General features: G+C 41.6%; 3 protein-coding genes, 1 non-coding gene and 1 pseudogene across 12 annotated transcripts in view; 2 read left to right on the top strand and 3 right to left on the bottom strand.

Annotated features, from left to right (window-relative positions):
• The first annotated feature begins 413 nt into the window (after positions 1-413).
• TAF11 (TATA-box binding protein associated factor 11) lies at positions 414-8450 on the top strand. Of its 2 annotated transcripts, XM_036248127.1 has the most exons (5): positions 420-654; positions 4202-4350; positions 6426-6513; positions 6846-6942; positions 7830-8450. In XM_036248127.1, exons 1-5 carry the CDS (start codon positions 484-486, stop codon positions 7958-7960), a joined length of 636 nt encoding a protein of 211 aa, XP_036104020.1. In that variant the 5' UTR covers positions 420-483; the 3' UTR covers positions 7961-8450. The 2 variants fall into 2 exon arrangements, with proteins under 2 accessions (XP_036104021.1, XP_036104020.1); XM_036248128.1 differs by lacking the exon at positions 6846-6942 and having other exon boundaries at positions 414-654; positions 7830-7886.
• Positions 8451-10683: 2233 nt separating this feature from the next.
• On the bottom strand, positions 10684-94056 carry UHRF1BP1 (UHRF1 binding protein 1). 8 transcript variants are annotated; one of them, XM_036248123.1, is made up of 22 exons: positions 93927-94056; positions 57545-57664; positions 57371-57415; positions 56606-56697; positions 47205-47394; positions 46750-46890; positions 46162-46332; positions 45298-45490; positions 32791-32877; positions 32109-32279; positions 31558-31697; positions 31031-31172; positions 29833-30026; positions 28170-29626; positions 22199-22395; positions 19281-19435; positions 19046-19196; positions 15026-15288; positions 14474-14497; positions 14206-14314; positions 13974-14080; positions 10684-13515 (listed from the first exon to the last, which is right to left on the bottom strand). In XM_036248123.1, the coding sequence occupies exons 3-22, from the start codon at positions 57371-57373 to the stop codon at positions 13390-13392; spliced, it is 4113 nt and encodes a 1370-aa protein (XP_036104016.1). In that variant the 5' UTR covers positions 57374-57415; positions 57545-57664; positions 93927-94056; the 3' UTR covers positions 10684-13389. The 8 variants fall into 8 exon arrangements, with proteins under 8 accessions (XP_036104016.1, XP_036104018.1, XP_036104012.1 ...); XM_036248125.1 differs by having other exon boundaries at positions 57377-57415; XM_036248119.1 differs by lacking the exon at positions 93927-94056 and adding an exon at positions 91955-92120 and having other exon boundaries at positions 57502-57664.
• On the bottom strand, positions 52598-52703 carry LOC118622045. The gene has a single exon (XR_004957883.1). It is a non-coding gene; the product is annotated as a U6 spliceosomal RNA (small nuclear RNA).
• Positions 94057-98347: 4291 nt separating the features above from the next.
• On the top strand, positions 98348-98821 carry LOC118621331 (annotated as a pseudogene).
• A 9045-nt stretch (positions 98822-107866) lies between these two features.
• The window catches only part of SNRPC (small nuclear ribonucleoprotein polypeptide C), a 14644-nt gene continuing 614 nt past the window's right edge, over positions 107867-121896 (bottom strand). Inside the window, exons 3-6 of the mRNA XM_036248780.1 lie at positions 118146-118254; positions 113967-114056; positions 111576-111680; positions 107867-108221 (exon numbers count right to left, since the gene is read on the bottom strand). Of these exons, the coding sequence (XP_036104673.1) occupies positions 108097-108221; positions 111576-111680; positions 113967-114056; positions 118146-118254 (429 nt within the window). The 3' untranslated portion in view covers positions 107867-108096. The remainder of the gene's footprint in view (positions 108222-111575; positions 111681-113966; positions 114057-118145; positions 118255-121896) is intronic.

Raw genomic sequence — 121896 nt, 5'->3', positions numbered from 1 at the left:
GCAACAGAAATGCTGGCCATGCCGTGTGAGCACGGCCAGTCGGCCTGCACGAGGCCGCGCCCCTGCCTGCAAGTTTGCCGGGAGCCGCGTCCCAGACCCGCGACCGCCACGCACTGCTCCCTCGTCCCCACACTTGACTCGAAGAAAGCGGGTTAAGGAAGGAGTTCACTGACGTGGCTGTTCGGAGAGGCGGGACGGGAAAGAAGCGCTTCAGTAATGAGCACAGCACCCCTTTAGCAGGCTGGTGCCCAGGATGGAAAACCCACACACTGCAATCCGTACCCTTCATCTTCCCTCGCCCCACAGCCTCCCAGTCAGATAAACCGGGCCCTCAAGTCGCCTCAGAATGACCCTCCGGGGAGCTGTAGGGGTGATGTCATCGCAGCGCGACGCCAGGAAGTGAGCCGCTGGTGGCTGTGCTGCGCGCGGCCCGAGCTCCTGCGTGTGCCAGCCCCGCGGTCTTCTCTGCCGGCGTCTCCGGCGATGGATAATGCCTGCGAGTCGCCCACGGAAAAAGGTGGAGACACAGCGGCGTCGGACGAGACGGCCCCGCCTCCCGGGGGCTCCGGGGCTCCTGACACGGACGGAATCCCGGAGGAAACGGACGGGGACGCGGAGGCGGACGTGAAAGAAGCCGCGGCTGAGGACGGCGAGGTAGGGAGAGAGGTGTGGATGAGGCCGGGAGTGCTCCGAGATCGCGTCACTGGCTGTTCCACCGGCCTCCCGGCCGATCCCTCCTGAGCGGAGACAATTCGAACTCACCAGGACTCCCTGTAGATCTGCAGTCGCGGAGGCAGGTGCGGGGCAGGGAAGACAAAACTAGAGTGCTGGTCCCGTTCCAGGGACCCAAGCACTGGTTAATATTTTTAATCCCTGCCCTTGACTATTAAAGCCACTTCTAAGGGAATTTTAAATAGCCTGTTGGTTTTAATGGTGAGGAAAGTGTGGTCTGATGTCACACCGAGATGGTGCAAGAGCTAGAGCCCAGGATTCCTAGAATCCCTTTCACTGCGATATGGTTTCTCTTAGATGCTTAAGCTTAACTTTATTATAGGCTGCAGAGTGGTTAAAGGGAGTTACTGGTTTAATTACCTTCTTACCCTTTTGGGACATTTAACTGCTCAACTGCTACCAGTGATCTGGGTGCTAATGTCCAGTGGTCTCACTTTTGCATAGACACACCAAACCCATCAACTGTGCCACACCAAAAGCTCAGCAGTGTTGCCTGGGGGAGCCTCAGTTAGACCAGAATCTCAGTGTTCTCAGGGTTCCACTTCTGGAGATAGCATCTTGGGTCCTTAGAGCCCTAAGTAAGGGGCTAAAAGACTAAAGAAGGACATTGGATTAGAGCATAAAGTTGCATCAAAATATATAAAGTAAGAACTTTTAGAAAAAGTACAATATCATGAAACTTTTAAAAAGGAACCTTTGAAACATCTCAAAGACAGAAAGGATTTGAAAAATAATTAACTTAGTCCTCTACATACAGAAATTTGCACCCAACAGAAGATAAAATTCTTTTGTTGTTGTTAATCCTCCCCTGAGGATATTTTTTCCATTGGTTTTTAGACAGAGTAGAAGGAGTGTGTGGGGAGAGACAGAGAGAGAGAGACAGAGCTAGGGATCAAACTTGCAAGCCAGGTAATGTGCACTGGACCAGGAATCGAACCCTAGACCCTTCAGTCTGAGGGCCGACACTCTAACCACCGAACTACACTGGCCAGGGCATAATTCTTTTTTTGTTTGATGCTTCCAAAACACTTAAAAATCGACTGTATACCTGACCACACAGAAAAACAAAAATTCTTACAAGTAGAAATCATAACAGACAACATCCTGTTAGTACAGTGCAATAAATTTAAAATTAACAACAAAAACTCCCACCCCCACTATCTCCCCCCCCAAAAAAAACTAACACCTGGACATTTTAAACTGTTTTCTAAATAGCCTCTAGATTAAAGAAGTTAACAAAAAGACACTACATCAAATGCTTTGGGGTTTGAGCACATCCTTATTTAAAAACAATTCATAGCCTTACATATTTTTTTAACAAGCAGAAGATATTGAAATTAAGCACCCAACTCAAGAAACCAGAATAATAATGAAATAAACCAGAGGAATGTAGAAAGAAGGAATTAATAAGAATAAAAGTAGATATTAATGAATGAATGCTTAAAAAACATAAATAATAAAGCCCTAGTTATTTGAAATGTAAATGTACAAAATGAAAAAAGAAGGGCTATAGGCACTGATATGGAGATCTTTAAAGTTATAAGAAAATTTAATGTTCAAGTTTAGGCCAAATACATTTTTAAATCTGAAGCCCAGCTGCTGTGGCTCAGTGCCTGGGCGTCAACCCATGTACCAAGAGGTTGCTGGTTCGATTCCTGGGCAGGGCACGTGCACAGATTGTGGGCCAACCCCAGTGGGGGGACATGCAGGAGGGGAGCCAATCAATGTTCTCTGTCACTAATGTTTTTATCTTTCTCTCCCTCTTCCTTCCTCTCTCTCTAAATTCAATAAAAGGAAAAAAAGTTTTTTAATTTTTTTAAATCTAAGAAAAGTTGCTCATTTTTTAAAGAAAATATAAATCACCAAAACTGAAGCAGAAAGAAGTTAGAAAACTTATATAAATCAGTAACTAGAGAAGAAATTGAAAAGGTGGCTAAAGATATTCTACCTTCACTTACCTCTCATATTCCTCTGAGTTTAAAGTGAGTTCTTTTAGGAAAACAAAATTTAAATCCTATTAATGAGGTTTTTGTACCGTAGATTGTAAATTAAGTTGGAGGGGATAAAGTTTGTTTTGATTTTTTGTTGTTGTTGTTTTTATTAAACATCTAGCATGAATAAAACTATGCTAAATGCTTTAGTGTGGAGAAATAAATGATAAAAACCTATCTTCAAAAAGTTTTCAGTCACCCTGTCTGGTTTGCTCAGTAGTAAGAGCATTGGCCTGCAGCCCAAAGGGTCTCCTGATTGATTCCTCATCAAGGGCACATACCTGGGTTGCAGGTTCGATCCCCAGCCCTGGTCTGGTTCATGCCGGAGGCAAGCAATCAATTTGTCTCTCTCACATCAATGTTTCTCTCTCTCTCCCCCTCCCTCCCTCCTACTCTATCAAAAAATCAATAGAAAAATATCCTCTGATGAGGACTAACAAAACAAGAAAAATTTTCAGTCTAGTAATATTTGCATGATACAGCATTAAAAGACAGTGAAGATGCCTGGCCTGTGTGGCTCAGTGGTTGAGCGTTGACCCATGAACCAAGAGGTCACCAGTTCATTTCCGGGTCAGAGCACATGCCTACTTGTGGGCCCGATCCCCAGTGGGGGGACATGCAGGAGGCAGCCAGTCGATGTTCTCTCTCATCGATGTCTCTGTCTCTTTCTCCCTCTCCCTTCCGCTCTAAAAATCAATAAAGAAAAAAAACATTTTTTTAAATCATAATGAAGAAAAGAGTACTGCGTGTGGGAGGAGCTCACTTAAATGTTTCAAATTCAAAGAAACACTGTTGTCATGAGAAAATGCCTCCTTTTTAATATTTCCACATGGAATCATCACAAGTGAAGAGATCTATAGATTTAGAGGCAGAAGAGTTGACAGAAAAAGGACTTTTCTGACATCCTCTGTAAAGAATGAGATTAGGAGAGTGGGCTTAGGGGGAGAGAAGTTTTAATGAGCCTTCTCATTTTATTGCCCTTGTAAACAGATATGGAAGCTAGGATCATAGCTAAATAGAAAACTGAATTTTTAGCTAGTTATCTTTCCACAGCTGGGCTATAAACTTCTTTAGGAGAGATAATGTATCCTACCTTTGATGTTACAGCCAGTGCCTGGAATGAAAGAAAAAGCTACTAAATGAATGGATTTGTTGTGTTGTAATGAGAATGATGTCTTCTCACCTTGCCCAAGTCTGGAAAATAGGCCAAATATATAAAAGTGTTTCTTTCGCCCTGGCCGGTTTGGCTCAGCGGTTAGAACGTCAGCCTGCGGTCCGGAGAGAGCCGGGTTCGGTTCCGCTAAGGGCACATACCTTGGTTGCAGTTTGTCCCCAGCCCTGGTTGGGTCGTGTGGGTGGCAACCACTCGATGTGTCGCTTTCACGTCGATGTTTCTCTCTCTCTCCCTCCCTCTATCTGAACAAAATATCGAAAAAATAAAATATAAAAATAAAAAAGTGTTTCTTTCATCTCCAAAGCTCAAGAGTCAGGACATCTCGGATTTAACAGCAGTTGAAAGGGAAGACTCATCGTTACTTACCCCTGCAGCCAAAAAACTGAAAATAGACACAAAAGAAAAGAAAGAGAAGAAGCAGAAAGTAGATGAAGATGAGATTCAAAAGATGCAGTAAGTTACTTTCTTATCTTTCCCCATTGCAAGGCTCTAACTTGACCACACAAAGTTAATACATATTTCTTGACCTTTAATTTATTTTCCTTTTATAAACTCAAAAGAAAATAAAGAAGTTAATACATTGGTATATCATAGAAAATATCACCTTGCCACCAAGATAAGTACTGTTAATATTTTGATGTATATTCTCCAAGATATTTTCTATACATATACAGGGATGGGCAAAAGTAGGTTTATAGTTGTAATACAAATAAATAATACAATAATAAATAAGAACACAAAAGTAAACTGTTTTGCGTACTCACAACTGTAAACATACTTTTGCCCACCCCTGTCTGTAAATTAAATTTAAAATTTCAAAGATGTTAAATACTGTTTGTAACCCTTTTTTTTTTTTTACATTAAATATTTTAGATGTATTGCATGCCAGTAACTGTATGTCTAGGTCATTGTTTTCTTCAAAATGGAAATAACTTTATTATGTTTTCTTATTGTAAAACTAGTATGGCCTCATTACAAATAATTCAGAGAATACAGAAAAATAGAAAAAAATAATTACCCATAATCCTACCACTTAGAGTTCACCCTAGGGTATATACCTTTTCAGGGTTTTTTTTTTAGTGTTTGATATGTATTGCTAAATATTTTTATGTCAGTAAATATAACTGTAAATCATCATTTTTAATGGCTGCATTGTATACCATTGTGTGGATGAATCATAATTTAACCAATCCTTGCAGCTGTTCTGGTGTTTTAGATTTTTTTCTTTTGACAACATTATGATGAATATCTTGAGCACATCTGTACATATTTGTCCATTTGCTTACTAAAATAAACTAGAAATGTAGATGCTAGTTCAAATAGTATGAATATTTTCAAAGGATTTTCATATGTTTTTTTTTTTTCTTTATTCATTTTAAAGAGAGAGTAATGGAGAGGGAGAGAGAGAGAAAAAAACACTGATGAGAGAGAACATCAATTGGCTGCCTCCTGCATGTCCCACATTGGGAATCAGGCCCACAACCTGGGCATGTGCCCTGACCGGGAATCGAACCAGCAACCCCTTGGTGCATGGGTCGACACTCAACCACTGAGCCACACTGGTCGGGCAGATTTTCATATGTATTTATAAATTCTCCAAAATTATTGTTTCACTTCACATTTCACCAGCATGTATGAGTTCCTGTCTACCATTCTTTTTAATACTTGTCAATCTGGTTTATGAAAAATGTTATCTTATTTATCATTTTAATTTCTATAACAGTGAAGGTTAATTTTTTCCCTCTATACTTATTGGCCATTGGTGTTTTTGTAAATTTTCTGTTCATGTCCTTTGCTCATTTTCTAAAATTGGTATGACCATCGTTTTATTTATTTGAAAGAATTAATTCCTGTAGAGCGTTAACCCTTTTCCATATATTTTACAAATATTTTCCTCCTTAATCTGTTAATGTTGAAAACTACTGGGTTGAATATAAATTTATATATTACATTTTTACCATAATGTGAAGTGTAGTAGGGTAGCATTATAGGGAGAACCTAATGCTGAAAACACAATCTATATGGTATGATACAGTGACACAACATTGTTGTTTAAGTTTTTGTTCTTAAAGTAAGAAAGGAAGTTATGTTTCACTTATTCTCAAGTTCCTTAAGAGTAGAAATATTTTATCTTCATTCCTCATGTTCACCAAACCTAATACTACTGACCCCTTGAAAATTCATTTGCTAATTGACACTTGATTTCATTGATGTAATAGTATATTTTAAGCATTCTTTTATTTTTTTTTTAATCCTCACCCAAGGACATTTTTCGATATTTTGTTTAAGTAGAGTAGGAGGGAGAGAGAGAGACAGAAACATCAACGTGAAAGGGACACATTGAGTGGTTGCCACCCACAGACCCAACCAGGGCCGGGGACAAACTGCAACCAAGGTACATGCCCTTAGCGGACACCGAACCCGGGTCTCTCCGGACCGCAGGCCAATGCTCTAACTGCTGAGCAAAATCGGCCAGGGCTAAGCATTCTTTCTTATAAGTGAACTTAACTACCTGAATCTTTGTCTAGAATCCTGGTTTCTTCATTTTCTGAGGAGCAGCTGAACCGTTATGAAATGTATCGCCGGTCAGCCTTCCCTAAGGCAGCTATTAAAAGGGTAAGGATGGACTACTGTATTTCATTTTCATCAGCTATGAGGACCGAACTGGACCCCAGAATTATGTCCATTGGCATTTGGAAATGAGGTATTGGGCACGTTGGTAGACATTTAGGTGGGAAAATAAAAATAATACGTCCCTCAATAATCTGATCAGTTGCAGTTTTGTATTCCAGGGATAGGGTCTTGACAAACAGAATCCTTGCCTCAATAGTCTCAATTTCAGCATCTGACCTTTAGTAAACACTTTTTCAGTGCAGAGCTCTTTTGGGTACTTGTTTCTAAAGCCAGGCCTTGACTACCTTAATCAGAGTCTTTGTCCTTCTTTCCAGCTGATCCAGTCCATCACTGGCACCTCCGTGTCTCAGAATGTGGTTATCGCTATGTCTGGTATTTCCAAGGTTTTTGTTGGGGAAGTGGTAGAAGAAGGTGAGTGTTGTTGGTATAACTAATGGATTGAACTTGTGATGGTCTTATTTTCAAGAACATCTGGACTGAGGGACTTAATAAGGCAGCTGTAGTAGTTTCCACTTACACTAGAAGTTGATCAAGGGGGGAACCTTTTTTTTTTTTAATTTTTTTTCCTTTATTGACTTAGAGAGGGAAACATCGATGAGAGAGAACATCAACTGGCTCCTCCTGCATGCCCCCCACTGGGGATTGGGCCCACAACCTGGGCATGTGTCCTGACCGGGAATGGAACCGGCGACCTCTTGGTGCAGTGTCGATGCTCAACCCCTGAGCCACACCAGCCTGACAAGGGAGGAACCTTTGTATTTAGCAGAGCATGCCCATTATTCCTTCAGAGTTTCCATAGTGGGAGTTAGGAAGCATCTAGGAAATGTCCCTTCCTGATGCCTGTCCTCAGCCCAGGGTGACAGAAGCAGACCTTGTATTTTTATCCAATGAACTTTGCTCATTTCTGCTGCCAAAAGTAAAGATACAAGAGAAGCCATCACTAAGGCTGACCAGTATGGCATGGTAAGGAGTTATCCTTGATGTTGTGACTCCTGGAAACTGCCCCCCACCCCCTACCCATCGAGTAAAAGAACTGGGCTGCTGCCCACTACTGATCTCTAGCTGGTGAAATGTTTTATTTTAAGCATAATACATGTTTTTACCTGTGGCCTGTGATAAAGCCTGGTATGGGATATTATACTAAAGCTAACATGACATACTTTATAGCATTCTTTTAAGAGAAAATGTCTTTATTTCCTTAGCAAGCTTTAGAAGAGTTAATGAGAATTACAGGACTCAAAAGGATTGTGAATAAGCTATGGTGTGATCATGAAACTTTCTCCTTGCCCTCTATTTAGCACTGGATGTGTGTGAGAAGTGGGGAGAAATGCCACCACTACAACCCAAACATATGAGAGAGGCTGTTCGGAGATTAAAGTCGAAGGGGCAAATACCCAACTCGAAGCACAAAAAAATCATCTTCTTCTAAGACCAAAGCCTATAAAGGCCTGGTACTGGAGGACATGCTGGTTCCAGACTTCAATTTGCAGACTGTGCACTGGTGCTTTAGTATTTTCCCATGATTTTAATGTCTTCCTCAAAACTCTTATGTTCATTACACATGACAGGCATGCGGTGTCTCATACATGCCATGACTAAATATTGGACCTTAGAGTATTTCGAAGCATTTAACTGTCCTTGGCTAGTTGGAAGAAGAAAGACACATAGGCCTTAAGCATCTTCTGGACAGGAGAGCTGCTTTCAGAGAGAATCTTTCCAAGAGAACTTGGATGGTTTCGCATTGAATCCTGAAGTTGCTATGTCTTACATCTGGTTTTAAGTAAATGAAACAACCAGAAACTTTTGACTTGTGATGCTAACATGAACAACGTGTATATGAGTAGTGGAATAGTTTGTCCCTATGAACGTTTAAGATTCTCCTTTGGATTTTGGGGAGTGATCATTAAACTGTTTCCCAACTTGTCATATGTGTATTCATTTTCTGTCTAACTTGGTGGAATGAGGGGAATTCATCATTCTTTTGGTGCCAGAGTAAAACCAATCTTAAGTTTTTTTGTGAACATTTGAGCCTTTCCCACTTTCTACTAGAGCTATTAAATTTTAATCTCATAAGAGTACTTAAAAACAATGTAAAAGCCTCTATATTTCAGATTTCTTATAAATAGATATACCACAACCAGTTCTGTTTAATAAGTTTAATTTGCTTTTTTTCAGGTGGTTCACAGAACCAGTATACTCAAGGTTTGATTAGATATTGCAACATTAAAATTTCCCAATACTGACCAGTATTCCAGTTCATCAGATACATTCTTGTTTTCCTCACATAGAGGGGAATGGAGTGACCTTTTATTGACAGTGATTAGCAGTAATAAGGCTACAATATTAATTGGCAGTCCCCAAGAATTCTTTACTGTCATTCAGTGTCACGGGGAGGAGGACTTTGAAGCTGTTCTCTTTTGAAGCTTTCCTGAGCATGTCTTAGTCAAGATTCCAATTCTGTTTAGCACCCTGAGTTTGGGGAAAGCGTCTGGGCTCACAGAGTTGGGCAAATGTGACTTAACATGTTACTAAGGTCATACCTTTAAACATGTCCTTGGCCAATGGAGAAGACACATATGTCAGTGGGGCATTCCACAAAGAAATGCTGGTAAGACTCAGGCTACATTTTGACCTAATTAACTGGGGGGGGGGGGGGGGGCATTCTCTCAGCTCAAACAGGATTTTTTTTAACAGTTATAGGAACTATAAGGCTAAAATTTACAAATAACGCCCTGGCTGGTTTGGCTCAGCAGCAGGAGCGTTGGCCCATGGACCAAAGAGTTGCAGGTTCAATTCTGGTTAAGGATACATGCCTCAGTTTTGGTTTGGTCCCCAGCCCTGGTCGGGGTTGTGTGGGAAGCAACCAGTTGATGTCTCTCTCTCACACTGATGTTTCTCTCTCTCCCCCACTCCTTCCCATTCCGTCTGAAAAAAAAAATTTTTTTAACAAATAACAAGGGAGCAAGTTAATATTCCAAGTCTAGCCACTTAGCAAAACCTCCCAGTTTAAGATTATCTAAGAGTATTTCACCTTATGTCTGTCATAAGAGATGGGGAAAATAATCCCCATTCAACAATAGCTACTATCCATTCCTACCCAGAGGTGAATGGGAATATTCCTATCCTAACAGAAGGGGGTTGAGGGGCCATAGATGTAGGTGAGTGGATAGTACATTCACCAGAATCCCTTGAAACACTTAATGACTGATAAATCACAAGGTAATGACAGAGCTTTTGCTGTTCTCAAATAACCAGATGTTGTACTACTAGCTTGTGCAGCAATGTTCAGTTATTTCCATAGTTTTATGGTGTTACAATAACTGACTTGAAGTTTAGGCAAGTATTAAATAAAGGAGGAAAAAGAACAAGCCCTTAAGTGTAAAGATTAAAATGGAACGTTCCCATACCACTATGGCAATACTTCAAACTACCCTCCAGAACTAAGGGGAAGCTAATGTAAATGGGTCAAATGGAAGCCTTTAAGTTATGGGATAAGTGAGGGACTGTGTTTATACCTTGTATATTCCATACACAGGAACCCTTCATTTTAGAACCATGAAAAAGAATACATAAGGTTTAGGCCCATGGCAAAATCAGGGTCAGATTAAATATACAGCAAAAAGCAACTAACACAAGAAGAGGATCCATACCTTCTGTCTTCAGTCAAAGAAACTAGGCTAATTATTCCAGTGAGTTGAAAACACAATTTGAGACTGATAACCATCCCTGCAGTGTAGCTACGAGAGATTTACACCAGTGCACATGCACTACAGCCTATCTCCAGTACATCCATGTAAACAGGAAATCAAGACAATCACAGACGAGACTGTTGTAAATGTTTCACAGCTGAAAGGGTGATGTCCACAGCTGGAGTCTTTGAGGGAAGTGGTGCTATCATCACCCCAGACGTTTCCTTGAGGTATTATTTCTTGTTCAGAGTCTTCAAGTTCCAAGGCAGAAATTGTAAGCAGTCCAAAGGAGCTGACACTACCTTTTTTTCCTTCCACTTTTTTCCTTTACATTTATCCTGAGGATAACCAGTTCACATTTCTTCATTGGGGGGGGGGGGGGGGGGGGGGGAATCCTCCTCCTTGCATTGAATTGAAGTATAAAGTTATACAAGATGATTTTTACTAAAATTCCATGGGACAAATGACCACTACCACATTCCCTGAGGGAGGATTTCAAGATAAAATGGCTAAAGCTGCCATATAATGGAAGTAAGAAATTTAGAGCTCTATTTGTCACATGGACAAGAGCTCCCGAGAGCCCAGGACCCTACTGAGCTCTGGCTATTAAAGGGGTTAGCCTTGGCACTTCCCAGATTGTTTCTATTGCCTTCCACCGAGCACAAGCTTAAGGTGAAGGTATACCAGGCAATGTCTGCTAGACATGTTCTTTGCCTAGAGGGATGCCTGAGGGATATGGTGGGTGGGGAGAAGAGAGGAAAATCAGGGTGTTATTTTAAACCAATTCTTGCAAGCCTAAGATTGAATAATTCCATTTTCCAGCTCCTGGATCTCCCCACTCCCCTTCCAAGAACATTAAGAGTGCCATACTTGGGAGGACCAGTGATCCATTTGTTCACTATTCTGCCTTTGAAAGAAGTGTTAAGGGGGAGTATGTGGAGTTGTAGACCCCAGTGGCCTGTAATTCCTTTTGGGAGGCCATGCAAGGACTCCTTACCCATCCTGCACTCATGCAGTTACTGCAGCACCACTTGACAGTGAGCTCCACAAATTTCTGATTTGCTATGAGAAGTGCTTTTTTTTTTTTACCTAAGGCTATGAGGTAGGGTCCCAGAGCTAGTATTTCAGGACCTGGTGAACATCCTCTTGACTGGATATTTGATCAAACACCGACCTCAGCTGTTATCGTTCCAGAACAGAGCCAACATTTTAAAGCTGTGTCACATCTAAATGTCTTCACCCCCTGATCATTTTTGCTATTCTTTGCACCTATATTTGGTAGGTAAGGTCACCCAAGATACACAGGTAATTAAGACACTAGCATGGCTGTGTGTGAGGTCTGTTTCTGTGTTGTCTCCTTGCTGATGATGTTGTTGGCCTTTTAGCCATAGCAGCACATCGACCCCTCCCCTCTCAGCAATGCCTAGGTTTCCTTCCTGAGTTCTAACAGCTCACTGCCTCGTCAGCTGCTAAGCTTTCTGTAAGTGCATTACTTCACCGAACCTCACCTGTCACTTTCCTGAGTCTTCACAGCCTGGCTGTGTCCCTTCTGCAATTTTGCTTTTTTAAAGTCTCTCTGGTTTACCTTTCAATGCCTAGAAGTAGTGACATATGATTGCATTATAATATCCTACTTTCCAGTTCTTTATAAAAATCTTGAATAAAGTTAAAACAAACATCAACCAGTAGGAAACTTCCCCTGTTAACATTCTCTCCAGAAAGATGTTTCTTAAGTCTCTAAGTTGTTTCCTAAGCATGACAAAATATTCCCTCAATGTCATGGTAACTGGTGCTTTTAAAACTGCCTTAGTGAAGAATCTGACAGAAGTTCTTTAAAAGTCGGAACAAATTAGATCTTATTCCTTCCTGAACACACGTTTCTTTTTATCCTCAAAAATCTACAAGTCAGGCATGATTTCCCACAGAGAAACAATTTTATCTTACCTTCCATAGCTCTATGTGATTACACTCTGCTGATACTATTGAATCACTTGTTTACCATCCTGCCAGTTCACGGTGAGTTAGCTGATGTGTTTCTATCCAATCAACACAACTTGAAGTACACAAAACAGTATAGATGAAGGCAGAGTGTTGGGAAGAATTAGGTAAGAAAAAAGGAGGAGGAAATTGTGCTTTTATGAGGCAGGGGCAAATCCTAGCTAGGATGAAGGGTGGTTTTTTTAAGTCAAACTTACATGATTTTGAAAAGCCACAGTGATAGAGGGGAGTGGGATGCAACAGGCTAAGATGTTTGTTACTGTTTAAAACACATTTTCAGCTCCCAAACCAAGTGCTAAGGAGAGTGCAGGCAGAAAGTCATAGTGCTAGGGAGCCGGATGTGCCAGGGACCCCAGGGAGACGGCTCTAGGCAGGCACCTGGGGCTCAGACTCAAGCTCCCCACTGATCCCTACCACATCATCATGCCTTCAACCTAGCTCAGAGTGAATATTTTTTTCTTGACTTAAATTCCAAATAAATTGGGTTATAGAAGGGAAAGATGATACAACTGAGCTGCTACTGTTGTTTACTTTCTACCACAGCATCACAATGATGAAAGCACAACAAAGGAAGCTTAACCCTGAAAAATCTGATTGTAGTATCAGCCAAGATGATGAGCTTGGTTCCCCTTCCAAAAAAAGCAGGGTCCTGGTCTTCCTTATCTTGTGCCTTTCCTGGCTCCCGCCATGCTGGCTGTTGCTGGTTCCACTCTACTACCATGGCTAGAGCTAGGCCAAGAACTGTTCAGGTCTGCTACAGGAAACTCTAGGACAGAGAATCTTTGGTGGCCCTATGGGTGACTGAGGAAGTGAATACTTTCCCTTGTTCACAATGGTTGTGGAGGAAGCAAATGTCTGTCATGAAACCACATGGTGAAATGGCCCTACAGTGTGGAAAAGATTCCACCTAGTGTGCAGGGGACCAAAAGGCTTTACATAGACAAGACATGATACTTGTGCCACGCACAAAGCTGCCCCCAGTTTCTTGGAACATGGTCACACTCTGTCCTATCTGCATCCAAGGACAGCTATCAGAAAGGAGTTAAGCACTCCCCGGTCCCTCTGGCATCCTTAGCCTACTTATTCAACACTGGAGGCTGCCTTCTGTCACAGGTGGTGCTATTGCTGGTGATCTCCTCTCTCCTTGGCACAGATGGCTGAGCCACTGCTATCAGAGCTCAAAGAGGGGGTTATATTTCCTAATCTCCTGAAGAAGTTTTTCTTTATCCTGGTTGGCACTGGCCAATGCTTGTTTGGTTTCTATAAGTTCCTTTTGTAGAGTAGGCAGTTCTTTCACCTGAGGAACAATAAGTAGTTCACAGTTAATGAATATAGTAACACACCTTGCAAAACATACACTCAAGTAAGGGAACAAAGTGGAAAAATGCAAGCAGAGAGATCCACAAGTTTGGTCAACGATCAAGAGAACCCAACTCGATTTTTTCTAAGAGCCTTATCCCCTCTTCAGAGTTCATCAGTTACAGGGACAGCAGCTGGCAGATGTGTGATCAGCAACCATCCACCTCCAGCTCCTGATTTACATCCTCTGTTCAGCACATCTAATGCTAATATGCATTTCCTCACTTGATCCTCACCTCCTTTTACAATGACAAAGAGGCTGCTGCTAAGCGACAGCCCAAACCACCTATCTATACACAGTATGAGAAACATTTTCAATCGTCTGGGTCTTACCAGCTTCTGCAACTACAGTCCCTAAGGGTTTATGGGGAAGGTACTGTTAAGTTAGGTCCTCACCTGCTGTCCAAAAGCCTCCTCTGTGGGCACCAAAAACACCTGTTTCGGGGGTGGCTGTCTCTTCTCATTTTTAGGTACTTCAGCTGATGGTCTATCCTGAGCAGCAGCTGGGGGAAAAAAAAGGTTCTAAATGACAAATTGCTGCCAACATGCAGACAATTCCTAGTTGTCATCTATTTCCTTACAGGAGAAAAAAGGCAGAGGAGCCAGGGAGCTGACAATCCCAACTTACCGCCTATATGGAACACACCATCATCACTCCTCTTCAGCACAACACGCTCCATGGCCAGAGTGACGGGCACGGGGCCTGGAGATGTCGGGTAGATGGGGGGAATATCATCCTGTAGGAAAGAGGGAACCTGCATGATGCCCAAACCAACTCAGCAGTTTAGGTAACAGCCCAGGCTTCTACCACTGGTTCTGAAGCACTGTCATGTCATTCTTTATCCATACATTCTTTTTGTTTTGTTTTGTTTCGTTTCGTTTTTGTTAATCCTCACCTGAGGATATTTTTTCCACTGATTCTTAGAGAGAGTGGGGGGAAGAAGAGAGAGTGAGAGAGAAAAACATGGATGTGAGAGAGACACATTGATTGGTTGCCTCCCTCATGAGCCCCTACTGGGGCCGGGAACTGAACCTACAACCTAGGCACATGCCCTTGACCAGGAATTGAACCCGCTACCCTTTGGCGTGCAGACCAATGCTCTAACCACTGAACAAACTGGCCAGGGCTATCCATACATTCTTGGAAAATATGAGAGGCAGAACTGAGTCTCTCCCATTCTAGAGATGGTGAAATTGAAGCTCACATATACTAGGGATTGCCCAGTTGTGCTGCATGTCAAAGATAAGGTCTCTTGGCCTGGGCCCAGGACTTTCTGACAGCAACACATATTTCTATACTGGTACAACATTAACAGAGAATGCTAATATGCATTTCCTCACTTGATCCTCACCTCCTTTTACAATGAGAAAGCATGAGGCTAACAGCTGTCACTGCCAGAATTCCTTGCCTGACAAAATATAGGGTAAAAACCAAAAGTTTCTCTCACCTTTAAGGTGATTCTGGAGTTCAGGAGCTCAATCTGCATGGGAACTACCACTGGAATCTCCTCATCCTCCAAGAAGGGCCCCAGGCCATTGAGCACTGAGGTGAGCAGTTCAAGATCACAGCCCTGAAGTAACAAATGCAGGAAGCCATTCTTTATGGCTAGGGGAGAATGAACAGCTGCACCAGGCCCCACCTCAAAGCGAAGGCCCACAGCTGGCCTGATGTGGCAAGTCTTCAAAGTTGAAGATTCTTGAAAGCTCATACCTTTGAGAAAACAAAAAAAACGTTAATTATTAGTCAGGGACTGTTCTAAGCACTTTACATATATTTAATATTCATAACAACCCTATGCCAAAAGTATTATCATCCTTCCCATCTTTTTTGTTTGTTTGTTTTGTTTTGTTTTATCCTCACCCGAGGACAATTTTCCATTTTTTCTTCAGATAGAGTGGGAGGGACAGAGAGGAGGAGAGAGAGAGAGAGAAATATCAACATAAAAGGGACCGATCGAGTGGCTGCCACCCACACAACCCAACCAGGGCTGGGGACAAACCGCAGCCGAGGCATGCGCCCTTAGCGGGAACCGAACCCAGGTCTCTCTGGAACGCAGGCCAACGCTCTAACCGCTGAACCAAACCAGCCGGGGCATCATCCTTCCCATCTTAGAGATGAAGGAACTAAGGCAAATAACTTGCCCAAAGTTACACAACTTATAATAACAAGGATAGGATCTGAACACCAGCAGCCTGACTGCAAAATCCATGGGCTTAGCTACTTTGCTGTAATGTCCATGGTAGAAGGGAGTTTAAGGACCAAAAATATCTGGCCTTGCTAATAATGGCCAAGGAAAACTCTGAAAACACAGAACCCTTAACTCCACTAAGTGAATATATTAAACAACTGACAGCCCTGGCCAGTTTGGCTCAGCGGTTGAGCATCGGCCTGCGGACCAGAGAGTCCCAGGTTGGGTTCCCGCTAGGGGGCATGTACCACAAAAAAAAAAAAGACAAATTAATTAACCTGTTTTACTTGTGTAGAAATGTTTGTGTAATTAAAATATGTGTGAAAAGTTTACTTTCACAGAAAAGTTCTCTATATGTATTACTGTCATTTTAAATTTACACTGAATAGATCTAGTAAATGCGTGCATTTACCAGTCACTGCAAGTAAACAAATGCACACGGCTGGGACGTGGTTTAGCGCACATCAGAATATCAGACAGTATGCCTTAAAACTGCTGCAGAAAGTCACACCACATGAAAACAAAACCAGTTACCATGTGTGATTCAGTGTGATCACATGCTAACCATTCGCTGAACATTGTTTACAAACAGTGACTCTTGGATTTAATTTTTTTTCTTCATTGATTTTTAGAGAGAGACAAAGGGAAAGGGAGAAAGAGACAGAAACATCGATGAGAGAGAACACTGACTGGCCTCCTCCTGCATGCCCCCCACTGGGGATTTGACCCACATCCTGGGCATGTGCCCTGACTAAGAATTGAACCAGCGACCTCTTAGTGTATGGGTCGACGCTCAACCACTGAGCCACACTGGCTGGGCGTGACTCTTGGATTTAAATATGTAGACTATAGTTGTAGGTATGTAATATATATGTCAGTGAAATAATTGCAGTGTTTTTTCCAACATATGGCCTATTCACTAAAATTTGTTAAAAATAACAGTAAATTAATAACAAAAAAATAACCTGTTAATTTAATTATAAGCAAATCTTAGTAAAAGCATTCTAAAATTAACAAGGTGTTAATTTTCGCCTATGACATATAAACCAGAAATTTTTGTCCATTAAATCTGGAGTCCGTTAAATTAAGGTCCACAAAATCCAGGGTTTACTGTACTTATGTAACTGCAAATTGGTACAACCATTTTTGGAAAACAAATTGGCATTATCTAATACAGTTAAAGGTATACCTTCCCAAATGACCTAGAAATTATATCCTCAGGAATAAACCCTGGAGACACTCTCTAACATACCTATTAGAAGATATGTACAAGGATGTTCAAGACAACCCTATTTGAAATAGCAAAAATACTGAAAACAATCCAAATGCCTATTCAGAATAGATTGAAGAAGTAAAAAAAAAAAAGGTACAAGAGGTATTTTAGGGGTGATGGTTGCACAACTCTGTCAACTTACAAAAGCTATTTGATCATATATTGACAATGAGAGAATATCATAGTATGCAAATTATACCCCAATAAAGCTGTTTTTAAAAAGCAAAAAGTAGGCCCTGGGTTTGGCTCAGCGGTTACAGCCTCAGCCCAAGGGTTTGATTCCTAGTCAAGGGGACACACATGGTTGCAGGTTTGATCCTGGCCCCGGTAGGGGTCATGTTGGAGGCAACCAATCAATGTGTTTCTTTCTCACATTGATGTTTCTCTCCCTCCTTCCTTTCCAGTCTATTTTAAAAAATCAATGGAGCCCTGGCCAGTTTGGCTCAGTGGTTGAGCGTCAGCCTGCGGACCAGAGAGTCCTGGGTTCGGTTCCCGCTGTGGGCACGTTACCACAAAAAAAAAAAAAAAAAAAAATCAATGGAAAAATATCCTCAGGTGAGGATTAACAAAAAAAAGCAAAAAGTAGTATATTCACACAATAGAATATTAAATAGTAGTAAAAATGAATTATAACTAACTCAAAAATGAATTATAACTAATAATTCTGAATATTTCTAATAGAAATATTTCGAATATTTCTAATATTCAGAATTATTAGAAAAATCTGAACATCATGTTACTTGAAAAAAGCAAATCATAAAAGAATATAAACTATAATTCCATTTAGAATAAATCAAAACCCTGCAAAGCTAAATAATACATTGACACAAACACAGGTGGAAGAATTGTAAAGCAAGAAAGTGATAAATACAAAATTCAGGATTCCATGGCTCCCTCTGACAGATGGAGAGGCAGAAGAAGGTTCAGGAGAGGAGTTCCTGGGACTTCAAGTTAATGGTACTGTTTTATTTATTAAACTAAGTGGTGGGTGAGTTATTGTATTGTTATTTATTTATTTATTTTTTTTATCCTCACCCGAGGACACTTTTCCAATTTTTGTACAGATAGAGTGGGAGAGAGGGAGAGAGAAATAGAGAGAGAGAGAGAAACATCGACGTGAAAGGGACACATCGAGTGGCTGCCACCCGCACGACCAACCAGGGCCGGGGACAAACTGCAACCGAAGTACGTGCCCTGAGCGGGAACCGAACCCGGGTCTCTCGGGACCGCAGGTCAACGCTCTAACCACTGAGCCAAACCGGCCAGGGCTGTATTGTTATTTTTTATACCTTTTAAGTTATCCGATAGTATTTACTCAGTATTTAAATAACAATTTTTTAAATGAAGCATGTATCACAAGCCCAGACTTTTCCTGTCATATTTTATTTAATTATTTTTAAATATGTTTTTATTAATTTTTTAGAGAGAGAGGAAGGGAGAGAAAGATAGAAACATTGATATGAGAGAGAAACATCAATAAGAGAGAAACACTGATCGGCTGCCTCCTGCACACTCCCTACTGGGGAATGAGTCCACAACCTGGGCATGTGCCCTGATCTGGAATTGAACCGGGACCTCTCAGCCCATGGGACATGCTCAATCCACTGAGCCACACCGGCTGGGCTTTACTGTCATTTTTTAAAGTATATGTGATAATTCACATCGAAGGACTTAATCTGAATGACAGAAGCTCCCTGGCCAAATATAATTTGATGTTAGCAGCTATACAAATAAGTGGACACTGTCCTCATGCATAAGCTTAAGGAGCATGTGAGAGATGTAAATGAGGACTAACCTACTGAATGCAAAGCCCCAGAAAGAGCTCTGGGAAGTTCTTTGCAAAAATGAGGCTTCGTTGGAGTCCTCTCTCCCCCTAATGGCTACTGGAGAGAGGGGCCAAGGGCTTGGCTAGGACAGCTGCCACTGGAGCCGAGACAAGAGCCAGTTAAGCTATGGCTGCCCCAGACAAACCCCATCAGCTTGCCTGGAATGGCCATCATCCTTACCCGGGCACTGTCCATGCAGGAACTGCCACAGTCCCACGGTGCCCAGGTACTGGAGGCTCAGTTCCTCTGCTTGCAGGGCCACAGTCAGGTCCTCGCCACGTACCTCAATCCCCAAAGACACCTCATTCACCTTCAGCACCAGAACTGAGATCTGTAAAAGGAGACTCTTTTAGCTGAGTCCTGAGCTTCCAGCCTAGAGCCTACCCTCTGCAGAGAAGAAAGTAGAGCAGCTGACCGGATGAGGACTGAGGTCCTGCCCACTAGGTGAGTCCGAACTGTTAGCCTCCGATGACTCCTGGCCACAACTCCCCACGACAGGGCTCCCTTGAACACCAGTGCTGTCCAAGACACTTGGAAGAGATCCTGGTGGAAGAGATTCTGGACCAGACTCTACATAAGAAAGACAACAAAAGAGTTTGAAGGACAAAAACTTCTGTTCAAATACAATCTCTGAGAACAATGGCAATTGTAGAAACAAAACAAAACATTTATGACATTTATAAGACAACTGGAAATCTGAAGACTAACTACATATTTGATGAATTTAAGGAATCATTGTTAATTTTAAAAAGTGTGATAATGGAAGCAACTCAAGTGTCCATGGATGGATAAATGGATAAAAAAACTGTGAAGGAAATTCTGATACATGCTACAATGTGAATGAACCTTGAGGACATTATGTTAAGTGAAACAAGCCAGTCACAAAAAGACAAGTACTGTATGCTTCCACTAATATGAGGTACCTAGAGTGGTCAGATTCATAGAGAAAGAAAGTAGAATGATGGTTGCCAGGGGCTGGAAGAGGAGGGAATGACAAATTATTGTTTAATGGGTACAGAGTTTTATTTATTTCTTTAATGTTTTTATTGATTTTTTATTTTTTTTATTTTATTTATTATTATGTTTTTTTTATCCTCACCCGAGGACATATTTCCATTTTTTGTTCAGGTAGAGTGGGAGGGAGAGAGAGGAACAGAGAGAGAGAGAGAGAAACATCGATGTGAAAGGAACACATCGAGTGGCTGCCACCCGCACGACTGACCAGAGCCGGGGACAAACTGCAACCGAGGTACGTGCCCTTAGCGGAAACCGAACCTGGGTCTCTCAGGACCGCAGGCCGACACTTTAACCGCTGAGCCAAACCGGCCAGGGTTTATTGATTTTTTGGAGAGAGAAGAAGGGAGAGAGACATAGAAACATCAAACGGCCACTTCCTGCATGCCCCCACTGGGGATCGAGCTCACAACCCAGCCATGTGCCCTGACTAGGAGTATAACTGGGACCACTCAGTCAATGGGATGACACTAAATCCATTAATCCACACCAGCTGGGCCAGAGTTGCATTTTTTTTTTCAAGACTAAAAGAGTTCTGAAGATGGCCCTGGCCAGTTTGGCTCTGTGGTTAGAGCATTGACCCGTGGACCAAAGAGTCATGGGTTCGATTCCAGTCAGGGGCACGTACCTCGGTTGCAATTCGTCCCTGACCCTGGTCGAAGTCGTGCGGGAGTCAACAATCGATGTGTCTCTCTCATGTTCATGTTTCTCTCTCTCTCTCTCCCCCCACTCCCTTAGGGAAAAAAAAAAAAGAGTTCTAAAGATGGATAATGGTGGTGGTTACACAACTGTTTGAATGTACTCACTGCGACTGAATTAAGTTAAAAGAGTTGCCCGGCTGGTGTGGCTCAGTGGTTGAGTATCAACCCATGCACCAAGAGGTTGCTGGTATGACTCCCGGTCAGGACATATGCCCAGGTAGTGGGCTCGATTCCCAGTGGGGGGCATGCAGGAGGCGGCCAATCGATGTTCTCTCTCACTGATGTTTCCATCTCTCTCTCCTCACTTCCTCCCTCTCTAAAAATCAATAAAGGAAAAAAAATATTTATGGATAAAATATGTTCAGAATTTGCTTCAAAATAATATGTGAAGAAAGGAAGTGGGCAGAAATATATGTGAAACAAGAATGACCATGAGTTCTTAATATATACAGCTGCCCTGGCCAGTATGACTCAGTGGTTAGAGTGTCGCCCACAGACCAAGGAGTCCCTGGTTCGATTTCCGCCAAGGGCATGTACCTCGGTTGCAGTTCGTCCCCAGCCCGGTTGGGGTTGTGCAGCTGGCAACCAGTCAGTGTGTCTCTCTCGCACTGATGTTTCTCTCTCTCTCCCTCCTTCTCTCCCTCCATCTCTATCTGGAGATTAATGTAAAAATATCCTTGGGTGAGGATCAAAAAAAAATATCTGCAGCTAGATAATGGGTATATGAGGGTTCAGATTCCATTCTGTCTACTTTTATATATATTTGAAATTTTCCATAAGAAATTAAAAATAGTAACAAAACAAACATGGGCACACACCACCAGCTTAAGAAACAGTGCATTCTTTTTTTATTTTTCACTTAGACACTTAAGGGATGATTTTTAAAGTTTGCATTTGAATAAGCTGAAAGAACCAGTATAACTTCCTGCAGACCAAAATTGATCTAATTCCTAAAAGTAATTTGTTTTATCACAGACAAAAAGTTCCTAGTTATTTTCCAACAATAAAATACATAATCAGACAAAAACCAGACAACACAAACACCACTGACACCAGCCACAAAACTAAAACTATTGCTGCAGCTAGGTGGCTTTAAGACTAGTCTCATTCTTTGATAAAGGTCAGGCACTAAACAATAAACTAGAAGATATGGGGATACAGCTAGAGCCAAAAATCCATTAAAATTTCTCTTTTTTCAATTTTAAGAAAAAGTTTAATTTAAGCGAAGCCAGTTTGAGAAAGACAAGTATCATTTGATCTCACTTATATGTGGAGTTTAATGAACTTAATAAACTGAAGAAAAAAATAGATCCAGAAACATGGAAGTAGGGAACAGATTGACAAACCTCAGAGGAAGGGGGGCAGGAAAAAATAAAGCGAAGAACTTATATACATAACCCATGGACACAGACAATAGTGAGGTGAAGGCAGGGGTGGGGGGTAGGAGGGGAACAATGAGGGAAAAAATGAGGAATATCTGTAATACTTTCAACAATAAAGATAAATTTTAAAAAATGTCTATTTTATCAAATCTCAGCTCCTTCTGAATCCTGCCAGTCTGAATACAGGCAGCAGAAAGAACCCTTTCTGAACAATGGCTGGCTCTGCTTCCACTTACCAGACTCCAAGAGCATCACGAAGCTGTCACTGCCATCACTGTCTACTGAAATCCGGTCTTCAGGGCCACTGCTATCCAATGATACACCATCAAATGACTGCTGAGATACTGTCCTCTTCATGGAAAAAAATCGGAGTCGGGAAGCACCTCCACTCACTGGGGCTGCCACCCTCTCATCTATCTTGGCCACGGGCTCCCTGTTTAAAAAACAAAAAACAAAACCCACAGATATGGCTTCAGAAACACTGTTCCGTTCCCTTGTAATACCTATCCCTTTCAGCCCAGGTAGTTTTTATATACATAAAATTTGATGTCAATTATTACCTCCTATAGGTAGGCCACACCATTTTAACAGCTGGCCTTTCTGAATCCGCATATCCAGCATTTCCAACTGCTTAATAAGCACCTCTCCCTTATCAACACTGAATGTCAAAGTTATTTAAGGTCAATCCATATAGAGAAAAGACCAACTACCTACAGCCCCTGTGCTAATGAATGGCACCTGAATCTACCCACATTCATTCCATAAGTATTTACTGAAAAATATCTGCATACAAGTCACAGTACTAGGCACAGGGCAGAAGTGGGGGGGGGGATAAAATGATGAATAAAACATCTTTTGTCCTCAAAGAATTTATAATCTAGAAAAAGGGAAGAGACTCATACAAAAATAACATTACATGGGAGTAAGTTACACACACCATAGGAGAGGGACAGAGGTACAAGTCAAAGACCAGGCAATATCAAAGAGGAGAAAGGATGAGGAAAAGGGGATCAAGAACGACTTTGTGGAAGGAGACAGCATTTGAGTTGGTCCTTGAAGGTCTGTGAAAGAAATAAGGAAAAGGCATTTTATGAAGAAGAAACAGCATGAGTAAAGGCATGGAGCCAGAAAACAAAGAGTACCTTTAGAGACTAGTAAATAAATAGCCCACCCCAACCGGAGCATAAATTTTGTTAGGGAATGCAATGGGAAGATAAAGTTAGAAAGACATAACAGTGAAAAGACCTTTTAATCCTACCCTCCTATTTTACAGATGAAGAAAATGACTCATGGTCACAGTTAAAGATGGAATTAAGAAAAACCCAAGTCTACTACCTTCTTGTAAAGCACTTTTTTCACTTTACCACATATAATTTGTAGTCAGATTATAGAAAACCCTGGATAAAAGAGTGTATCTTGGAAAACTATAAAGTGCAGGAGGCATATGGGAAATCTCAGCTCTTTCTGCTCAGTATTACTATGAACCTAAAGCTGCTCTAAAAAATAAAATCTATTTAAAAAAAAGAAAAACCTGTAAAGTGCCATGTGAAATATACCATAATAACTGATTATGCCACATTAAAAATTTTAACTAGCCCAGCCAGTGTGGCTCAGTGGTTGAATATCGACCCATGCACCAAGAAGTCACCAGTTCGATTCCCAGTCAGGGCACATGCACATGTGGTCCCCAGTGGGGGCATGCAGGAGATGGCCAATCGATGTTCTCTCTCATTCATGTTTCTATCTCTCTCTCCCTCCCTTTCCCTTCCTCTCTCTCTAAAATCAATAAAGAAGCCCTGGCCGGTTTGGCTCAGCGGTTAGAGCGTCAGCCTGCAGTCCGGAGAGACCCGGGTTCGGTTACCGCTAAGGGCACGTACTTCGGTTGCAGTTTGTACCCGGCCCTGGTTGGTCGTGCGGGTGGCAGCCACTCGATGTGTCCCTTCACATCGATGTTTCTCTCTCTCTCTCTCTTCCTCTCTCTCCCTCCCACTCTATCTGTACAAAAAATGGAGAAATGTCCTCGGGTGAGGATTAAAAAAAATAAAATAAAATAAAAATAAAATCAATAAAGAAAAAAAATTTTTTTTTAAGTTTAATTAAATTCAAGGAGTATAAGGAAAAAGCCTGAAGGTTTTACAGTAGGGAAATAAGATCACACCTGTGTTTTAGGAAGTTTGACCTGGCTTTTCAAACAAGTTAGAAAGAAAAGACTTCAATTAGGAATTCAATTAATAGTTTTCTAAAATAGTTGACATGTGGGAACAGACAGGAACAACTGATGTGAAACTCTCTAAATGAGGAACTCTGGGTGTAGGGCTCAGCAGTGTGTGTTTCCACAAGCCCTCCAGCTGATTCTGAAGCATCCCTGCTCCAGGAATTGTGGACAGAACTTGACAAACAACAGAAAGAGCAGAGCTAAAATGTAGAACTTGCACAAGCAGACTGATGTTACCAAAAAAAGAAAGAACTGGTCTGTGGAGAGATACGGAATTTAGTTTTAGACACATGAGTTTTGAGGAAATCCTGGGACATCATGTGGAACTGTGTGCAGTAGATAGTTTTAAGTGAAGAGAGCAGGGGACAGGAAGGAAGTCAGGACTGTAAATATAGAACAGAGCATAAGTAAGGAAATGGATAAAATAACCTAGAAAGAAAGTATTCAAAAGTACAGACTGATATAAACCTTCTAAAGATTTGGCAAATGTATCAAGAACCTTAAGAATGATTGTAGTGTTTGACCCAATAGTTCTATTTCTAGATTTTTATTCTGAAGACTTAGATTTGCACAAAGAGTGGTATTCACAAAAATAAGAACATTTAACACAGCATTAGTTTTACCTGAAAAAAAAAAACTGGAAACAGACTAAATGAGCCCCACCGAGATAGTGGAATGGATGAATAAATTATGATACATTGGTTTGCTAGAACATAATAAAGCAATTAAAAAGTCTGCACACAAATGCCTAATGAATGGGGAAATATTCACAATAAAACATTAAGTGGCCCTGGCCAGTTTGGCTCAGCGGTTAGTGTCGGCCTGCGGTCTGGAGAGACCCGGGTTCGGTTCCCGCTAAGGGCACGTACTTCGGTTGCAGTTTGTCCCCGGCCCTGGTTGGTCGTGCGGGTGGCAGCCACTCAATGTGTCCCTTCACGTGGATGTTTCTCAGTCTCTCTCCCTTCCTCTCTCTCCCTCCCACTCTATCTGTACAAAAAATGGAAAAATATCCTCGGGTGAGGATAAAAAAAAACAAAAAAAAACATTAAGTGAATAGCCCTGGCCGGTTTGGCTCAGTGGTTGGAGCATCGGCCTGTGGACCAGAGAGTCCTGGGTTCGGTTCCCACTAGGGGCATGTACCAAAAAAAAAAAAAAAAACACATTAAGTGAATAAAACTGGACATTTTCTATAGAAATTGAATCCCATTATAAAAACAATATTTGTGTATATATGTGTATAAACATATAAGCATTCACATGGCTACACAAATATATGTGTAAATGTTGGAAGAAAATAGATCCAAATATAAATAGTGGCTATCTCTGGATAGAGTCATTACAAGTGACTTTCATGTTTTCTTCTATATTCTTCTATTTTCTACATTGTCAACAAAATGAGCACAATTATTTTTATAATTAAAAATTATGACCAAGGTGACGAGAATAGTTACATTTATAGGATACAAGTAAGAAGAGAGCAACCAAGGAAGAAAAGATTCCTCCTTTCAAAGTGTAGCCGGGTACACTTTGTCACACATGCTCAGGATGAAGTGACTAGAGGGAGTCACTGCTACAGAGTAGTCCAGGGTAAGGAGGCCTGAGAAAAGGCCACTGGTCTACCCAGTCAGGAAGTCATTGCTGGTGTTTAAAAAGGAGCTTGTATCACACACCTTTCTTTGCTCTTTTCTACCTCCGCTCTTTTCCCATCTCCCTTACTCTTCTCCATTTAGAAAAGGCAGTACAGCCCTGGCCGGTTTGGCTCAGCGGTTAGAGCCTCGGCCTGCGGTCCTGAGAGACCCGGGTTCGGTTCCCGCTAAGGGCGCGTACCTCGGTTGCAGTTTGTCCCCGGCCCTGGTCGGTTGTGTGGGTGGCAGCCACTCGATGTGTTCCTTTCACGTCGATGTTTCTCTCTCTCTCTGTTCCTCTCTTTCCCTCCCACTCTACCTGAACCAAAAATGGAAAAATGTCCTCCGGGGAGGGGAGGGGGAGGGAGGGGAGGGGAGGGGGAGGGGGGAGGGGAGGGGGGAGGGGGAGGGGGGAGGGGAGGGGGAGGGGGAGGGGAGGGGAGGGGAGGGGGAGGGGAGGGGAGGGGAGGGGAGGGGGAGGGAGGGGAGGGGAGGGGGAGGGGAGGGGGAGGGGAGGGGGGGGAGGGGAGGGGAGGGGAGGGGAGGAGGCAGCACATTTGGTGACCGGAAGTCCAGGCTTTCAATCCTCACCCCACCACTCACAAGTTGTGTGATCTTAAGCAAGTTTCTTACCTCTCTGAGCCTGTTTCCTCATCTGCAAAATGGGGAATGATATCAGTACCAGCCTTATAGAATTGTTACAAGAATTCAATGGATTCATATTGTAAGTATGTAGGACAGTGCCTGACACATAGAAAGCATTCAAAAAATGTAGGCTCCAATGAGTGTATCATTCACCCTTTTAAGTTTTCCTCTCTCCTTCCTCCTAGTCTGTGTATGCCTAGCAGGTTCTAGCACACCCACAGGCAATGTTGACAGACACACTAAAGACAATCCACTTAGACAAAAGCTCTAAAGCCACCAATTTCTAACAAGGTCCCCCAAACACAGAATGTACCAGCAAAGATTTCCCGTAGTCTTCATTACTCTTCCTAAAACCACAAAGCACTCAATGAAAAAATCTTTCCACTCTTCTGACTACATTTCTGTTTTTTTGCTTACTCCCTACTTATCTCCAGTGCCTAACACAGAGACTAGCACACAGTAGGACTCAAAAATTACTGCTGAACGAGTAGATGTAGTTCTTCCTTCTCTATTCTGGCAGACATTGATAAGGCGATCAAGTGTGCCAGAAAGAGCAAGTCCAAAGCCCCAGTTTTCTTTTTCTTTTGGTTAATTCTCACCCAAGGATATTTTTTCCATTGATTTTTAGAATGGAAGAGAGGAGGAGAGGGGGAGAGGGAGAGGGAGAGAAGGAGAAAAACATTTGATGTGCGAGAGACACATCGATTGTTTGCCTCCTGCATGCGCCCTGACCACGGCTGGGGATCGAACCTGCAAGCCAGTTACATGCCCTTGACCAGGAATCAAACCACAACCCTTTGGTAAGAGGACCGATGCTCTAACCACTGATCAACACCAGCCAGGGCCCAAAGCCCCAGCTTTTTATCCACAACATAGGATTTATGGGCGCATCCTCCCTGAGGCCTCAGTTTCCTCAGCTATAAACTAAGGATACAAATATTTGTGGCTACCTCACCAGGCTGTGGTGGGGATCAAATCAAACAAAATACTATACTACAGTGCACTGAAGAGAATAAAATATAACACAGATAGCATGTATTATTATTCTGATATAGCATATCTGTATCAATATCAGTGAATCAGAGAAAGAAAATAATTTAATCCTAAGAAGCAATAAACACTAACTTGAAAACTGCCCAAGAGCCCTGGCCGGTTTGGCTCAGCGGTTAGAGCGTCGGCCTGCGGTCCTGAGAGACCCGGGTTCGGTTCCCGCTAAGGGCACGTACCTCGGTTGCAGTTTGTCCCCGGCCCTGGTCGGTTGTGCGGGTGGCAGCCACTCGATGTGTCCTTTTCACGTCGATGTTTCTCTCTCTCTCTCTCTCTCTCTCTGTTCCTCTCCCCCCCCCCCTCTACCTGAACAAAAAAAAAAAAAGAAAACTGCCCAAGAATAGGCTGTGATATGTGGAGGCTTGTGAAAACACATGGGATTTTGCGTATTCTATTGCAATTTCCGGCTCTTCCCCTATCACAGAATTAGATGTAGCCTGAAAAGAGTCCAACTGGTATACCTGTATCCTCCAGGTACCTGAAAAGCCCTCTACTGCCCTGCAGGCAGCTCTGAAAACCAAAGGCTTTGCCACATGAAATAGGCCATTCTATGTATTTTCTGGACTGCACGGTACATCCCAACCTAAAAATGCTCACAGTTAAGAGACTGTGAGTCCAACAACCACATCTCGGAGGAAGAAATGGAGTAACTGAAGGAGGCAGAGAACCACTCACTTGGCTGGGGGCAAGGACAACATCTTGTGCATGGTGGAGCTCATTCGGTCTCTGCCCAGACTGAAGGCATCCTTGGTCAAAGACACAGCTTCCTTGGTGAGGCCCATGGTGGCATGTAGAGCCTCCTTGGTGGCATCCTTGGTCATGTGAATAGCACTTGACAATTCTCCTTCAATGTTCTTCAAGGGCATGAGCTCACCTTGTCCATTCATAGCTGTATCTCTAACACCTGGGGACTTCAGGGCAGATGGTGAGCTGGATGCTTGGGCCTTGCTCAGTCTCTTGGCCTGTAGGGAATCGACTGCCACATGGCCCTTCCCTGCCAACTGCTGTGCAAGAGAATCTGAGTCCTGCAGTTCCCCGTTGCTATGGAGAGGCAGTGGCCTATCCTGGGGTGCATCCAGATTTTCAATGCCACCATCCTGCAGAACCTTCTCAGGGCTTTCTGGGCCCTGGTCTGAGGAGACATCAGACTTCAGCTCGCGATCCTCCGAAGGCGACAGCTCTGAATCTATAAGGCTGGTGGTATCTGAACCTGCAGAGTCACCTTCGGCAGCACCAGGGGCAGGATGCATGAGCAGAGCCACCTCAGCACTGGGAAAGAGGACCCCAATGCAAGCTGTCTGCTCCTGCAGGGCAGCCCCAGTCATGGCCTCTGTATCCTTGGTCAGCTGCTCCTGAAGACGCTGGAGCACCTCCTTCAGGCGGAGCAGAGCCAAGTACTGGTAATGGTCAAGCCTCACACGGACATGTTCAGGGGAGTGCACGAGCATGTGAACATCTGCCACGTCCTCCAGCTTGGCCAGAAGCTCTTTGTTGTCCATGCCACCACTGTCTTCTCTGAGAATCTCCTTGCCTTCTGTAAGGCCTGACAGGCTTTTCAAATCATGCTCAGTCTTTGACCTCACATGGGGCACAGTGTCAGGGGCAAGGGTCTCAGACTGAACAGGACTGCCAAAGCTGGCTGATGATTTCAGCTTCCCTTCTGCAGCTAAAAGTAGCTTCTGTGCCTGAGCTTGCTGCCAATGAAGTGGTAGGCAGGCCCAAATGGACAAGGGAAAGGGGGCCACAAAATTCAAGGTACGGCCTTTGAAGTTCTCTGTTCCCTCAAAGTCCAAGGAGATCTGGGGAAAGTGGATGGACCAGAGATCCTGGGAAGCCATAGGCCTCTGGGGAGGAAGGGTATTTGGATGAGGGTGGCTGGAATCCATCTGGAAGGCATGATGTAAAAAAAGCATGTGCAGAAGGCTGAAGCCACCTGGAACCTTGGGGAACTGAACATAATTGGAATGAAAGAACTCTGCAGTAGCAAAACCCTGGAAGAGACTGTGAAGGTCTGGGCAGCTGCAGTGTGGGGCATGACGTGTATTGGTGGCAGTCATGCCTGATGCAGAGAAGATAAGGGCCTGGGGCCGATGCAACCCAGCCTGCTCTCTCTTCTCCAGTGGGAAGCTCACCTTCAGAGAGAAAAAAAAAACCCACTTCAGAATGACCATCTGACTATCTCCATACCCCACCATTAACACACAGTGAAAGACCATTTTGGCTGTAAAACTGTTTTTCTTACTTCTATCAAATGGACGTGCAAGACCCTACATCCTAACAATGAGGGAAATGCAGCTGTGGCTGTCAACAGGGAACACATATCACACTCTCTCCCTACCTTCAACCAGAAGGCATCCAGTCGAATGTCCAAGTGTTCATCTTTCTGGATTGAATCTTCCAGTTTGTAGATAGCTTTGAACTGCTCCAAGCTACGGTATAAATCCAGGCAGAAGAGGTTTCCCCAGAGCAAGCTGACAGGATCCATAGTAAATGTCAGACTATTTAATTCAATGTAGAGATTGGGACAGGGAACTAGAAAGCAGAGAAATAAAAACTGCTATGTACAAAGTAACAGCTCGACTCCTACTTACCAGCTAATATTAATTTTACTATCAAGTCAGCAAAGGTGCCCTGGCCGGTTTGGCTCAGCGGTTAGAGCGTTGGCCTGCGGTCCGGAGAGACCCGGGTTCGGTTCCCGCTAAGGGCACGTACCTTGGTTGCAGTTTGTCCCCGGCCCTGGTTGGGTCGTGTGGGTGGCAACCACTCGATGTGTCGCTTTCACGTCGATGTTTCTCTCTCTCTCTTTCCCTCTCACTCTATCTGAACAAAATATCGAAAAATGTCCTCGGGTGAGGATAAAAAAAAACAAAAACAAACAAACAAAAAAGACAGCAAAGGTACATATTTATACAGGGCACAGTTTTTAACAAAGGTGTGTTAAACTAACTCAAACACCCTAAACTCCTAACAAATGAGAACATAGGTAGTAGCCCCAAGTCTGACAAATGGGAAGAGCATGCCTGGATAGTAAGAAATGACCACCTCCGTCCGGCCAATGTAGCTCAGTGGTTGAGCGTCGACCCATGCACTAGAGTTCACTGGTTCGATTCCTGGTCAGGGCACATGCCCTGGTTGTGGGGCTGATCCCCAGTGGGGGGCATGCAGGAGGCGGCTAATCGATGTTCTCTCTCATCGAAGATTCTATCCTTTCCCTTCCTCTTGCTCTAAAATCAATAAAGAGAAAAAAAAAAAAAAAAAAGCCCTGTCTGGTTTGGCTCAGCGGTTAGAGCGTTGGCCTGTGGACCAGAGTCCTGGGTTAAATTCCCGCTAAGGGCATGTACCTCGGCTGCAGTTTGTCCCTAGCCCCAGTTGGGGTCGTGTGGGTGGCAACCATTCAATGTGTCTCTCTCACATCGATGTTTCTCTCTCTCTCTCTTCCTCCCACTCTCCCTCCTGCTCTATCTGAAGATAAATGCAAAAGTGTCCTCGGGTGAGGATAAAAAAAAAAAAAAGAAATGATCCCCTCTGATGCTTACCTGGAAGCTCTTGATTATCTGGGAAATAATACTCTGTGAACTCAATATGAATGGCAGAGGCCTGAGAGGGTAGGTTGTGAAGTTTCCGACTGCAGGAAAGGAGTGTCGATGGCTTCTTACCGGACTGTCCAGCTGTAGACACCTATGCAATGGCAAATTGCTATTAGCATCTATGCTGCACCCAAAATAGAATTTCCTCAGCTATCCTTCCAAAGTCATCCCAGGGAGTATAGTGCTTTTACATGTATTTTACACATATGCCAGGAATTCTCAAACCTGCATAACACTATCCACAAGTCTATGTTTTCAATGGAAGGTTTGTAGTAGGGTATTCACAGGAAATTAAGGGAATCCCAAATCTGGATCTCAGCAGCTATGTTCAGAAGGAAACAGACGGAAGTGTTGACCCACCCCAGAAGTTAGGGAAACAGCCCCCAAATTCTACAACTTTGTTCACACTTGTTGCCTTCCAAATGAACTTCCCCAGCCCTTTCCAAGCACATTTCCCCAAGTCCTGGGCTCCTCACCTGGTGGATATCCAAGTCATCCACCCGTATTACCATGCAGCTGGAGCGTAAGCGATTCCATGCCGGAGGTTGAAAGGTAGCCTGTCGGCCCTGAGAAGGGCTTCTCTCAAGGGGATTCTTTCGAGGACTGGAGAGAGAATCTAAATAAAAATTAAAAGGTGAGAAAAGAATAAGACATATTCAACTCTCATTATTAATAGAATTAGGAAGTAAAAATCCTAATTAGGATTATAAAGTAATGATCCTAAGATCATTCATGTTATATGTAGGAAAGACAGCTTAACACTGTCTAGCTTCTGGATGGAACTCAAAAATTTTATTCTCCTTAAGACCAAGGTAACAGCCTACTGAATAGAGGTGATGACAACCTCTCTCAACATTGCAGGATCCCTGGGGACAAAAAGGACTCTGTAAAGAAAACAGTCACTAATGATTATCCATGGGATAAGGTTGAGATAACTAACTAGTCCAGTGCTTTATCCCCACTGGATATTCAAAGGTAAATGGCCAGAAGCTGAGCAACAGAAGTCCTCCAGCTTCTCATAACCCACCTGCTTTCTTCCGGAAGGAAGAGTCTACCCCCAAGTGCCAGGGAGGCTTCAGACCCGTCTCCTCATGCCACTTCTCCATTTTAGTCTTAAATTCCATCACCAGTTTCTGGGCCCACTGGCCTCGGTTCTCCATGGCCTCACAGTGCCGCACCCAGTGTTTGCAGCTATCACCTGTGCAACAAAAAGAAAAAGATTTTAGTCCAAGATCATAATCCAGTGTTCCAATTTCTCCTTTCCATTGGTACAGCGTAGTTCAGAATCTGATCCCTCAGCCCCAATCCAAAATTCTCTGAGATAAGTAAAAACTGTCCAGTGAGAGCATGCAAGTTCTTCTGGACTCCATGTGTGATTTTCCCCTTGGGTTCCTAAAGCCCAGCTTCTGACTGCTGCCATCTTTGACTATAGACTACTAGAGAGGCTCTAAAACCAGTGGAAGGAAGGGGTAGAATCAAAGGCAACATCTCAGGGATTGCCTTCTCTCCCTACTTCCCCTCTTCCCTGATAAAGAATCATCAATAATGGACCCTGAACGTTTCCAGGTGTCCTCTGGAAGAGGGCAATTTCTAATACCTCTTGTGCTGTAAGTCCTCGCACCCTCCTAAAGGGAAGTCAGGGATGGACCCGGGACTCTGTGCTCAAGACCTGGGCCAGGCTAGAATTGCCCCATTCAGAATTCCCATACCTGCCCAGTGGAAGGGGTAATAGTCAAATGCCATCTTGCGAAAGGTAAGCTGCATGGCACCACCCATGAGTCTGTTTGCAGAGACACCTGTAAGAGAAAAATAAAGGTGACTAGTAACAGAAGGAACAAAGGTTAAACACCTCTTGAAGCACTAAAAGTTCTCTTGAGGATCTGATACACGCATGGTCCACCTGAAAGGCCATGACATCAAGTGATTTTCAAGACTGAATCCCTCCACTTTCGAGTTGCAACAGTCAACAGACATACTCTAACAGACCAAAAAAAAGTATGTTCCACTGTTTCTGTAAATAGCTGCCAAAGTTCCAGAAAGGTCAAAGGAACTGCAAATCTCATAATTCAGGAATTCCAATCCTAGGTCTTCTATAGACACACTTTATCAACCTTGACTGATTGATTGCCCAAACCTAACAATACTTGTATTACTGTCCCTAACCACAATACCAGGAGAGGCATAAACCAGATTCCCCAAAATACAGGACCCATATTTTTTCCTTTCATATCCTGGACTCGAAGCAAAAGCTGTGATATTAAACAGTCTTTATATACAGTATATACAAAATACCATGGAATACTAAAAATACGGCAATAACAAGGACATAATATAATAAACACATGCTTGGGGGGGCAGGATAGGCAGAAAGGTGTGTGCCAGGAAAAAGGAGAAAAATCTGTAACAAAAATAAATTAATATAAATAAATAAATAAATGCACACACACACACACACACATGCCCTGGCCAGTTTGGCTCAGCTGTTGGAGCATCGACCCTCGATGAAGGGTCATGGGTTTGATTCCCAGTCAAGGGCACAGAACTTGGTTGCAGTTTTAATTCTTGGCCCTGGTTGGATCGTGTAGGAGGCAACCAACTGATATGTCTCTCTCACATCAATGTATGTCTCTCTCTCTCTCTCCCTCCTTCCCCTTCCACTCTACCCCAAAATTCAATGAAAAAATATCCTCAGGTGAAGATTAACAAAAAATAAATAAAAATTAAATATACAAAATATTGTAGGTAAACTGGAAATTTTAGCAATAAGTCAAATATTGTATTGAGTTCCGGTCAAGATGGCAGGGTAGGTAAATGTGGCTCTCACATCTTCCCACAACCATATCAAAATTACAACTAAACTACAGAACAATCATCATTCAGAACCACCTGAAATCTAATTGGATGGAAGTCCTACAACTAAGGAATTAAAGCAGCACCCACATGGGACTGGTAGAAGGGGCAGAGGCGTGAACCAGCTGGTCCCACACCCACTTGTGGCAGATAAAAATCAGGAGGACACCTCAGCTGGGAAGGTCCTCCCTGAGGACTGAGGGGTCCCCGTCCCACACCAGGTGCCCAGCTCAGGGTTCCAGTGCCAGGAAGAGAAGTCCCCATAACTTCTGGCTGGAAAAACCAGTGGGAACTGAGACTGAGATTGCTGGAGCCCCAGGCAGTCCCTCTTAAAGAGTCCTCGCATGGACTTACTAGGACTTGCTCCCTCCGAGCTCAGAGGGGAGGCATCTTGAGGGGCGCCAGAGACATACAGGGAAGAACTGAACTGTTGGCCTCGGGATGAGGGCTGGAGAGGCGTCCTTCACCTGGACAGATGTGCTGGCGGAGACTAATGTTGCTTTGGTGAGCCCTTCCCTGGGACGGCAGGGAATCAATAATAGAGTAGGTGAAGCTAAGAAGCAAATCATCGATTTGGAATATAAGGAAGCAAAAAACACCCAATCAGAACAGCAAAAAAGAAAAAAGAATCCAAAAACATGAGGTTAGTGTAAGGAGCCTCTGGGACAACTTCAAGTATGCCAACATTTGTATCATGCAGATACCAGAAGGAGAAGAGAGAGAACAAGAAACTGAAAACCTATTTGAAACAATAATGGCAGAAAACTTCCCTAACTTGGTGAAGGAAACAGACATACAAGCCCAGGAAGCACAGAGAGTCCCCAACAAGATGAACCCCAGGAGGTCCACACCAAGACACATCATCATCAAAATGCCAAAGGTTGCCCTGGCCGGTCTGGCTCAGCAGTTAGAGCGTCCGCCTGCGGTCCGGAGAGACCGGGGTTCGGTTCCCGCTAAGGGCATGTACCTCAGTTGCAGTTTGTCCCCAGCCCTGGTTGGTCATGCGGGTGGCAGCCACTCGATGTGTCCCTTTCACATCGATGTTTCCCTCTCTCTCTCTTCCTCTCTCTCCCTCCCACTCAGTCTGTACAAAAAATGGAAAAATGTCCTCGGATGAGGATTAAAAAAAAAAAAAACGCCAAAGGTTAAAGACAAAGAATCTTAAAAACAGCAAGAGAGGCCTGGCTGGTTTGGCTCAGCAGTTGGGGCATCGGCCTGCAGACCGGAGAGTCCTGGGTTCGGTTCCCACTAAGGGCATGTATCTCGGTTGCAGTTTGTCCCCGGCCATGATTGAGGTTGTGTGCGTGGCAGCCAGTCGATGTGTCTCTCTCACATCGATGTTTCTCGCTCTCTCTTCCCCCTTCTCTCCCTCCTGCTCTGTCTGAAAATGAATGTAAAAATTTCCTCAAATGAGGATTACAAAAAAAAAGCAACAGAGAAAAGCAGTTCGTTACCTACAAAGGAGCTCCCATAAGACTGTCAGCTGAGCCCTAGACGGTTTGGCTCAGAGGTTGGAGTGTCAGCCTGAGGTCCAGAGAGACCTGGGTTCGGTTCCCGCTAGGGGCATGTGCTTCGGTTGTAGTTTGTCCCCAGCTCTGGTTGACTCGTGCAGGTGGCAGCCACTCGATGTGTCCCTTTCACGTCAATGTTTCTCTCTCTTCCTCTCTCTCCCTCCCACTCTATCTGAACAAAAATGAAAAAAATGTCCTCGGGTGAGAATTAAAGAAAAAAAAAAAGACTGCCAGCTGATTTCTCAAAAGAAACTTTGCAGGCCAAAAAGGAGTGGCAAGAAATATTCAAGGTGATGAAAAGCAACAACCTATAAACTATGATTACTCTATCCTGCAAAGCTGTCATTTAGAATCGATATGAAATGTTGAAGGGTCTTCCTAAAGAAGAATAAGAACAAAAATATGAACAATAAAATGCCAATAAATACCTATCTATCAACAATTGAATCTACAAACAAAATGAGCAAGCAGAACAGAAACAGATTCATAGATACAGAAAACTTTTTTGTTGCTTGCCAGATGGGTGGGGGCTGGGAGATGGGTGAAAAAGATGAAGGAATTAAGAAGTACAAATTGGTTGTTAGACTGATGAACCTCAAAGGGAAGGGGGAGGGAGGGCAGAATGAGATAAACCAAAGAACTTCTATGCATAACCAACTAGACACTGACAATAGTGTGAAGAAGGCAGGAGGGGGGGCAGGATTGGGGAGAAGGGGGTCAATGGAAAAAAAAAGGGAGAGCATCTATAATACATTCAAAAATAAAGATGAGTTAAAAGAAAAAAAGAAAAGCAAACCCTGGCAGGTTTGGCTCAGAGGTTAGAGCATCGGCCCACGGACCAGAGTGTTCCAGGTTCGGTTCCCGCTGGGGCATGTAACTCGGTTACGGTTTGTCCTCGGGCCCGGTACGGGTCATTTGGGTGGCAACCACTCAATGTGTCTCTCTTGCATCGTTTCTCTCTCTCTCTCTTCCTCCCTCTCTCCCTCCTGTTCTATTGAAGATAAATGCAAAAATGTCCTCGGGTGAGGATAAAAAAGAAAAAATCAGGAGGGTGCCTGGCCAGTGTGGCTCAGTGGTTGAACATTGACCCAGGTGCACCAAGAGGTCACCACTTCAATTCCTGGTCAGGGCACATGCCCAGGTTGTGGGCCACATCCCCAGTAGGGGACATTCAGGAGGCAAGCAATCTATATTCTCGCTCCTCAATGTTTCTATCCCTCTCTCCTTCGCCCTTCCTATCTCTCTCAAAATAAATAAATAAATAAATAAATAAATAAATAAATATCAGTCCAACCGGTGTAGCTCAGTGGTTGAGCATCGACCCATGCACCAAGAGGTCTCCGGTTCGATTCCCGGCCAGGACACATGCCCAAGCTGTGGGCCCAATCCCCAGTGGGGAGCATGCAGGAGGTGGCTAATCAATGTTCTCTGTCATTGATGTTTCAATCTCTCTCTCCCTCTCACTTTCTCTCTCTCTAAAATCAATAAAGGAAAAAAAAGTTTTAAAAAATAAATAAATAAATAATAAATTTTAAAAAAAAATCAGGACTACCACAGCTGTGAAGGTCCCCCTGAGGAGAGAGGTGTCCAAGCCCTGCACCAGATCCCCAGCCTGGGGTTCAAGTGACAGAAAGAGAAGTTCCATAACTTCTGGCTGTAAAAATGAGTGGGCAGTGTGGCTGAGCGGCACAGGCTGAATTAGACCCATGTGCTCTGAGCTCCAGCACTGGGGCAGCAGCTCGAAAGGCACAGGGACATACAGGGAGTAACTGAATTGTCTGGCATCAGGGCAAGAGCAGAGGGTGGGGGGACCAAGGTAAAGCCAAGAAGCAAACCATCGATTTCGAATATAAGGAAGCAAAAAATCACCCAATCAGAACAGCAAAAAGAGAAAAGAATCCAAAAAAAGAGGATAGTGTAAGGAGCCTCTGGGACAACTTCAAACATTCCAACATTCGCATCTTGCGGGTGCCAGAAGAAGAGAGAGAACAAGAAATCGAAAACCTATTTGAAACAATAATGGCAGAAAACTTCCCTAACTTGGTGAAGGAAACAGACATACAAGTCCAGGAAGCACAGAGAGTCCCAAACAAGATGAACCCCAAGAGGCCCACACCAAGACACATCATCATCAAAATGCAAAAGGGTCAAGACAAAGAAAGAATCTTAAAAGCAGCAAGAGAAAAGCAGAGAGTTACCTACAAGGGAGTTCCCATAAGACTGTCAGCTGATTTCTCAAAAGAAACTTTGCAGGCCAGAAGGGAGTGGCAAGAAATATTCAGAGTGATGAAAAGCAAGAACCTACAACCAAGATTACTCTATCCTGCAAAGCTGTCATGTAGAATTGATGGCCATATAAAGAGTTTCCCAGACAAGAAAAAGTTAAAGGAGTTCATCACCACCAAACCGTTGCTATATGAAATGTTGAAGGGTCTTTTTGAAGAAAAAGATAAAATATATGAACAAACAAAATGGCAATGAATACATATCTATCGACAATTGAATCTACAAACAAAATGAACATGCAGAACAGAAACAATCTCATAGATACAGAGAACATTTTGTTGGTTGCCAGATGGGAGGGGGGTTGGGGAAATGGGTGAAAAAGGTGAAGAGATTAAGAAGAACAAATTGGTTGCTAGACTGACAAACCTCAAAGAGAAGGGGGTTGGGGGATGGGAGGAAATAAATCAAAGAACTTATATGCATAACCAATGGACACAGACAATAGTGGGAAAAGGCAGGAGGGGGGCGGGAGTGGGGAGGAGGGGGTCAATGGGGGTAAAATGAGGAACATCTGTAATATATTCAACAATAAAGATTAAAACAAAAACAAAAAAAAAAACACCCAAAGTTCAAATCACAAAACTAAAGATCAAACTTAAACAACCCTGCCCTGGACAGTCTTGCTCAAAGGTTAGAGTGTCGGCCCACGGACCACAGTCACAGGTTTGGTTCCTGCTAATGGCTCGTATCTCCAGTTGGGGTCATGTGGGTGACAGCCACACGATGTGTCTCTCTCACATCGATGTTTCTCTCTCTTTCTTCCTCCCTCTCTCCCTCCCACTATATCTGAAAACAAATGCAAAAAAAAAAAAAAAGTGTCCTCAGGTGAGGATAAACGAAAACCATAAACAACCGTGACAAGTCAGCCGTGGCAGCCAACAGGCATGTGCAGGCCATCTCTCACCACACAACTTTGATATCAAGCAACTGACTGAAAGTCCTCTAGTCAAGCCATCTATTCACCACAGTTTGCAGTACTGATCTTCCATACGTTTTGCATAACTTTCATGAATTAAACATCAATGCTACTCATGTGATATCCAAACAAACGCAATGAGAGAAATCAAATACTAAGGAATAAAATTTTGTCAGACAAGGTGAAGCTTTGGAGGACTGCAAACCATTGTTACATGTAAGATTTTTTTTTTCACAGCCGCCCGCCCCCCCACCGCCAACCAAAGAAACAATTTTAAATGTCCAGAACAGGCAAATACCAAGACAGAAAGTAGATCAGTGTTTGCTTGAGGTTATGAAGTGGGAAGTGACCATTAATGAATATATATAGCATTTCTTTTAGGGAGGACAAAAAGGTCTAAATTGGATTATAGCGATGATTGTGCAACCCTATAAACACACTAAAAACCAATGAGTTGTATATTCTAAATGGGTGAATTATACGGTATGTGAATTCTATCTCAATAAAGCTGTTTAAAAGAAATGAGTCGATTTTCATCTGCTTGGGGGAAATATTCCAATGAAAATGCATGAGCTAGGCTACTGGACAGAGAGGGTTTCACAGCTACACTTCCTCTGTTGGAGTTACTTGGAACTAAAAGAACAACAGACTGAGCATATAAAAACAGGGTTTAGAAATAAAATCAAGTATAATTACCAATCACCAACATACTTAATTGTAAACACATTATATATGAAACATAAATAGTAGGGTACATAAATGACTAATTATAATTCTGCTGAGCTGGTGGGAAAGAATAGCCTAGGTTTAAGAGAGACAAGGTTTTGCCCTAGCTGGTTTGCTCAGTGGTTAGCGCACTGGCCTCTCAGACCAACGTGTTGTGGATCAGTCGCCGGCCCTGATCAGAGTTGTATGGGAGTCAACCAATCGATGTGTCGCTCTCACATTGATATTTCTCCCTCCCTCTCTCTGTTTCTCTCTCCCTCCCTCCCACTCTGTCTGAAAATAAATGGAAATAAATAAATTCCTGAGGTTAGGATTTAAAACAGAGAAAGAAATAAAGTTTTGGGCTCAAAGACCTTATCCTGAGAGAAAATAGTTAAAAAGAGTCAGGTGACACTTTTCCCCATCAACCACCAACCTCCGCCCTGAAGCCTTTGAAGAGAGAGATGCTCTAGTTTGATTTCTTTTATTAAAATATAACTGACATATAACATTACATCGATTTCAGTTGTATAAGATAATGATTCAATAATTTTAATGTATAATTGATCCCTGTTTTTATTTTTTATTTATTTTTTTATCCTCACCCAAGGATAAAACATTTTTCCATATTTTGTTCAGATAGAGTAGGAGGGAGAGAGAGAGAGAGAAACATTGACATGAAAGGGACACATCAAGTAGTTGCCACCCACATGACCCAACCAGGGCCAAACTCCAACCGAGGTATGTGCCCTTAGCGGGAACCAAACCCGGGTCCCTCTGGACCGCAGGCAACGCTCTAACCGCTGAGCAAAACTGGCAAGGGCTGATCCCTGTTTTTTTTGTTTTGTTTTGTTTTGTTTTGTTTTGTTTTGGTACATGCCCCTAGCGGGAACCGAACCCGGGACTCTCTGGTCCACAGGCCAACGCTCCAACCGCTGAGCCAAACTGGCCAGGGCCTGATCCCTGTTTTTAAAAAATATGTTTTTATTGATTTTTTTAGAGAGACAGAGAGAAACATCAATGAAAGAAAAACATCAATCAGCTGCCTCCTGCACGCAAGCGCGCGCGCGTGCGTAAACACCACTGAGGCATGTGCCCTGACAAGGAATCAAACCAGTGACATCTTGGTGCACAAGATAATGCTCAATCAACTCAGCCAACCGCCTGGGTCAATATTTTTATATGTTTTGAAATGATCACCACAATAGATCTAGTTAACATCCATTACACACATAGTTACAAACTTTTTTCTTGTTATGAGAATGTTTAAGATCTACTCTCTGAGAAAATGGGACTCTAGCACACTGCTGGTGGGAATGCAGACTGGTGCAGCCACTATGGAAAACAATATGGTGTTTTCTCAAAAAATTAAAAATGGAATTGCCATTTGACCTAGTGATTTCACTTCTAGGAATATATCCTAAGAAGCCTGAAACACCAATCAGAAAGAGTATATGCACCCCTATGTTCACAGCAGTGCTATTTACAATAGCTAAGATCTGGAAACAGCCCAGGTGTCCATCAGTAAATGAACAGATAAAAAAGCTGTGATACATTTACAAAATGGAATACTATACAGCTGTAAGAAAGAAAGATCTCTTACCCTTTGAGATGACATTGAAGAATATTATGCTGAGCAAAATAAGCCAGTCAGAGAAAGATTAAGTACTACATAATCTCACTTATTTATGGAATATCATGAACAAAATAAGCTGTCAATCAAAATAGATCCAGAGACATGGAAGTAGGGAACAGACTGACAAACCTCAGAGGGATGGGGGTTCCAGGGGTTGGGAAGAGATAAACCAAAGAACTTATATGCATATATACACAACCAATGGACACAAACAATAGTTTGGAGAAAGCAGGAGGGGGGTGGGAGAGGGTAGGAGGGGGTAAAGGGAGAAAAACAGGGGGACATCTGTAATACTTTCAACAATTAAAAAAAAGGATCTACTCTCTTAGCGACTTTAAAATAAACAATACAGTATTATTAACTGTAGTCACCATATTGTACTTCATAACTCCATGACCTATTTACATATAGCATTTGTACCTTTTGACTCCCTTCATACATTTAGTCCCCCTCCCTCTGGAAACCACCAATCTGTGCTCAATATCTAAGAGTTCAATTACTTCTGTTTTTTATATTCCACATATAAGTGAGGTCATACTGTATTTGTTTTTCCCTAAGTTACTTTACTTAGCATAATGCTCTTAATGTCCAACCATGTTGTCACAATGGCAGAATCTTTTTATGGTTGAATAACATTTCAGTGTGTGTGCGTGTATGTGTTTATGTTTATCCATTCATTTATCAACAGACATTTGGGTCACTTTATTCATTTTCTTTATCCATTCACCCATCAATGGACATTTAGGATGCTTCTATATCTTGGCTATTTGTAAATAATGATGCAATAAACGGGGGTGCAGATACATTTTTGTTAGTATTTTCTCTTCCTTTGGCTACAAGTGGGATTGCTGGATCATATGGTAGTTCTATTTTTAAGTTTTTTAAAATATATTTTATTGATATTTTTAGAGAGTAAGGGAGAAAGAGATAGAAACATTGTTGTGAGAGAGAAATATCGATCAGCTGCTCCCTGCATGCTCCCCACTGGGGATCAAGCCCGCAACCCGGCATGTGCCCTGACCAGGAATCGAACTGGGACCTCTCAGTCCATGGGACGATGCTCAGCCTACTGAGCCACACCAGCCGGGTTATTTTTAACTTTTTGAGGAACCTCCATACTGTTTTCCCTAGTGGCTGCACCAATTTACATTCCCACCAACACTGCACAAGGGATTCCTTTTCTCCACATCCTTGCCAATACTTACTTCTTTTGTCTTTTTGATAATAACCATTCTAACAGGTGTGAGGTGATATCTTACTGTGGATTTGATTTGCATTTCCCTGATAAGTAGTAATGTTGAATACTTTTTTATGTACCTGGTTTGCCATCTATATGTCTTCTTTGGAAAAATGTGTATTCAAATCCTCTACCGCTTTTTAATTGGACTGTTTGGTTTTTTTGCTACTGAGTTATATTATGTTTTGGATATTATCCCTTATCAGATATATGATTTACAAATATTTTCTCTCATTTGATAGGTTGCCTTTTCATTTTGTTGATGGTTTCCTGTGCTGTGCAGAAGCTCTTTAGTTTGATGTAGTCGCACTTGTCCATTTTTTGCTTTTGTGGCCTTGGCTTTTGGTGTCAAATCCAAAAAACATTGTCAAGACCCATGTCAAGGATCCAGTTTGATTTTAAGAAATAGTGCTGCCTTGCTCCATTGGTTGGAGCATCATCCCATACACCAAAATGCTGTGGGTTTGATCCTGGGTCGATACACACATGGGAAGCAATCAACTGATGATGCTTCTCACATTGATGTTTCTCTCTCTCCCTAACATCAATAAAAACATATCCTCCAGTGAGGACTAAAAAAAAAAAAAAAAAAAAAAGTGAGACAGTGCTGCCCTAACAGCCAAACTGTCCCTAACAACCCACTCAGTTTCCAATCATTTCACCTCTAACACCAAGGGCTACAGGAGTGTGTTAGTCGGGGAGCCTTCAATTAGTCTCCACAGCAGCACTGTCCAGAAGAACTTTCTGTGATGATGGACATCTTCCACAGCCTACAAATCATACTGAGTACTTGAAATGTGGCTGGTGCAAATAAAAAATTCATTTAATTTTGTTTAATTTTAATTTAAATAACCACACATGGCTAGTGGCTACCATATTGAACAGAATTATATAGCAATACTATCCAATAGAAATATCATGTGAGCCATGGGTTTAAAGTTTCTAGTAGTCACATGAAAAAGTTTTTTAAAAAGCAAAATTAACTTTAATACATATTATTTAAATCAATATACCCAAAATATTATCATTTCAACATGTCACCAATGTAAAAATAATTATGAAGATATTCTGCCCTGTGTTTTTGTACTATAGCTTTAAAATCCCATGTGTATTACACTTGTAGCACATCTCAATTTGGGTCAGCCAACATTTCAAGTGTCCAGTAGTCACTTGAACAGAACAACTCGAAAGAATCTTAAAGCCCTTTCTGCACCACCCAGTTCTCCCTTCTCCTTTCTCCCTAAATCCAAGAAGAGTCAGTGTCAAGAACTCTTCCTGTTCTTTCTCCTTTAGTGTCATTCACCACACCTGGGTATAGTAGGCTGGGAGTTACCCCCATCTAAAAATATCTCACCCAAAACTTCCACAAATTCCACCAAGTAGATTAATTTTGTTTAATAAATAAATGGGGGCTGTAGGAAAGGCTACAGTTATTAGCATCACAATGTGGATTAGAGGGTACTGCCTCCTGAAAGAACAGTTGGCTCTACACCCCTCATCAAGCAAGAGGATGAAACTCTCCATAATGTACTCTCTTTTTTTTTAGTCTTCATCTGAGAATATTTTTCCATTTATCTTCAGATAGAGTGGGAGGGAGAGAGAGTCACATTGACTGGTTGCCTCCTGCATGACCCCAACCAGGGCCAGAGATTGAACCACAACCGAGGTATATGCCCTTGACGGGAATTGAACCCGCCACTCTTTGGTCCATGGGCCAACGCTCCAACTGCTGAGTCAAACCAGCCAGGACTCAATAATGTACTCAATAAAGAATTCTGAAAGAATTGAAAACAAAACAACAACAACAAAAAGCCAAAGCCTTTATAGTAACACTTGAAAGAAACAATAAAAAAAAAACAAAAAAACCCATTTTAAGAACTTCCAAAATGAATGGGTGACAAATTAGTGAGCAATAATTTATTTCCTATGGTGGCAAAAGCAGTCTTGATGCTGTCACTGTTCCTTTCAGCTCTCTGAGTGGGAGAAGAGGTGGGGCTGAAGTCACTGAAGACCAAGGAATAGCCAAGCAAGAGAGGCAATGCTGCTTGGTGCCTCAGGAAGAAAAGGTGGGCTCCCCCATGGAAAATTAGTGTAGTTCTCATTAAAAGGCAAACTAGTCTTACTGGTGTGACTCAGCTGGCTGGAGCTTCATCCCATGGACCAAAGGGTAGAGGGTTTTATTTCTGGTCAGGACACATGCCCACATTGCAGGCTTGATCCCTAATCAGAATGTGTTGTGTATAAGAGGCAACTGATAGATGTTTCTTTCTCTTCTCTCTCTCTCACCCTTCCTCTTGCTCTCTAAAAGAAAAAGAAAAAAAGGCAAACATAACCTTCAGAGAAGATAAGGCAGCAAGAGACAAATCTACCATATGAGAGCAGGTAAAATCAAGAACTAGTGGCAAAAGGAAATATGGAGTAAACACAGAGTATTAAAGAATCGGGCATCAGAACAGTATTTCTTAATATTCGTCTATAATTAAGGTCCTCGAAATTCAGTATTTATCTCATTTGAGCCTGACAACAACCTGTGAGGTAATCAAGATGTAATTTAATTCAAGTTCACAAATAAAGGAACTCAAAGACATTAAGCAAGCAGTTAAAGTGATTTCCCCAAGGCTCATGAAGAAAGGAATGTGTGTATATACCAATTGCAGTAATGAAGAGCACATTTACACATAATAATTATTTAAGCTGATTTAAAACGCTGAAAATTTTGCATTTCCTACAGTTGAATTTTTTTCCCTAACACTTACATCAGTGGTCAGCACTGCCCAAGGGACTTTTGGAGATAAAATAACATATGCACTGCTGGGGCTGTACCCCGGAAGATTCTGATTGAAGTAGAGCCCGGGGAGGGCCCAGGCATCTGTATTTTATCAAGTATTACAGGTGGTTCTGCTGCACTGTAAAGGGCAAAGAGCACTGCTTACACTGACAGGAAGAGCTAACACAGGAAGGCTGAGGCTCAAGGAATGCCTGTGATTAAGGAAAGCCAACCAAAGTACTCCACAGTATCTCTGGAAAACAGCCTTCCTCCCCAAGCTTTGCCCAGGCTCAGGCCTCACGGGGTACCTGGCTCTCGGGACTGGCTATCATCACAAATGTGCAGGTCCAGGCGGGAGATGAGCAGATGGTAGGAGGACTCTTTCACATCAAATTTCTCAAAGTACTGGCTGAGGCGGTTGCTGCTGTTGCTGCTGCTGCCCTGGCTGCCACCAAATGCCTGGGCCCAGGACTGGTGGGCACTGGGAGCAGGTGGAGTGGTCTACATGCGGCAGAGAGAAAAACAAGACGTCCAGACCCTGAGAGACTCCTCTGCATGCTTTTTAAAGTTTTAGTCCAGCCTAAAGAAAAGCACAATTCAACAAGATGCCCCTTCCCTCTCATAGCTGTTCATCTTATAACTCAGGTCTGTCCCACCTAAATTACCCAAATTCCAAAAAGCCTATTTAAAATTAGTCCAGTAACTGTCAGAGTACTGTTCTGAGATTTGAATTGCCCTCCAAGCACTTACCCCTCAGGACTGAGCTGACTGATGCTAAAACACCTACTCAGGAGTCTTCCCTAAATACCCTCTTTCAGCCCCGGTAGTTAGATGCCTTGTCTTTGTGCTCTCACAGCATACTGCTACAGCATTTATCACATCCTAGTGCAATAACTTGTTGATGGTACATATTTCAAAACAAGAACTCCAAGGACAGGAACAAGAGCATTATTCTACTTTTCCTCTCCAGTGGTGAGCATTATATTCCTAACACACCAGAGGCATCCAGTGAACAGAATAAATTAATAAATCAGAGGCCGAGGCAAAGCCTATGCACATCGAGAAGCAAATGACAAATCCCCCAAATAAGCCAAATAAAGTCTAGACTCCACCTATGTTGGCATGAATTAGGTTGGGCCTACCATTTCCACAGCCCCACCATAGTATTATACCTGTACAGGTTCAGGGGCCAGGCTCTTTCTCTGCTGGGCAGACTTCTCCATGGCCTCACTCAGTGACTCTGCATACTTCATCATAGCCTTGAGCTGTGAGTCAGTCAGCACCCAGAGCAGGTCGTCCAACAGGAACATCAGCTTGGAGGCTACCACATTGCAATCTTTGGTCTGAAGGTGCCACACAGAACACAGATTCAACATCTTGTATCATTCCAACTCTTCAAAGTCACTATTGCCCAATCAATTTCAGAGATGGCTTTTCAATCCCCAGGACATAAAAGGAAAGTATCAGGCACTTTGGAGAGTCAATTTCTTAAAACTACTAAAGCAGCAACAGACAACAGCCAGCTACCTATGTCAGTGTTCTTATACATGGGTAAAAATTGTGGTTTCCAAAATTAAAATGACAGGGAGGTGGAAATGTTCTCTTATTAGTGGGTACTATGCAACACTGAATGACAGGCCCTGCCCTTTTAACTTTCATTCCAGAGGCCAATAACATCAAGAAAAGACAGTACATCAACTCCCAGGCTGTCTAGGAGAATGGGAGATGGAAGTTTTCATGAGGACAGAGAACACACTCACTCGTCTCTTGAGGGCTATTTGGATTCTGCCTTGGTTGGTAATAAGCCTCAGTGGGGTGGTGACTAGGTCCTGATCACCATTGTCTGTAGCATCTGCCTCAATCCGAAGTGTTTGCCAAGTTATTTCCTTAAATGTTAAAACCTGGAAGGAGAGAGAGAGTAAAATCCCTTTTCTGTGGATTAAATTAACCAAAAGGCAAGAAGTCCAAGGGAAAAAGACTAGCAAGGTAGAGACTCCCACCACTCTCAGTTGGGATTCCACCAATAGAAGGCAATGGATCAGAGATCCATAATTGAGGAAAGAATATAGCAATAACACTGGACAGAGGGATGCCTGCATTCTCAGGAACAGGGGATCATTTGAGGAAATCCCCCAACGCAGGAATACTATCCTTTAATAATCAGTCCTACTTTTAAATCCCCCCTTCTCTCCTTGTGCAATACAAGGGCTGTCACCTCTCCTCGGTGGGGGTCGGTGATGCGGGTGAGACGGAGGTCACTCTGCTGCCAGCTGGGGTTGACACTATAGCCCTGAAGCTGCCACAATTCAAAAGAAGCGTGGAAGGCCTTGGAGTGAATCTTGATGGTGATGGAATTGACGATAATAAACATCCCTTCCACCACCTTCTCGGCAAAGCCATACTCACTACAACAAAGGAGGCAGAACAAGTTCAGAATCGTGTGCAACCATATACACTCTTTGTTCTGCAATACAGCAGACAAGACTGTTAACAATGCTCACCTTTAGGTGCTAGAACTATGGATGATTTTTTTCCTTTATTTCTCCCCTCCCATTTCTACGTTCTTGTATTTTTTAAACTGCTAATAAAATTTTATGATGATGCAGTACTCTTTTTAATGAGACTTCTTAAAGAAAAAATGGAATAAAAGAAAGAGTTTACCAAGAAACAATCTCCTTCCTCGTACAAAGAATAAATTGAAAAATCTTTTTATAGTTCACAAATTACCTGAAATAAACATTTGAGTATTTTCTGTGAGGGGAGGTATAACTACAGAAAGGAAACACTAAGTTTCTATAAAGTTTTCAAAGGACAGAGCATACTCTGCAAAGGCCACGGAAAGAGGAAAGAAATACAGCTAGGTGAGCAAGAGGTATAATACTGTGAAATTTTATGAAAAACAGTCCCACCTTTACTCTATCAAATCCATCTCAAAGATAGTAAGTGTACTTCCACAGTGAGAGGCCAGAAATGGCAAGGAGAAAAATAAAAATCATCTTGTAGTACTACTGGATGTGGAAAACAAAGACATTCTTCACATTTAAGTGAAATCAATTCTCATTACAAGAGAGGAAAAGAAGGTCTGGGAATTACAAACTAAAACAAACAAATATATTCAGTTGACCTTTGAACAACAGGGGGCTTGGGACACTGACTCCCTGATGCAGTCGAAAATTCACATATAACTTTCGACTCTTTCCCAACTTAACTACTAAGAGCTTACTGTTGACCAGAACCTTACCAGTAACATAAACAGTTGATTAACACATTTTGTATGTTATATGTATAATATACTGTATTCTTACAATAAAGTAAGCTAGAGAAAAGAAAATATTAAGAAAATCATATGGAAGAGAAAACACATATATAGTACTGTACATATTTATTGAAAAAAACCCAGCCCTGGCCACATGGTTCAGTTGGTTGAAGTGTCATTCTGTATACCAAAAAAGGTTGCAGGTTCGATTCCTAGTCAAGGCATATACCTATATTGGGGGTTCAATCCCTCAAGAGGCAAGATGTCTCTCTTTCTCTCTCTCTCTTCTCCCTTCCTCTTTCTCTAAAATCAATGAACATATCCTCAGGTGAGAATTAAAAAATAATAATTTTTAAAATAGGAAAAACCAACGTATGGCATTAAAAATCAGGATAAAAGTTATCCTTAGGGGTGGGTATGATTATAAAGGACACAGAAGGTTTCTGGGATACTGTTTCCTAACGTGTTAACTTAGGAAATCACTGCACTGCCCTGGCTGATTTGGCTCAGCGGTTAGAGCGTCAGCCTGTGGTCCAGAGACACCCAGGTTCAGTTCCCGCTAAAGGCACGTACCTCAGTTGCAGTTTGTCCCTGGCCCTGGTTGGGTCAATGCGGAAGGCAGTCAGTCAATGTGTCCCTTTCACATAGATGTGTGTCTCTCTCTCTCTCTCTCTCTCTCTCTCTCTCTCCTTCCCTCCCTCGCTCCCTCCCACTCTATCTGAACAAAAAAATGAAAAAATGTCCTCAGGTGAGGATTAAAAAAATAAAAAACCTGGTGTAAGAATTAACCAAAAAAAATAAAAGTTCTAAAATTGATTGTGGTGATCACACAACCTGGTATATATACTAAAAACCACTAAACTGAACATTTTAAATGGATGACTTCTATGGTATGAAAATTATATCTCAATAAAGCTGTTTTTGAAAAATGTGCTGACAAAATACTAAGTGACTTATGAACAGGTCATTTATTGCTGCACTATTTTTAACAGCAAAGAACCTGGAAATAATTCAAATATCTATCAATAGAGAAATGGCCATATATCTATCATACCTCTATAAGATATTACTAGTCCAGCCAGTGTGGCTCTGTGGTTGAGCATCGACCCATGCACCAAGAAGTCACCAGTTTAATTCCCGCTCAGGACACATGCCCAGGTTGTGGGCCTGATCCCCAGTGCGGGGTATGCAGGAGGCAGCCAGTTGATGGTCTCTCTCATCGATGTTTCTATCTCTCATTTCCTTTCTCTTTAAAAATCAATAAAGAAAAAAAAATTTTAAATATATATATATAAAATACTACATAAAAATAAAATATCCTGCAAGTGCAAAAAGAAATAAGTGCCCAGCCCTGGCCAGTTTGGCTCAGCGATTAGAGTGTCGGCCTGCGGTCCGGAGAGACCCGGGTTCGGTTCCCGCTAAGGGCACGTACCTCGGTTGCAGTTTGTCCCCGGCCCTGGTTGGTCGTGCGGGTGGCAGCCACTCGATGTGTCCCTTCACATCGATGTTTCTCTCTCTCTCTCCCTTCCTCTCTCTCCCTCCCACTCTATCTGTACAAAAAAAAAAAAAAAAAAAAAAGGAAAAATATCCTCGGGTGAGGATAATAAATAAATAAATAAATAAGTGCCCGGCCAATGTGGCTCAGTGGTTGAGCATCGACCCATGCACCAAGACATCACTGGTTCAATTCTGGTCATATCACATGCCCGGGTTGTGGGCCAAATCCCCAGTGGGGGACTTGCAGGAGGCAGCCAATCGATGTTCTCTCTCATCGATATTTCTATCTTTTTCCTTCTCCCTTCCTTTCTCTCTAAAAATCGATAATAAAAAAAAGAAAGAAAGAAGGAACACTTCTATAGAGTGATCTCCAGGACATACTTTTTTTATTTTATTTTTTATCCTCACCTGAGGACATTTTTACATTTATCTTCAGATAGAGTGGGAGGGAGAAAGGAAGAAAGAGAGAGAGAGAAACATCGATGTGAGAGAGACACATCTACTGGCTGCCACCCACATGACCCCAACCAGGACCAGGGACAAACTGCAACCGAGGCACGTGCCCTTAGCGGGAACCGAATCCGGGTCTCTCTGGACCACAGGCCTATGTTCTAACTGCTGCGCCAAACCGGCCAGGGCTCCAGGATACACTTTTTTTTTTTTTTAATCCTCACCTGAGGACATTTGTCCATTTTTTGTTCAGAGAGAGTGGGAGGGAGAAAGAGGAAGAGAGAGAGAGAGAAACATCAATGTGAAAGGGACACATTGAGTGGCTGCCACCCACACGACCAACCAGGGCCAGGGACAAACTGCCACCGAGGTACATGCCCTTAGCAGGAACCAAACCCAGGTCTCTCTGGACCGCAGGCCGACGCTCTAACCGCCGAGCCAAACTGGCCAGGGCCACGATATACTTTTAAAAGAAAAAAAGCACAATGCAAAGTGTTTATGGTATACTACATTTTGTGTAAGAAAGGGAGTGAGGACAACAGAAATAAATATACATATAACATACTTTGTTTTATAATTTTAACTTTGGAACTACGTAATTTGACTCAGTTAAAAGATAAATTTATTTATTTATTTATTTTCCTTTATTGATTTTAGAGAGAGAGGAAGGGAGAAGGAAAGAGAAATAGAAACATTAATGAGAGAGAACACTGATAGGCCGCCTCCTGCATGCCCCCACAGGGGATCGGGCCCACAACCTGGGCATGTGTCCTGACCAGGAATTGAACCAGCGACCTCCTAATGCATGGGTCGATGCTCAACCACTGGCCCAGGCTAAAAAATAAATTTAAAAACAAACTAATATAAAACTCCTAGAAGATAACATAGGAGAAAATGTAGATGATCTTGGATATGGTGATGCCTTTTTAGATACAACAACAAAGACAAGATTCATGAAAGAAATATGAATAAGCTGGACTTTGTTAAATTAAATACTTCTGTTCTGCAAAGACAGTATCAAGAGAATGAGAAGATAAGCCACAGACTTGCAAAAGACTCGAAAAAGACACATCTGATCAAAGATTTATCCAAAATATAAAAAGAACTCTTAAAGCTCAACAATAAGAAAAACACCCACCCTGCCTGGTTTGCTCAGTGGTTAGAGCACTGGCCTGTGGTCTGGAGAGACCCGGGTTCACTTCCCACTAAGGGCAGGTACCTCGGTTACAGTTTGTCCCCGGCCCTGGTTGGGTCGTGCAGGTGGCAGCCACTCAATGTGTTTCTCTCTCTCTCTCTCTGTCTCTCTCTCTCTCTCTCTCTTCTTCTTTTTCCCTCCTGCTCTATCTAAATAAAAAATGGAAAAATGTCCTCAGGTAAGGATAAAAAAAACAGAAAAAAATCAATTAGAAAATAGGCCAAAGACCTTATTAGATACCTCACCAAAGATACCCAAATGGCAAATAGGCATATGAAAAGATTCTCTACATCATGTCATCAGGGAAATGTAAATTAAAACAATGAGACTCCACTACACTCCTATCAGAACAGCCAAAACCCAGAACACTGACAGCACCAAATTCTAACAAGTATGTACAGCAGCAGGAACTCGCACTGATTGTTGGTTATAATGCAAAATGATACAGCCACTATGGAAGACAGTTTGGCAGTTTCTTCCAAAACTAATCATATTCTTCCCATAAGTCTGTTCCTTCTTATTCACCCACGACAGATGAAATCTTATGTTCCCTCAAAAACTTGCACATAGACATTTATAGCACCTTTATTCATAATTGCCAAAATCTGAAAGCAAACAAGGTGTCCTTCAGTAGATGAACTGATAAACTGTGGTCCCCAATGAAATATACTTCAGTGATAAAAAGAAATGAGCAAGAGAGACATAAAAAGACATGGAAGAACCATAAATGCATATTACTAAGTGAAAGAAACCAATCTGAAAAAAAATAAAATCATACTCTATGATTTCAATGATATGACATTCTGAAAAAGGAAAAACCAGACATAATGAAAAGGCCAATGATTGCCAGGGGTTGGGGTTGAGAAGAAAGACGAATAGAAAGAGGATTTTTGGAACAGTGAAATACACTGCATGATTCTATAATGAGTGACAAAAGTCATTATACATTTGTTCAAAAACATAAAATGTACCCACGGGAGTGAACCTTAATGTTAGTAAACTATGGGCTTTGGCTGATTATGATGAGTTAAGGTGGGTTCATCAGTGGTAACAAATGTATCACTCTGGTAGAGGATGTTGACAATGGGAGAGGCTATGCACATGGCAGGGTGGAGCAGGGGTATATGGGAAAATCTCTGTACCTTCCTCTTAATGTTAATGTGAACCTAAAACTACTATTAAAAATGTCTTTTATTTTTTTCTCATTTTAAAAAACATGAAATGCTTCACGAATTTGCATGTCATCCTTACCCAGGGCCATGCTAATCTTCTCTGTATCGTTCCAATTTTAGTAAATGTGCTGCTGAACCAAGCACAAAAACATCTTTTTTAAAAAAAATCTGAAACAAATGAATCTCTCTGTATGTCAAATTAGTACCAAATCACGTGAAGAATGATTTCAAGTGGCAGCCACTCAATGTGTCCCTTTCACGTCGATGTTTCTGTTTCTCTCTCTCTCTCTCTCTCTCTCTCTCTCTCTCTCTCTCTCTCTCTCTCTCTCTCTCTCTCCCTCTCTCTCCGTCCCACTCTATCTGAACAAAAAATGGAAGAATGTCCTCGGGTGAGGATAAAAAAATAAAAAGTAAAAAAAATAATAAAAAGTAAAAATAAATGTAGTATATAAAAATGTAAAATAGCCCTGGCCAGTTTGGCTCAGCAGTTAGAGCGTCGGCCTGCGGTCCGGAGAGACCCGGGTTCGGTTCCTGCTAAGGGCACGTACTTCGGTTGCAGTTTGTCCCCGGCCCTGGTTGGTCGTGCGGGTGGCAGCCACTCGATGTGTCCCTTCACATCGATGTTTCTCTCTCTCTCTCCCTTCCTCTCTCTCCCTCCCACTCTATCTGTACAAAAAAAAGGAAAAATATCCTCGGGTGAGGATAAAAAAAAAAAAATGTAAAATAGTAAACTACTCTGGAAAAGTATGACAATTTGTAAAAAGTTAAATCCTTATTTATTACACCACCCAACTATTTTATTCTTAGATATTTACCTAAGAGAAATAAAAGCACATAACCACACAAAACCTTGTATATGTATGTTCATAGCAGCAATACTCACATCAGCCAAATTGGGAAATAAAATGTCCATCAACGAATGGATAACAAGTTGTGGTATATCAACACAAAAGAATATTATTACTTGGCAATAACAGGGGTGAACTACTGATACACTCAGTAACATGAATGAATCTCAAAATAATTATGCTGAATAAAAAAAAAAACAGTGTACATACTATATTATTTCATTTATATGAAGTTATAGAAAATGCAAACTAATCTATAGTAACAGAAAGGCAATGTTTGGGGATAGAAGGAAGAGGAGGAAATGGAAGGGAGGAGATACAAAGGAGAACAACATGTACGGAGGTAATGAGTATGTTCATTATTGTGATTGTGGTGATGGTTTCATGGGTATATGCATATGCCAAAACTTATCAAACTATATACTTTATATGTGTGCAATCTATTTTATGTCCATTATAACATAAAAAAGCTATAAAAAAAAATCCATGGATTCAAAAATAATAAACCTTTTCCATCCTCTCCCCACCCCTCAAAAAATCTCTTTAGAGATTATTAGGGTGTCAACTCATAATTCTTTGTTTACTGAGATATAATTTATATATAACATTGCGTTAGTTTCAGGTATATGTGATTCTTAAATTTGATAAAGGTAAAAAATCCAATATTTATCCTGTCATTCCTATACAAACTGTATTTCAGGGTAATCAAATAGTTGGTGAAAGAAAATTCTTTACAGAAAATAAATGCAAAAGGAAAAAAATAATTATAAAATCCCTATTTTGAATCCCACAATAAAATAAAGATCTAGACAACTACCGTCAATGCTCCTTAAACCACAAGGTGAAAGGTAGAAGAGGATCTTATCATATGCACAAATCAAGATGACATCACATTTATTTATTAGATGTATGTTTACTGATCTTTAGAGAGAGAGAGGAAAGGAGAAGGAGAGAGACAGAAACATCGATGTGAGAGAGAAGCCTCAATTGGCTGCCTCCTGCACACCCACTACTGGGGATCAAGCCAGAAACCCAGGCATGTGCCCTAATGGGAAATCAAACTGGTGACCTCTTGGTGCATGGGACTATGCTCAACCAACTGAGCCACACCAGCCAGGGTCAGGCCAACATCATTTAAATCCACTAATTAATCTTTTTTTTTATCCTCACCTGAGGACATTTTTGCATTTACCTTCAGTAGAGTGGGAGGGAAAGAGGTGGGAAAAGAGAGAGAGAAACAAATACGTGGGAGAGACACATCGAGTGGTTGCCACTCACACAACCCCAACTGGGGCCGGGGACAAACTGCAACCAACGTACATGCCGTTAGCGGGAACCGAACCCAGGTCTCTCTGGACCGCGGGCCGATGCTCTAACCACTGAGCAAAACCGGCCAGGACCACTGATTAATCTTAACCAAAGAAATATTATGTGTATCCAGATATGTTACAATAGGAAATACACAGTACTATTTCTGAAATATTCTTACCAAAAAAAAACAAAAACTGAATCAAAACAAGTCTTTAAATCTAACTACCAAACTAAATGAGAAACTTTTTTTTTTCATCCTCACCTGAGGACATTTTTGCATTTATCTTCACATACAGCGGAAAGGAGAGAGGGGGAAAGAGAGAGAGAAACATCGATGTGAGAGAAACACATCAAGTGGTTGCCACCCACACAACCCCAACTGGTGCTGGGGACAAACTGCAACCAAGGTCCATGCCCTTACTGGAAACCGAACCCGGACCTGTCTGGTCATGAGCCAACGCTCTAACCTCTGAGACAAACCAGCCAGAGCTAAATGAGAAACCTTTTAAATGACACTTTGAGGACACAATCAGACAAAAATATAAAATGTGAAAAATTCCTCATAAAAAATAATCCAGCTTCTACAAAGAATAAATGGTATATTAAAAAGTGTGGGTGCCCAGCTGGTGTGGCTCCGTGGTTGAGCATAGACCCATGCACCAAGAGGTCACTGGTTCAATTCCTGTCCAGGGCACATGCCCAGGTTATGGGCCAAGTCCCAGTGGGGGGCAGGCAGGAGGCAGCCAATCAATGTTCTCTCTCATAGATGTTTCTCTCTCTCTCTCCCTCCCCCTTCCTCTCTCTCAAAAATCAATAAAGAAGGAAAAAATAAATAAATAAAATTTAAATTTTAAATTTTTAAAAAGTGTGTATGTGCCCCTGGTCAGTTTGCTCAGTGGTTAGAACACCAGCCTGTGCACCAAAGGGTCACAGGTTCAATTCCTGGTAAAGGGCACGTACTTGGCTTGCAGGTTCAATCCCTAGCCCCGGGAGGGGCATGTGCGGGAGGCAACTAGTCGATATGTCTCTGCCACATCGATGTTTCTCTTTCTCTACTCCCCCCTTCTATTCTCTCTAAACAGCAATGGAAAAAATATCCTCAGGTGAGGATTAAGGTAAAAAAAAAAAAAAGTGTGTGTGGTAGGGGGTAGTGATTAGAATTAAAAAGCTTTAACACTCGCCCTGGCCAGTCTGGTCCAGTGGTTAGAGCATCGGCCCAAGGACCAAAGTCTTGGGTTCGATTCCAGTGAAGGGCAGGTACCTTGATTGCAGTTTGGTCCCTGCCCTCGTTGGATCGTGTGGGAGGCAACCAATTGATGTGCCTCTCTCACATTGATGTTTCTGTCTCTCTCTCTCTCCTTCCCATTCTATCTGAAGATAAATGGAAAATATCCTCGGGTAAGGATTAAGAGAAAAAAAGTTTTAAAACTTACATCACCCAAATATAATGTACAGAGCTCTTTGATCCACAGTGTATTATAAAAAATATTTTACAGACAATTCAGGAAAAGTGAATATGAAATACACATTGGTAATATTAAGGAATTCCTATTAATTGTGATAACAGTATTGTGGGTTCTTTTTTTCTTTTCTTCCCAGTCCTTGTCTGTTAAAGATACATGATACAGAAGTATTTACAAGTGGAATTATATGGTGTCTGAAACTGCTTTCAAGTACTAGAGCACAGACACACACACCACACAAAATGAAAGGAGAAAGGTGAAAAAAAATGGCCAAATGTTAATAATTGTTAAAGTTAGATGTTGGGTACATGGGGTTTCATTACACTATTTTCTCTACTTGAGTGTATGTTTGAAATTTTCCATAATTTAAAGTTTTTATTTTTTAACTAAAAGGTGATCTGGACCATAAATATTTCCGACTAACCTCTGTCCTGAAGCAAGGGCAATGGGAGACTGTCCATTGGGAGGTCGAGGCTCCTCACATGTCTTCATCTCCACCTCCACCTTATCCAGGCACTGAAATAAAAGTCACAAAAAGCTAAGCATCTGCACAAAAACCCTGAGAGCACAAACTGTGTCTTACTCAACCCTGTGCTCAAGTGCCACGTTCACAGTGGGCAGACGGTATCTGTTGAATGAATGAATGAACAAACTGAAATACAAAGAGAGATCTCATCTTTCCCCTTTCATTGCCATTAGCAGTAGAACTCTATGACAAGCATGGGATTAGCTCACAGTTGAAAACTAAAACTAGTTACAGAGATATTACCAGTGCTCGGTATTCCAGTCTTTGGGATAAAGATATGCCAATCAGTTCTTAAAGAGCTGTCATTTGATAATCACCCAATAGTCAACATTAACTAAACTAGTTTTTCCTCTGTCAGGATTCTAAGGGAAAATGGGGAAATCTAAAGGCAGTAGTTGGGCAGCAAAACTTATAAAAACCTACAAAACAAAACCAACTCAGGACTCCCTGGGTCTTATGTCTGAGTGCTAATTCCTATACTGTCCAACAGTTCCAGAATAAGTCCAGACAATATCCACTCTGTCTCAGAGAGTTTACAGGCCAGACAAAGCACCCATAGCTCCCAAATGGGACAGCCTATCAGCACTCCTCCCCATCTTCTCTCAGATCTCTTAAAACTCTACCCCAGCCATCCCCATTTGATCACTTGCAATCAAGACAGACCATTACCAAGCAAATCGGATGTGTCTTCAACTTTGTCCACTGGATCTGAAAGAGAAAAGCAAAGACTCAGGACTTTGGAAGACAGGCCTGCAGACCAAAGAGAGCAACAGCACTCTGATCCCCATTCTCACCCGGATGGAGGCCCTGTTGCAATAAACCCGAGTGATGGCTAACCAGGTAGGCAGCTCCAGCACATTCTGTAGAACCTCTTCATCCAGCTCCAGGTTGGTCAGCTGACCCTCCCCTTTCAGGGTGCTCAAATTGATTTTGTCTGGGGAAAGATTCTTAGTGAACCTGAAAAGAGTAATGATAAGAAGCCATTATTTCCATGGGAACCTGTTAAATGGGCATTACAGCCAATAACACTTCTGAATTTAGAGAAGAGAACGTTAAAGAACAAATATCTAATGACCACACTATCTCTATGCCATGTAAGATGTTAGGTGAGACCTATCATTCTACTCATGATTGTGTCAACTTTCTACACAGAACCTACAATGGGGATTCTGGGGAGTTGGCTATAGCAGTGGCGACATAACATAGCCTTTTGATATTTCTGAATTACCACATAAAAACAGAGCAACTACAAAGCAACACAAAATGCCCATGCCAGAGTGGCTCAGTAGGTTGAGCGTCGTCCCATGTACCAAAAGGTTGCAGGTTTGATTCCGAGTCAGGGCACATAATTGGGTTGCAGGTTCCATCCCCAATTGGGACACATACAAAGGTAACTAATCAATGTTTCTCTCTCTCTTTCCCTTTCTGTGTGTCCCCCTCTCTCTTCCTCTAAGTATGTCCTTGGGTGAGGATTAAAAAAACAAAGATAAAGCATCCTTATAACCCCCATATACAAGCAGCAGGGGAAAACCCATCAACAGCCACAAGACATGAGAGCTATAAGCAGCTGTGCAGATCAACACAGAGGGAAGCAATAAGGCATCTGACAAACCAGAGAATAGAACCCTGAGACAACCAGTGCTAAATGAAAAGCAATGTGACCAATTTGAGAATAGCAATTGAAACTGAAGCCCTGGCCAGTTTGGCTCAGCGGTTAGAGCGTCGGCCTGTGGACCAGAAAGTCCCGGGTTTGGTTCCCACTCAGGGCACGTACCTTGGTTGCAGTTTGTCCCCAGCCCCAGTTGGTGTCGTGTGGGTGGCAACCACCTGATGTGTCTCTCTCCCATCAATGTTTCACTCTCTCTCTCACCCCCCCTCTCCCTCCCGCTCTATCTGAAGAAAAAAAATTTAAAAAAAAGAAAGAAACTGGAGGGGTTCTGTCTACTGCAAGGGGTCCCCAGTGAGGTCCAAAGGAGCTAGAGTACTCTAGCCCAATAAACTCATAAACTAACCAAGGCTTCTTCCCAGGGCTGGGCTTCTGCATTGAAAAGAAACTGCTAGGAGAGGAATCCAAACTGAGTAAGATAGTAGTAACAGAAATGGAAAAAAGAATCCAAATTAATGTGTATATGGAGCACTTAATATTTTTAACACTACTTGAAACAACATAAGAGGGAGCTCTATGAAGTTAAAATATGAAACAGTAAGAGACTAATTATTAGCTTGTTAAGTAGTGTTAAAATGAACCCCAGACCCTTACATATACCTTTGATGTGATAAAATAACACACCATCACCACCTATAGTCTTGCCAAAGGGATTGAACCTGAATCTCATCATGCTACTGGGTTCAGTTGTTAATTTGCAAGAAATACAAAGGGCAGAGGAAAACTAAACTGCACTATAAGTATGCAATCAGTAAAATCCAGACCATGAGAAACTCTATAGGTCAAGTGGCCTGAACATAAACAATTCACACAGGCCAGTCTTCTCACTAGTCCACATACACTGTCTGGTCTTTGCTCATGTGCTCTCGTCACCCACTCCCTTTCCTGGAGCACCCTTATCATCATCTGCCATTCAAGGCCCATCTCAAGACTTCTCACTGAAGCTTTCTTTGCCTAACTGCTACAACACACATTAAACAATTAGGGTCGTTGGATGGTCTCTAATTCTCCCATGTGTAACTACCCCTGGCAATTAGATGTTAAGTCCTTTGAAGTCAAGGGCTTAGTCTTAGCCATCCCTCCTAATTAAAATGGTTACCTGACAGAATGCTGGGCCTATGTACTGTACCTCTTAGCTAACTGCACTGCTGGCTAACTATTTCCAGCTCCCTTCTCTCATCTCCTTTGGCTGAGTCTCATCCCTGTAATTCTCACTGTTACTGCCTCTCATAATCACTATTTTCCACAATAATTAATTGTATTTGGCCCTCCACTATAACTATACTTATCCCTTACATATATTAGATGCTGACAGCTGACTTTAGATTTATATATTGTTTACCAACTCTTATTTTTCACACATAAAATATTTCACTGTGTTTTTAGTTTTCCTTGAACCGTAAGATCATGACATGTAGGAGCTTTACCTTTAATTTTTTTTCTACAATGCTTAAAATGGTATTATATACAAAGACTCTTTAACAACTTTTTAAACTATAGTAAAAAATTGTTTAGAAGTTTATAAACATGCAAAATACCACATAATAATAAGGGATACACAGGAATGCACTGGTATGGAGAGGGGTCCACAGGAAGCTTTAACTGTATGGATAATGTTTATTTCTCGGTGGAGTTATGACTGTATGGCTGTTCATTATATTATTCTTTTTATCTTTTTTTAAAATGTTTTTTAGTGGCTTTTTTAGAGAGAGAGGAAGGCAGAGAAACATTGATGTGAGAAACATTGATCAATTGCCTCTTGCACGCCCCCTATTGGGGATCAAGCTCACAACCCAGGCATGTGCCCTGACCTGGAATCCAATTGGGACCTCTCAGCCCATAGGAGGATGCTCCATCCACTGAGCCTCATGGCCAGGCTTTTTTTACCTTTATATATAGCAACTATTTCATAATAAATCTTACTAAGATTTCTGTCAATTACCTATTGTATGTACTTACTATTGGGAGAACTACTCTGCCACGGGTCTCTCACACTGCTACACAGTCTTGCTGGGTATGCCAAAAATGCACGACCTAGACCACGACTTACCCAGGCCACTTCTCAGGATTGTGTTGCAATGAGCAGCTTTGGGGGATAAAATAATGTCCCCCTCCAGGACAAAGAGTAGGCTTGTTTACCACTTAACAAAAGCAACATTTTCCTCAAATTCCATTCCTATAACACAGGTGCAGGCATCTATCTGGGCCCATTCATGTTACTCCCATGGGACCTGGGGGGTATGGGGACTAACTGCAAACATATGCTTATGCTGCTTGCTGGGCCATAAGTAATTAAATCCTTTGTTTCTGATCCAGCAGTCTCATGCGTTATGTCACATACATGAACTGTAGCAGGCTAATAACTAGTTTCTAAATAGGGTAAAATAAAATCCCAGACCCTTACACATACTTTTACTGATTTTAACTAATTAAAAAAAATTTAATAAACATTTACGGAGTATGAACCAATTTTATTCTCTGATCCAAAAAGATAAGCTTTCTCTAATGGCTCCTGTCGTCTAGACTAGAAATTTAACTTGCCACAGGGGGAAAAAAATTCCTCTTTACCTGCAAAGAATGGCTACCTGCAAGAAAACAAAAATGGGATGTGAAAAAGAAAAAAAGAACATCTTAAATAGCACTTCTACTACATAAACAAGAGAAAGAAAAGGAAGATACTGTGCATGCCCTTGAGGAATTTGGAAGAAACAGTCCTGAAGGAAGGAAAGGAAAGCAGAAAACAGAACTCAACATTATTTGTAATCACTAGGTACAGGCAGGCTTTCTTTTCAAGTCTCTTCTGTATTACAATTATTATTTCCTCCTACCCACCCTTCCTGTACTGTTAAATATCCAGGAAAGCCACATCAGCACAGAAATTGAGGCAGGCATCATTCAGAAGTATTTGTTTTAGAGATAAGAATATCTGAAGACATATAATTAGTTTGTAAAGACTGTATGTTTCCTCACATCCTCCCCAGATTCTGATAAGAGCCCATCTTCCTACCATGCTGAGACATGGTAGGAGTGGCCACTGTCAGAGAAAGAAGGATCCCTTTAATACACAGGAGTGGGGAGAAAAGTCTGAGAATCACTAACATAAACTACTTTTCCTCATGATAAAAAGGCATGTGTAAGAAAAGAAAGTGATAGGGACTTTTTTCAAGTATATTCTCTGAAAAAAGAGAAACATACTTCAAATAAAATAAAACATAAACATAGTAAAAAATAAACTATACTGCTTGTAAGCACTGACATTCTCAGAGTAATTATACTCAATAGGTGCCATAGATCTAATTTCTACATTGTAGTCTATGAAAAATACAACTCCATATAAAATAAATGTCATTTTTGAAACCTTGAATTAAAAAGTATGACATTGCCCTGGTCGGTTTGGTTCAGCCGTTAGAGCGTCGGCCTGCGGTCCAGAGAGACCAGGGTTCGGTTCCCGCTAAGAACACGTACCTCGGTTGCAGTTTGTCCCCGGCCCTGGTTGGGTCGTGCGGGTGGCAACCACTCAATGTGTCCCTTTCACATCGATGTCTCTCTCTCCCTCTCTCTTCCTCGCTCTCCCTCCCACTCTATTTGAACAAAAAAAATGGCAAAAATGTCCTCGGGTGAGGACTAAAAAAAAAAAAGTATGACATTATGTTAAAGTCCACCTTAACCTTGCTGGTATTTAGAGCAATGTTTCACAAACTATGTGCCTCTGATCACATGGATGGAATCACCTTGGTATGCTTATTTTAACATGCAGATCACTGGGCCGCACAGCAGATATGCTGAATCACAATGGGGAGATGGGTAGGAAATCCCCATTTTTAACAGTTTCAAGGTGATTTCTTCTGTTCTCTGAAGTTTGAGAATGCTTTAATTTGAGGTTTCAGTTAACCAGCTAAAATAGTTCAAGGAAGAGAAAGCCAGTGTCTACAGATGGAAAAGAGAGGCATAAATCCATTCTTCAAGAACAAAGTTTTCAATTTCTATTCTTATTATGGCTTGGTGGTTAAGAGCACAGGTTTTAGAGTTAGACTTGGGTTCAAAGGTCTAGCTCTCACTTACTAATACTGTGTCTTTAGGCAAACTGTTCAACCAACCTCACAGGGCTGCTGGGATTAAAAAATCTAACTAACATACACAAAATACCTGACATTTATTAAGTGCCCAATAAAAATCATAATCAGCCCTGGCCGGTTTGGCTCAGCAGTTAGAGCGTTGGCCTGCGGTCCAGAGAGACCCGGGTTTGGTTCCCGCTAAGGACACGTACCTTGGTTGCAGTTTGTCCCCAGCCCTGGTTGGGTCGTGTGGGTGGCAACCACTCAATGTGTCGCTCTCACGTCGATGTTTCTCTCTCTCTCTCTCCCTCTCACTCTATCTGAACAAAATATCGAAAAATGTCCTCGGGTAAGGATTAAAAAAAAAAAAAAAAATCATAATCATTGTTATTTCTGGATTCCACTACCCTCTGCCTTTAGAAAAAGGCTTAAATTATTATCTTTTTAAAAAAGGTTTAGGAGATCATTTCAAAATGTATACAAAAGTCAAATCATTATGTTGTACATCTGAAATTAATATGATATTGTATGTCAATTTTTTTTTAAAGTTTAGGAGGCTTAGATTATTATCCAAGAACTCAGGTTTTCAAGAGACAAGCCCTCAGATCTATCTTTCTATCTCAATGCAGCATCTTCCATTCCCAGTATGCGTATTCCTATGCTTTCAACCTGGGTTTCTAGACATTGAAATCTGAATAAGATTAAAACCAAATTAATGTTCCCCAGAAATCCTACCCATTTTATCTCACTCTGGCTCCAGGAATAGATTTTCATCCCATGTCTTTCTAGTACTAAGAGAACAGAGAACAGGGAATAAACTCTGTAGCCATGTCAACTGGCAAATGACAACACTGACTTCTTCAGGGCAGTTCTGAGAGTAAGTAGGTAGACTTATGTCTCTGATTGTCTTGGAAATAATTGCATGTGTGTGAACACCAGGACTGCAGACTAAACTCACTGAGGACTGCTCACCAGCCTGTTGGCACACAGCCCTCATCAACAGCACTAATACAGAAGAACCGGAAAAGCACAAAACCTGTCTTCCTGCCCCAAAGTGGATTAGTTCCTGGATAAAAATAATCATTCATATTTCCAGGTCGGGCACAAAACAATAAAGCAAGTGAGAGGATAAATTTAATTTTATTACATAATTTTGACTATCAGAGTAGAGAATTTCTACAGATACTTGCTTCAATCTCTATCTATTCATACAATCCTTCTTAAATTTCTTCCCAGACATTTACTCTGCCTGGACATACAAGAATGCTGACTTAATATCTTTTTCTAGGCCATTGCTGAGTATGGAGATGGACACACAGCTTAAAATAATTGTGTATTTTTATCTTATAGACTGGGCTAGATCATTGTCCTTTGGTTAACTACAAGTCATTTAAAAACAATTTGTTTTGGCCCAACCTGTGTGACTCAGTGGATTGAGCATCGTCCCATGGACTGAGAGGTCCTGGTTCAATTCCTGGTCAGGGCACATGCTGAGGTAGTGCGTTGATTCCCAGTAAGGGGCATGCAGGAGACAGAAGGTCAATGTTTCTCAAAGTGTTGTTTCTATCTCTCTCTAAAAAAATCAATGAAAACATTTTTTAAAACAATTTATTTTGCACACCACAAATGGGAAAAAGCCTCATCCCCTGACCTAGACTAACAGAACCAGACTACTAATGATAATGACATTTTACTTTGTACAAGGAACTGAACTAAAGAACTTAAACACATTATTTCAATTAGTCTTCACAATACTTTATTTTCCCCATTTTAAAGAGGAAGAGCATAAGGTTCAGATGTGAAGTAATTTGCCCAAGGTGACAGGGCAGGAAGAGACAGTGGTAAAATATGACCCCAAGTCTGCTCACTGTACTGTCTAACGTCTTTTTTGGGGGGGTACGTACTCCTAGCTGGAACCGAACTCGGGACTCTCTGATCTGCAGGCGGACACTCCAACCCTGAGCCAAACCAGCCAGGGCGATACTACTAACATCTCTCTCTTTTTTTTTATCCTCACCTGAGGACATTTTTGCATTTTTAGCTTCAGGTGGAGCTGGAGGCAGAGAGGGGGGAAGAGAGAGAGAGAAACATCGATGTGAGAGAGACACATTGAGTGGTTGCCTCCTGCACGACCCCAACCCGGGCTGGGGACAAACTGCAACCAAGGTACTGTATATGCCCTTAGCGGGAACCGAACCTAAATCTCTCCAGTTCGCAGGTCGATGTTCTAACCACTGAGCCTAACCGGCCAGGGCCTACTAACATCTCTTAATATTGTGTTCCTCCAAAACACACATGGCACAGAATGAATTTCATAAGCTGTCTCAGAAATGATTGGAGGACATCCTTTCCCTTTTTACAACCTACCATGGACCACTTAACCTGTGTAAGAAGAATAAATCTAAACTTTGGTAGATAAAGCTAGTTTAACTTCATCAAAAACGTTTCTAGACCTGGCTGGTTTGGCTCAGTGGTTACTTAGTGTCGGACACGAACTAAAGAGTCTCAGGTGTGATTCCCAGTCAAGGGCACATACCTGGATTGCATGTTCAATCCCCAGGCCCATAGTCCAGGTGCATGTGGGAGACACCAGTAAGATGTATCTCTCTCACACTGATATCTCCCGCCCCTTCCCCCTGACTCTCTCTAAAAATCAAAGGAAAAATATCCTTGGGTGATAATTAACAACATAAAAAAACCTTTCTAAACTTTACCAATTCAGTCAGATAATAAAATCTTCAAGTATGCCTAAGGCTAATCTACCACCATTTGGCAGGAATGCCCAGTCTCTTCCAAGAAACTAACAAGAGACCACAGAGGGTGCTGTGCCATCAGCTCCATGATCCAATATGCAAGTAATCATCAAAAGCTGAATAACCAGGAACTCTTCATATGCTGAGGACTGCTGACGGTACATGCAGGTCTGCTCTACCACCATGGGCTGTTCTTCCATAACAGCAATAATGATATAACATACATTTGCTTTTTCACTTAGCAATTTAGTTTTAGGATTCGGGGTGGAGGGGTATTAATATTACTTTATTACTTTCTCAAAAAAAGGTAATAAGAATTCTTCAACTGAATTTGTCTGCATTTTACAGTAATAACAAAAAATAGGTTAAAAAGTGATCCATGGTGCCAGTCATTGTGGGGGAGGTTTGCAGAGGTTTGTTTTTTTTTATCCTCACACGAGGACTTTTTTCCATTTTTTGTTCAGATAGAGTCGGGGGGGGGGAACATTGATGTGAAAGGGACACATCGAGTGGCTGCCTCCCACATGACCCAACCAGGGCTGGACAAACTGCAACCGCGGTACTTGCCCTTAGCGGGAACCGAACCTGGGTCTCTCTGGACCGCAGGCCAAAGCTCTAACCGCTAAGCCGAACTGGCCAGGGTGGTTTGCAGAGGTTTACTCAACCAGGGAAACCACTAATCTGAGGTCTGCTCTTGAAACCAGCCCAGTCCCTGGCACAAACTTTCGTCAGCATTTGTTTTCCTAACTGAGGATGATATCACTGAGTCCAAGGGTGGCCGACAAGGCTAATGGAAACCTGCTATTTATTCTACTTCTAGTATGTGGGAAAACATTTTCTGGCCATCTGTTACTGTTACAGAGCATAGAAGCTAAGATCAAATCAAGCTGGAAAAACAGATTTTGATCAGATTTCATTTCTGCCAAAGGACTGCTATCTGCCAAAGACAACAAAGGTTCTCAGACATCTTCATGAAAATGTACAATATTGACATGTGAGAATTCTTAAATATGCAGGTTCACAGAATTTCAAAGCTAGAAAGAACCTTAAATAATCTTTAGTCCAAATCTACAATTTGCAAATGGTCATAAAATTAAATGACTTGCCCAAATCACAGATAGCCAGTGGTAAAGCAGGGGCTAAATAAATAGCAGAAATAGGGCTTAACCAAGCCTTCATTCAAATCTCCCACTACCTGCCCTGGCCGGTTTGGCTCAGCGGTTAGAGCGTCGGCCTGCGGTCCAGAGAGACCCAGGTTCGGTTCCGCTAAGGGCACGTACTTCGGTTGCAGTTTGTCCCCGGCCCTGGGTGGCAGCCACTCGATGTGTCCCTTCACGTCGATGTTTCTCTCTCTCTCTCCCTTCCTCTCTCTCCCTCCCTCTCTATCTGTACAAAGAATGGAAAAATATCCTCGGGTGAGGATTAAAAAAATAAATAAATAAACAAATAAATAAATAAACAAATCTCCCACTACCTGAATCCTATAATTCAGTACCTTTATTGCCCTAATAATAGGATCAATACATTGCTATATTCAGCATTGTCTGCTTCAGGTCCCATAGAAATTGAACCCTCAAAGGAGAATTAAAATACATGTCATTTCCTTTACTATCGCAGTCCTTGGCTTCTAAGCTTAGTATCCAAATCCACATCTAAATATTTTTACTGCTCAGACATACCACAGGCTTGTCTTTAAGCAAAGATAAAACACAACACAACATTGCAGAAGTTGATTTAGATACAGGATCCCTGCATCAATTAAAAAAAAAATCTCAATTGCTAAAGTAGCTAACATTCCATCCCAGATAATCTGCTGAAATATGCCATTCAATCCTCGAGGCTGCCCTAATAGGTACTCTCAAAATTTCTCCATGGCCCTAGCCAGTGTGGCTCAGTTGGTTGAGTGTCATCCTATACACCAAAAGATCACTGGTTCAATTCCTGGGCAGGGCACATGCCCAGGTTGTAGGCTCAATTCCCAGTCTAGGTGGATATAGGAGGCAGCCAAGTAATCAATGTTTCTCACATCGATGCTTCACTCTCTCTATAATCAATAAACATATTTTAAAAACAAAAACAAAAAAACTTCTGCATGAACAGATATATGACTTTCTTAGGAGAAAATTCTTTCCTTCTAGATTTTTATTGTATACAATGTTGGGTTTTTTCATTGGTTTTGCCTTATTTGAGGTACAATTTATATACAGTGGCTGATTTCTGAACTTCCTATTTTGTTCTACTGATCTATTTATCCTTATGCCAATTCCCACACTTCTTACTACTGTAGCTTCATTTTAAGTCTTGAAAGGATAAATCCTCTCATTATTTTGACCATTCCAGGTCATTTTCATATAAAATTTTATTTATTTATTTGTTTGTTTGTTTATTGTCTTTAGAGAAAGGAAAGGAGAGGGGAGAGATAAAACATTGATGAGAGAGAACATTGACTGGCTGCCTCCTGCATGCCCCTTTCTAGAAATTGGGCCCACAACATGGGCATGTGCCATGACCAGGAATAGAACCAGTGACCTCTTGGTGCATAGGTCAATGCTCCACCACTTAGCCACAATGGCCTGGCTCACATATGTTTATTGATTTTTAGAGAGAGAGGAAGAGAGAGGGACAGAGAGAGAAACATCGATTGGCTGCCTCCTTGCATGTCCCATGCCGGACACCGAGCCCACAACCTGGGCATGAGTTCTCATCAGAAATCTAATCAGGGACATCTTGGCCCATGGGTCAACACTCAACCACTGAGCCAAACCAACTGGGCTACTAACTTTTTGTAAAGAAGCCATAAGATTTTCAACCTAGACATTCACTCATGTTGTCTACAATCTCTTTGACAGGATTTTGTGTAGTGTTCTTTAAATGTCAGTTAGGTAAGGTGATGCATGTTATTCAGATCTTCTATATCTTTATTGATAATTTTCTCATTGTTCTATCAACTACTGAGGAAGGAGTATTAAAAATGTCCAACTATAACTGTGGATTTGCCCTTTACCCCTTTTAATTGTCTGGTTTTATTTCAAGTATATTGAAGATCTTGGATTACATTCATACACATTTATGATTATTTCTGATGAACTGATCAATTTATTATGAAATGTTCCTTTCTATCTCTAGTATAATCTTTGTCTTGAGATCTATTTTGTCTGATGATAATATAGATATTCCAGCTTTCTTATGTTTACTGTTTACAAGGTGTACTTTTATCCATCATTTATATCTATTGATATCTCTTTTATATCCAGTCTGACAATCTCTGCTTTTGAATTGGAGCATTTAATCCACTCACGTTTCATGTAATTATTGATAACAGTTGAATTTCGGTTTGCTATTCTGTTATTTGTTCTATCTGGATTTTGATCCTCTCTCTTTTTATGTTAATCTAATATTTTTACTATTTCATTGTAATTATCTCATGGTCTTTTTAGCTCTACCTCTTTGTGTGTGTGTGTGTGTGTGTGTGTGTGCAGAGAGAGAGAAAAAGAAAGAGGGAGGGAGGGGCAGAGAAAGAGAAAAAGAGAGACTGCTCTAAGGGATACAGTGTGTAATCCTTATTATGATCTATTTAGAGTTAATATTGTACTACTTCACATAACAATGTAAGAACCTTGCAACAACATAGTTCATTTACTGCCCCTCATCTTTTAGGTTAATATTGTCATATATATTATACTTGCATGTTATAAACAGTCTTCTTTTAAAAAAAATTAAGAGAAGTCCAGCCAGTTGGCTCAGTGGTTGAGCGTTGACCCATGTATCAAGAGGTCACTGGTTCAATTCCCAGCCAGGGCACATGCCCAGGTTGTGGGCCCAATCCCCAGTGGGAGGCAAGCAGGAGGCAAACAATCGATGTTCTCTCTCATCGATGTTTCCATCTCTCTCCCTCTCACTTCCTCTAAAATCAAAAAAGAAAAAAAATTGAGAAGAAAACATATAGTCTTTTATATCTGCATTGACAATGTTCTTTATTCTTTCCTATAATCCAAGTTTCCAACTGGTGTCATTTCAATTTGAAGAACTTTCTTCAGAATCTCTTGTAATACTTCTAATTCTCTGTTTTCATTTGTCTAAAAATGTCTTTACTTCACCTACCAATTTTAAAGGGCATTTTAGCTGGATATGGAATTCTAGGTTGAGAATTTCTTTCAGTATTTTATTTTATTTTTTATTTATTTATTTTTTATCCTCACCCAAGGACATTTTTGCATTTTTTGTTCAGACAGAGCGGGAGGGAGAGAGAGGAAGAGAGAGAGAGAGAAACATCGACGTGAAGGGACACATCAAGTGGTTGCCACCCGCACAACCAACCAGGGCCGGGGACAAACTGCAACCGAGGCACATGCCCTTAGCGGGAACCGAACCCGGGTCTCTCTGTACCGCAGGCCGACGCTCTAACCGCTGAGCCAAACCGGCCAGGGCTCTTTCAGTATTTTAAAGATATCATCCCATTGTCTTCTGGCCTGTTTTTTATTGATGTGATGTCAGTCATTAATTTATATCATTGTTCTTGATGTGATGAGTCATTTTTATCTATCTGGATGCTTTCAAATTTTTTTCTTTATCTTTAGTTTTCAGCAATATGACTGTGATGTTCCTGGGGTAGTTTTCTTTTTATCTGCCCTGCTTAGGACTCACTGAGCTTCTTGGATTCTATAAATCTGTTTTTCACAAAACTTGAAATTTTTCAGTCATTATCTTTCTCCCTCTATCTCATAGCAAATCCATTGAAACATAATTCTCAAGGAACACGTATATCCACTTAAAGTGTACAACTCGCCCTGGTCAGTTTGGTCCAGCGGTTGGAGTGTCAGCCCGCAGACGGAAGGATCATGGGTTCAATTTCTGGTCAAGGGTACCTGCCTGGGTTGCAGGTTTGATCCCCAGCCCTGGTCGGAGTCATGCAGGAGGCAACCAATCAATGTATCTCACATCAATGTTTCTCTCTCTCTCTTCTTCCCTCCCTTCCACTCTATCTAAAAAATGCAATGAAAGAATATCCTCAGGTGAGGATTAACAAATAATAATAGTAATAATAATAATAAAGTGTATAACTCATTGGTTTTTATTGTATTATTCTTTTTCCCTTTATTGATTTTAGAAAGAGAGAGAAAGTGAGAGGGAGGGATAGAAACATCGATGAGAGAGAACATCGATTGGCCGCCTCCTGCATGCCGCTCACTGGGGACTGGGCCTAAAACCTAGGCATGTGCCCTGACCGGGAACTGAACCAGCGACATCTTGGTGCATAGGCTGACGCTCTAGCATTGAGCCACACCAGCTGGATGTATTTTATTATTTTTTTTAAAATATTTTTTCTTTATTGATTTGAGAGCGAGGAAGAGAGAGATAGAAACATCAATGAGAAAGAACACTGAATGGCCGCCTCCCGCATGCCCTCCACTAGGGATCAGGCCCACAACCTGGGCAGATGCCCTGACCAGGAATTGAACCAGCGACCTCTTGGTGCATGGGTCAATGCTCAATCATTGAGCCACACCGGCTGGGCCAACTCATTGGTTTTTAATATATTTACAGAGTTATGCAATCTTCAGTTTAATCAATTTTCATTTACCCACCTCCAAAGAAAACCAAACCCTTCTGCTATCATACCCCACAACTCAAGGCAACCTTGATCTATTTTCTGTCTCTATTGATTTGCCTATTCTAAGCATTTTATAAATGGAATCATTTAGTATGTACTCTTTTGTCTGATTTCTTTCACTTAGCATGTCTTTAAGGTTCATACATGTTACAGCATGAATCAGCATTTCATTCATTTTTATGGCCACAAATATCCCACTGTATGAACATACCACATTTTGTTTATCCATACATCAATTAAAGAGTGAATTTTCTTCTGTTATGCAAATAACTTGGTAAGAGTCATATTTCAAATTCTGTCTCCTCTGTACTATACAGCAGCTGAATCTCAGCTCAATTCTTTCAGCTTTCTACCTGTTGTTTTTTTTCTAGGCTCCATTGAGTCTTCTACAATGCATGTCAAGGATCTAAACAGTTTAAAAGCAGATTTTAGGGCTTCCCTTTCTACTGCTCCCTACTTTCTGAGATTTCTCCCATTATTTTCCAGCCCCTTGTGTAGCCCTGAACTCTAGTCTCTGACTCCCAAACTAGTAATATTGTGAAGTTTTGCTCAAATTCTAGTCACTACCCACTATGCAAACTGGGGAGTGTCCACAGGCAAAATACTGTATAAAAGAGAATCTTACCCAATACAGTTCCCATCATTCAAATTCCCCATCAGTTTCTGCCTAATTTGGTCACTTTTCTTCAAGAAGTTGTTTTTTATATAATGTCCAGAATTCTTAATTATTATCTGAGGAAGGGATAGTTCAATCAATATAAGATATCTCTCTATTGGAAGTTAAAAACAAGCTGGCCAATGTGGCTCAGTTGGATTAGCATCATTCCATAAACCAAGAAGTCGCTGGTTCAATTACTAGTGAGGTCATATGCCCAGGATGCAGGCTCAATCCCCAGTAGAGGGCGTGCAGGAGGAAGCCCATTGATGTTTCTCTTTCATTAATGTTTGTATCTCTCTCTCCTTCCTCTCAGTAAAATCAATAACATACTTTAAAAAAAAAAAAAGTAAAGCCCTGGCCGGTTTGGCTCAGCAGTTACAGCATCGGCCCGCAGTTCAGAGACCCAGGTTCGGTTCTTGCTAAGGGCTCACACCTCGGTTGCAGTTTGTTCCCAGCCCTGATTGGGGTCATGTGTGTGGCAACCAGTCGATGTGTCTCTCTCACATGGATGTTTCTCTCTCTCTCCCTCCCTCCCTCCCTCCCTCCCACTCTATCTGAAGATGAATGCAAAAGTGTCCTCGGGTGAGGATTTTTAAAAAAAAAAAGAAAAGAAAAAAAGTAAAGACCTTTCCTACTAGATCTCATTGGTATTATGTCCTCCCCAAGAGGCAACTGTGATATGAGCTACCAAAAACACATATAACCAGATGTGCACAAAAGCACTTCTCAGAGTAGCATGATTGATGGCTAAGTCAACTGTTTGGTCTGCTGGTGAAGCGCCCATCATAAGAAAATTAAAACAATATAAAAAGGACCCTGACCTGTGTGGTTCAGTGGTTAGAGCATTGGCCTGCACACCAAAGGGTCACGGGTTCAATTCCCAGTCAAGGGCATGTACCTGGGTTACAGGTTTGATCCCCGGCCCCAGTTGGGGAACATGCAAGAGGCAACCAATTGATATGTCTCTCTCACACCAATGTTTCTCTCTCTCCCTCCCCACTTCTTTCCTCACTCTCCAAAAAAAAAAAAAATTCAATAAAAAAAATATCCAGGTGAGGGTTAACAACAAAAGAACAATATAAAAAGGTATAAAGAGAATGTGACATTTTCCACTACATAGAAATAACTATGCATCTAGATAGACAAATATATAAAATAGATTTATTTCAGATATATGCTTCTAAAACTTGCTTTTATGTTCAATGAACAATATAGTGGGCATTTTACACTGTCATGTTTTTTAATAATTGGAGCGTTATCTACAAACTCCACTTCTGTATAGATTTAATAAAATCCCTACTGATTTCTCTTTCATTGTTTTCATATAGGTTTTTCTTTCTTGTTTGATTCCTTCTGTAGGAAGAATTCATAGAAGAGGAATTGTACATTTTACATTCTGATAGATACTGCCAAATTTCCCTCCATAGAGATGGTACTGACTTATATTCTCAAAAGCTGTAAGATTACACACATTTCCCCATTCCCCAAATCCATGACATGAGGGACTCCCATGTACCCTACTCCCTGTGCCAATACTAGGCTAGTTGATAGAATAAGGATTCTAGAAAGGTTCTCTTTCCTTAATTCTCAATAGTAGCCCTGATGAACATTCTAGTTCCCTCCTCTACACCCAGAGGCTTGCCTGTGTAGCTGAAGCCCTATACCCAGTCTGGTTTGAGCCAGTCTTTTCCAAGAACTAAATATTTGCAATCTGGCCCACCAACAAGGGTCGAAGCCTATAAAGCATGTTACCTATGGACTTCTCATCTAATTTACTATTACTTATTTGACCACTACCTAAAATTTGGGCTGCAATCTCTTTTTTCTTTTATGTATGTATGTATGTATTTATGTACTTATGTTTTGTTAATCCTCACTGAGGATATTTTTCCATTGATTTTTAGAGAGAGTGGAAGGAAAGGAGGGGGAGAGAGAGAGAGAGAAACACTGATGTGAGAGAGACACATCAATTGGTTGCCTCTGACTGGAGCCAGGGATCAAACCTGCAACCCAGATACATGCCCTTGACCGGGAATCAAACTGGCAACCCTTCAGTCCATACGCTAATGCTCTAACCGCTAATGCTCTAACTGCTAAGCCAAACTAGCTAGGGCATGGCTGCAATTTCTTATCTAAAGTCCACCTATATACCCTTTTATTGATCATTCTAGAATCAGGACTAAGACAGTGAAGTGGGGGCGCTCTTCATCAACTGTAACTCAGAAACAGCTGCCCTTTGCCCTCTCTTAACTCTTCAACCATTGAGTTCCCATCATGATTAGGTCTCTCAGATGGTTACAACTCATGACCCAAAGCTTGGCATGTCTCGCTTTGTGAAAACGTTTCTTGTCACGCCCTGGCCGGTTTGGCTCAGCGGTTAGAGCGTCGGCCTGCGGTCCTGAGAGACCTGGGTTCGGTTCCCGCTAAGGGCGAGTACCTCGGCTGCAGTTTGTCCCCAGCCCTGGTCGGTTGTACGGGTGGCAGCCACTCGATGTGTTCCTTTCATATCGATGTTTCTCTCTCTCTCTCCCTTCCTCTCTCTCCCTCCCACTCTACCTGAACAAAAAATGGAAAAATGTCCTCGGGTGAGGATAAAAAAAAACACGTTTCTTGTCATTATAATACATTCCCTTTAATCCTTCATTTCCATGTCTTGACAATTCCCAAACTTACATCAAGAATAGAAACTGCCTGGCCAGTATGGCTCAGTGGTTGAGCACCAACCCATGCACCAGGAGGTCACTGGTTCAATTCCCAGTCAGGGCACATGCCCAGGTTGTGAGCCCGATCCCCAGTGCAGGGAATGCAGGAGGCGGCCAATCAATGTTCTCTCTCATTGATGTTTCCATCTCTTTCTCCATCTCCCTTCCTCTCTCTAAAAATCAATAAAGAAAAAAAATTATATATATAAAAAAAAAGAATAGCCTGGCCGGTGCGGCTCAGTGGTTGAGCGTTGACCCATGCCCCAAGAGGTCGCCAGTTTGATTCCCGGTCAAGACACGTGCCCAGGTTGTGTGCCCGATCTTCAGTGGGGGGCATGCATGAGGCAGCCAATCAATGTTCTCTCTCATAGATGTTTCTATCTCTCTCTCCCTCCCCTTCGCTCTCTGAAATCAATAAAAAGAAAAAAAAATAGAAATTAGTGAAATGTGAATACTAAATTTCTGATTTTATTTTTAAATTTTCTTAAGAGAGAGAGATCAAAACATTGATGAGAGAGAAACATTGATCGGTTGCTTTCTGCACGCTCCCTACCAGGGATCGAGCCCTCAACCTGGGCATGTGCCCTGACCGGGAATCAAACCAGCGACCTCTTGGTCCATGGGTTGACGCTCAACCACTGAGCCACACCAGCTGGGCTACATTTCTGACCTTAAAACTTATGTACAAGCTCTTGGATTAATCAAAGTGAAAACGCAGGCCTATTCCACTAACAGGCATTGTTGGTTATTCATTACTGAATAAGAATAGATGTTTCTTCATAGAATAGCCTCAAACAGCTAGTTAGAAAAGTGAAGCACTTAAATTATCTAAGCTTTGAAAATTGCACAAGGAGGAAACTGAAGAAAAAGGCAAATTTATATCATGCATTAGGCTGTCTTTAATTTTTTTTTATCAGAACTGGCCCTAATTTTGACCAGCTTGTATGCTTATTTTAAGAGGAACAGACTGCTCAAAAGGAGCTATCTTGCACATCCACTAGTGAAAGAAAAGCCTTGTCAGCTCTGGCCAGTTTGGCTCAGCGGTTAGAGCGTCGGCCTGCGGTCCGGAGAGACCCGGGTTCGGTTCCCGCTAAGGGCACGTACTTTGGTTGCAGTTTGTCCCCGGCCCTGGTTGGTCGTGCGGGTGGCAGCCACTCGATGTGTACCTTCACGTCGATGTTTCTCTCTCTCTCTCTCCCTTCCTCTCCCTTCCTCTCTCTCCCTCCCACTCTATCTGAACAAAAAATGGAAAAATATCCTCGTGTGAGGATTAAAAAAAAAAAAAAGAAAGAAAGAAAAGCCTTGTCAGACCTCTGAATAGTATCCCCTGCAGACATCATGAACAAATACCCAAGATAGTAGCAGTAGGTTTAAACCACATAAAGTAGCTGCAGAGGATACAAAGAATTTAAAATAAAATACAAAATGAAGGTCTCTAATCCTAAGGATAACTGAGCTCCTCAAGAGCTAGAACTGTGTAATTCAGATTTCTGTCCAGCACGAAGTCTACGATAAGGATGCTCAATTAGTGTTTATTGATAATAATACAAAGCAAATAAATGCTAACTGCCAAATAGGTGGAATGAAATAAAGGGTATATCCAACAATCCATTCACATTCTCTTCACACATTACAAACTATGTCTGATTAACCAGACGTATTACATTAGGTTTTACTATAAGCACAGAAATACAGTTCTATGCGAAGCAGAGGTAGAAGAGATATCCATTAGAGATAACTACAAAGTGCAAGGTATTCAAAAAGGAGAAAGAAATTAGTATATTCTAAAAGCTCTGTCTAGAATCTTTTATAATAAAACTAATATTAGGAAAATAAAAGAGGATATTTCTGAGAACAAAATTTTTTAAAATAACAGTTAATATTTAATAATTGCTTACTTTACTCCAGACTTGATTATATATTTTTAATTAGGTTATTTCTCTCAATGACCCCATAATATAAAAGACAACTATTATCTCCATTTTATAGATGAGAAAACTGAGATATAGAAAAGTTAAGTAACTTGTCCAAGGTCACACTGCCAGCAAGCTAGGATTCAAAATCAAACCACTTGGGGGACTTTTGGTCAAGATGGCAGCATAAATAAACGCAGTACTAAAATTCTCCCACAACCACATCAAAAATACAACTAAACTGCCCTGGTCAAGTGGAGTATCGTCCCATACACCAGAAAGTTGTGGGTTCGATCCCTGGTTGAGGCATATGAAAGGCAACAGATCAAAGTTTCTCTCTCACATCAATTTCTCTCTCACACAGATATTCCTCTCTCTCTCTAAAAATAAATTAATTAATTTAAAAAATACAACTAAACTACAGAACAACCATCACATTCAGAACTGCCTGAAATCTAGCTGAATGGAAGTCCTACAATGACAGATTTAAAGAAGGCACATCAAGACTCATAGGAGGGGTGGAGATTTAGAACAGGCTGGTCTTACATACACATGTGGTGGTTTAAAATTGGGAGGAATATCTTGGCTATGGACATCCCCCCTGAGATGATAACTGTCCCAGCCTCACACCAGACCCCTCAGCCCAGGGTTCCAATTCCAAGAAGACAAGTCCTCATAACTTTGGGCTGTAAAAACCAGCAGGGATTGAGACTGAGTAAGTAGAGGGTTTCTGAAGTCCCAGGCAGTTCCTCTTAAAGGGCCAGCACATAGACTAACTGGGACTCACTCCCTCTGAGCTCCAACACTGGGGCAGTAGCTTGAAAGGAACCATATGGGGAGAAAATGAATTGTCTGGCATCAGGGCAAGAGCTTGGGGGGAAGGGGGTGTGGCTTTCTCCCAGACAGTGCTGGCAGGACCACTGTTCCTTTTCTGAGTCCTCTCCCAACAGAGCTGGCAGGCAGGTGTCATATCTGAGTCTCCAACAACCTGGCTCACACTGTTCACCCCACCCTGGTGATTCCCTGAGAGACCCCACCCCACCCAACTTGTGGGCCCATCCAAGCCCTTTCCAGTGGCTTTTCCATACAACTGGCCTCTCTTGCCTCACGCTTCAGACTTTTTAAAAATCTCTCAAACAAGCAGAATCTGGCCTCAGCGTACCTCCTACCTCCTTGTTAAGTGGCCCCAGGACAGGCACTAGCAGCAGCCCGCCTTGATTCACAGCTGGGTCTCTCCTGGGTACCTCCAAGCCCAACACAAGTACCAGCCATCTATAGATCACTCTGTAGTTCATTCCAGGTAGTCCAAGGCAGGGCACAGGCAGGGGCTGACTTTTTACCTCCTAGGAGTCCCCAAAGCCAGTGAACCCGGTAGACAGTTTCAGAATACACAGGATTACAACCCAACCACCTCCACAAGTGACACACTCACACTCAAGGAGTGGACTCAGTGAGCACCAAAGCTCCACTGAAGCAAGTCCTACTCCATAGGGTCAACTCCTGCAACAAAGCTCCTCCACTGTAGTCGCAGATGGTCCCCTTGGCCTGGGGATAAAGTAAATCCCTCCCAGTGACGCCAATAGCAATCAAGGCTCAACCACAACAGGACAGTGCACACAACCCACACAGAGGTGCACCTGGAGCACCTAGCTCAGGGACTGAGGAGGCTCCACTGGGCCCTATAGCACACCTACTCTACCTAGAAATAAACTTAACCAAAGAAGTAAAGGATCTATTTGCAGAAAACCACAAATTGAAAAAAGAAATAAAGAAAAATATTAAAAAGTGGAAGCACATACCTTGTTCATGGATTGGAAGAATTAACATCATTAAAATGTCCATACTACCCAAAGCAATCTATAGATTCAATGCAATCCCCATCAAAATACCAACAACATATTTCACAGAACTAAAAGAAATACTTCAAAAGTTCATATGGAACCAAAAAAGACCCCGTATAGCCACAGCAATCTTGAAAAAGAAGGACAAAGTAGGTGGAATCACAATACCAGATATCAGGTTATACTACAAAGCTACTGTAATCAAAACAGCCTGGTACTGGCACAAGAACAGGCATATAGACCAGTGGAACAGAACAGAGGACCCAGAAATAAACCCAAAACATTATGCTCAATTAATATTTGACAAAGGAGGCAAGAGCATACAATGGAGTAAAGACAGCCTCTTTAATAAATGGTGTTGGGAAAATTGGACAGCTACATGCAAAAAAATGAAACTAGACCATCAACTTACACCATACACAAAAATAAACTCAAAATGGATAAAAGACTGAAATGTGACCCGTGAATCCATAAAAATCCTAGATGAAAATGTAGGTAACAAAATTTTGGACATCATACACAGAATTTTCACTGATACATCACCTAAGGCAACAGAAACAAACGAAAAAATGAACACATGGGACTACATCAAACTAAAAAGCTTCTGCACAGCAAAAGAAACAACCATCAAAATGGAAAGGCAACCCACTGTATGGGAAAGCATTATTGCCAATGATACATCAGATAAGGGATTAATTTCTAAAATATATAGAGTGCTCATACAACTCAACAAAAGGAAGACAAAGAACCCAATTAAAAAATGGGCAGAGGAGCTGAATAGACACCTCTCCAAACAGGACATACAAATGGCCAAGAGACATATGAAGAAACGCTCAACATCACTAATCATCAGAGAGATGCAAATTAAAACAACAATGAGGTATCTCCTCACACTTGTCAGAAAGGCCACCATTAATAAATCATCAAACAACAAATGCTAGTGAGAATGTGGAGAAAAGGGGACTCTAGTACACTATTGGTGGGAATGCAGACTGGTGCAGCCACTATGAAAAACAATATGGTATTACCTCAAAAAATTAAAAATTGAACTGCCATTTGACCCAGTGATCCCACTTCTAGGAATATACCCTAAGGAGCCGAAAACACCAATCAGAAAGAATCTATGTACCCCTATGTTCATAGCAGCACTATTTACAATAGCTAAGATCTGGAAACAGCCCAAGTATCCATCAGAAGATGAGTGAATAAAAAAGCAGTGGTACATATACACAATGGAGTACTATGCAGCTGTAAGAAAGAAAGATCTCTTATCCTTTGAGATGACATGGAGAAACCTGGAGAGTATTATCCTAAGCAGAGAAAGACAAATATCACATGATCTCACTTATTTGTGGAATATAATAAACAAAATAAACTGATGAACAAAATAGACCCAGAGACATGGAAGTAGGGTACCGACTGACAAACCTCAGAAGAGGGGGTGAAAGGGAGGGAGGAGGTAAACCACAGAACTTATATGCATGTATGCATAACCAATGGACATAGACAACAAAGCTGGGGATGGGGTGTGGGGAGGAAGATGTCAATGGGGGGAAAAGGAGAAACATCTGTAACAAAAATAAATTAATAAAAATAATTTTTTTAAAAAAAAAGAAGATAAAAAATATGAATAAAATGTCAATAAAGCCCAGCCATTGTGGCTCAGTGGATTAAGTAAGCATCCTCCCATGGACTGAGAGGTCCCATTCAATTACCAGTCAGAGCACATGCCCGGGTTGTAGGCTCAATCCCCAGTAGGGGGTATGCAGGAGGCAGCCAATCTTCATGTTTCTCTCTCACATCAATCTTTCTATCTCTCTTTCCCTTCCTCTCTCTCTAGAAAATCAATAAAAACATAAAATTTTTTAAATGGCAATAAATATATATTTATCAACAACTAAATCTAAAAATCAAAATAAATGAACAAGCAGAACAGATACAAACTCATAGATACAGAGAACTAACTCTTTGACGGTTGACAGATGGGAAGGCAGTTGGGGTGATAGGTGAAAAAGGTGAAGGGATTCAGAAGTACAATTGGTAGTTACAGAAGTCATGGGGATGTAAAGTATAGCATAGGGAATGTAGTCAATAATATTCTAATAACTATGTAGGGTGTCAGATGAGTGTGAGATTTATCGGGATGATCACTTAGCAAGTTATATGTCTAATCTCTGGTGTGTACACCCGAAACTAATATAATACTGCATGTCAACTACAATAAAAAAATTAAAAATGATTTTAAAAAATTAAGCCACCTGGCTCAAGAACTTAACTACACTTTACCATCCAACTTTCAACAAAGTTAATAAAGAGTATAGAGGTTTAGGGAATTCCAGTTGCCTCAGGCCCAGTCAATGGCAACACAGACCAAACTGAGCCTTATATCCAGATTCTTTAGCATAGTACACAGGCCTCTATGATCTAGCCTCTCTCTCCAGTCTTGTTCCTAGCTGTGCTCCACCTTCAAACTCTATAGTCCAGTGACACAAAACCATATGCAGTCTCATAACCTCTCAAATCAATACCAGTGCTCATGCAGCTTTCTCTGCATCACCTTTCTGCCCCTGACTTTCTGTGCCACTCAGGCTCCAGAGATACTTAATGCTTCACTGTGTTTACTGTATACAGGCTTGTTTTTCTCTATAGGCAGTTGAGTCCCTGAAAGGAAATCTTGTCTCATGTGTCTTCAAGTTTCTGGTACTTGGCATACAATGCAGGTGGTCAATAAAACATTACTGAAAGCCACGGCCGGTTTGACTTAGCGGTTGGAGCTTCGGCCTGCAGTCCAGAGAGAACCGGGTTCAGTTCCTGCTAAGGGCATGTACCCTGGTTGCAGTTTGTCCTCGGCCCTCGTTGGGTCGTGTGGGTGGCAACCACTCAATGTGTCCCTTTCACGTCAATGTTTCTCTCTCTCTCTCCCCCTCCCACTCTATCTGAAAAAAAAATGGAAAAATGTCCTCGGGTGAGGATAAATAAATAAATAAATAAATAAAACATTACTGAAAGAATTAATGAATAAATGTTCTCAGAAACAGAGTCCTCAAAGGCAGCCCAGGGCCTGGGGTTAGCTGAAGGAAGGCTAGACTCCCTGAACTCCCTGTCCCAGGCATCTAACAAGGGCTGACACACCACCTACAGCTGAATATTCAACCTTCTTGCAGCAAACCTTCCTCAAAGAGGCGGAAGAACCTCTCTTAAGGGTTCAGAGGACTAAGAAGCCAAGCCAACTTCACCTGAAGGGGAGACAGTGAGGGCTCTACTGAGGTTCGGCAAAAGGATATTTTCTACAATACATCACCAAGCCTCTAACTTCGTATCAACCTCTGTTAAGACATTTTCTAAAAAAAATGAGTGCCTGAACTGCAGCCCCTTCTTTCAGATGGATTAAAAAAACAGATTTCAAAAAGAAGGGGGTGGAGGGGGGAAGGAGGGAGGAAGAAAACAAGGAAAAAACATTTCTCTTAGAAAAGGGAAATGCATGTTTTCCACCCTCCCTAGGAAAGCACTAGACCAGATGCCAGATGATTAGAGGCAGCCAGCTTGAATGAATTTAGCCCATCCTAATCTGGATTTTCTACATATTGGAATTCCCCAACTTTTAAATGACTCAGACATACCACTAACAGCTTCCGGGACCCCCGCCCCATCCCCACTACCACTGCAACAGAAATCATTTTGGAAAATCAAAAACAAAACAAACTAGGAACTTCCAGAGTACCTGTGGATTCAGAAGCTATGAAAGTAAGAGTAGCTTGCCCTGGCCAGTTTGGTTCACCAGTTAGAGCATCAGCCTGCAGTCCAGAGACCCAGGTTCGGTTCCTGCTAAGGGCGTGTACTTCAGTTGCATTTTGTCCCCAGCCCTGGTTGGGTTGTGCGAGTAGCAGCCACTCGATGTGTCCCTTTCACGTCGATGTTTCCTTCTCTCTCTCTCCCTCCCCCTCTTTCTTCCTCCCACTCTATCTGAACAAAAAATGGAAAAATGTCCTCAGGTGTCCTCAGGTGAGAATAAAAAAAAAAAGAAAGTAAGAGTAGCTTAGGGGAGCTGACCCTGTAGGACTTACTCTGAATTAGAATTGGTCTAATTAGAATAGCATTCCTGCTCCAAAATATGTTCTCTACTTTCCCCCACTGACTTAGCTGAAATCATATCTGCTAAAAATTGGGAATTTTGGTGAGAAAATGAGATGAGCAGAGTATGCAGACATGGTTCAGGGAAGGGGGTATGGTAGCAGATGGGTGAGGGTAGAATCAGCACAATAGGATACATGTGAAGAGGGGCCTTAGTAAGTGGGAAAGAGAAATAAAAAAGAGAAAATAGAGTATCAAAAGCAAACTTCAGCTGTTTCAGAATTTAGCCTAAGTCAGTGGTTCCCAACCCAAACAGACTCAATTCCAGGAGTGGCATTGCCAAGAATGACAACATTTTCTAAAATGGTGACAAACACATGATAAAGTTCAAAACAATCTTCTCCCAGTTTCAGTCCTGGAATTCGCTATAGTTTAAAGCTGTGCAATACTTTGTGTTTATATGTAAAATGGTTAGATTCTAAGCTTATATAATCTAAACAGTTAATTCACCCACGTAAACATCAACCAACATTCCAAAGTTAAAATAGACAAAAGATAATGTTTCTTTGTGTGAAATTATTCTGCACACTGCATGACATCAACATATCCCGGCTGGTCATACCCCTCAATCACAACCCAAAAAGTTCTGGCAGAGATATAATGATCTGGATGATCTAAGAGATCTTACTCCAAAAACTAAGAAAGCTTTTCCTTCTTTTCCTTCATCTCTCCTCCTACTTCAAATGGTCTCTAAAACCAAGACCCAGAACTCCATCTGGTAAGCTTGTACCATAATTAATCCACTATGACTTTTGTGGACTAACTCAGGAACCTATTCAACATTATAACAGTATTTCTACGGGACTACAACTCCAAATTTCAAAGGTAGGAATAAAGTTTGAGAGCATAATACTTCCATAAGTCAGAGACTTAAATATAATAACCTCTCACCATCAATGTTCTAATTTTTTAAGTGATGAGATCACATTCAAGCTACATGACCAACACACTGTAAAGACTGAATATACATATAAAATAACCATTGCTGTAGGAAAGTAAAACAATATTTTACAATATATCAAGTCCTAATTTTTGTGACAAGAAGGTATAAACTACATATCCTTTACCCTAATTAATAATACACTAATGTGTATTATTTTATCCTCACCCAAGGACATTTTTGCATTTATCTTCAGACAGAGCTGATGGGAGAGAGAGGAAAGAAAGAGAAAGAGAGAGAGAGAGAGACACATCGACCGGTTGCCACCCACACAGCCCCAACCGGGGCTGGGGACAAACTGCAACCGAGGTACGTGCCCTTAGTGGGAACTGAACCCGGGACTCTCTGGTCCATGGCCTACGTTCTAACCACTGAGCGATACAGACCAGGGCATGTTTATTATTTTAAATGTTAGTTTTCTCCTTTACTACAGATATTGATTGAGTCTACTGCTTACAAATACTGGAAAGTATTCTTAGTATCTACAATCAGCACCAGTAGCAAGAACTTACTTGCCTCATCATACAAATATAAAAGGTCCTTAATGATACTGGGTGAATTGAATTCCTTGCCCTTCAGACCTTGCCACCCACCCACCCCATGCACTCCTCAAGTCTAAGGTTCCCTGAGCTCCTACCATGCACTCTCACTCTACATATCTCCTGCACCCACTTCACCCACTGAAAGCATCCTCAAATTCTCTGATGTTTGAAGCAGCCAAAGGATACAATCTCTGCCATCATGGAGAACATACTCCACTGGATGTAGAGAATTAAGATGTGTTAAAAAATTTTTTTTTCAGTGATTAATACTATACTTACAGATTATTATTCAACTTGACTTTATTTTTTTTGAGTCCTCACCCAAGGACATTTTTTTTTTTTTTTGATATTTTGTTCAGATAGAGTGGGAGAGAGAGAGAGAGAGAGAGAAAGAGAGAGAGAGAGATCGACGTGAAAGGGACACATCGAGTGGCCGCCACCCACACGACCCCAACCAGGGCCGGGGACAAACTGCAACCGAGGCACATGCCCTTAGCGGGAACCGAACCCAGGTCTCTCCGGACCGCAGGCCGACGCTCTAACCGCTGAGCCAAACTGGCCAGGGCTCAACTTGACTTTATATTATGTGAGGGTAACTAAATGACCTCTATTTTTTTTTTTTCACTTTAAGAATACATAAGTCTTTGATTGTGCTATCTTCTTAGACTCTCTATATAAGTAAATCTTCTAAGGACCCAACCTAGTGTATACATTTCAACTAGTTCACCTATGCTGAGGTCAAAGTTTACTCCTTTTAGCATCCCTTAAGATGAGAAACATAAATAAGAACAGCCCTTGTTTCCTTCTCTCCTTAAGCACTGATACAAAGAGCATTCATCTCTACCTCTTTGTATTAAAATGTTAAGAAAAATAATTCCTAAATATCTAAAGAATTAGATATTTGGATAAGCTGGACACAATCTTGAAGATGCTGAAAAGCATTATCTTCAGAAACTAACAGCAATCTCCCTTGAGCAATTTTAACAAGTAAAGATAAATAGTAATAGTCATTATCTATTAAGTATTTTTTTTCAGGTCTAGGAACTTTCATACATTATTTCTAATCCTCAAAACAACATTGGGCATTATTATCCTCCATTCTATGGATGAAGAAGCTTCAAGAAGCTAAAAGACTTGCTGAACACACAGCTTACAAGTGGCGGTCAAAATGCACAGTCACCTTTCAAAATCCAAAGTCTTGGTTCTTTCTCTCTTGGACGTGTCTCTCAATTTTTCAAAGTAGACAATTGCATTATTTGTGAACCATACATTAAGCTATTTATGTCAGATACATATGACAATACTACTTTAAACATTTTACTGCTTTTGTCCAGCCGGTGTGGCTCAGTGGTTGGGTATCAACCCATGCACCAAGAGGTCGCTGGTTCGATTCCCAGTCAGGGCACATGCCCAGGTTGTGAGCTAAATCCCCAGTGGGGAGCATGCAGGAGGCAGCCAATCAATATTCTCTCTCTTCCATGTTTCTATCTCTCTCTCCTTCTCCCTTTTTCTCTCTCTAAAATCAAAAAAGAGCCCCGGCCGGTTTGGCTCAGCAGTTAGAGCATTGGGCCTGCGGTCCAGAAAGACCCAGGTTGGGTTCTCACTAAGGGCACATACCTCAGTTGCAGTTGGTCCCCGGCCCTGGTAGGGGTTGTGTGGGTGGCAACCACTCAATGTGTCTCTCTCGTGTCGATGTTTCTCTCTCTCTCTTCCTCCCTCCTTCTAGCTCTGTCTGAAGATAAATGCAAAAAAAAGAAAAAATGTTTTATTTTATTGCTTTTAAATGCTAGTTTTAAGACACAAGACAACTATTCTACCCTTGGAAAGGTGCAAGGATTGTAATACAAAAGCTATGAAATTCAAATTTTTTGTTTCTTTAGGTAAAATGGGGTGTAAGTTTACAGAAAAGAATGAAACTTTAATATCCAGGGTAGACTGAAGACCAAACAAAAACCCAAATGCCCTTCCTTTTTCTTAATGTACATGGCAGTTATTTTGACAGGAAGCTAACCATCATATCCATTCCAAGTAAAAAGTTTTATGAGCTAATGGTTACAAAGTACCCTCATTATTTTAACTGAACCTGCCTAATTTGTGTATTTCTTCCAAAAAAGATCTTATGTTTTTAAGGTTCTGACATTTGCTTATGACTAAAATTTACAAATAAATTGAATTTAAAAAATTAAACAGAGGCAAAAATAAACTGACCATTTGGTTTACCACAAAGTAAAATAAAGTTTCAAAACACACCCACCAGAATGGCTAAAATGAAAAAGATGAAAAATACCAACTGTTGGCAAGGATGTAGAACAACCAGAACTCCCACACACTTCTGGTGGAAGTGTAAATTGGTACAACCTCTTTGGAAACCTGTCTGGCAATATCTAGTAAAATGTAATATATGCATATCCTACAATCCAGAATTCCCACCCTTATTCTATCCCCAACAGATAGGTGTAGATTTGCTCACCAAAGGACACATACTAAAATGTTCCTAGCAGCACTATTCATCATAGCCCTCAACTAGAAAATATCCAAACATGCATTAACAGTAAAATGTATAAATAACTACAGTACTATACAGCAATGAAAATGGAAGCTCTCCCGGCCGGTGTGGCTCAGCAGTTGAGCGTTGATCCATGCACCAAGAGGTCGCCGGTTCGATTCCCAGTCAGGGCACATGCCCAAGTTGTGGGCCGGATCCCCAGTGGGGGGCATGCAGGAAGCGGTCAGTCAATGTTCTCTCATCCATATTTCCATCTCTCCTCCTTTCCCCTCTCTCCAAAATCAATAAAGGAAAAAAAAGGAGGCTCTACCCCTTGATGCAACAATTAGGGTTAATCTCACAAAAATAATGTTGAGCTAAAGAAGGCAGACATAATAGCATACATACTATGATTCCATTTATATAACATATAAAAAGACAAAACTAGCCCTGGCCAGTTTGGCTCAGCGGTTAGAGCGTCAGCCTGCGGTCCGGAGAGACCCGGGTTCGGTTCCTGCTAAGGGCACGTACTTTGGTTGCAGTTTGTCCCCGGCCCTGGTTGGTCGTGCGGGTGGCAGCCACTCGATGTGTCCCTTCACATTGATGTTTCTCTCTCTCTCTCCCTTCCTCTCTCTCCCTGCCATTCTATCTGTACAAAAAAAAAAGACAAAACTAATCTATACTGCTAGAAATCAGGACAGTGGTTACCCTGTGGTGGAGGTAATGATAAACAGAGATAAAAAGGGGGCTTCTTGGATGCTGGAATATTATTCCTTCATGTGGGTGCTGGTGACAAGGGCATGCTAAGTTAGAAATATTCATAAATGAGCATCATTATAGCATAGCAGCAGAGTAGGCTAAAAAGCACAGCTCTGGAATCAGAGTACCGGCATTTGAATCTCAGTTCCATCATTTATTATTACTTACAATTTTGGGCAAAATATTTAACCTCTCTGTGCCTCATTTCTTTATCTATAAAATGGGCTTAATATCTACCTCATAGGGTTAGTCTGAGGATTAAATTGTCCTAAGACGCCCTGACTGGTTTGGCTCAATGGTTAAAGCATCAGCCTATGAACTGAAGGGTCACGGGTTCAATTCCCAATCAAGGGCACATACCTGGGTTGCAGGTTCAATCTCCTGCTCCAGTCAGTTGTACGGGAGGCAAACAATCGATGTGTCTGTCTCATATCTCTCTCTCTCTCTCTCTCTCCCCCTCCCTCCCTTCCACTCTATCTAAAAATCAATGGAAAAATATCCTCAGGTAAGGATTAACAAAAAATAAAATTAAAATAAATTGTCCTAAGACTTATAAAGTGCTTGTTTGCACAGTTGGCTCTTGCTATTATTTTCTAAGTAAATAAAAGCACTTTATTCTGAAACAACACAAGAAGATGAAAAAGGGAAACAAAACATATGATTTGATTATTACTAGAAAATGCACAAAATAAGTATTTGGGAAGTGAAGGTAACAATAAAGGGGCATGACCTGGAAGCTGAGAGTACTCCTACAAACCTTCACCTAAACAGACCCTGAGCAAGCAGTCAGCCTCTATGAGCCTGCAGCTTGCCACTGTCCACGTGGGCTGGCCACAATGATGCCTTCAGGATAAAGAGTAGTAGTAAGTGGAGGAACTGATCAGGAACTAGGAGGGCTGAGAGCAATCAGGCTCTCTTATTCTCCAAAAGGACTTGGAAATTTTTTATGCCTCTGAATTTCACCTAATACTTATGTTTTTAAAATATCTATCATGTTTATCAGCTATGTCTCTGTCATTCAAGGTCATATTTCCTGCAGCTATTTGGAATAAATAATTAAGACTTCTAATGGTTTCGAAAACAGCCAGTCAAAGGGGTTGCTGTCATCCACACTGTGGTATTGTCCCTAACTTCTCTGGCCACATTATAACAGCTACTCTTTATTAAACCCTACTTACATGCCACGTACTACAATAAATACTTTATCCCAAATTCTCAAAAAAATATGCAAGGTATGTAGTATTCTTCTTTATTATCATCTTTTATAGATAAGAACACTACCGGCTCAGAAAGGCTGCCCTGTTCATTAAGTGGCAGAGCTGGAAGGTGAATCTGGCTTGTTTGGCTCCAGAGTCCATATTCTTTCCATGAACCATAGTCCCCTTACTTACTCCACAATCATATTTCCTCTTACTTGTATAATAAAAGGTCATTAGCTAAGGTGATCAAAAACAAGAAAAATCTAATTTAGTGAACAATCAATTTGGACATTTTTTTTAAATGATCACTTTTGTTTCTAATTAAAGGTCTCCTCCTGGGTCTGTTCAAATGAATACTGTGCATTGAAGCTACTTGTATTACACAGCAGTCATTCAAACCATGGGTTAAAGCCCTAAAAAAAATGTTTACATTCTTCCCTGATGAATCCCCAATGCCCAAATCAGTGGCACTTAACAAAAAAATCTTGAATACCGCCTCCCTCAAATCTTGTTTACCAAAATACTCTACTAATAAGGAAGATGCATTCCAACAAGACACTTTAATATCTGAAAACTTCATGACTAAAATTAAACATAATATGAAAGTCACTGGGATATCTTTCCTGTGATAAGACACTTTCCTGCAAGTCAAGTGGCACTGTTATCATCAGCAAGTAATTATTAAACACCTACAAATATTTATTTAGCATAGTAACTCAGTATCTCCTCTGTCTTTCCCCATTAGGTTTGGCAAGCCACAGAAGCTCCTGTTCCCCTCCAGGCAGGCCAGCCTCTGTAGGTATAGGTAAAGACTATAAAGAGACACAAACGTCACACAAACTTAGACAGTTATTCCAAGTGAAACAAATACAAAGACCCCAGGAGTTTGACCTTTCCCTCAATCAGGCGTATGTTCTAACACCTCTTCCTGGAGCCCTGAAATTGCAGCCCTGAATAACTTCCTCCTTCCCCTCCTCCTTAATCAACCACCAACACTGAGGAAATCAGAAATGTCTCCCAATGTCTGTCATATCTATTCCTACTTCATCTAAAAGAGATAGTTTGTTCATTAAGGATGCAATGAATGTGTCAACACATACCATTAAAATTTTTCTTTAAAAACCCTATCCTCGCCTGGCCGATGTGGCTCAGTGGATTGAGCATTGTCCCATGGACTGAGAGGTTCTGGTTCATTTCCAGGTCAGGGCACATGCCCGGGATGCGGGCTCCATCCCTGGTAGGGGGCATGCAGGAGGCAGCTGATGGACGTCTCTCTCTCACATCGATGTTTCAATTTCTCTCTCCCTTCCTTTCTCTCTAAAAAAATCAATAAAACATATTTAAAAAAAAAAAAAAAAACCCACCCTGGCCAGTTTGGCTCAGCAGTTAGAGCATCGGCCCACGGACCAGAGAGTCCCGGGTTCGGTCCCCACTAAGGGCACGTACCACAGTTGCAGTTTGTCCCCGGCCCCAGTTGAGGTTGTGTGGGTGGCAACCAGTCAATGTGTCTCTCTCACATCGATGTTTCTCTCTCTCTTCCTCCCTCTCTCCCTTCCACTCTATCTCAAGATAAATGCAAAAAAATAAAATAAATAAAAATAATAAATAAAAACCTATCCTCATAGGGATAGGAAGTGCACACAATGTGTTACTACAAGGGAAAGTATACTAATCAGGAAGCTGGGGTTCTCTTGCACTACACCTTACCTTCCATCGCAATTTGGGAAAGTCAGTTAACCTCTCTAGGCTTCAGTTTCCTCAGCCGTAAAATGAAGGATTGAACTAGTCAGAGGTTATTCATCCAGGTCCAGGATGTCTTACGGAACTCAGGCATATGCTTTAGGGCAGTGGTTTTCAACCTTCCTAATGCTGCGACCCTTTAATAGTTACTCATGTTGTATGTGGGCATATCTGCATGTGGGGGACCGCCTGGAGACACAGAGGACTGGTGTCTCGGTTCCTAAGACCATCGGAAATATGTGTTATCCAACGGTCTTAGGCAACCCCTGTAAAAGGGTCGTTTGACCCCCCAAAGTGGTTGCGACCCACAGGTTGAGAACCACTACTTTAGGGGTTCATAGTCCTCCCACCCAAGGAACTAAAAATAAAAAATTACCTGTTCACATATGTGAATTTTTCTGCAGAAGTCTATGGCTTATACCAAACTGTCACACAAGTAGTGGCCCCAAAATTAACCAGTTCATGTTTTATCGAATGCTTACTATGTGCAAGGCACTGTGCTAAGTCCTTACATATATTAATTCATAGAACCCTCACAATAACCCTTTAAGTTAGATTATCCTTATTTTACGGCTGAACAGAGTAAACCTGAAAGGCCTGGGCTATTAAACACAATGTTATGTTAGGTGAGATAATCTCTAAATACTAAAATTCTCTGATTCTGTGTCCATTCAAATAAAGTTTTCCTTTAGTTAAATTTTCTGTCTTGTTTCACAATCATTAATCCTACTTTTATATAAATCTTTACACAAAACAACCAAACTCATGGAACACCCAGATGAATACTACCTGAATAAGAATATGTTAGGTAGTTTATCCTTGTAAAGGATCCAAAGGCACTTTCCAGCTCCAGTGGCCAATCTGTTTTTTACTTTTATAAAGTGGTGATTAACCAAAAGATTATCTGAATTTATTACTAAAGTCTAAAATCAAAATAACAGTAAATAAGTCAGAATGTCAACCAGGAGAGGGGACATAGTGGCAGCAATAGTGTCTCACATACCATTCACCAACACAATGAGAAGCCCAGGGAAGACACATTAGTGCAAGGCCGAGGTGTCACACGTTCCCTGGCTTCTCCCCTACTCCCGCCTCCTGAAAGCTACTGTCCACTGTGGAGTCAAGGTTTCAATCACTCCACTTAAGATACAAAGCTGGCTAAAGGTATTAGGGCATCAACAACCCCCACTTGGAATAAGGAGTGAAAGCCTAGCTTCCAATTTTTGTGAACTCCAGTTCTGACGACCTGCAATAGTGACTCAGGGGTCAGCAGTCATCCAGTTACACCTGCAAACTGTATTGCCTGCCACCTCTCTTCTGCCTCGATTACTGAGGAACATAACACTGCTCAATAAATGGTTGCAAAGCAGAAGTGGACATTGTTAGTTCTTTCCACAGGCTGTCAAAAACCTCCACATCTTAAAGGGAAGGTTGTTGAAACTTTATGCCCAACTTACTCTCTTGACCTTTCTCCATTTAGTCTGTGTAATAAGAAGAGAAGCAAAGGAGGGAGAAAGGAGATCAAAGGACCGGCCCCGGTGCAGGGATATCTTTTTCAAGGGTGATGCAACAGGGTCAGCCATACAACGAAGGGGAGGAGCTGGGAGCTTCTGGGAAGGAGAAATCCAGCGTTGGAGTTAGAAATCTGAGCGGAAAATGGGTTATGAAGGACTGGGTGCAAGGGTTATTTAGAGCGGGCCGGGGGCAAAGGGTCTGGCCTGGAGCAGTCGGGGGAAGCAGAGGGGCAGCGAGGGCTGGTGGGACGGTAACGAGAAGGGCAGAGGGCCTGAGGCCCGAGGAGGGGCGGCGGGTCTAAAACCGGGGAGGAAACAGCGGAGGCGGACAGGAAAGGGTGCATTCCGGGGGACCTCGGAGGGACGGTCACAGGGCCCGGGAGATATGCAAGGGTGACCTGCTCGGCGGTGTGGGAAATAAGGGAGGGGGTGGCCGGCCGGCAGATCCCTGAGGGTCGGGGGGTCCGGGGGCGCTGGGAGGTTGGAGAGGGGAGCTGGGGCACCAGCGCAAGGGCAGGAGCGCCCGTGCCCGAGGGCCCCGGGCGAGGGAACAGTGGTGACAACGGTCGGGAGCGGCGGAGCGGGAAGGCTGTCCCCTCGAGTTGGGGCGGGGGCCGCCATGGAGTCCCGGCTCGGGCTGAAGAGAGGGAGGCCGGGCCGGAGCACGGCGTCCGGGAGGAGGGTGGGTGGAAAGGGGTTAGGAAAGGCCCCGGGGCCGCTGCGGGCTGGCGCTCTCACCGGGACAGGTGCTTCAGGATCTGCTTCTTAATGATCCCGGCCATGCCGGAGCCGAGTCCCGCGTGGAAAGCAAGTGGGCGGCTGTGGCCTCCTCAGCCGTGAAGAGGCGTTCCTTCACCTCGTCGCGGCGCGGGGACCGGATACCGCCGCCATGGCGCTCTCCCGCACCTGCCCGAGCGCTGGCCTCTCCGCTGCGATCCCACCCACCGCGTTGCCGCGACCGCCAGCCCAGGGCGACGCAGAGAAACCACACCGCCCGCTGGACTCGCAGCGGCCTGAGGCGCGCGTGGTCAGAGGCGGGGCGCGCGGCGGCGGGCGGGGCGCGCGGCAAGGGGCGGGGCGAGGGCCGGGCGCGCGGCGAGGGGCGGGGCGAGGGCCGGGCGCGCGGCGAGGGGCGGGGGCGGGGGCGGCGAACTGCGGCCCTCTCTCCTTCGGCCCAGTCGCCGGCCTCTCAGCTTAAGGACAGTGAATGGCTTCTCCTGTGAACTGCACTTGGTTCACACCCTGGAGTCGCCTGGAAGTCTCGAGGAAGGGCGGCATGTTGTAGTTTTTTGCTAGAATTCTCTAGATAACCTCGCAACTCCCAGTCCACTTGTCATTCATTTTCCTCACTCGTTCACTCATTATTTGTTGAACACCAGCTAACTCTACTCCAGGAATCCGGGTCGGGGGTGGAGAGGAATCCCTGGGACCTCACAGGTCCCTGGAACCTGAGGTTTGCTGCTTGGTACTAAAGAGCTGAGAGGGGGCGCCTGGGCATCTGCTTTATGCCCCGGTAGCCTCTACCCGGTTAACCAGTTTTCACTCGGTCTGAGCGGGCGGAGATCACAGCCACAACACAGGCCAGCCTAGAACAAAACAGCTCTGGTGCAGGCGGGCTGCGCTGAGAAGGGGTCAACTCTGAGCCTTTCTTGTTTTCTGTCTTATAATAGGCACAAACTACAGAAACTACAAAAAACTACATTCTCTTGGCGTTGATATGAACTGTGACAGAGGCGAGGGAGGATTCTGTTGTAGGGGACGAGATGAGCTAGTTACAGAAGTCAGGGCAGTCATTGATCTCTTTCTTTTTTATGGTCCCTCCAAGTTCTCCAAGGCCACCATTAACCCCTTATCTTTATGGTTCCTCTGGGTGTCAGTCCCAGGGTTTTTTAGATAACTGCTGGGGTGTTTATGTGCAGGAATAACTGGTCAGAATGGAGTTTAATTTTGTTAAAACATTACTAACCCTTTCATTAGGTACACCCCTCCCAAATGTGGGGGACAAAAGAAAATAAAGACAGTTTGTAACTTAAAATTACCAAGGACATTAGAGTTATTTGCTTTTGCAAATAAGGAAACTGAAGCCCAGGAAAATATTTGAAAGAGCTTGCCCAAGGTCACAACCACTTAGCGAGACTCAGGACCAGAACCCAAATCTTCTCAGTCCAATACTATTTTCACTTCTGTTTCATCCATACACTTAAAAGTATAACCCATGTGCCAGGGACATCTGTAGACCCAATGGCAAAGGCGGGAAGGTGGCAGTTTTCTAGACTTAAACCTTCAAGCAAAAACGTGAACAACGTAGTACTCTCTCGGACAGCCTTATGGAAAATCTAGCCACCAGTTAATTTTAAATGTATTCATGCTTGTGAATAGATAATACACGCACATAATAGAAAAGTCAAGATAAATTTCCCTCCCTCCCCTGTCCTTCAGCCACTGAGTTCTCCTCCCCAAAACATTAGTTATCTAATTCCAGAGATAGTCTAAGCATAGTCAGCCATATAAATGTGAAATTTTAAAAATAATCAACAGACCTCATGTATGCCTATACCTGTCTCTTAATCACAGTAAATTCAATTTTCCCCAAAAGTACCTTTTTAAAAGGAAACCAAGTCATCCTTAGCCAAGGCGCTCTATAACCCAATCCTCTCCAACAGGTCTATCATTATTTATTCCTCTGCCCACCTCTCACCAGAATACATACCAGTAGATAATATGGCAGAGGTTTCTTGCCAGGATTATTGGCCATATCACTCCTTCCCAATCCTGCTGTCAGCTGGAGGGGCCTCAGGGAAATTTCTTGCATTTCATGCTTCTTTTTCTGGATCACACCATCAGCTGAGTTAGACATCTGACATTAGCTATGTAAAATAAAACCTGCCTCATACTCAGAGACTCAGCATCCTGTTGAACCATTCATCATACCTAGTGAATGAGTTATTCTTTTTGAAAGAAAAAAACTCATGTTTTAGTCTAAAAGAATATGACCTCTCTCTCTAAGGATAATTGAATAGTATCAATAGTAATAATATTAATAGTATTAATTCATTTATCTTTCTTTCCCTGCAATGCTAAGAATGCAAAGTATATAAAAACAAAAGAGCCCTGGCCAGTTTGGCTAAGTGGTTAGAACGTCGGATTCGGTTCCTGCTAAGGGCATGTACCTCAGTTACAGTTTGTCCCCGGCCCCGGTTGGGGTTGTGCAGGACGTAGCCACTAGATGTGTCCCTTTCACATCAATGTTTCTCTCGCTCTCTGTCTCTCTCTTCCTCTTTCTCACTTCCACTCTATCTGAACAAAAATGGAAAAATGTCCTTGGGTGAGGATAAAAAAAAAAAGAGGGAGAGATTTAGGGGAAATCCATGTATATTTTTAAGCTAAACATTTTATTTTGAGATGATTGTAGATTAGCATTCAATTGTAAAAAAATAATACAGCCCTGGCTGGTTTGGCTCAGCGGTTAGAGCGTCGGCCTGAGGTCCAGAGAGACACGGGTTCAGTTTTCACTAAGGGCCCGTACCTCGGTTGCAGTTTGTCCCCAGCCCTGGTTGGTCATGTGGGTGGCAGCCACTCGATGTGTCCCTTTCACATCCATGTTTCTCTCTCTCTCTCTCTTCCTCTCTCTCCCTCCCACTCTATCTGAACAAAAAATGAAAAAAATGTGTCCTCAGGTGAGGATAAAAAAATAATAATAATAATACAAATAATACAAAGAGATTCCTGTACCTTTTACCTATTGCAAAACTTCAGTACAATATATCACAACGAGGATATTGACATTGACACACTCAGTATATAGAACATTTCTTCCTTTCTGATAGGAATGCCTTTTATTTCCTTTTCTTACCTTATTGAACTGGCTATAACTCCTGGCACTTTGTTTAATAGGACTGGTGAGAGCAAACATCCTTTCTTTGTTCCCAATTTTAGAAGGAAAGCATTCATTCTTTATTAAACTATTAAGTATATTAACTGCAAGGTTATTTTTAGATGCTCTTTATCAAGTTGAGGAAGTTCTCTTCTTATCTTTCTGAGAGTTTTCATCTAGAATTAATATTTAGCCCAGCTGGTATGGTTCAGTGGCTGAGTGTCGACCCATGCACCAAGAGGTTACCAGTTGGATTCCCGGTCAGGGCACATGCCTGAGTTTCGGGCTAGATCCCCAGTGTAGGGAATGCAGGAGGCAGCAGATTGATGTTTCTCTCATTGATGTTTCTATCTCTCCCTCTCCTTTCCCCTGTTTCTCAAAATCAATAAAAACTTTTTCTTAACAAAAAGAATTTTTAATTTTTTCAAATGTTTTTCTGTACTGAAAGCTATGTTCATTTTATTTTTGCCTGTAAACATGACAGATTATATTGATTTTTTAAATAATTTTTTATTGATTGATTGATTGGAGAGAGAGAGAGAGAGCAAAAGAGAGAGAGCGAGAAAAATACCGATTTGTTGTTCTACCCACTCATGTATCCATTGGTTGATTCCTATATATTCCGACTGGGGATCAAACCTGCAACCTTGGCATATTCAGACAATGCTCTAACCAACTGAGCTACCCAGCCAGGGCTTAATTTTCAAATACTGAACCAGCCTGCATCCCTGAAATAAACCTAATTTGGACATGGTAGATAATTGCTTTCATATATTGCTGAATTCTATTTGTTAATATTTGGTTAATAATTTGTATGTGTTTCTTTGATAGCTAATGATATTGAACATCTTTTTGTGTGCTAATTTGTATTTCTTTGGAGAAATGTATATTCAGATTCCTTGTCCATTTTATTTATTTATTTTATCCGCAGCCGAGGACATTTTTTCTTTTTGTTGTTGTTCAGATAGAGTGGGAGGGAGAGAGAGGAAGAGAGAGAGAGAAACATCAATGCAAAAGGGACACATCGAGTGGTTGCCACCCACATGACCCAACCGGGGCCGAGGACAAACTGCAACTCAGGTACATGCCCTTAGTGGGAACTGAACCCAGGTCTCTCTGGACCACAGGCCGATGCTCTAACTGCTGAGCCAAACCAGCCAGGGCTCCCTTGTCCATTTTAAAATTGAATATTTGTCTTTTTTTTTTTTAATCTTCACCTGAGGATATTTTCCCATTTTTCTTTAGATGGAGTGGGAGGGAGACAGAGAGAGGGAGAGCGGGAGAAACATTGATGCAAGAGAGACACATTGACTGGTTGCCTCCGGCATGACCCCAACCAGGGCTGGGGACGAACTGCAACCAAGGTACCTGCTCTTGACTAGAACCAAACCCGCAACTCATTGGTCCACGGGCCTGCACTCCAAACGCTGAGCCAAACCGGCCAGGGTGGATATTTGTCTTTTTATTATTCAGTTGTAATTATTCTTTTTATACTCTAGACACAAATCCCTCATTAGATATAATTTGGAAAAAAAAAAAAAAAGGTCCCCTATTCTGTGACTTGTCTTTTCATTTTCCTGATGGTGTCTTTTCCCCACCATGTATTCTGTCCATGCCCTCCTCCACCTCCACTCAACTCCCTCTTCCATCACAATCACCACACTGCTGTCCATGTCCATGAGTTTTTTTTCTTTCTTGCTCAACCCCTCCACCAACCCCAGCAACTCCCCCCACTGGAGCTGTCTGCCTGCTCTCTCTGAGTTTGTCTCTATTTTGCTTGATAGTTCCATTTTTTACACTGAATTCCATATATGAGTATTAGTGGTGTCTTTTGAAGCACAAAGTGTATTTTAATGATATCCCAGCTTATCTTTGTTGTTGTGCTTTTAGTGTTATGTCTAAGAAATCATTGCCTAATCCAAGGTCATCAATATTTACATCTATATTTTCTTCTACAAGTTGTATAATTTTAGCTCTTAATTTAGGAATTTGATTCATTTTGAGTTAATTTTTGTATATGGTGTGATGAAGGGGAATAACTTCATTATTTTGCATGTGGATATCTAGTTGTCTTAGCATAATTTGTTGAGCATATTCTTCCCCCACTGAATTATCTTGGTGTCCATGTTTCTGGTAAGAAATCTGCTGACCTTCAAATTATTTTCCCTCAAAAGTGAGCTGTAATTTTTCTCTGGCTATTTTTTAAATTTTTATTTGTCCTTAGTTTTCAGAAGTTCAACTATGACAAGTCTTGATGTGAATCTTGGAGTTACCCTGATTGAGGTTTGCTAAGCTTCTTGAATATATAGGTTCACATCTCTTACATTTTTCCTCAGCTGGGACTTTAACATGAATATTAGATCTCTTTTTATAGTCCCACAGGTCCCTGAAGGTCTGTCCATTTTTTCTAAGTCTATTTTCTATCTGTTTTTAATTTTTATTTATTTTTTGTTTATTTGTTTCTTGTTACACTGGCCTCCCTGATGTTCCTCCAATACAGTGAGCAGACTCCCACTTCAGGATCTTTGTACTTGCTGTTCTCTCTGCATGGAAAGATTGTGCCCTAGATATCAGCATGGTTCCATCCCCAACACCACTCCCTTCATGTCTTTTCCCCAGAGTCATCTCTAATCTGGCACTCCCTAATAAGCCCCTTACCTGCTTTATTTTTCTTCATGGCATGAACCACACAACATTGGTATTTTCTAAGTTAACTGTCTAATTCCCCTTAGAATGTAAGCTTCGTAAGAGGAAGAACTTTTGTTTTACTATTGTGTGTCCGGCACTCAGAACAGTGTCCAAACTCAGATTAATATTAGAGTGGCAGACATGAGGCAAGCTTTTCCAGGGCAAGTTCATCAATACTACTCTCCTCCTGAGCATCTTTTTTTTTATTAGTCAAGTTTTAGGTTCAGCTACATATAACAGAAAACTCAAAATAATACATGACTTCAATAAAAAAGATGTTTCTCTTTCACATAGAAGACTAAGGCAGGCAATTCTTGGTACCTCTTCAATCATTAGTGACCTAGGTTCCTCCTGTCTTGCTAACACCATCCTTAGTTGCCACTTTGTGGTCCAAGATGTTGCTTGCATTTCAAACAAACATCGTATCTACATTTTTGTCAAAAGGAAAGAGGGCAGGAAAAGGGCATTTTCTCTCCTGCCACACCAAGCTACAAGCAATGCAAAATGAGCTATTCATTGCAGATGGCCATGGTCTGAATAAAAATTAAGGATTTTCCCTGTAATGTGCTTTAAGGGCCTATGTGAAAGATCATTATTCCAATGGCTCTGTCCTGCTTATGCTAAAACTATAGATGGGCAACAGACCATTATTGTGTGTATTGAAAGCCACCAGTTTCAGCCTAAAAACTTATGGAATGATGGCTGGAGATCAGAATGGAAGTTCACCATCACACCACCTACAGCCCACATGGTTGGAGTACTTAAGATTCAGGTACACTATTATGAAGATGGCAATGTTCAACTGCCATAGAGATGTACAGGATTCAGTAACAGTTTCAAATGAAGTCCAAACTTCCAAGAAGTTTATTAAAATCATAGAACATGCAGCAAATGAGTATCAGACAGCAATAAGTGAAAACTATCAAACAGTGTCAGACACCACATTCAAAGCCTTGCACTGGCAGCTTCCAGTCACCTGCACCAAAATTGACTGGAACAAGATACTCAGCTACAAGATTCACAAAAAAGTGCAGAATGCTTAAAGGCTGAATGCAGGATTCTTCAGAATGTAGAAAGAAAGGTTTCAAAGTATGGTCATATGATAAGTGATTTATAAACAAGAGTGATATTTTGCTAGAACTTTCCAAGTTAACAGGTTTTCTAGACTCATGGAATACTGTTGAACCTATAGCATTGTCTTGATACTTTTGTGTTCTCTGCCTTGTAATTTTTTGTTTTCACTGTATCTACTTGTAATTTTTTTTTTTTAACTCTGCCACATGTAATGATAGAAAGAGAGCTCTATTCTGGAGTCATTTTACTGTTTAGAAAATTTTCCTAGCCATGAAGCCGTTACTGATATAGACGGGTAGTATGTTCAGTGCTTTTCTTTCTTTTTTTTTTTTTTTTTTTATCCTCACCCGAGGATATTTTTCCATTTTTTGTACAGATAGAATGGGAGGGAGAGAGAGGAAGGGAGAGAGAGTGAGAAACATCGACGTGAAGGGACACATCGAGTGGCTGCCACCCGCACGACCAACCAGGGCCGGGGACAAACTGCAACCGAAGTACGTGCCCTTAGCGGGAACCGAACCCAGGTCTCTCCGGACCGCAGGCCAACACTCTAACCGCTGAGCCAAACTGGCCAGGGCTGTTCAGTGCTTTTCTACCTGTCCTTCAAAACACACCTGGTACTTCCGTGGTTTATACTGATCCACTAACAGGTAAAGAGGCTGTGCTACCAACTGTAGCCAAATGGAAGATACATTCACTCTTCTCCCTCTGACTGCTTTGATCATCATTTATAGCATTGCATAACTAGTTTCTAAAAGTATAGATTGGGGCTGTTCAGGTCCTTTTTTGGGGCAAAGGAAGTTTTCTGGAAACTCCATTATAGTGCCCAGCTAGTGTAGCTCAATGGTTGAACACCAACCCATGCACCAAGAGGTTGCCAGTTCGATTCCCGGTCAGGGCACATGCCCAGATTGTGGGCCAAATCCCCAGTGGGAAGCATGCAGGAAGCGGCCAATTGATGTTCTCTCTCATAGCTGGTTCTACCTCTCTCTCCCTATCCCACCCCTCTCTCTAAAATCAATAAAGAAAAAAAAAAAGAGACAGAAATTCCATTATAGCCAGCTTCTCTGGGGAAACTGTTTTTAAATCCAAAGACTTGAACCACATTCCCTGCACATGAATGTGTTTGCGTTTTCCTTCCTTCCCATCTAGTGCCATTATAGTTGTAGACATCTGCATTTTTAGCAGAATTTTACCTGTTTATTTTTTATTTCTTAATATTCAAGAACTGCTGACATAGGAGAGATTTAGTAGAGTATCAGACTTGAAAAATGCAGAAGAAATACTAGGTATCTGTGCTTTAACACACTGTGGCAGGATTGGACTATAAGCAAATGAATCTAACAACTATGTAAATTGCAAACAAAAACTAAAAATGAACCCAAGTGAAAAGGATAACTTTCAGGCAGTATCTTTCTATTTCCTGTTATTTAAGGAAATACTAGTGATTTGTTCTAAATAAGATGTAAAACTTGTTCCAAATTACTTTTCCTCAGTCCTGCCTCCCAAAAACTTAAATGTAACTGTGATATAGCAACCCTTCCCAAGTATATTGGCAGGTGTATGTGTGATCTCAGAATGTACAGGTGACATGGATATGATAGCACAACTGAAATGATGGATTCATTTACATTGTTTACACTTCTATGACCAGGCCTTAAGGGAAGGTCAAGTTTTTAAAAAATCAAGTAGTGTCTTCCTACTTATCTGCATATACAGTCGTCCCTCGCCACTTCCCACTTTGACTTTCACGGCTTCACTCTATCGCGTTTTTTTCAAATATATTCATTAAAAAGTATCGAGACAGTGAAAATGATACAGCGTGTGCTTGGTTGTCTGAGTCAATTATACACCCCTGTATTACAATTAAAATTAAAATTACTGCACATATGGACTGTAGGCCTATGTATTCGAACACCTCAGGAATCCTTCAACACCAAGTGCAACCGCTAGGGTCTGGAACAGATTAACTGCAATAAACGGGACGACTAACTGTACATGTAAAAAAAAAAAAAGGCTCTTTGTGCTTTATCTTTGATTTTGCTCAGTAATATAGTTAAGCAAGAGTTTGCTTCAAAGTGACCTGTTGAGCTGTGTAAGCATTTTTATTTCAAATAAAATATAGTTGTATTAAAAAAAAAAATCAGGGCCCTGGCCAGATTGGCTCAGTGGTTAGAGTGTTGGCCTGCGGTCCAGAGAGACCTGGGTTAAGTTCCCGCGGGGGGCACGTACCTCGGTTACGGTTTGTCCCCGGCCCTGGTTGAGTCGTGCAGGTGGCAACCACTCCATGTGTCCCTTTCACATCGATGTTTCTCTCTCTCTCTCTCTCTCTCTGTCTCTGTCTCTCTCTATCTGAACAAAATATGAAAAAATGTCCTCAGGAGAGGATTAAAAAAAAGAAAAATAAATAAATAAATAAAATTAGGTATTCTCCCCTAGCTGATGTGGCTCAGTGGTTAAGTGTCGACCCATGCACCAAGAGGTGGTTAATTAGATTCCCAGTCAGGGCACATGCCTAGGTTGTGGGCCAAATCCCCAGTGCACAGTGTGCAGGAGGCAGCTAATTGATGTTCTCTCTCATCAATGTTTCCGTCTCTCTCCCTCTCCCTTCCTCTTCTAAAATCAATGGAGAAAAAATTTTTTTTAAATTAGGAATTCTATCGTTATTATGGATGGTAATAGATACTGAGGTAGGCAGGTAGTAACGTCTGTCTGCTACTCTGGGCTCTCTTGTGTTACTCTTCTTTTTGTCCCCTCTTTACATGCTTCACTCTACTAGCAGAGGCTTGAGAATTAAAAGGGATAAAGGAAGAAAAGGTAGCATTTGAATATAGAGGTAAAATTCTTTGTCCTACCAGCGCTGACAGGGTAGCTCAGTTGGATGGAGCATCCTCCCGATACACCAAAGTTGCAGGTTCAGTCCCCGGTCAGGGCACATACAAGAGTCAATCAATGAATGTATAAATAAGTAGAACAACAAATTGGTATTTCTCTCTCTCCCCTTTCCCCTGTCTCTAAAAAGAAAAAAAAAACAATAAATAAATTTTTTAAAAGTCTTTTTTTGGTTGTTGTTTTTTTATCCTTATCTGAGGACATTTTTGCATTCATCTTCAGATAGAGTGGGAGGGAGAAAGAGAGGAAGAGAGAGAAACAGCAATGTGAGAAAGACACATCAAATGGTTGCCACCCACACGACCCTGGGGTCGGGGACAAACTGCAACGGAGGTACATGCCCTTAGCGGGAACCAAACCCAAGCCTCTCTGGTCTGCGGGGCCGACGCTGTAACCGCTGAGCCAAACCGGCCAGGGCTGTTGCTTCTTTTTTTAATCTTCACCCAAGAATATTTTTCCATTGATTTTCAGATAAAGTGGGAGGGAGGAAGAGATCAAGAAAGAGAGAGACATATCAGTTGTTTGCTGCCCACATGATCCTGACCAGGGTCAGGGATTGAACCGCAAATGAGGTACGTGTACTTGACTGGAATTGAACCCGAGACTCTTCAGTCCACGGGCGAAGCTCTAACTGCTGAACCAAACCAACCACGACTAAAATATGTCTTGTTTAAAAAAAAAATTTTGTCCTACCTTTTACTTTATTCGGTCAACAACTACCCCCCCAAAAGTTTGTGAAGTACAAGCAAAGCAGAAGGAATAAGGATTAGGAGACCTGTTTCTCACAGTCTTTGTGAAAGCTGATTAAGTACTTACAAAGGACTTTGAGGTCTTGGCTTCCTATGCTGTGTTCAAAGTCTTACCAATTAAATGAGGACATAAGTCAATTGACTTTTTCTTTTTTTGCTAATTCTTACCTGAGGATATTTTCCCATTGATTTTTATTTTAGTTTTTTTCCACGGGCTGATGCTCTAACTGCTGAACCAAATCGGCCAGGGCTCCATTGATTTTTAGTGTGGAAGGGAGTAAGGGAAGGAGAAAGAGAAACATCGATGTGAGAAAGACACATCAATTGGCTGTCTCCCGCTGGACCCCCACCAGGACTGGGGATGGAACCAGCAACCCAGGTACATGCCCTTGAACAGGAATCAAACCTGTGACCCTTTAGTCCACAGGCTGACAATCTAACTAATGAGCCAAACTGGCCAGGGCAATGGGCTTTTTTTGAATTGGCAACCAGGGAAAGATACTTATTTCAAAATGAACAAGTATGGAGAAACTGGATCATCATCTTGACAGGTGGTCAAAATTACTATCCCCAACAAAGGGCAGATAGGTGGACTCTGTATGCCTGTGCCTGCCTACAGATGTGATATGCTAGGTACACAATTGTGTACACGTACCAGAATAAAATCATGAGGAAACACCAGGCAAACCCAAAATGAGGAATGAAGAAAATTCTGTTAGACAAAGTTAGCAAAATTGTCAGTTTCACAAAAAGACAAAGAAAGACTGAAGAAGCCTTGGCTAGTTAGTCTTAGCAGTTAGAGGGTCAGCCCAAGGACAGAAGGATCATGGGTTTGATTCCCAGTTAAGGGCACATACCTGCATGCCAGGTTCAAGCCCCAGAGTGGTCCGGGTCATTCAGGAAGCAACCAATGTGTCAATCTCGAAATGATGTTTCTCTCTCTCCTTCTGTCTCCCTCCCTCCCTCCCTTCCACCCTATCTAAAAAATCAATAGAAAAATATCCTCAGGTGAGGATTTACAAAAAAAAACTAAAGAACTTGAAGAATTGTTCTAGATCAAAGGAGACTTAAGTAAAGTACATGATTCTAGAGAGGATCCTAGACAGGAAAGGAAAAAGAATAGGACAATGTTAGATCAAAGGACAAAAATGAAACATGGTTGGTAGATTAAATTGTTGAATTAAGGTTATATTTTCTGAGCTAAACTATGATTGTGTAAGAGGATGTACTTATTCTTAGGAAATACACACTAAGTATTTATGGTAAAGGGCATGCTATAAGAAACTTACTTTCAAATGGCTCACAAAAAAAAAAAAGTGAGCAAGCAAATGGATGAAATGATAACAACTAACAAGAAGTGATCCGGTCAAAAGGTATATGAGTATTCTTTGTCCAGTTCTTGCAACATTTTTGTACATTTGAAACCCAATTCCCCCATACCACTAAAGAGCAAGGACAACAAACAACATTCAGATTATTTCATTCCTGCACTTATCTGATGAACTGTTCTAGATGCTGTATTTGATCCTGTGCCAAAGTCTAATCCGTAAGCTTTCAATTGGGAGGGAAAGAAATCACTTCGATTACCTAACATTTATTAAAATTTTCATGAAAACCAATACACTGGGCCAGCCTTCAGGACACTTCTGTCAGACAATCTAAGGCAGGCCAGGCTTTTTTCTATTCACAAAATGATCTAGGAGCCTAAAAGATACCATCTTACTGAAGCTATGTAATTGGGACAATCACCACTGGACTTTTTCCATGTAGGAAGACCAAATTAGCCTGTGGCTCTATGCAAGGATCTCATTTCTCAGGCAGCTTGGAATCAAGGGGACTGGCATTCTGACAAACCATCAAAGCCACAGTCGTGGAAATGATGATAGCTTGAACTTTAACTGCACTCCTTATGGCTTCAAATCTGCCCACAGAAATGGAAGCAAGTATGTTACCCTACATCTACACTAACTTCTTCAATTCTTGATATCCAGTAGTATTGATTGCACCTAAACAAATTCTTACACACTCTAGAAAAAGCTTCCTTTTGAAATGACCTGGGTTGCCCTGGCTGGTTTGGCTCCGAGGTTAGAGCGTTGGCCTGAGGTCCAGAGAGACCCGGGTTCGGTTCCCACTAAAGGCATGTACCTTGATTGCAGTTTGTCCCCGGCCCTGGTTGGGTTGTGCGGGTGGCAGCCACTCGATGTGTCCCTTTCACGTCGATGTTTCTCTCTCTCTCTCCCCCCCCTCCCACCCTATCTGAACAAAATATAGAAAAAAGTCCTCGGGTGAGGATTAAAAAAAATAATAATAAAATAAAATAAAATAAAATATAAAATAAAATAAAATGACCTGGGTTGTTCCTAAGTATCTGAAGTTGTTTTTAAAAACCTAAGTAGGTATCTGTGAGCTTCTATGTATACACAAAAGACACTCTTCACTCTCAGCCTGACAGAGCCATCCAAACCAGAAAATTGCTGACTCACATGCAAGGTCAGTTGCCAAGTTTCCCCTAACAAACTCTTAAGTCTGAGAAAATTTTAATAACAAGTCTGAGCTATAAATTCAGATATACAACCTATCAATTTCTGAAACTTAAGTCTTCTTTGAAAGATGTGACACAATGAGCCCTCGCTGGTATGGTTTAGTTGGTTGGGCATTCTCCTGTGCACCGAAGGGTTGCAACCGATTCCCAATCAATTCCTGGGGTTGGAGCACATGCCAAGGTTTGCGGGCTCAATCCCTGGTAGGAGCATGCAGTCAATATGCTGCTTCTGCATCGCTTTTTCTCTTCCTCCCTCTCCCTTCCTTTATCTCTTAAAATATAACAATGAAAAAATCTTGGGGGGGGAAAAAAAGGACAATGAGAAATTAAAAGTAACAAGTAGTCCTGGCAAAGGCTCAAACTAGGAAGTTGACTCAGCTTCTACAGAGGCTGAGTATAAAGATTTTCTCTTGGTCAGGATCTTTATTTTTAACCTCTTGTTTACTTAGATAAGGTTATTTATTTGGCTAAATTAGCTCCTCTTCAAAATATTCACAAGCTTGTAGGTATAAAAGACAATCCACTTATTGTGACTTCAATTTCAAGCTAAAAAATCTATAAAAAATTATAAACATACATACAGTATTATATTTTTAATTATTAGAACTTAAGATAGTTTGCCAAACCCACTATTAATCAAAATTTTCTAGGGAGCTTTCCCAAAATGCAAATTTCCTAAGCCTCACACAAGTAATATTGAATCAAAATCTGGATGAATAAGGTCTTCTGATTCTGATCATCAGGCAGATTGTAAATTGCTGGTTCATGACACCATCCGCCATAACATCACTGTAATAATAACCTCAGATGACAAAGATGGTTTGCTTTTTGTTTTGTTTTTAAATCCTCACCCGAGATATTTTTCATTTTATCTTCAGATAAAGTGGGAGGGAAAAAGAGAAACATGATGTGAGAGAGAGACATCAATTGGTTGCCTACTTGCATGACCACATGACCCTGACCAGGGCTGGGGACCAAACAGAAACCGAGGTACATGCCCTTGACCAGAATTTAATCACAACTCTTAGAGTCTAAAGGCCAAACATTCTAACCACTGAGCAAAACTGGCCAGGGCTTGCTTTTTGTTTTGAAATAGATAATAATTCAAAGTCCAAAACATACAAGATGACCAGCCTTTCTCCTCCTCCCGTCCCCTGGCCACCCATTTACTCTTCCTGGGAAACTAACACTACCAGTTGCTTATCTGTCCTCCCAGATTCTTTATGCTTACAAAGGCACTATAAATATCTCCTTTAAGAAAAGATAGCAGTGCCCTGGCCAATTTGGCTCAGCAGTCAGAGTGTCAGCCCCGGACCAAAGTGTGGTGGATTCAATTATGGTCAAGGGCACGTACCTCAGTTGCAGTTCAGTCCCCAGCCCTGGGGATCAAGCAGGAGGCAACCAATCAATGTGTCTCTCTCACATCAATGTTTCTCTCTCTCTCTCCCTCCCTCCCTCCCTCCCTCCCACTCTATCTGAAGATAAATGAAAAAATATCTTCGGGTGAGGATTTAAAAAAAAAAACAAGGAAAGGAAGAGATAACAGCAAATAATATGTGAACAAACAAGATGCAGAACAATGTGTCATCTTGGAAATCTTTCCCAAGCAATACATAAAGCTTCCTTATTCTATTTTAACCTGCATAGTATACTATATAAAGAATCCTACTTTGCAGAAATTCATTTATCGCAGTAGAGTCTGGAACTGATTAACCGCGTTAAACAAGGGCCGACTGTATGCCACTTTGTGGCTCTATCATACTTGATAAATCAGTTCCCTTTCATTGGATTTCTGTTATTTCCAATCTTTTGCTGCAGTGCATAATCATATGCACATGTCATCTTGTACATGTGCAAGTGTATTTGTAGGATACAATTCTAGACATGGAAATGAAGGTAATTCTGATATTGCCAAATTGCCCTACTCAGAAGTTATAACAATTTTCACTTCCACTTGCAACTTGAAACGAGTTTATATTTTACAAAGTTGAATATGAATAGCACCAATGGCTAACTTTCTAGATGTTTTCCTGAAAAGACAATATCTTTATAGCCCAGTGATATAACAAATGATGCTTTGGCCCTGGCCGGTTTGGCTCAGCGGTTAGAGCGTCAGCCTGCGGTCCTGAGAGACCTGGGTTCGGTTCCCGCTAAGGGCACGTACCTTGGTTGCAGTTTGTCCCCGGCCCTGGTAGGTCGTGCAGGTGGCAGCCACTCGGTGTGTTCCTTTCACGTCGATGTTTCTCTCTCTCTCTCTGTTCCTCTCTCTCCCTCCCACTCTACCTGAACAAAAAATGGAAAAATATCCTCGGGTGAGGACAAAAACAAACAAACAAACAAAAAACAAATGATGCTTTGAAAAAAATTCTGTACCGTGGAAATCTGAATAATTTGACCACTGCTATTAGAAAGATTTCTGACTATTTGAGACCCAAGAAAAAGAGGAGCTAGGAGAAAAGAGAAGCTGAGGTTAAGGCAATCCTTGCTATTCTTAGCTGACATGCACTCATTGTGAAGTCTTCTTCCCTACTTCAGCATAAAATGCTTAAAATTTTCCACTTACTACACAAAGCATTATTCATGTGAAAAATTAACCAACTGTGCTGTTTATTATTTTAATCAACAAAACTTCTACAAGTGTTATTACCAAAATCTTACACAAGAGAAATTTACTAAATAAAGGCAGGATGCCCAAAGACCCACTCTAAAGCTAAGGAGAAAGACTGTCATGCAGAGGCATGCTAAAGAGAGAATAAGCTAGAGAAACAAAGCTGAAATCGTTAATCTCCTTTGTAATACACAAATACAGAAGGGAGAAAAAAAAGAACACATTTTTAACTAAAAGAACTGACAATTTTATTTTCACATTTCACAATACAAATGAAAATTGCTTTTTTGTTTTGTCCCACAACTCCCCTCCCAAACTATTCTCTCAAATAGGAAGAGGGAGTGAGTCTTCCTTGTCATACTGTTAGAAAACACCCAGAGTCACAGCACCACGATCTCCTGGTGAAGTAGAACAAGTAAAATAAAATTGATAGAAAGAGGTTCCCCTCTCTCCTTATCTGTCTGGTCGAGTCATTCCTGGCCGAGTGGGCACCATCATGGGACGGGCGGGAGGTCTCATCATTGGGGGCCCAGGCATCATTGGCATGTGCCCTCCCATAGGTGGCCTCATTCCAGGAGCTGCATGACAAAACAAAGAAAAGGAAAAAAGATCAGAAAATACTACTTATGAGAGAGTTTGACGGAACTTCAATTAAAGACAAAAAAGTAGCCCCCTGCAAAATGCTCCAAAAAAATACTTGACAGAAGAATGCAACACATTTATCACATCATTAAAATATTTAGACATTCTCAAACAAAAAACAAAAAGTCAACCCAAAAACCATATGGAAATCATAACCTAATGATAGCAAGGGGAAAACTATTTATATACGACTTTCCAGAAACCACCAGGAACATGAGTTTCCCCTAAACTGACCTTTCTTCTTACTCAGGAAAATTCACAACTAAGTCACATGTTATTCAGTCAGCTCTTATATTTATTTATTTATTTATTTATTTATTTATTTATTTATTTATTTTAAATATTTTTTCTTTATTGATTTCAGAGGGAGAGGAAGGGAGAGGGAAAGAGATAGAACCATCGATGAGAGAGAACATCGACTGGCCGCCTCCTGCATGCCCCCCACTGGGGATCGGGTCGACAATCTGGGCATGTGCCCTAATTGGGAATCAAACTGGCTACCTCTTGGTGCATGGGTCGACGCTCAACCGCTGAGCCACACCAACCGGGCTCAGTCAACTCTTTTAATCAGTCCTATCTATCATATAACCAGGAGCTATTTCACGGGTGTACACAGGTACAGAGGACAATCTTATCACCAAGCGTTTGTTTGGAGTTGTAGGAAAGGTGAGCAGGAGGCCCATGCTGAGAACTTGTTAGTAACCATACTTAGCTCAAGTCAAGAAAAATAACAGGCAATAATGTGATTTATAACAATTAGTACACACACAAAAATCTGATTTTTCTTATACAGTTTAGAAACTATTAATGAATTTTTTTTCCTTTATTGATTTTTAGAGAGAGAGGGAGGGAGAGGAAGAGAGAGATAGAAACATCGATGAGAGAGAACATCAATTGGCTGCCTTCTGCATGCCCCCTACCTGGGCATGTGTCCTGAGCGGCTTTTGAACTGGCAACCTCTCGGTGCATGGGTTGATGCTCAAACACTAAGCCACACCGTCCCGGCTAATGAATTTTTTTAAGTGTTCAATCAATATACCAACAAATAAATAAGCCAGGGAAGGAAATGCAAGCAGAGAAGTGGAGGGTGTAAAGAAATACAGGCAACTTCATGGAACTGATAATGTTCTACATCTTCTGCTGGTTGGTGGGTTCACAGGAATTCATTTTATTATTAAGCCTCATAATTTTCATGCTATAATCTCCTTTTCAAATATCAAAATTTACTTATTTTTAACTAAATCATTTTAATTAAAGACTTGCTATAAATGGTTCAAGAGAAAACTATATTCAAAGCTAAAGACAGCCTTACACAAAAAGTATAAAACAATATATGCAAAGGCACAAAACCTAACGGGTACAGAATTTTTTCTTTTTTTTAATCCTCACCTGAGGATATTTTCTATTTATCTTCAGATAGAGTGGGAGGGAGGAAGAGAGAGGTAGAGAGAGAGAAAAACATCGACATGAGAGGGACACATTGACTGCTTGCCTCCCACACAACCCCGACCAGGGCCTGGGACGAACCACAACGGAGGTACATGCCACTGACCAGAATCAAACCCACGACTTCTTTGGTCTGCAAGCCAACACTCTAACCGCTGAGCCAAATCAGCCAGGGCCAGAATTTGTTTAAAGACTAATTTCAATAGCAAATAGTGAATACTACTAAACTACTAAATACCTTATTTTTTAAAAAACCCACCGTAACATAACCAGTATTCAACATTTCTTAGAAAAAACTGATCTAGACCAAAGACTGAAAATAAGGCACCTGAAAACTTCTTTTCTTTGGTCTCCATAGTACATTTAATTTTAATTAGTTGCCAACAACAGCAATTCCTAGGTCTAACCCCTGATAAGTTAAGTCTAGAATCCTTTTTCAACTTATTATAGAAATGTCCAAACACAAAAGAATAAAAGAAAAGAAAAAAGAGTATAATGAACATCCATATACCCATCATCCAGCATCAACAATGATTTGCCCATGGCCAATTTATCTTATCCTCACCAATTTTATCCATGCCCACCTCCAACTACTCAATTATTTTAATGCAAATCCCATAATGTATTATTTTATCCTGGCTAAAACTAATAACAACAATAAAATACTCAGAACAGGCAATACCAATTTGCACTCTCAAATGTCAACCACAGGCTGAAGCTGGGATCTAGAAACCTTCTTCAGATGAGTTATACATTCCTATTTCACCACAACCAACTCCTCTAGAAATCGGAACTTGTGACTGACTTAAGAATGCAAAAGAAGTCATCTAAGGCACTTTGATTATGTTTTGGGTTCAAAGTCACCAAGGCAGGAATTCTTTTTATTCATACTCTCCCATCACTCTAAATGATACCCACAGTAAGCATTGTGAATGCTTCTGGCTAGGAAGCTACTCTAATACCTTTGTACCTTGCCTTACCAGTTGAATTGTAGGCTTCTTCCATCAGCTGTATTTACTCTAACTACATAATTTAACTATTCTGCAAATCAATAAAAGAAGAATTGTTTCTATGAAAACTAAGTTGATATTCAGGCAAAATATACCCCAAAAGTGCTCACATATTTGGTAGGTGAAATATTTGTAAAAAACTGGAACTAGATTGCCTCACAAGGTCTCTAACCACTTCATATTAAATGAAACTAAAGTTAGTAAAGGATGCATTATGGGTATGGCTTATTGATTTATGCAATAAATATATAGTGTTCCAATCAGTAGACTTGTTCTCAAAGACCCTTACCATGTATCAGAAAAATTTCCAAATTAATGTACATTTATGTTTATGTTAAAATAAAATGTTTGAGTTGTAAGTTTTTTTTCCCTTCCTGAACAAAAGACTAATCACCAGGCCTAAGGCATTTTTTATACACTAATTTGGCCTAACTAACTTCCAAGATTAAAAATCAGCAACAGGAGGTAACTGTGCTCCAAATCAAAACCAAGAAATATAGCCCTACAAGTATGTATCTACCCCTCCCTTTATACCCCAGTGGAACAAGCTCATTTACTTTTCTCTTCATTACAAATGGTCAAAGTCAGAAGGACACAAGGAAATGGGAAAGAGAGAAGAAGAGAAAAGAGGCAGCTTTATCCTGTTTTTAGTAGCACAATGTCTTTGGATAGTACCTAATTATGCTGATAAACCAAATATTTATTTTTCTTTATTATTACACATTCACCAAATTTAATTTGTTGCAATAATATATTTAGACGGCTAAATAAGTATTCCATTTAAATAGAGAGCTAAAACACAACGGAGCACTCTAAAAGAAGATTCAAACTCACCAGGTCCCACTGGCATCATCCCAGGAGGAGGAGGACCCATCATTGGCATCATGGGAGGGCCCCCCATATGGGGTGCTGGCATCATACCAGGGCGAGGAGGACCCGCTAAAATAAAGCATGGGACCTGAGGTTAAGACATGCTTATATATTAACAGTTTATCTTTTTTTTTTCCCCAAAGGCATACACATATTTTAAATTGATGTTAATATTTTCTTTTTTTTTAATTACTTTTATTAATCTGTTTTTGTTACAGATGTTTCTCCTTTTTCCCCTATTGACACTCTCCTCCCCAACCCCTCCGCCCCATCCCCAGCTTTCTTGTCTATGTCCATTGGTTATGCATACATGCATGTAAGTTCTGTGGTTTATCTCTCCCCCCCAACACCCCCTCTTCTGAGGTTTTTAAGTCTGTACCCTACCTCTACGTCCCTGGGTCAATTTTGTTCATCAGTTTGTTTAGTTCACTATATTCCACAAATAAGTGAGATCATGGGATATTTGTCTTTCTCTGCTTGGCTTGTTTCGCTTAGCATAATACTCTCCAGGTCCCTTCATGTCATCTCAAAGGTCAAGAGATCTTTCTTTCTTATAGCTGCATAGTACTCCATTGTGTATATGTACCACAACTTTTTTATCCACTCATCTATTGATAGACATTTGGGCTGTTTCCAGATCTTGGCTATTGTAAATAGTACTGCTATGAACATAGGGGTACATATATTCTTTCTGATTGGTGTTTCAGGCTTCTTAGGGTATATTCCTAGAAGTGGGATCACTGGGTCAAATGGCTGTTCAATTTTTAACTTTTTGAGGTAACACCATAGTGTTTTCCATAGTGGCTGCACCAGTATGCATTTCCACCAGTAGTGTACTTCTTTTTTTAAAAATATTTTTTCTTTATTGATTTTAGAGAGAGGGAGAGATAGAAACATCAATGAAAGAGAACAATGATCGGCTGCCTTGTTCTCTTTCATCGATGTTTCTATCTCTCTCTCCCTCTCCCTTCCTCTCCCTCTAAAATCAATAAAAAAATAAAGAAAATTTTTTTAAAAAGAAAGAGAATAGTGAGGTTAATTATGGCACATTTATACCATAGACTATTCTACTAGTAAAATAACACAGTTAAGCCCTGGCCAGTTTGGCCCGGTGGTTAGAGCTTTGGCCTGCGGTCCAGAGAGACCCAGGTTCGGTTCCTGCTAAGGGCATGTACCTCGGTTGCAGTTTGTCCCCGGCCCTGGTTGGGTCGTGCGGGTGGCGGCCACTCAATGTGTCCCTTTCACATCGATGTTTCTCTCTCTTCCTCTCTCTCCCTCCCACTCTATCTGAACAAAAAATGGAAAAATGTCCTCTAGTGAGGATTAAAAAGAATAATAATAATAATAATGCAGTTAAGTGCCAGCCTATCAGGATAGAGGAGACAGAGGTGACCTAAGAGCTGCCATGACCTGAGACCTGGCCAGGTCCCAGGATGGTGGAAGCCCACAAAGGGTTTGATGAGCTATTAGTCGTCCACCTGCATGCAACTATTATAAACAGCCTCCTTATTTCTATGTGTTGACATTTGTCATCACTTACAGGACTGAGTTTAGGTCTCTGAGTTCAATTTCAATCCAAAACCTTCTAGAAGAGCCAAAGAACTTAGTTATTCAATCTCCTCCTATTTGTCATGCAGAAACAACAAACTTTCCCAAAGAGGAGAGGCCTCTGATCCATTTCACTTTCAACTATACAATTCTTGTCTTTCACAAGGTATGTATCGGTGTTAGGTGGGTTAGAAAATAGAAAGACAGAGAAGTTTATCAGCTACTTCAATCCTCCAGTGTTGTATTAATAGCAGTAAGTTTAACATACTCAGCAGTACGTCTTCATATATTAGCTTATCTAATCACACGTATATTCTGAGCTTTCTATTGAATCTGTCTTGCCTCCACATGGGATGCCACAAATACATTATCCTAGTAATAGTACAATCAGAAGGTAAAGATATTTCAGAAATTATACCATTAAAGTTGTTTTTTGTGCCCTGGCTGGTTTGGCTCAGCAGTTAGAGCGTCGGCCTGCGGTCCAAAGAGACCTAGGTTTGGTTCCTGCTAAGGGCATGTACCTCAGTTGCAGTTTGTCCCCAACCCTGGTTGGTCGTGTGGGTGGCAGCCGCTCGATATGTACCTTTCACATCGATATTTCTCTCTCTCTCTCTCTCCCTCCCACTCTGTCTGAACAAAAAAAAAGGAAAAATGTCGAGTGAGGATTAAAAAAAAAAAAAAAGTTGTTTTTGTTACTATGTATTCATTCAATGAGGATTTGAAAGCCCACTATGAGATAATCTATCTAACAAGATCAAAGTACAATCTGCCCAGTTACACCCCTTAACATAAAAACCATAAACTTACGAAGACTGGGGGGAGGTGGGATCATTGCCCCTGCAGGAGGAGGAGCAGAGAATGGAGTAGGAGGTATCTTTCCTTGCTGAAAAGCTGCGGCTATAAAGAAAGTGAGAAAAAAACAACACATGGTGAATAAGAATTCAACAACCCATTTACTTAAATAACTACTTTTAAAAAAAATCATTAACAGTTCCAATTATTTCATTCTAAAAAGCAATTATCTAAAATGATTTGGCCTCTATGGTTTTAAAGTGTACTTCAGGTATATACCCATTAAAATTGCAATTAACTAGTTTACTGATTTTGGATTTTTTTTCTGTATTTTTTATTGATTTTTTAGAGAAAGAAGGAGAGGGAGAGAGACACTGATGAGATCAACAGTGACTGGCTGCCTCCTGCATGCCCCCTATTGGTGATTGAGCCCACAATCCAGGCATGTGCCCTGACTGGGAATAGAACCCAAACACTCATTGCAAAGAACAGCACTCAACTGAGCCACAATGGCTGGGCCTGATTTGGGTTTTTTGTTTAACTGCTTTTATTTAGTCAGCATTTCTATGGCTGAATTAACTATGAAAGACTGGAGTGAAAACATCCTACCTATTAATGTCTTACCAAAGAGAAGTAGTCATCTTTAATCTGTAGATGCATTTTATAATGAATTCAAGCCATTCAGTTTTGTTTGAAAATGTGTGATACCTGTTTAAAAACCAGGCATTATAAACTTCAATCCTTCCTATATATGCTGTCCTGGGTCAAAACAATATACCACTTGGTTTACCAGTTTTTTGTTGTTGTTGTTGTTTTTTATCCTCACCCGAGGACATTTTTTCATTTTGTGTTCAGATAGAGCGGGAGGGGGAGAGAGAGAGAGAAACATCGACGTGAAAGGGACACATTGAGTGGCTGCCACCTGCACGACCCAATCAGGGCCGGGGACAAACTGCAACCGAGGTACATGCCCTTAGCCGAAACTGAACCCGGGTCCCTCTGGACTGCAGGCTAACACTCTAACCTCTGAGCCAAACCGGCCAGGGCTGGTTTACCAGTTTTCAAACGAATGTACTGAGCTAAAAGACATGAAAGAAACAAAGATATTTCAAAGCAAGAGCCTACACCAAAGGATATTATGATCTTAAAAAATGTCTGCCCTGGCCAGTGTTGCTCAGTGGTTAGAGTGCTGACCTGCGCACAGGTTACAGGTCTGATTCCTGGTCAAGGGTAAGTTTGATACCTGGCCCCAGTTGGGGCCATGCAAGAGACAAAATGTCGATGTGTCTCTCTCTCATCAATGTTTCCCCCCCACACCCACTCTCTCTAAAAATAAATGGGGGGCATCGACCCATGCACCAAGAGGTTGTCAGTCTGATTCCCAGTCAGGACACATGCCCAGGTTGTGGCCCCAATCCCCAGTGGGGAGCATGCAGGAGGCAGCCAATCAATGTTCTCTCATCAATGTGTCTATCTCTCTCTCCCTCTCACTTCCTCTCTCTAAAACCAATAAAAGAATAAAAAATTAAAAATATAAAAATAGCCCTGGCCGGCCCTGGCCGGTTTGGCTCAGCGGTTAGAGCGTCGGCCTGCGGTCCCGAGAGACCCGGGTTCGGTTCCCGCTAAGGGCATGTACCTTGGTTGCAGTTTCTCCCCGGCCCTAGTTGGTTGTGCGGGTGGCAGCCACTCGATGTGTCCCTTTCACATCGATGTTTCCCTCTCTCTCTCTTCCTCTCTCTCCCTCCCTCTCTATCTGAACAAAAAAATGTCCTCAGGTGAGGATAAAAAAAAAAAAAAAAAAAATAGCCCTGGCCGGTTTGGCTCAGCGGTTAGAGCGTCGGCCTGCGGTCCAGAGGGACCAGGTTCGGTTCCCTTTAAGGGCACGTACCTCGGTTGTAGTTTGTCCCCAGCCCTGGTTGGGTCTTGTGGGTGGCAACCACTCAATGTGTCCCTTTCACGTCAATCTCTCTCTCTCTCTCTCCCCCTTCCACTCTATCTGAACAAAAAATGGAAAAATGTCCTCGGGCGAGGATAAAAATAAATAAGTAAATTAATTAATGGGAAAAAATATCCTCGAGGATTAACAAACAAAATGTCCAATACAATTAACTTTTAATTCCTGGCCCTGGCCAGTTTGCCTCAGCAAACTGTCGGCCCTTAGACTGAAGGGTCTGAGGTTTGATCTGGTCGATGGCACGTACCTGGGTTGCAGGTTTGATCCCCAGCCCAGGCTGGGGTCATGCTGGAGGCAGCCAATGGATGTTTCTCTCTCTCTCCCTTACTCCCTCCCTTCCACTCTATTTAGAAGTTCATGGAAAAATATCCTCAGGTGAGGATTAACAACAACAACAACAATAACAAGTCTATTCCTGAATATAAGTTCTACCCAATTCAGTGCAGTCCAAAGCCTAGGCACCCTCTCCCCATCCTACTCCACCCCTACCAGTGCAGAGACGGTCAAATTACTCAAGCAAATCACTCATAATTCATGAGGACCAGAAAACTGACCTAGAGTGGCTATTTATGAACAGCTATTCATTTGTCCTTCAATTGAGCCTGTGCTCTATAAGGCATCATATCCCAATAAAGCACCTCCCATGCCCTGAGTAAAAGGATAGCTTATAAAGATGGAGGAGGAAGTGACTAGGCCACTGGCTCAATAGCCGACCAACTCCATATCAACATAATCATGGACACCATGAATTTACTTTCCTAAATTCTTTTGTTGTCTACAAAAAAATACCAAAATGTTAACCTTTAATGCCAAGAAAATGTCTACCTTTTAAAACAGAAGAAAAAAGACATTATAATTTATTTTTTCAAATAAAAATGGGACAAAGTCTGAGATTTGTTCCTTAATAATTTAGGAAGGATAGAGGAAGTAGATGAAGGTATTTGGTGGCTCTCAACCAGGGCAATTTTGCTTCCTTGGGGACACTGAACAATGCTTGGAGACACTTTTAGTTGTCACAACTGGGAACTGTTACTAGTGGATAGATGCCAGAGCTGTTGCTAAACATCCCACAATGCACAGGACAGCTCCCACAACAAAGAATTATGCAACCCCAATGGCAATAGTGCTAAGTTTGAGAACCTTGGAATAAATAAAACAAGACTGTTTTAGCTAAGTGCTGGGAAATGGGAATGGGAATTGGGGGTTGGTGTGAGAGCAGTGGCCATGGGAGGTTCACTCATTAAACTTGTCCTTCTACCATGAAAATTTTCCATAATAGATTTTGCATTTAAAAAAAAAACAGCCCTGGTCAGTTTTGCTCAGTGGTTAGAACTTCAGGCCACAGACTAGAGAACCCAGGTTCAGTTCCTGCTAAGGGCATGTACCTTGGTTGCAGTTTGTCCCTGGCCCTGGCTGGGATCATGTGGTGGCAACCACTCGATATGTCTCTCTCGCATCGATGTTTCTCTCTCTCTCACTTCCTCCTTCTCTCCCTCCCACTCTATCTGAAAATAAATGCAAAAAAAAAGAGTCTCCTCGGGTGAGGATAAAAAAATCAACCACAATCCAAGTCCACATTTGCCTGTTGGCTCTAAGTACAATGAATAATTAAGATAGGCCATGTTTCAAACAGACCAGGATGATCTAAGGTAGAAATGCACTACCTCCTTCTGTCCGTGTCTTGGACCCAACTAGCCTAAACAACAACAATGTCCCTAATTAAAGAAAAAGATTATGGCATGTACAACAGGGATCCTAAATATACCCAGATTATTTTGTCACATCAATTACTTCCTTTCTGACTAGTTATCTTCGTCAGTACTACAAAGAATAAGAAACTCAAAGTCTCTCAAACTCTTTGAAAAAAACTACAAACCCACCTCCTACCTTTTCCTATTATTAAAGGAAAACAGTTCTAAAAACTATAGATTACTACAAAGGAGGTTTTATATAAATTTGCTACAAAATCTGGTCCACACCAAAAAAAGAGATATTAGGCAACTCATTCCTCTCTGCCCCACTTCCCAATCTAATATCTGATTGCTCCAACCTCAATAATTAATATTAACGCATTCCTATATCCCTGGGAAGCCAATGACCTTCCACTTCTTTCATTCAATACATCAGAATGCTCCTATTTGACATTCAGAATGAGCTGCTTCTGTGAAAAACAACAGAGAGATAGGGACGAGAAAGAATGGGACCATTCTACCACATCAGAACAAGAGACTGAAACATACTTGTTTTGTCAATCAGGCTCTGAGCCTGCTCTTCCATCCATTTCTGATAGTAGTCTTTCACATTCTCTTTGTGTTTCCTACCACTGCAGTGTGTCTTTCTCACAGATGGCTGTAAAAGAAAAAGGTCACATCAGTTACAGAAACAAATTTCCAAAACTAGAAATGTTATAAAGTCTTACCTTTATATAAAGGTGGCCTGGCTACCTTTAGCAACTTTAGTAGCTAATGCAGCACTCATAAACACTATCCAACAATGTACTATGGTAATTTATCTACTATGTTTATTATCTAAACCAGGGGTCAGCAAACTAAGTGACCTATGGGCCAGCCATCTGATTTTGTAGAAGTACTAGAACACAGCCACATTCATTTATGTATTGTCCATTTCTTCTCTGTACAACAGGAGTCAAGTAACTGCAATGAAGACCGTACTGTCCACAAACCTAAAATAACTATAATCTGGCTTTTAAAGAAAAAGTTTGCAACCCTGGCCAGTTTGCTCAATGGTTAGAGCACTGGCCTGCAGACTGAAGGGTCACAGGATCAATTCCAGTCAAGAGCACGTACCTGGGTTGCAGGTTCAATCCCAGGCCCCAGTTGGGCTCCTGTGGGAAGCAAACAATCAATGCATCTCTCCCCCTCCCTTCCTTCCATTCTATCTAAAAATCAATGGAAAAATATCCTCAGGTGAGGATTAAAAACAAAAAGTTTGCAAACCCCTGATCCACTTTAATGCCCTTTCATAGGTTATTCAATGGCAAAAAAAAAAAGCTTACGTATGTTTAAATAACACTGTTTGAAAATATATTCCTTTAAATGACTATAGGTCGAAAATAAAGATTCTATATGATCACATACAGATCCTTATCTCTAGCCCACTAATCCTTTTGTTCTTTCATTAAGTTTTATCAGGAGTAAAGTTGACATAATGTAAACTCCAGACATTTAACCTTTTGTTTTGTTTTTTAAGTTAATGGTTATTTAACATTTACTACATGCCAGACCCCATATGTTCTTTATAAGCTGTGTCTCAATTTTCATAATAATCACATATGCATGTTAAAAAAGTACTAATCAGAAAAAATGAATCACTGATACATGCAATATGGATGAATCTCAAAAACATGCTATGCAAAAGAAATCAGACACAGGCACAGTGTATATACTATAAGATTCCATTCATATGAAGTTTTCAAAGTAGTAACATTAATCTTTTGTAAAAACCAGATCAATCAGGGCCAGAGGTACAGGGGACTTACGGCAAAGAAACACAAGGGAACTTTCTCAGGTGATGGACATGTTCTATATCTTAATATATCCATCAAGTTGTAATCATTTGACAGGTCCTCAAACTGTAAACTTAAAAAGTTTGTATTTAGCCCTGGCCGGTTTGGCTCAGCGGTTAGAGCATGGGCCTGTGGTCCAGAGAGACCCAGGTTCAGTTCCCGCTAAGGGCATGTACCTCGGTTGCAGTTTGTCCCCAGCCCTGGTTGGGTCGTGTGGGTGGCAACCACTCGATGTGTCCCTTTCACGTCGATGTTTGTTTCTCTCTCTCTCTCTCTCTCTGCCCCCTTCCCATTCTATCTGAACAAAAAATGGAAAAAAATGTCCTCGGGTGAGGATTAAAAAAAAAAGTTTGCATTTAGCCTGGCCAGTGTGGCTCATGCACCAAGAGGTAACCAGTTCAATTCCCGGTCACGGCATATGCCCAGGTTTTGGACCAGACCCTAGTGGGGGGCATGCAGGAGGCAGCCAATTGATGTTCTCTCTCATAGATATTTCCCCCTTTTTCTCTCCCCCTCTACCTTCCTCTCTCTGGAGAAAAAAAAAAAAAGAAGTTTGCATTTACCATAAATTATAATTCAATAAAATTGATTTTTTTTAAATCACAAGGTTATTATCTTCCATTTATGCTTAAAAACTTATCTCAAAACATATAGCTGGTAAGTGGCAAGCCCAGGTCTGGAAACCAGATTTCATTGAGATGCTCCCCATGGCTGTCTAACCACCTCCTACTGCTATGTCCTCTTTTGAATTATTGCTTCACTGTCAGCAGATATGACCAATATCATGTGAGCAGTCCATGTTCAAAATATTGTTCCTGTCTCCCAAGCCACTGCTTACACTATGCTTACAACAATGATGCCTCAAGCCTAATAACAAAATCATGCCCAAGAACCAGTAAAAGTTCCAAAATTAAGCACTGAATTTTTATACATTTCAAAGTCTACCACAGGGAATTCCTTCAATCACCATGGAAATTTCATACTATTTTCCAAGCTATTTTGTTAGAACAACAGTATTACAAGGGTTCCTGAATTCTGGCATTAGCAAGATGAGTGGGTATATGAAAATACAGTGCTGAAAAACGGGGGACAGGCACAGCCCCCGCCGCTAACAATTTCAGAAAATTAAGACTCTCCAAATGACTTAGAAAAGGGGTTAGGGACAAAAACAAAACAAAACAAAAAGGTCCTGGCTGGTCTGGTTCAGTTGGTTGAGCATCATCCCATGCACCAAAAGCTCACTAGTTCTGATTCCTGATTAGGACACATGCCTGAGTTGTGGGCTCAATCCCTAGTGGAGGGCATGCAAGAGGCAGTCAAGCTCTGGACGGTTTGGCTCAGTGGTAGAGCATCAGCCTGTTGACCAGAGTCCTGGGTACGGTTCCCGCTAATGGCAAGTACCTTGGTTGCAGTTCATCCCCAGCCCCTGTTGGGGTCATGTGGGTGGCAACCAGTCAATGTGTAGCTCTCACATGGATGTTTCTCTCTCTCTCTTCCTCCCTCTCTCCCTCCTGCTCTATCTGAAGATAAATGCAAAAATGTCATCAAGTGCCCTGGCCAGTTTGGCTCAGCAGTTAGAGCATCGGCCTGCGGTCCGGAGAGACCCGGGTTGGGTTCCCGCTAAGGGCATGTACCTCGGTTGCAGTTTTTCCCCGGCCCTGGTTGGTCGTGTGGGTGGCAGCCACTTGATGTGTCCCTTTCACATCGATGTTTCTCTCTCTCTATCTCCCTCCTGCTCTATCTGAACAAAGAATAAAAAAGTGTCCTCGGGTGAGGATAAAAAAAAAAAAATGCCATCAAGTGAGGATAAAAAAATAAAATAAAATAAAAAGCTCAGTTTCAGCCCTGGCCGGGTAGCTCAGTTGGTAAAAGTGTCATCCTGATATGCCAAGATGGTGGGTTCAATCTCCATTCAGGGCACATACAATGAGTGCATAAACAATTTGATGTCTTTTTTTTCTCTCTCTCTCTAAAAAAAAAAAAATCAGTACATAATCAATAAATTCTGTGATTGCTGCATAGAGCTCAGAACTACATACAACATTTTTTTTCAGAAGTACTCAGTTTTAGCCCAGCCAGTGTGGCTCAGTGGTTGAGTGTAAACTCATGTACCAAGAGGGTTGCTGGCTTGATTCCTGGTCAGGGCACATGCCCAGGCTGTGGGCCAAATACCCAGTGGGGGGCATGCAGGAGGCAGCCAATTGACGTTCTTTCTCATCAATGTTTCTATCTCTCTCCCTCTCCTTTCCTCTATCTCTAAAATAAATAAAGAAAATATATTTTTTATAAAAAATACTCAGTTTCAAATTTAGGCACTTCTTTCCAATTTTATCAAGCAAACATCTGAGTGCCTTGGCACAGATATTAAAGCTTTAGGGCACTTTCCTGGACGTTTTACTTGTCATATACATTTTTTTTCACCTTCAAACTTACAAAAGCTTTATTATTTTGGGTCTCCACTGAAA

This window comes from Molossus molossus, unplaced genomic scaffold (genome assembly GCF_014108415.1).
Source record: "Molossus molossus isolate mMolMol1 unplaced genomic scaffold, mMolMol1.p scaffold_m16_p_8, whole genome shotgun sequence".
Taxonomy (NCBI): domain Eukaryota; kingdom Metazoa; phylum Chordata; class Mammalia; order Chiroptera; family Molossidae; genus Molossus; species Molossus molossus.
Note: the sequence above shows the minus strand (reverse complement) of the source record. Positions and strands in the feature narration are given on the sequence as shown.

Coding starts and splice junctions, on each gene's coding strand:
- TAF11 (XM_036248127.1), top strand. CDS start 484: ATGGATAATGCCTGCGAGTCGCCCACGGAAAAAGGTGGAGACACAGCG. Junction 655..4,201: donor CCGCGGCTGAGGACGGCGAG/GTAGGGAGAGAG, acceptor TCATCTCCAAAG/CTCAAGAGTCAGGACATCTC. Junction 6,514..6,845: donor CTAAGGCAGCTATTAAAAGG/GTAAGGATGGAC, acceptor CCTTCTTTCCAG/CTGATCCAGTCCATCACTGG.
- UHRF1BP1 (XM_036248119.1), bottom strand. CDS start 91,998: ATGGCCGGGATCATTAAGAAGCAGATCCTGAAGCACCTGTCCCG. Junction 46,891..47,204: donor CCGACCCCCACCGAGGAGAG/GTGACAGCCCTT, acceptor CTCTCCTTCCAG/GTTTTAACATTTAAGGAAAT. Junction 14,315..14,473: donor AGTGGAAAAAATATCCTCAG/GTGAGGATTAAC, acceptor TCTTTCCTACAG/GATGATATTCCCCCCATCTA.